Here is a 144,179-nt window from a genome sequence, read left to right on the forward strand (position 1 = left end):
CTTCCTAAGAGGCAGGGGCACAGGGCAGCCCGTGCCCCCCCCCCCCCCCCTTGAGAGACACACAAAAATTGTTTAGGGGGTATATGTCATGCGTAAGTGAGGACCATTTTTGATGTGTGTTGTTGCTTGTCAAAAATTTTTCTGGAACAAAATTTAGTACAGAGAAACATTCTTTTTTTGCCTGTCAACTGTTTTCCTGTGAAAAAGGCTGGTTGGAAAATTATGGATCTGCCCCTGACTCTTTGTTTACCTATAAGGCTGCATGCAAGATTTTATTTTCATAAGGCTGTAAAAATCGATCATTATCATTATCTTCAACATCTTCACCATCACCAATGTTATTATTGTTGTCATCATCATTATTATCACTATTATTGTAATATCTTTTGTTATTATCATAAATAATAACCATTATCAGGGGCGGATCCAGCCTTCGCCATTAGGGGGCCCGAATTTTTTTTCAGCCACATTTCCCCGATCGGCCGCTCGAAATTGATTTTTTTTTTTCTTTAAAAGGGTAGTCCGAATAGTCATTTCTAAGCTTTATTCTTATAAGTCAACATAGAAATAATCTCATAATCCTTATTTAAATAGTATGAGCGCGAAGCGCGAGCTACTTTTTTATTTCATATATTTTGTCCTGAAATTTAAACATTCTGGGCAATGTTTATGATCCTAAACGAGATGTGTATTTAAATAAAAAATTACTGCGAACGCGAAGCGCGAGCAGAAATTTTTAGTATACGTTTTGATCTGATAAAAAAATGATCTGTTAACGGCTGTTTGCATTTAGCCATGAAGACGTTACATACTCAAACAATCAAATAATGTGAGCGCGAAGCGCGAGCTGAAAATTTTCACATATCTACATGGAGAATGGAAATTCTATGCACTTTTTGTAATCGTGAAAAGGATAAGTATACAGCTAAACAATATTGATGCGAGCGCAAAGCGCGAACGAAAAAAATCGAGATTTACACCTTAAAATAGGACACTCTATTCATGTTTTGTAAATCATGAAAAGGATGAGTTATTGGAAATCTTCCTACATTATAATGCGAGCGCAAAGCGCCAGCAGAAATGTTTTGATAATGTGATCTAAAACTGGATGATTTAAATAGAGCACAGCTGTGTATCTACATAAACATGCACGCGCGTGTTTCAGATTTCGACCTAGAATCTGGGCATTCTAAATACCTATTTTTATCATGAAAATCAATAAAGCGAGCGCGCAGCAAGCTTAAAATATTTGATATTCCGATCTGAAAAAAAGGTCAATTTAAGCTCTATATTTCAAGCGTTTTGTAGGAAAATTGTGAGGTAGATATGGATCATGGTTAAAAAAGAGCTGATGTGTTTCATTATTATTACTTTGTGACATAGGACCGGGACATTGTAAGAAAATTATTTCATCATATGAAAATGATGAATATCTTCCTATTTCTCTTCCTAAGCGCGAGATGAAACTTGTCGATATTCCATTCTTACAAAAGGGACAATTTACTTATTAAATTAAAATCATATTTATCATCTAATAGCTTCATGAGAGCGCGAAATCTGTTAATATTATGACCAGAAAACTGGACATTTCCAGCACTTTTGTAATCAAGAATTAGATGCATAAGTTAATATATTTTCAACAATCAATGCGAGCGTAAATCGCGAGCCGAAATTTTTTATTAACTGTCATGAAATTGAGATTTTAATTGAGATATACATAACTCACCAATTAAAATGCGTGCGTGCAGCGATAGCTGATACTTTTTGACAATCTGACCTGAATAGGGATATTTTGAGAACTTTATGTAATACAGGAAATTATAATAGATATCTAAGAAACCAAGTTTTGCGAGAGCGTAGCGAGCAGAAAATGTTACTATTCATACCATAAAGCAAAATTTTTACAGAGCACTTTTTAAAAATCAATTTGTATTTCACACAAAATAATGAAATTTCGTTTCCGAGCTGAAATGTATTTTGTATATTGACTTCAAAATTTGATATTTTAAGCTCAATATTGATCAAGATATGTAAATTACCTAAAAGGCAATGCGAACGCGAAGCGCGAGCGAAAATGTTATGTAGTGACATTAAAAATTTTGTTATTATATTCCAAGTCTTCCCCTCATCTTATTTTATTCACTCCTCTTCCTCCTTTAATGTTTCCCCTTCTTTTTTCTCCTCTCTTTGCCTTCTTTTTCTTTTTTCTCTCTTTCCCCCTTTTTTCTTTTTTTTGCTCCGCCAATAGCGGGGGGGGGGGGGGGGCGGGCCCCTCGGTGCCCCTAGCTGGATCCGCCTATGATTATTATCATTATTTTATCATTACATTATTCTGAACCAAAAACTGTATCAAAATGTGAGGCGTTGTGGCCCAGTGGATTAGTCTCCGGACTTTGCCTTCGGCAAGAAATTTATCCACATTGTGCTGCACCCGACCCAAGTGAGGTGAATGGGTACCCGGTAGGATTTATTCCTTGAACGCTTTAGCTCATATTAATATGGTGGCTTAGCTACAGCCGGGGTAATAATATGATACCAAGTATCAAAGCGCAGTTGAGTATATGCACATAGTAACTGCGCTATATGAATGGATATATTATTATTATTAAAATCCTAACTCTAACCCTATGCCCTCTGAAATACGAAGACCGGAGAAAACATTGCAGGGGCAAATGTGTCACCTCTTTTTACCACTTTCTTTTCGACTATTTTCATCAAAGTTAACATACCCATAATCCGACAAAAGACTTTATATTTAAGGACAACGTCCACACGTGAATGCGTATGTAATTGGAGTGTCTCTATGCAAATGCAGGGAATAAAAACACCCTCTCGTCAAGGCTTGTTAAAAAAAAACAGACTAAAAGAAAAAGTAACATGGAACATTAATTTGTTTATCTCAACTGCTCTAAAAAAGCGATAATGATGAAATAAATATTCTGCCCTCTATCGGTTATCATTGTACATGTTTGCAATAATATAAACACATATTGACAGATAGAGTGCATGCACGAAAAGATGTCGGTGACCATCTAAATCAAATCCATCGTTGAATTGGATGACTAAAAGAGTCTTGGAAGGTGGTAAGTGTATTTTATCATATTTCAATTTAAGCGTGAGTTTGTGTGCGTGGAATTAATATGTATTTGAGAAAGAATGATGAGCCTGGTCGAGTTGATGATGATATGATCGGTGCTGGAGCTGGAGGCAGTACCGGCGCGGTAGTGGGGCCTCGGCTCTGCCTCTGGGTCGCTAGCCCGTGGAGAATGATGGGCGTGAGCCGAGCCGCGCCTTTAATTGCGTTGCTGTTGCGTTGAGTTTCATTGCCACCTGCTCAGGCTCAGTCAGAGTCAGACCTCTCTGCCCAGATAGATAGCTGCATTCATGAAAAGAAGGGAAGAAGAATGTAATTTGATGGCAACCAATTTGAAAATGACCATACGATTGTGATTTTGTACATGGCCTGGTCAGCCCCCCCACCCACTTTGAAAACCGTTCCGCTGCCCCTGTGTTTACATGCTGTATTCTATATATCACAGAACAAAGAATTGATAAATGTCCATATAGACCCCCGAGATAAGATTAATAAACCACTTCAATGAAATAACATCTCTGTTATGCCCCTGCACAGACTCGTCTACATTGATTTCGATATTTAAGCGTCATTATAAAATTATAACAAAATGAACGCCTTGATTAAAGGCCATAAAGCCTAGAGACTCGCGAGCGTCATGTAACAACTCGCCCTGGATTTGCATGTACAGGATCCTATGGCGACAACAGCTGCCGCAAGAGTTGGCCAGAAGAGGCGATGAAAACACAAAATTTGGAAAGAAAAGAACCGGTGAGTACCCATTTTACATTATAATTAGTCAATTAGTATATAATAAATAAGTTAGACCTAAATTTAGAGGAATGGGCTGGAAATTCAAGGCCAAAACGTACCCGTCTGGCGTCGCCTTTTCCAACACGCGTTGGAATAGCCGTGTCGCCTAGAGTGGCTTGGACCTCGAACCTTTGCATCAATGTGTAACTTCCCCACATGGCTTGGAGTTACAGGCGCATGCCACAATGCCCAGTTAAAGAGGAGTCCGAACAAAATTCATGGGGGTAGGGGGGGGGGGAGAAAAAGGATAGAAAAAGAATAAAAAAGGGGTTGCTTCTAGGGATAATGAAGAATAGGAAGGACTTGTCTCGTCCGTTTTTCAAGGGGGGGGGGGGGTCACAATTATTGTGACATCAACTTCTTCAATCATTTGTATTTTTGTTTCATAAACTGTGGCTTGTTTTAATAAGATGTAGATCTAGATACAAGTGCTGTTTAGTGCAAGCCTGCAAGGTACATTTGCTGTGTACAATTTTTTAATAAAGTTCTGCAAAGAAAGATGTTTCAGATTCTGTCTACCATGAGAACAGAATGTTGCTGGTCAAAGACAATCCCAGAGATGCCAACCGTTACGGAATTGTCAGATAAGAAATAACAATGTGAATAACCAAACAGCTGAACCAAATGTTTTTTAACGAGGCAACACATGTTAACAATTTTTTTTGCTCAGTCATTCAAGTAGGAAGCGAACACAGAATTTACACTAGAAGACGCCGTTAATATTCCATAAGGGTTGGCAACTCTGCCATGGACCATTATTATAACAAAAGGAAAAGGTCTCAACTCTCGGAATGAAACGTAGCAATTGACATAAATTTACATTGTATGTTTTTTAAATGCAGAGCATAAAATATTCAATGAAACGAGTGGTCTGATGTGGATAGCATATGAAATTATGTAGATGGGTGTCTAAATGTACCTTTACAGTGAGGATGTAAAATTTGTTGAAGATCTGTTATACAGGTACATGGGTTTTGAATGTCAAAAAGTCTTACAAAGAGGTATGATTGATCCAATCAATCGTAACTCTTTGGAAATCCATCAGTGTCATAATTTTTTTCTACAGGAAATTTGCACAATGTCCTTTGGAAACAGATCGAGAAGCACAGCGACTTTTCAAGAAAACAATGAATGCAATACACATCATAGAAAATATTTTGAACAAACATGCATTGTGTAGATGTTGACGTTGCTGGCCATCCATAGTTGCGATTGATCGGATCAATTGCAACTCTTCGTAAGACGGGGCCGTGGTGTATGTCCAGACACCTTTGTATAGCTTGATAGCTTGACTGAACAAAATATTTTCATTAAATAACGATCAGTTATCATAAATAGACTCTATATGAGCCTTATAATTCTCTAATAAATCAAACTGATCTAGTGAATATAAGCTTGTAGACTTTGTCATATTGTTGTTAAATGTGTTTTGACATGTATGTACATGTAGGTGTGATGATGTGTACATTATGTACATTTGGGGCATTGAAAATCCGATCATTGCTCATTGAGTATACATAATGTCTGAATCCATTGTATGTAAATCCTCCAAAGTGTGCCTATTTGCAGGGGTAGACAATAGAATATCAGCCTTGCAAAGTCTTCAGTTTGGCCCCCTCTCCCTTTGTCTGCCCTTCTGTTGTGAATTTACCGCTATTGATCTGTTACAGGACCGAACAAAGGGAATCTAGCTCATGCTGTCAAATGCTATTCAAGGCTCAGTCAATATTTCCTATTCTGTCTGTGCGCTGCTATTGTGAACACACCACCACAACAGTGAATAGGGAGGACCAACATGTCAATAATTGATAATCCAGGCCTCAATGACTCATTGCATTATTAATCACTGTGGAGCTGATGTACATCTGTGCACCATCTGTGTTGGGCTTATGTATTATTTGGCTGCATGTGCATATGCAGCAAATTTTATTTTTATTATTTTGTGGGCTACATGTTGTACTCTGCACAACCTCCTGGCTATAAAATCTGCAGCATTAGATAAGCTTTTAGCATAACAGTGAGGGGGGCGGGGGATTTCCCTGGGTGTTTGAGTATTTTTGGGGTGAATCACACATCACACATGTACAGTGTATGTAGATGTACATGTATTAATGTCCCCGAAAGTTTATATTTATCACCTTGAAGCAGCACTTACACTGTATGTAATAATCCGGAAGAAGAGAGAAATATCCCCAAAATTCAACATGTACATGTAGGCCTACACTAAAACTCTTATGGGGCGTTGCAAGAAACTTGCGATCAATTGCAAGTCTATTTTCGTTCCCGAAATCAAGCATACATGTATGCCGTGCAATTAATTGCAAATTTGCGATTGATTGCTAATCTGCTTCATGAAACAAGGAGTGTAATCTGATTTGTTAAAGTTAGAAGTGATCAATCAACTGTGATATTGCAACACAATATTTGCGATTGATTGCAAATATTTTTTAGAGCTGAGCCTACGTACTGTACATAGCACACTTTAAACATAGGTTTGGCTTTGCATACATGAACAGTGTAGTAACTATTCAGATGCTGGTACATGTAATAGGCTTTAACATCCAGACTTCTTTTTTATGCCTACTGCGGGGGGGGGGGGGGGGGGACTACATGTCAATAATGTAGGTATTTTTTATAGGCTTGGTGGGACTGGGAAATACTTAGTTTTTGAGAGATCAGTGTAATTTTTAATCATAAGCTCCCTGCCAAAATCTTCTTTTTTTTTTTTGGGGGGGGGAAAGGAGGTTAACCCATTTTGGAATTTGGAGGATTATTTTCACTACTTTCAATGGGTTTTTTCCCAACCATTTTTAAGGATCGATCTCACTACTCTTAAGTGGTATTGTTCACTCCTATTGAGGATTATTTTCACCTCTCTTGAGGGGTTTTTAACCCTATTGAGTATTCTTTGTACCCCTTACAATGAAGAGGTGAGGAGTGTGCAAACATCAAGGGCTTAGCGGCTGGTTAGGATGACTTTGGGCCTGTATGAATGATGTCTGCTGACTGCTTCAAACGTATATATGTGAATTCCCACTAAGAATCTTTTGACTCAAAGCTCCATGTTGAAATTCAGATGTGAAAGCACTTTGGCTGGAAAAGAGTTAGTTCCAGAGTGTAAAAAACATCAATTAGTGTGATTTCTTGGGATGTTTGGTCTCTTGAGGAAAGGGGGGGGGGGGGGCTAGATGACCCTCTCCCCAAGGGCTGCCCCCCCCCCCTTGCCACCATAACTGGTGTGTTGGCTCAGTTAGTAGAGCGTCCATCTCACAACTTGGAGGTCAGGAGTTCAAGCCCCGACCACGTCAGAAGAAAAGACATTAAAAGATGAGAGTTGCTGCTACCATGTTTTGCGTTCAAGGGATAAAGCAACATCGATTTGCTTTGCTCAGTGGCTGCAGGGCCTACAATTAATTGGGCAAAAGAATTTTCAGATGATTTCTATAATAAGCGATTTCTGTTGCGAACAGTAAAATACAGATTTTCTTTTTGTTTTCATGATTGAGATGATATTTATTAAAAACAACAATTCTTGCATCGATTCCTCACTCTATATAAGCTTCTGGTCAGTCCAGATCCCAGTTTGACACAATTTATCCCTTCATGTGCGGTTGTGATGTATGCATCTCAACAAGATTTCACTTTCACAAAATTTTGTGAGAAGCTATAGCTGTCCTGGCCCAAAGACTTCCATGTACATGTGTATTTCTCACTGTCTATGCTATCCCAGTTGAGAAAACAAATATGATATATGTACATGTAATAAAAACATGTACATGCCAATGATGCCATCGTCTACCCCCCCCCCCCCCACCTTCCATCAAGATATCCCAATATCCTCAAGATACAAATGTACCCTTGAACCACCGCAGCCTCTTTTTTTTTGGTGTTATTATTTAACAAATTTGAAATTGAGTTTTACAGAGATCAATGAACATTTGTGGGCACAACAAGGAAGATAGTTATCAGGTTGTGTTATTTTTTATTTAAAGCATATTTCATTATTTTTTTTCTTTACCGCAGCAGATATAATTTTGATGTCCATTCAGTGAGTCAAACTTAATTTTCCACAAGAATGTGCCTCAAGGAATGTGTGCGTGGTACCTTTGCTTTGTTATCAAATATAAATTGACTTCAGCATTGATACCACAGATTGCATGCCTACTGCTTTCGGCAAGAAAACATAAAATAAGTGATTTCAGACCTTGAAAATCGAAAATATCTCTGGTATTTTCCAATCAGGAAATCTACCTCAAAAGTACATTATATATATACCCTGAGTTCCTTTGAAAATACTGGACCAGAAACATGTACTATGTAAGTGTTTCCTAAGACTGTTCATAACTTAAAGCGAAGTAACAACTGATTTACCTTTCATGTGGTAAATGATATACCAAATCTTCAGTGAAGTGCCTAAGAAAGGATCGCCATTTGTTCATAAAGTCAGTTGTAACTTACGAACATGAAACACATGCATGTACCTGGTATGTTTGGAATTGATAGCAAATTGATATTCCTAAAAGAAAATAGCTGTCATTAGTGAGTCACATTTATAAATTATATGTACAAGAACTTTCTTTATTGCAGGTATTTTTATCTTAATCCCCACAAAATAAATGTTAGGAAGGCCTCTTCAGGCCTCAGATTGATTTGTGTGGGGAGGTACATAGGAAAATGCCCCCCCCCCCCAAAAAAAAAGGAGGGGGGAGGATGTGAAAGTGAAAGAACATTTCACGAAATGGGAATCTTCAGCAATGTTTGCATTCATGAACATTTTGGATCTAGTGTAGTGTAGGCCTATATGTACATGTAGATGTCTATAATTTTCTTCATTCATGGGATTGTATAATTGTGAAGGACTACACTTTAGTTCCTGAAAGATCAGACATTCTTGATAGTTTCTACCAGCCATATAATGGCTGTACAAGCTTTTTGGACAATACCTGATCCCCAGGTAGGTTACTTTAAGGATTAGACTTTATATCAAGGAAAAGAATGAGTGATTATTCACTCCTGCATTGTGTCATTCAGAACAGGACAAAGGATTGTAAACTGATAGTAATGTACTAGTCTGCAGGCACAGACCCTGATTGAAACTTTGATCAGAAAGTGTGTCTCCATGCAAAGACTAGCACATACAAAACTTGCTGTTTCAATTCAGGGTGAGAGGGCCTTCAGTACACGAGGCATGAGTAGGCTGCACATTTAGACCCTTAACTCGAGTGAAGGGTTTGCACAGCAGACTAGTACTGTACTTGGTGCCAGGACTTGGTGTGTGTTCAAGCGATTTCCTTTTGCTACTTGTACTGTACATGTAGTTCACCAACTGATTATCAAAATCAACACAGGAATGTACATTTATGCACAGCACTCAAGTAATATCTCCTCCAGCGGTTGTCTCTTCAAACCCAGGCCTTTTGACCAAGGAAATACATCTCAACATTAATTCTCTCTTTTATAGACCTTTGACCTACTGTACAGCTAGGAAGTACCGTAGTCATACGTATAGTACATGTAGGTCAAACTAGAAATGTTGTAGATAATGTTCAGGTCCAATTTTATAGTGTACATAATAATAATAGGCCTAATCATATTTCTCCCAGACTCCAGCGCAGCCACTGCAATTTTGGGAAAAGTTTTCTCCCAGTGGGTCCAGCTTTAACATGTTTACACTTTATGCAATTACAAGGAAATATCAAAGAATACCATTTTTTTCAAAGTGTTATCATGAAGCTTCAGAGACATTGTATTTTTCAATTCATATCAAAACAACTGTACACAAACTTTGAATTAGAGAAATCTCTGCTTTTCCCTTTCCTAATCTTGCCCCCTCTTTCTCTTAATTTTTGTCCTTATTGAATATTCTATCCAGAGCTTTTTATTAGAGGACGATGTAGGAGGCATCACCATGACCGGCCGTAGATGCCGCAAGTCCCATTCTCCGCCAGGCGTCACCCCAAACCAGGGCAACCATAACAACAACAACAACTGCATCTCCCGCATCAAAGGTTTGTCCCTGAAAGGTTCTTCCTGGAACCCTTCGACCCTGGTGAAACCCAAAAGACACTCCCAGCCCATCAACAGTTCAACCTTTGATTCTCTACCTCTCCCTTCCGGACCGGACTGGCTCTTCTACGCAGTCATCGCTGCAGTGAGTTTTGCAGTGTTCTCCAATGCCTTACGCGGCGACTTTGTCCACGATGATGTCTTTGCCATCAAGAACAACAAGGACCTGCTGCCCTCGACCCCTCTGTCGAAGGTCTTCCAGAATGACTTCTGGGGCAAGTCGATGAGTGACAACACAAGCCATAAGTCCTACAGGCCCCTCTGTGTTCTTACATTTAGGTAAGGATTTTTTTAAAATCAACCTTGAGGGAGAAATCAACTATTTTGCTTGCAGAATCTTAAAGCCCATAATCGTGGATAAGGGCAATGTCATTCTTTTGAAGAGCACATTTTATATCTAAAGCCATGGCATTTATTGCCCAACTTATTCGCCTCAATGCCGCTCTCACTGGCTTTGGGTATTCTTGGTGCCCTTGGATACATATTCCCATTTGTACTGTAATGTGCCTTGTAATATAAAAAAGTGGCCTTATTAAAAAAGATATTGAAATTTATGCCCTACTGTAGGTGCCCATCACTTTTCGTACATAACTATGAGGCGCCGATTGTACCAATATTATATAGAACAATTATTTGTTATACAATCATTATTTATAAAATAATAACTATTATTTATATATAATTTACATTTTATTTGTAAATAATTACTATTATATAAAATAACATTTCTAATTATTTATATATAATTCCAAGTAATACTTCATTATTTGTAAATAATAATAGTTCGACATTCCATTATTTATAAATAATGATTATTTGTTTTTCATTATTTATAAATAATGATTATTTGATTTTCATTATTTATAAATAATGATTATTTGTTTTTCATTATTTATAAATAATGATTATTTGTTTTTCATTATTTATAAATAATTTTTATTTGTTTTTCATTATTTATAAATAATGATTATTTGTTTTTCATTATTTATAAATAATGATTATTTGTTTTTCATTATTTATAAATAATGATTATTTGTTTTTCATTATTTATAAATAATGATTATTTGTCTTTTATTATTTATAAATAATGATTTTCGTTTTTCATTATTTGTAAATAATGACACTATATACTTCATTATTTATAAATAATTGCAATTCGTTTTTCCATTATTTATGAATAAGTTTTCTATTATTTATAAATAATAATTATTTATTAACAATGCCAGTGCACATTTCTTTATTTATAAATAATTTGTTGAGTTTCCCATTATTTATAAATAATGATTATTTGTTAAATAATGAAAACGTCTACTTCATTATTTATAAATAATTTTTTCGAGTGCGCCATTATTTTCATTATTTATAAATAATCATTATTTAATGTTCGAGTTTTCCATTATTTATAAATAAAGATTATTTGTTAAATAATGAAATATCTACTTCATTATTTATAAATAATAATTTTGTTTCAATATCCCATTATTTATAAATAATCATTATTTATAAAAAAAATTTACAGTTTGCCATTATATACAAATAATCATTATGTATATACAAATAACCATTATTTATTAAATAATGGAAAACTCGCTATAACATGCAAATGTGGGACCGCCCATGATATGAATATTCATGATGCGATTTCCTTTTTCGTGATTTTTCTTCACAAATTTTTGTCCGTTTCCTCTTCATAATGGCATTTCTTGAAGCAATTTTCTAGGGATATGGTCTGATTGTAATATTCTTCATTTTCTATATAACTTCGTCTTCGTAGAAATATCAAAAAGTGTAATTTTATACGATTTTTCCTACAGTTCACAATCCCCGCAGGCGCGCGTGTATTTCACCTTTTTTCTCTGATCGTAGGAACAACCCAAGGGTTCATTACATGTTGTCGCGCACAGAAAAATTAAGCCATAGAAGTTGCGTGTTGTGGACACCAGAAGTGAGATCCCAGCACGCGAGACCCACTTGTTAGAAATCCACTGAAAAATGCGGTTCATGGTGCGACCTTAGTATACGGTACCTCGCAATACGTGTGAGTGGGAACAACCGGTGAATCGACGAAGTGCTCTTCATCGAAATATTACGTTGGTTGGTCCCCGGAACTGTCGGGCGGAATTTAGCCCGAAATCCGGATCCTTAATGGAAGTGGATCAAGTGCATATGAGCTGAGTGTAAGTGCATCAGGCCCTTCTACTTTCTATAATTTTTTGTTTTTTTGTTTTTGTTAAGTTAATTTTTCCCCAAAATGCTCACAACGACACTACGGGGGCATGATGACCCCTAAATTTTTGAAAAACTTATTTTTCTATTGAAAATTATCACAAAATTCACCAAAAGTGTGCACGAAAGCCTTCATATTTCACTTTTAAAACTCCAAAAAGTGCCCAAATGACAAGCTTGGTCGCTTCGCTGTGTCGCTTTCAACTTGAGAACGAGTTTACACGCATGCTCCCCCCCCCGAAAGAAATTATGTGTACGGCCATGCTCAAAAGAGCCTGGTACATCGATTTATATATACTTTTCATTTTCATTATTTTTAAAAAAATTTTCTCATTATCACCATTGCCTCACGCAGAATTTTTTCAGGGGGGGGGGGGCATGACGCGCGTAAACTTTCTAAAAAAAAACCTTGAAAGCGAGACAACCACGCGACCAAGCCAAAATGACAAGCTTGGTCGCTTCGCTGTCTCGCTTTCAACTTGAGAACGTTTACGCGCGTCTGCCCCCATCTCCTGAAAGAAATTCTTTTCAATTTCATTATTTTTATCTCATTATCACTATGGCCTTACGCAGAAATTTCCGGGGGGGGGGGGGGAGCATGACGCGCGTAAACTTTCTAAAAAAAAATCTTCCCCTCCCCCCCCCCCCCCCCCCCCCCCCCCCCCCCCCCGCGGAAAAAAATTCTGCATAAGGCCATGATGATAATGTGATAAAAATAATGAAAATGAAAAGTATATATAAATCAATGGTGCCATATGCTCTTTTTTAGCATGGCCGTTCACAGAATTTCTTTCGGGAGATGGGGGCAGACGCGCGTAAACGCTCTCAAGTTGAAAGCGAGACAGCGAAGCGACCAAGCTTGTCATTTGGGCACTTTTTGGAGTTTTAAAAGTGAAATATGAAGGCTTTCGTGCACACTTTTGGTGAATTTTGTGATAATTTTCAATAGAAAAATAAGTTTTTCAAAAATTTAGGGGTCATCATGCCCCCGTATTGTCGTTGTGAGCATTTTGGGGAAAAATTAACTTAACAAAAACAAAAAAACAAAAAATTATAGAAAGTAGAAGGGCCTGATGCACTTACACTCAGCTCATATGCACTTGATCCACTTCCATTAAGGATCCGGATTTCGGGCTAAATTCCGCCCGACAGTTCCGGGGACCAACCAACGTAATATTTCGATGAAGAGCATTTCGTCGATTCACCGGTTGTTCCCACTCACACGTATTGCGAGGTACCGTATACTAAGGTCGCACCATGAACCACATTTTTCAGTGGATTTCTAACAAGTGGGTCTCGCGTGCTGGGATCTCACTTCTGGTGTCCACAACACGCAACTTCTATGGCTTAATTTTTCTGTGCGCGACAACATGTAATGAACCCTTGGGTTGTTCCTACATGTACGATCAGAGAGAAAAGGTGAAATACACGCGCGCCTGCGGGGATTGTGAACTGTAGGAAAAATCGTATAAAATTACACTTTTTGATATTTCTACGAAGACGAAGTTATATAGAAAATGAAGAATATTACAATAAGACCATATCCCTAGAAAATTGCTTCAAGAAATGCCATTATGAAGAGGAAACGGACAAAATTTTGTGAAGAAAAATCACGAAAAAGGAAATCGCATCATGAATATTCATATCATGGGCGGTCCCACATTTGCATGTTATAGCGAGTTTTCCATTATTTAATAAATAATGGTTATTTGTATATAAATAATGATTATTTGTATATAATGGCAAACTGTAAAAATTGTTTATAAATAATGATTATTTATAAATAATGGGATATTGAAACAAAATTATTATTTATAAATAATGAAATAGATATTTCATTATTTAACAAATAATCTTTATTTCTAAATAATGGAAAACTCGAACATTAAATAAAGATTATTTATAAATAATGAAAATAATGGCGCACTTGAAAATTTTTTTTATAAATAATGGGAAACTCAACAAATAATTTATAAATAAAGAAATGTGCACTGGCATTGTTAATAAATAATTATTATTTATAAATAATAGAGAACTTATTTTAATATAAATAATGGAAAAACAAATTGCAATTATTTATAAATAATGAAGTATGTAGTGTCATTATTTATAAATAATGAAAAACGAAAATCATTATTTATAAATAATAAAAGACAAATAATCATTATTTATAAATAATGAAAAACAAATAATCATTATTTATAAATAATGAAAAACAAATAATCATTATTTATAAATAATGAAAAACAAATAATCATTATTTATAAATAATGAAAAACAAATAAAAATTATTTATAAATAATGAAAAACAAATAATCATTATTTATAAATAATGAAAAACAAATAATCATTATTTATAAATAATGGAATGTCGAACTATTATTATTTACAAATAATGAAGTATTACTTGGAATTATATATGAATAATTAGAAATGTTATTTTATATAATAGTAATTATTTACAAATAAAATGTAAATTATATATAAATAATAGTTATTATTTAATAAATAATGATTATATAACAAATAATTGTTCTATATAATATTGGTACAATCGGCGTCTCATACTTAACAGGAGGAATACCTGACTTACATGTATAGTTACAGTAGCCATTTGAAAAAAGCTATTTTGAACATTGATCACTTCCACATGTATTGAGTTGTGTTTGACAATATGCACTGTTTTCTGAAAGAATTTTGAACCATTGTATTCGATCAAGATCATTGCTTGGTGTTCATGCTTCATTATTACCGTAACAATTCATTGTTAGGGTCGATTTCATCGGAATTTATTTCATGGTAAATATTGACATTTTGAAATGTAAACTAGTACACTGGTTGAGTCATGTGTTTGTTTGCCATATTAAAACTATTATAAAGGATGTTGGATTTTTCCTATAGATTTCCTATATATTTTATTTTCACACTGTCAAAATCTACACAGTAAAAAAATCAAAATTTGCATTGGTTCTGTGCCTTGGTTGAATATATTATACTGTATATGTTTGGAGAAACATTAAAAGGAGTTTACAATCGACATTCTAAATCACAATATACAGTAATATATAAAGATAGGAGAGGTTGCCACCAAGTTTGGCTCATATTTTGAGCAAAATATATGTTGTAGAAAATAAGCTTTAGTCATATTTGAGCCTCAAGCATTTTTGAGAGATCACTGTACACTGTAGCCAGAATGTGTAGTATAATAACAAGTGTGCATGATAGACCAACTGGTTATTTACATCTGAAACCTTGTTGGGTTTATTTTGTATTAAACTTACATAGGTTACATTCACAGATTGACCTGATGTGAAGTTCAACCCCTGTCATATCACCTCCTGAAAGTGTATTTTCAATACGGCTGTTTGCATAATCTTCACGTTTGTAACCCCATCAAAACGTATATTAACAAAGTGAAACATTATTTTGTTCACACACAGGTTGAACTATCTGATGAGCGGTTACCAACCCTACTCATATCACCTTTGGAATGTGTGTCTCCACTCAGCTGTTTGCATAATCTTTACGTTTGTAACTCATCGAGTCGTATTTAATGATATCCGACCTGCGTTTATCAGCGGTCTTTTGTTTGCAGTCCACCCAGTGCACACTGAAGCAGTAAGTACTTGATGAGGAAATTTAAGTGGTATTTTAAAGGGGAAGTTCAGCCTGACAAAAAGTTTATTGTAAAAATAGCAGAAAAAATAATTAAAAATATTGCCGAAGGTGTTAGAAAAATCAATCAAAGAATTGAAAAGTTATTAGACTTTTAAATTTGATTTGTGATGTCACGTGCGAGCAGCTCTCTTACATATCGTATGGTAAAAAAAATCAATGAAATGTCCTTTTCTCAGAAAATTGAAAAAATTGTTTTTACTGTACATGTACATTTTGTATCAATAGACAAATCATTTTACACCCGATCATGAAAAGACAAGAAAAATAAGTCTTCAGGAACCATTCCAATATGAAATTCATCCGTTTTATATTACATAACATATGGGGCAGATGCTCGTTTATGACGTCACTAATTCAAAATTTAAAATTCTAATAACTTTGTTAATCTTTAACAGATTTTCCTCAAACCTTCACCAATATTTTTTATTATTTTTTCTGCTATTTTTACAACATACTTTTCTTCAGGATGAACTTCCCCTTTAAGGCATATAAAAATTTATATTAGTATTTTAATATTTTATGTATTTCATTTTTAAGTTTAAGTGGTAGTCTAAGGTATTTCTAAACCTTTGCGATGAGAAGATTAAAGCAGTATATTAAGGTGTTTTCACCTCTTTGATGATTAACTCTTTGTGCGCTGGACCATGAACCCATCTGTACTGAATTATTTTCAGGGAGGGAAACAATGCATTGTTTGTTGAGTGTGAAATGCGAAGTTCGCACGGCACCAAGTGTGCATTGGTGCGAAGTACGCGTGGAAAGGGTTAAATTAATGCGGTGTCATCAAGGTGTTAAATCTCGCTGATGATGAAATTAATGCGGTATTACTCTACAATGAGGAAATTAAAGTGGTATTTTAAGGTGTTTTACACCTGTACAATGAAGAAATTTAAGTGGTATTTTAAGGTGTTTTACACCTGTACAATGAAGAAATTTAAGTGGTATTTTAGGTGTTTTTCAGCTCTATGATGAAGAAATTTGTGGTATTTTAAGGTGTTTCACACCTCTACGTTGACAAAATTTAAGTGCTCGCACCAGCGGGCACCAAGCACCAGCCCGGACCCTGATTGGCCGGCGGCTTCGGCCAATCACAGCGCAGCTCACACCCGAGTGGAGCCAGACAATAGCGTGCAGCCGGGCACGCCGGCCCCTCGCCGACGCTATATAACCCGTGCGCAGCAGCGTGTTTGCTGATTGCCTGACGAAGTCTAGCAGCTTGCAGACGAAACGTCGCTTTCCTACTAAGTTTGATACATCGTGAGACAACTGGTTATTTCGTCTACTCAAAATTTAAGTTATTTCAAGTATTTTTTACACCTGTATAAAGAGGAAAAGTTCATGTAAGTGATTTTTTAGAAGAGTTTTACACCTGATCGATGGGCAAAAGTGTTTTTTTACTACTGTGAAAATGACACATCTTATCCCAGAAATGATTGTAATGCCTGCTATTAAATGAGAGCACTGTCATCGTACATGTAATATCCCAAAAAGAAAAAAAAACATGCAAAATATCTAGGGTGCTTCAATAAAATTACAAGAAGTCTTGATGGGATAAATAAACCTGTATCTTGTGAACTTTGGGGCTCAAATTATTCAAAGGGGTATGGCCATTTTTAAGAGGGCATCTAAAAGGAAAGGGATGGCGGTGCTCACTTGCAGGGGCAGCAAGAAGAAAATGTTTGGGTATCTTATAGGTAGAAGTTTTGAAGTTTTTAAAAGTTTGAAGAATATCTACCTATACACTATCCATAAATATATAGTGACTTCAGTGAAAATAAAATCAATATCAAAACAACTTTAATATAAATCCTAATCATACATTTGATTTTTTGAACTTCGTCAACTGCCCCATTTTTTCAGGACTTTTGAAGATTCTCTTCTCACTCAATATACAGTTACATGTATATAGTGTTTTAATTGAAAGAATAATTGAAAAAAATTGATATTTTGGGAACTTGATTATACGTTGTTGAGAGTAATTATTGATTTTTGAACTTTGTCAACTGCCCTATATTTTCAACAAAAACCTACAAATACAGAAAAGCATACTGAATTCCCCCCAAAACAGTAAATGTTCAGTATGAATACAGGTCATATCTAGAAAATATTTTGAACAAACGTCTATTTTAGATGTTGACGTTGCGGCTTTCCATAGTTGTGGTTGATTGGATCAATCGTAACTGTTTGTAAGACGGGGACCCATATCGGTGTACCCCACCTGACAGTTAATATCCGATTATGGAGGCGTTGGCTTTCGCACCAGTGTTTCACCTTTCTTTTTCTGACATTATACAGTTCCTCTTTTCTTACCACCCCCTCAAATCAATCTGTGTTTTGAAATCGATAGTCACTCCCAGAGGATTAGCGTTCACTAGACCCCATGTTTAGCCCCTGGCCGCGATCATTTTACGTGTTTTTCCAGTCCCTGTGATCAATTGACCTTTATTAAAATACAGTCCCAGTAATGTTCTGTGTGACATTTGTATTCTCTTTGTTCTGTTCGGATGAATTCTGTACTTACTGTCTGTTTTACCATTTTATCTCAGGTATTTTCTTTCAGTACATGTATGTAATAAACAGGAAGTAATTTACCTTTCTATGTTGTAGTTTTTTTTTTTTTTTGCAAATACCAACTATTATTTAAACCTACATGTGGTTTATCTGCTTTAAATATCTGTCCTCCTTTTTTCATCTTCTTTCTTCTCATCCTTGTTCTAAATTCTTTTTGAATTGTTTAATTTCTTTAGACCCAAATGTGGGACCACTTGGCCATGGCAGTAGGGAAACCATTATATGGGGGCTTGGGGCGATTTTCCCCCGAAAATGTTAAAAAGAGCCCTGGAAAACTAAGAAAAAAGAACCCATGAAATTCCCAATTCACTGCAATTTTAATTTTTTCCCCAATATTCCAATATTGGGTGCGTCGTGGTCTAGTGGTCCTGACTCTCGCCTTTGAATCAGAGGGTCGTGGGTTTTATCCTAGCCATGGCGTGTTTTCCTTCAGCAAGAAATTTATCCACACTGTGCTGCACTCGACCCAGGTGAGGTGAATGGGTACCCGGCAGGAGTAATTCCTTGCATGCACTGAGCGCTGGTGATGGTAGCTCGAGCTAAAGCCGGGGTAATAATAGCAGCGCTTTGTATCCTCAGGCAAAAAGCACTTTATAAATCCAGCTTTTGTTATTATTATTGTTATTGCCTGCACGGCAATCGATATGAGTTAAATTTCATCTCAACAACTACATTACTTAACTAGTTTATTACTTCAATCTTCACTCCAATTTTGCATAATGTCTTAATATGTTTTTTTATAATGTTTTTTATATAATGTGTGTTTTCTTCTTTCTTTTCAACTTTATTTTGCAGGTTGCTGGAGTTGTTGGTCGTGCTGATGTGTTGTCTTGTCTGTGTTTCCTCCTTGCATTCCTAGCTTATTCAAGGTTTGTCCATTGCTCTCTACGTAAGATGAATCTTTCCATCAGGGAAGGGGGTGATGGGGGTTGATGTGCTTGGATTCTGTACCAATCGTAGCTTGCTGTTGAAGCAAACCAATCTATTCTTTTACTATAGGTTATTGTACATTAACTCTTTGCCCGCCACGGACAGAATCACTCCTTCGCTACATTAATTTCAAGGTGCAACATTGTGAGGGGCTTTGCATGGACTATGCTAATTCAGTTCACAATAGCTTTTGATTGGTTTATTGTAAAGAAAAGCTCTGTGTGTACACAGTACAATGCAATGCTCACATCACTATTGTGTACATGTGTATGAACAATAGACTTAATGCACTCTGTTTGTATTGTGAACAGAATGTGACTTGAGTTGAACTTGGCAGTCCACTGGATGTGAATCTAGTCGAACAAAGAGTTAATAATTTATTAAATCATATAAAACAGAAGAGATGAATAAATTTTAGAAATAATGAATGATAAGAAAGTTATACATTGTAACGTTGAAATCACTATTATACTATTGGGATCCACTCATTGGCAATGTATTTTTATAAAGAACTTTCCTATAAATTATTTTTCTATATATAGATTGATCTTCATTTTTGTGCATAACTATAAACAAGGTAATTGGTCAGAGGATCATGGCATGACAGAAATGGTCGTCACAAAAAGAGGAGTACAAAGCAAAATGAGTTTTACTGAAGATATACAGGATATAAATAAGATTTCAAAATATGTAGACAAAGTAAGGGAGGAAATGGGGATAATGAACAAGTAAGTTTTAAAGATAATTAAAGTTGGATGGAAGCTTTTGCCTACATGTATATTGTCTTGTGAAAGGGAGATGGGAAGACTATTTTCCTGATCCAAGCCTTTGTAATAGACGGAATGTTGAGTTGTAGAAATTGAAATGCTCATAACTCTGTTATTGTCTGTCTAATTTTTCTCAAAGTTTATCTGGTTGACTCTTTAAATTTCATTACTGTTTTGACATGAGCTAGCTAGATAGATAGATAGATAGATAAATAGTATTTGTTGTGATTAAAAATCAATTAGCAGCCAAAGGCTGAATTACATGAATTGTACAGAGTAAAATTTCAGTAAACAAACAGTAAAAAAAAAACTAATCCCTATACAAAGGTTTGATTTTGTTATCATTTCATATTACACTTTAATACAATGTACAGATGTATAGTATCAGAGAGACCAAAGCAGGAGGAACGTTGCTACCAGCCCACCTCCACCCCATACCTCATCCTCTCAACATCCATTCCTCATCTCGTTCTCTGCATCTTCCTCTCGCTCTGTGGTTTATTGGTCAAGGAACACTCTGCGACCGTCCTAGGGGTCTGTCTGTGCTACGATGCCATTGTGAAGTCATGGCCTTTTCTGACAAGGTACGTGTAAGTAGTTGTTGTTTTGTTTGTTTTATATACTACCTGACTACTGAAATGAAGCACTAATCTGGATTTGCCACTCTCCACCCAGGTGAGGTTCGCGGGTATCCTACTGTACCAGGGGGCCGTTTCATAAAGCTGTACGTAAGTTAAGAGCGACTTTAAGAACGACTGGTGATCCTTTCTTACGCGCTTAACCATCGCCAATGAATATACCATTTTAACACGAGAAAGGATCACCAGTCGCTCTTAACCTACGAACAGCTTTATGAAACACCCGCCAGGGGTATGCGCTACATGCATGCAATGCCTTTTCCACAGCTAACTTTTTCCTGTTGATAAAATATTCATCCTTTTAGATAGAGGTAACTTTTTCTATTGATATTTACTCTTGATGTTACATGTATGTCGCAAGTAGAATGTTTTGAAATCACACAAATGATTGTTTCACCTTTTTGATACCACATTTTCCAGTTTCAAAATAGTTTATCCTTTTTTAAAATTCCATTTTTATGGGGGGGGGGTGGGAGGAGGTTCATACTTTTCGCACTTGATGTTTAGCCTGAATAGAACAACAAAGTTTTGAAAGCCCACATTATTTTTTCACCTTTTTGGAGAGCTGCCCTTTTCTCTTTAAGTAATGTAGCAGGCAGTGATTTCATGAGAAAGTCTTTTAAATAATGTTTTATTAAAAAGTCACCATAGATGTCAATCTGGTTTATAAACCCAACCCTCTCAATCTTTGCCGAAAATAACCATGTACTGAAGGTCACCAACACAGATTAGCAGATGCAGGAGAGTGTGTTCTTATCACTGCTTGGGAAAAGAGCCTACACCGGGCTGAAGTCTGATACTTATTTTGTCCATTTCTCAGCATTTACACCTCTTCTACCAAATCCATTGGGCCTATATTATTTTATTTAAATACATTTGGGTGGTAATTTTATTGGATTTTGTTCCATCTAGTGTTTAGAAGTCATTTTAGACAGTTCCGGCAACTGGATTCACATTGTCTTTTAAAGGTGTTTTATTAATTTGCTTTGTTTTTTCCTTCATTGCATTATCCAGTGTAAAATCAAAGTCCTCTACCTTGCCGGCAGATCTGATCCCATTCATCTTCAGAAGTGCAATATTGATTGGTGCTGTAAGTATATCTTGCTATCATCATATCATCTTTATAAAAAAAAATCAATGCTAGTTAAATAGATAATATTCATTGAATAATCTAAGAATAGGAAACTTCAGGCATGACGTCATCAACCCACCTATTTTATTCTTATGACAGCATAAACATAATTTTTTTTTCTCGTAGTATTGCTAAGCTTTATAATTCAATAACTTGTGTGTAATTAGATTTTGATGAAATTTTCAGTGTTTCTCATTTAATTTTTATGGTATTTACAAGTATTTAGATTTATTGTCGACTTTGAGTACCTCTTTAAATATGGAAAGCCAGTTGTAACACTGATTTTAAACAGTACTGGAGGAGCTAAATTTGTTAGCATGTTTGGTTCTTAATTACAGTCTCGAAATAATGACTAAAACAGATTTATTCACCATAAAGCATGGTGTCAGAACAGGGTAAATATTAGCAAAATAAAATGTGAACATAATTTCAATCTCTTCTGCTTTCCATAAATTTAGCTAAGAGTTTATAGACTATGCATGACCTAGTTTACCAGGTGGGTGTTACATATAAAAGCTGTTCGTAAGTTAAGAGTGACTTTAAGAAGGACTGGTGATCTTTCTTTTGGTAAATGGTATATTCATTGGCAATGGTTAAGCGCATAAGAAAGTTTCACCAGTTGTTTTTAAAGTCGCTCTTAACTTACCAACAGCTTTTTAAAACACCCACCAGGACTTCTGAATACAGGCATATATGTGTTCACAAAGGATAAATTCCCTGTGTCACTTTAGCATCTCACTTTAATTTAAAAAAATAAATAAAATCATTTCATTTCATTTTCATCAGCTTCTCCATCATCATCAGCAGCATTTCCATTTTTTTATGATTATCATGATTATCACAACTGGTTATTTTTCTTCTATTGTTTAAAATTATTATTTCAATCATTCTTTTTCATCCATTCTGCTATTTATTCAATATGATATATTTAATATATGTTTTGGTTCGTGATATTCTCAAGCATATGTGCTCACAATGACAATTCGTCTTCTCGTCTTCTGCAAGTGATTTTATGTTTAATGATGCATATTTTTTATTTGTTGGCAAAACTTCTTTGTTACATTCATCCTTTAACAATGCTGCATGTTATCTGACACCACCTCTATCACCTCAAATGTTTATCTGTCAGTAAAACCACTGTATTTGATCCTTTCCATCATAGTCCTGATTGCCTTTCTGTCCCAGAAATATTAAAAACCAAGACGGGCTTCCTTCAAAAGCCTCAATTTTACCTTTCACTATCCTGAATAGGAATTATCTTTCCTCTTTTCCAAGTAGTCTCGTATACATGTACATTCAGCTTCTAACTTGATGAGAAATGTGTGTCCCGATACTTGATTAAGTTGGATTTGGTCATCGCTGTCAAACTCTTATTCATTTTATAACAAATATATACTTTATTCATTGTTTAATAGTTGTATTTGTATTCTTATTATCCCTTTTTTATATTACTATCATTATCATTTTCATTTGGATTAAATTATCATTGTGTTTAAAGCCTGTCTAAAGCTTTAGAAAAGACCAGTAATGTATTAATTATATCATACTCTAATATCATCGAACAAGATTTTCAAGTATACGACATCTGTGCTTTTTTTTTGTATACTTCAGTATGATACCTGTTTATGTGATTTATCACGTTCTGTTCAAAACAAGTTTTGAGTTTCATTGGACTTCCTTTATGATATCGCGTTTCCTGTTTACCTGTTCGTAAAACAGTGTATTTATGTTGAAAACCTGTCTTTTTTCAATAGAGATATCTCTTATTTCACTCATTTCCCCTTGTCAATTAAGGTCTTAGCTTTTCTCCAAAGTTCAATGATCTGTAAACACCATCCAGATCAGATGTATTTCACAAATTCATATATACACTTGTTTGCATTTATTTGGAATATTTTGTTTAATGTGTCAATTTTGCTTCCTTTTTTGAGAGAGATATCTGTTGTTTATTCCTGTTTTCTCAACAATTTTCATGTACTTTCGTGAGAATTTGATTCCTTAAAATGGCAATGCTTCATGTTCATCTAAGTCTCACACAATCCAATCAAGTGTTGGATATTGAAGACCTCACAAACATACGGTGTGCTACATTTATCCTTTATAGACCTTAGTAACAAGTAAATTCCACACTTGTCACAGTTATTGTTGGTGGCAAACTTGCACTGCAACAATCATCATAATTAACAACAACAACAAAACAACATCATCTTCTTCTTCATCATCATCAACAACAATAATATAATCATCTTCTCTTCATCATCATCATCATCTTTATCATCATCATCATTATCATCATCATCATCATTATCATCATCATCATCATTATCATTGTAGTTTGTCCTTTTGGATCATTACACCACAGCCCCCCCCCCCCCCCCCCCCTCTCCCCTCCTGTCCCCTGCAAGTTCATTTAGCTTGATACTTTGAAATCACATACTTATATCTGGTTCTTTCTCATTACTTTATAGGCATTTGTATTCCTTAGTTTCCGTCTGTGGATGTTGAATGGTCATCTCCCTCATTTTTCAGAGGAGGATAATCCAGCTTCATTTGCTCCTCATCTCACAACAAGGTAAGATATGCTAAGACAAAAAATTGGTAAATTTGAGAAAAGGAATGATGAGAAAGAGAGAGTTAAAGGGATGGTCCGGGCTGAAAGTATTTATAGCTTAATAAATAGAATAGAATTCACTGAGCAAAATGCCGAAAATTTCATCAAAATCTGATAAAAAATAACAAAGTTATTGAATTTTAAAGTTAAGCAATATTTTGTGAAAACAGTCGTCATGAATATTCATAAGGTGGGCTGATGATGCCACATCCCCACTTGTTCTTTTGTATTTTATTACATGAAATTAGGTTTATTCAAATTTTTTCCTCCAAGAACTAGAAAAAATTGGATTGACAACTGATTTAGTGCATTAGATATTTATTGCTGCAACTTATTTCTTTATAAGGGAGACATATTATTCACACAAGTATGAAATAATGAAAAAATGTGATTTTTATGTAATAATAAGAAAACAGAAAGTGGAGATGTGACATCATCAGCCCACCTAATGAATATTCATGACGACTGTTTTCACAAACTATTGCTAAAGTTTAAACTTCAATAATTATTATTTGTTATCTGATTTTGTTGAAATTTTCGGCATTTTGCTCAGTGAATTCTACTCTATGTATTAAGATATAAATATTTTCAGCACGGACCATCCCTTTAAATAGAGAGGGGGAGAGAGAGGAGTTAAAAGGGATGGTCCAGGCTGGAGATATTTATATCTCAATAAATAGAGTAAAATTCACAGAGCAAATGCTGAAAGTTTGATCAAAATCGGATAACAAATAATGCAGTTATTGAATTTAAATATTTGCATTATTCCGGTGAAACAGTTCTAGGCATGTCTTCATGAATATTCATTAGTGGGATGATGATGTCATATCCCCACTTGTTCTTTTGTATTTTATTATATGAAATTAGGTTTATAAAAAAAAAAATCTAAAACAATTGGATTAACAACTGATTAAGTGCATTGGTTATGTATTGCCGCAACTTATTACATCATAATGGAGACACATGTATGAAAATATGAAACAATCATGATTTCATGTAATAACATAAGAAAAAGGAAAGTGGGGATATGACATTATCAGTCCACTTTATTAATGAATATTGATGATGATGTACATATAACTGTTTTCACAAAATATTGATAAACTTTAAAATTCAATAACTTTGTTATTTGTTATCCAATTTTGATGAAATATTCAGCATTTTGCTCTGTGAATTGTACTCTATTTATATAGATATAAATATTTTCAGCCCAGACCATCCCTTGAATCAAAGAAAGCAGTTAAGAACAAAAGAAAGATTAAAAGAAAGAAGAAAAAAAAGGAAGACAGGCATAGAAGAAAAATAAGGAAGTGGGGAGAGGTAAGCAAAAGAAAAATGCAATCAGGTTCGCAAATGACCACCAGAATTATAATCTCGAAAGATCATATTTCAACTTTAACCCTTGAATTCAACTTGCGAACAATATGAAACAGTCCCTAGGTTACCGGTCAGAATCATAATGGCCTGAATTTCAAAGGTGGTTTCAAGTGTACCATCGTACAAAACCTTGGAATATGCAGATTTTGTGTTTATAAATTATGCTTATTTCAATGCGTACACTAAAATATTATGTATGCCTTTTGCAAAGAGTGGATAAGTTATGCTTGAATATGAAAAATCTAGTTCATGGTTTTGTATCATGGTGCAATTGAAACCACCCTAAAATAAATTCTGGCCACAATGTCCACATCTCATAGGTGCAATTGATTTTACACAATGATATTCATCCCAATTAATGAAGCCCCCACATAATTTGTTTCAATAATTTGTTTCTTTTCTCTCCCTTAATCCCTTTCCCTCAACCTTTCCTCCAACAACCCCCGATCCTCATCTAATCTTTTTCAATTCAATTCAATTTAACTTTGGTTTATTAAAGGTCAAGTCCACCTCAGAAAAACACTGATTTAAAATCAATAGAGAAAAATCAGACAAGAATAATGTTGAAAATTTCATCAAAATCTGATGTAAAATATGAAAGTTATGACATTTTAAAGTTTCACTTATTTTTCACAAAATAGTTATATTTACAATTTAGTCACATGCAAATGAGACAGTTGATGATGTCCCTCACTCACTATTTCTTTTGTTTGTTATTGTTTGAATTATACAATATTTCAATTTTTACAGATTTCACAATAAGGACCAACTTGACTAAACCACAAAATGTTAAACAATGGTAATTCCTCATGTTCAGGGAGAAATAAAACTTTGTTTCACAGGACAATGATGATAAAATTAGAATAACTCATATTTCATATAATAAAATACAAAAGAAATAGTGAGTGAGTGATGTCATCAGTTCCCTCATTTGAATACCGACCGGGATGTGCATATAACTGTTTTGTGAAATTAAGCAAAATTTAAAACTGTCATAACTTTCTTAATATACATCCGATTTTGATGAAATTTTCAGTGCCTTGCTTGTTGGATTTTTCTCTTTTTATTCAAATGAACTCTTTTTTGGAGTGGACTTGTCCTTTAAATACATACTGTACATGTACATTGCAGTAGTCCTAAGACTCATGATGCAAAGTTCACGTAAGAGTATGATTTGCATCTAGAGATTTTACATACATTTAAAAATATTTTAAAATTGGTTGATTCAACATTGAAATAAGTAAGATTGGCATAATTAATACGAGTTTGAAATTGCAATTATAGGATCTGTGAAATTTTTGTCTTGAAGTCCAGCAGGAGAAACAAAAATGGCAAAAATCAACAAAACTTGAGAGCTCTCACTCAGGGGAAATAGAGGCACCACATGTTATTTGGTTATTGTTTTGTTTATTTCTTTTTCTCATTCTCTCCCTCCCCAGGTTCCTGACCTACAGCTACCTTGTAGCATTCAACATTTTGCTGCTCCTCTGTCCCACCACACTGTCCCATGACTGGCAGGAAGGGAGCATCCCCCTCGTCGAGTCGTTATGGGATCCGAGAAACGCTGCCACCCTCTTAGCCTTTGCGTCGCTCTGTCTCATAACGTTTCATTGCATCTTCAGGTCAAAGGTACGAATTACTGCGAAAAGCATCGGGCTGAGAGCAATTTTAAGCCTTCAAAATGTGCAAATATAAATAAATGAGTAATACCGCTAAATTCAACACAGTTATTTGTTTCTCTTTATGCATTTAACATTTTTACTTTATTAATTGCATTTTGAATTTTGCAAGGGCTTAGGAATAGTGAAGCTGAGTAATATAAATAAACATAGTTATTTCTTTATTTTTCTACATTCAATTTCTTTTTCCCAGTTTATTATTTCCATTTTGGCCTTTGCAGATGCAGAAATTGAGTATTATAGATAAACAGATTTTTTTTTTCCCTATTTTTTAATATTTATCTTATGACAGGACACAGAGAGAAGAGTACTTGCATGTGGATTGCTTTTTCTGGCCGTTCCATTCTTGCCTGCCTCTAATTTACTAATCAAAGTTGGTTTTGTTGTGGCCGAGAGAATCCTCTATATACCAAGGTAATCCCCCTGCAGGCAAAAAAGGCTTGAACTAGCTTTTAAACGAATGAAAGTTAAATAAACTGCATTGGTGAAATATACCACAAATTTTAATAAACTTTTGATCCTAATGCACATGATATTCAGCAGAATTTATTTACCTTCAAATTTACCCCCAAATCCACCTCCAGATACCACAAATTTAACTTTTGACCTAATGCAAATGAAATTCGGCAAAAATTATTCCCCTCCAAATTTTCGACTGCACCCTTCAGTCTTCTTCAGGGATATGACTTGTCTGATCTTCACCGGAAGTGACGTAACGGCAAAGATTTGGGTCATAAGTGTGCAGATGAAAAATTATTATGAAATGACATTCAAAGTTTAAATCTCATTTGAGCCATCCGAGTATGCTTACTTTGATATCATTTTGCTTTCTTATTATCTTGTGCATCTTTTTGAGCACCTTATCTTTATTCAAAGTCATGGTATGATTTACATATAACTTTCAGATACCATAGGAAAAAAAATTACATCATCTGTGATACTGTTGCTCACCGAATAAATACTTGCATGGCTAAACTGGAACAGTTCAAAAGCAGTTATGCTTTACTTTAGAACTGGCCTGCTTTAGAAGATATTTTAAGCGTTTTGTAATGCTATTTCGAATTAACCGCAAATAAAGCATGAATGCCTTTTTTAAAGGGATGTGAGGATGGACTTCTTTAAGTCTTTTCCAAAGGACTTGGCAATACGAATGAACATATTTTAAAATTGGTTTTTGTAAATCTCCAAAATACTTAATGGATATATTAATGCCTTGGCTGTACTACATCAGGGCCCCGTCTTACAAAGAGTTGCGATAGATCCGATCAACCACAACTATGGAAAGCCAGCAATGTCAACATCTAAAATGCATGTTTGTTAAAAATATTTTCTAACTACGATGTACATTCATACATTAACTGTTTTCTTGAAAATTCAGTGTGCTTCTCTTTGTTTACAAAGGACATTTTGCAAATTTCCTGCAGAAAAAATTATGACACTGATGCATTCCCACAGAGTTACAATTGATTGGATCAATCATGACTCTTTGTTAGACGGGGCCCGGATCTATAAAGAATTTATGTGTTGATGTCAAGATGTATGTACAGTAAAAAAAAATCCTCCAATATGATGTATTATCATTATAAGGCTGTTAAGTGGTCCATTGAAAACAATGCAATATCAGGGCCTGTCTTACAAAAAGTTGTGATTGATTCAATCAATCGTAACTATGGAAAGCCAGCAATGACAACATTTAAAATTCATGTTTGTTTAAAATATTTTCTAGAAATGACGTATATTCATACATTTCTGTTTTCTTGACAGTTCAGTATGCTTCTCTTTGTTTTCAAAGGACATTGAGCAAATTTCCTAAAGAAAAATTATGATATTTTGTGGATTTCCATATACTTTAGATTGATAGGATCAATTGTAACTCTTTGTATGATGGGACACATCATGTCCCAGAATACGTCAAAATCTGTTGACTTCCCAACAGTCTAATGATCATCATTACAAATAATAATAATGATATGTGATGGCTTTTATTTATGGATACAAACGGGAGTAGAGAAAGTATATTCATTGTGTGCAGACATGCCAGGATCCCATGACCGGATTGATGATAATTACAATGTAAAGGGCTAAAAAAAATAAAGTATTAAGGGCAATATAAATGTAACTATTGTTATTATTAATATTGCACTCATCCATGAATCATGCAATATTGGCCCTAACTCGTGGAATATTTTTGTTATCCCAATCTGAGCAATCCAATCCAAAATAATATGATTAATCCAGAACCATGCACCTTTCTCTTTGACAGTCTTGGCTTCTGTATCCTTGTATGCTATGGCATATTCAAGATGGCTGCCTGCCTGACGTCTCGCTCCAGTCGAGCCTTCCTCTCGATAGCTACCCTTATCATGGTGCTGTGTTTCTGCCGAAGAACATGGGTGCGGAACCGCGTTTGGGAGTCGAGAGAAACGTTATTCAAGTAAGATGATGGTGGTTATTGTGACGCTGTTGATGGTGATTCTTGTACATTATTATTTGGTGGTAAACTAGATATCTGGGGAGTGTTTCATCAACATTTTTGTTCGACAAGTTGTCAGATCTGACATCTTTCCCTGATTTTGATTGGCCGAGAGGCTTTGTTCCTATGGTAACTGTCGGATAAAATGGGACTTGTCGAATAAAACATCCAACAAGTCCTTTCATGAAACGCCCCCCCCCCCCAAGCATTTATTATTCCCTTTTGGGCCATTTGCTTCTCTCTGTTGATTGACCGAAATTACATTAATGAATAAGTTCATAGAATAATTATCCAAGGAAGAAAATTCAAACTTTCCTAGAAATGGAATCTACATTTTTCAGTACATTTTCCTTTTTTTAAATTATATTCCATGCGTAATTTGCTAGCAGGTTAAAGAAACTACAAATTAAAGTGCAGGAGACTCTCTGGTCTATATTTTGAAATACGTTTTAACTTCAATAGGTCATGGTTTGTCTCACCAAAACACTATAGTTAGAGGAAGCCATATATGCCAAAATTGTGTTTACATCTTATGTTTACTGCACTCTTCATTAATAAATTGTGAATACAATTATCTTATTCATCCTTCCTAGATAGTAGAGAATGATTTGAGAGTCAAATGAGCTCTCATATGGAACCTCTACTGTTAGGCATTAAGACACAACTGCCTATCCATAGTTAAATCACAACTTTAAACCAGAGTTTAGATTAAACCTGACTTCAGAATATAGGCCTCTGCCTCTTTCAAGCTTAACTCTTAATTTTTTTTTTATCTTTCCATTGATCTGCAGGTCAGGATTGGAGACATTGCCTCACAATGCGAAGATGCATTATAACTACGGCAACTATCTCATGGATACAGGGCTTAGAACCGAAGCCATCAAGCATTTTCAAGAAACTTTGAGGTGACTATGAACATGCTGGGCAAACTCGCGGGAAATTTAGGTAATTTCTGCCCATGTCGGACATACAGGAAAAAACTTGTAATTGCCGGAAAGTATAGGGAGGTACATGTACAAAGAAATGCTAGGAAGTACAGGAAGGTTCAGTGAAATGCTAGAATATGCTTGAAAAACACCTGGGACCATTTCATGAAAGTTGTCAGCACCAAGTTGTCTTTCTCCGACAGTTACCATAGTAACAGTCAGAGGCCAGTGCCTTTCAGCCAATCACAACCAAGGATTTCACTGAAATTGTCAGCACTGACAATTTAGTCAGTGCTGACAACTTTCATGAAACACCCACCAGGGAAATACCCAAAATGTTTAAGAAGCATATTTTGTAGTACTATTACCCTGCATTTCCGACTATTTCCCATTTTCCTTTTAAAAAAAGTTATCGAGGCGATATTAACCGCCAGTATTTTCATCTCAGGCCACGCTGCTCAAAATAGCTTGAAGTCCCACAGTGTATTTCATGGCGTGTTCATGATGTGGATCATCTCCACACTGTTGGATTTGCAGAGTCATTGTGTACTCACTGTTAATGCACACTACTGTAGAGGTGTCCACAGTTTTATGTGTGGATACACTGAAAAAGAGATGTCCACTGTGAATTTATCTTGATTTTTATCTTCACACTTAATTTTAGCATTTTAATAAGGTGAAGCATACCTTTACATAGTTCAAAGTGTGAACACACAACAAATACGCTGTAAACAGACTGTGAATACTTTATGAACCCACTGTGAACTCACTGGATACTCTATGAACACACTGCAAACTCATTGTTAACACACTGTAAACACATGGTGAATACATTGTGGATACTCTATGAACACACTACAAACACTATCAACACACTGAATACACTGAACACACTGTAAATACTATATGAACACACTTTGAACACACTGTGGATACAATTATACTGTTAAGAGAATGAATACTTTATGAACACACTGCAAACTCACTGTGAATACACTGGATACACAGTGAACACATTGTGAACATACTGGATACTCTGTGAATACTCTATGAACATACTGTGGATACACTGTGAACATACTGTACACACTGTGAATACATTGTGGATACTGTATGAACACACTGCAAACACTATGAAAACACTGAATACTCTGTGAACACACTGAATATACTACTAGCACACTGTGAACACACTGTAAACACTCTGAACACACTGAATGCACTGTGAACTCACTATGAATATACTACTAGCACACTGAACGCACTGTAAACACTATGAACACACTGAATACACTATGAATATACTACTAGCACACTGTGAATACACTGTTAACACTATGAACACACTGAATACACTGTGAACACACTATGAATATACTACTTGCACACTGAACACACTTCAAACACTATGAACACACTGAATATACTACTTGCACACTGTGAATACACTGTAAACGCAATGAACACGCTGAATACACTGTGAACTCACTATGAATATACTACTGGCACACTGAACGCACTGTAAACACTATGAACACACTGAATACTCTATGAACATACTACTGGCACACTGAACACACTTCAAACACTTATGAACACACACAATATACTACTTGCACACTGTGAACACACAGTAAACACTATGAACACACTGAATACACTGTGAACTCACTATGAATATATTACTAGCAGACTGTGATGCACTGTAAACACTGAGCACACTGAATACTCAATGAACACACTGAATTCACTGTGAACATACTGAATACACTGGCTACTCTGAACACAATGCGAACACACTGTGGATACACTGCACACACCGTGAACACGATATGAACATGCTTGTCACTATTCTTTACATGAGGGTAAATCTTTCTTTATTACTATTAGTTTATTAATGACTTCGAATAGATCAATTCAGTTTCAGTTTAGTTTATTTCACTTCCATTTTCTGATGATAAACATAACAAACATATATACATATGTATGAATGTACATAACAGAATAAGTGTCATAAGAATACTTCAATAATTAATAAACAAATTCGTAGGAAATAGTCAGAGTATATATAATTCTTTTTGTTCCAAACACATTTTGATAATTAGACAAATTATAGATTACAGTTAGCATGTGAAAATGAAAATGAGGGACTTATTAAAAAGCAAAGCTTGTAATGGTAAGTCCCTTGAGATAAATTTATAGTAATCTTAATCGTATGTAATTAAAATTAAAGTAGGACAATCTTGACCATATATGAAGAATGGCAAAATAGGTTTGAAAAACAAGTAAAGGGGGGGGGGCAGTGACTACATAAATTAGGGGGGGGAGAAGGGAATGTTAAAAGCTGAAGAAAAACAAAAAAACAAAAAACGGTTATGTGTCCAGCAGAGAAAAGGGAAAGGGGAGGGGAAAGAGAAATATGGTCGAGAGTCAAGTATCGTGGAAAAGAGAAAGCAGTTCATATGTGTTATACGTTGTACTCATTAAGGAATGAAAGTTTTAGGTGTTTTTTTGAAGGTGTTTATATTTCTATTTTGTTTAAGGCTTTGGTGAATACCATTCCAGTATTTGGGACCTGTGTAAGTGATGTTTTTTTTGTGCGAGTGTGGTTCTAGTCAGAGGGGGATGATATTGATTTTGAATAGCTTGTCTTGTAGGGTATGTATGGATGTCAGTGTTTTTGGTAAAGAGTGAAGTAATTGCGGGGGTAATTCGTTTTTTGATAGCTGGAACATAAAAGTTCCAAGGTTCAGGAGATAGAGATTGTGGATTTTTAGTATTCTATTTTTTTAAATAACTTGATTAATTCAATTAATTTGATATGTTTGATTTTTTTTTTTCTTAAGTCAAGAAAATTGATAAAATCTCTTCCGTGATATGTATGCAGTTTTGGGGCTGTTTATGTATCTGTTGACTAAAGTGAAGTTCTTTACAGTGTTTCGATGATTTACACAGTTTACAAGCCAAAATTCCAGCTGTGGCAACGATATCAAAATGAGTTCATGTCCATTCCTCATCAAAATGCAAGGTTTTTTTTATTTGTAATATATTTATTTCAGTTTATACCCTCGGCATGCTTCAGCCAATAACAATCTTGGTACGCTACTGAGCGAAAGTGAACCACAGAGGGCAGCAGACTTTTTCCATGAGGCAATAAGGATTAATCCTCTGCATGCTAGAGCATACTTCAACCTGGCAAATATATATCAGTAAGTCTAATAGAAAAAGTATTAGACTTTTATGGACTAAATGTATATTAATGTGACTTAGACTTTTATGGACTATAATGTGACTGACTTTTATGGACTAAATGAATATTAATGTGGCTTAGACTTTTATGGACTAAAAGATTATTGAAGTCCATGTTGTATGTAGCCTCTTGTCGAGGCCCTGTCGGCTGCTTTCCGAGCGAACATGGCAAAGCACGGGAGAGAGCGAAGCAGAGCGCCGCGAGACAGGGCCTCTGGACATCTGTGCCGAATTTCACCGACTTTCTTTTGTTTTTTATTGTTTTTACCAATTCACCGACCAAAAACTGGTCGGTGAAAATCATCCAATGAGAGCGCGAGCTGCTATGACGTCATATTAAATATTTATGAGCTCCTCTTGAATGACGACCCTTGGATTCTTGGCGAAGAGTGACGACGAAATATCAAAGAGCACTGAATATGCCTCTAAAACGCTGAATATTGACCGATTTAAGGATTTGCAAGTCGATGAAATTAACTCTGCACTGAAAGGACGAGATGTCTTTGTAAATCTACCCACAGGATATGGAAAAAATGTAATATTTTATGCGATTCCACCGGTCGATCCGGGGCGTCGATTATCGATCTCCGCTGTGCAGTGCAGTGAGGGAAGCTGGGGTGGAGTTGCTGGGAGTTGACTCGAGTCTGACCAGCGGCTGAGCAGTATCTCCCGGGAAGTTTCGGGGCGGTGATGGGTCTGTTACGGCCAGTAGTAATAGTAGTAGTAGTAGTAGTAGTAGTAGTAGTACCACTACTTGTAGCATTTTGCTGGTTATATCCCCTTTAGTGTCCCGCAATTAAATGAATCCCCTGCAGAATAGTGGACTACTATATAGTATTCCGAACCCAAGACGAAACAGCTCTGACATTTCATTGGTTTACTCGGTGACCGGTAATATCATGACTCATGTATATTCATTAGGAAGACGTTCCTCATGAATATATAATTCAGTTCAGATGTCAAGAGGCCCTGGCTCGCGCCAGGCCTAATTCGCTTCGCGAATTAGGAAAGCCCTCGCTTCGCTCGGGAAGCAGCCGCCAGGGCCTCGACAAGAGGCTATGTTGTATGGTGCTTTAGGCATGTGTTCAGGTATGAAAAGTTTCAGTTCATGTGTTGTCCTATGGTATTTCTTTGAAAATACTGATTTTCAGCTTTAAAATGCTGAAATTATCTTGTTCAGGCTGGTAGCTCGGAATAACATTTGATACATGTATGTATAAATCTGCACTGTCAACTTTACAATCTCTTTTTATCCATCATACTACTATACTTTTATTGTTTGTTGATATGTGCAGATGTAGATTTTTCATCAATCATTGTATGTTCACTTTCTTGTAAATGGAATTGTCTTGGGGACCTAAATATATTTCCTTATTACAAGAAATGAATTGCACTGCAGGGCTATTGAGTAATCAAGAATAATTATGTATGTAGTTACTCAGCTGAAAGCCAAGAATTGTTTGGCAATTCTGCCCAATGACATAATGTTCTCATGGCTTTTCATGTATTTGTAGCCTTGGAAAACTTGCCAGTTCTGAGATGCGAGATCTTATAGCCCTGGTGACGATATTGTATGTTATCATGATTTTCCTTGGAGATCTTGCCATTCCTAAGATGCAAGATCTTGTGGCCATTTGTGACATTACTGTATGTTATCATGATTGTCCATGTTTCAGTAACCGCGGAGAGCTTGCCACTGCTGAAGCGTTGTTTCTGAAAGCCTTGGAGATCGATCCTCAGTACCTGGATGTCTTCATCAGCTTGGCCTCCTTGAAGCAGGTCCAGGGGGATATCACTGCAGCCGAAGGCTTGTACAGGCAGGGCCTGGAGAATGGGGAGCCTTCCGCCGACCTTCACAACAACTATGCAGCATTTCTCATGGGCAATGGTAAGTTTCCTTCATTTGCAAATCAATTGTTAGTCCTTAAATGAGATTCAATTGGCAGTTCCAAGAAATTGAGTTGCAATTGATTTGTGCTAATGCTTAACAAAGAGCTTGTGTTTGATTTGATGACAAAAAAGATGCAGTTTCTCAAGTCTGGCAGCTTGGTAAGTCAAAAATATTTGGGAGCAATTTAAGTACGTACGGGAATGGTTTTCATGACCAAAAGATTCAGAGGGGTATGACATTTAATTCTACTATGGCTTGTCCCTTCAGGCTTTTATCTCAACTCCGTCATCACTATCAAGCAGACCCATTTCTCACTTTCCTTGTGTATTTGTTTGTAATTTTAATTTCATACTAGATCATCATCAGGAAGCGTTATACCACTATGGAAAATGCTTAAAGATTGACCCCGCCCATGTCGTTGCCATGACGAATAAGGCCCGCCTCCTCAGACATCTAAACAGAACAGATGAAGCAGAGGATATGTACATCAGGTATGTTTTGTTTTTTATCAAATTCCTTCTTGTAGAGAAGTGTGAATGTATTTCTTTTTCTATAATAATTATAGTATCTTTTATAGTGGTTCCCAATGTGGAATATAGATGTTATAATCACCTCTTGATTTCAGGTGACGAGGTTAACACTCACTTCTTCGGAGAGCTGGATGTTCACGCTACATCCAACTTGCCTTTAAAATAATTTACCCATTACCTTCACCTTCAAGAATGTTCCTTTTTTAGCTTGAATACTAACTCTTTCTGTAATGGGCTATTTGGCTCCATGAAAATACTAGGGAGGGGTGGGAGGGACTGAGAGGCATACTACATGACATGTGCATTGGCTTTTACTGCCTACCAGGAAGACCTTCCCATTTAAAACCTGGTTTGATAGTGGAACATTATGCATTATGAACGCAGATAATTCTATTATCAAATGACAGTTCACGAATACCCTCTTCTGTTTTGTATCTATACGAATCCAGGTCTCTCTCATACAGCAACAATGCCAAAACCTTGCAGAGCCTTGCAGCTATTTATTACAACACTGATCGGCCATCCAAAGCCCTGGGGACTTACAAAGAAGCATTGGACTTGGAACCTCATAATCTCGAGATACAGCTTCAATATGTAAGTTTGAATCTGTCCAAACTTTGTGTCTATATTGTGAAAAAAATGTTTTGTCAGTCAAATTTAGAAAATTCCTGAATGCCTGTTTTTGTTTAAATCCTTGTTATAATTTCTCTCAATTTATATGTGGACCATTATGGAAGAGTTGATTAGTCTTTGAAGCAGCGGGTCGTGGGTTCGAATCCAAGTCATGGCATGATTCCTTTCAGCAAGAAATTGATAAAATTATGCTGCACTCAACCCAGGTGAGGTGAATGGTACTTGGCAGGATTAATTCCTTAAATGCACCAAGGGCCTTTACATGTACATGTAGCAGCAGGAGCCAAAGCCGTTGTAATATGTAGTGTGCTATTGTCTAGGCAACTTGATAATCGCCACCTCAAGCCCGGCTCACACTATGCGATTTTGTTGTGACGTGATTCTTTAATAAATCGCATTTTGCATTAGATGTGAAAGTTCCACGAAATAAGATTATTTAATTTGAAGTTCGGCATGATGTGTGGAATAATAAAATCATAATTTTGCTTGGCGGCAAGCCCTGGGGTCGGAGTAAAGTCCAAATCGCCTTCAAGTTGCAGTCGTTGATGACGTCATCACGATTTGGATTTGAAATTGAATTTGTTTTTATTCCTGCTGGGAGGCTCGAGCTAGACTGAATTTCGATTTCCGTAGTCCTACCACAATTCTGGTTGGAATGTTAATATCAAATGTTATTACAATTTCTTTGAAATTTGAATCGCATAGTGTGAGCTGGGTTTCATGATTGCTATATATTTTTATTATCTTCTAACAAGCTTGGCAGTTGTATGATATGGTTATTTTTGCGAAAGTTTATTTTATTTTTTTTAAATCTGTCTAGGCCCAGGTTATGACAAGACTTGGTCTATTCAAGGAAGCAGAGGCCTATCTCACCGAAGCCCTGGACTCCAATCCAACCACCATAGAACTTCATAGACTCCTCTCAAGTGTGTACAGTGTACAGCATCGCTACCAAGAGGTGAGTACGCATTTCCAGGTTTTGCATTATTGTGTTGAAGCGTTGTGGTGTAGTGGAAAAGTCTCGGACCTTGAACCACAAGGTTCGGGCTTCTAATCCCAACACAGCACTTGCATACTTTGGCACTCTGAAACAAAGGGTTGTGGGTTCGAATCCCAGCCATGGCGTAATTTCCTTCAGCAAGAAATTTATTGACATTGTGCTGCACTCAACCCAGGTGAGGTGAATGGGTACCCGGCAGGATTAATTCCTTGAATGCACTGAGCGCTGAAAGGCAGCTCGAGCTAAAGCCGGGGTAATAATAATGATAAACAATGCGCCTCGGAATAGAATATTTCTAGATAGATGGCGCTATATAAATGCCTATTATTATTATTATCAAGGCATTTATCTTTATTTGCCACTCTCCACTCAAGTGTAGTATGGGTACCTGGTACGAACTAATTTCATTAAATGCTTGAGCACCCGATCAAGGAAGTGGCGTTGATGATGATTATGACGACAGTGAAGATTATGGTGATGGTGATTAAGATGATAAGAATATAATAAGAGAATGATAAACTAGATTAATATGAACCACCATTGCTATTCATGGGGGGTTTATTTCCAATTGGTCTAATGCCAATTTTCCCAATTGCCAACTTGTCTACTATCATTTGGTCTACCATCAGTTCGCCCACTATCCACATGGTCTAATTGCCAATTCATCCACTCAACATTTTGTCTAATAAGCAGTTGGTCCGATAGCCATTATTCATTTTCGCTATATGCTCACTTAAAAATCACCAATTGTCTTTGCTTAAAGGCTTTGAGGCAAGTTGAGGTAGCGCTGGGACTGACTAAGATCACAGATGTGGAAACCAAAGCAGAGCTCCTGTTTGAGAAGGCCAACCACTTGAAGGGACTCAACAAAATAGAGGAGTCACAAAAGGTAATGATGTATGCATGTCCATCAGTCACTGTTGTCTTAGCATCTAAATGGGGCATCCAACCTTGGTCATCTAATGTTTTGTTTGAGAGGAGAAATATAATTAAAGCAGAATTGTACAAGTTTGATAAAATTTGGCTGTTTAAAAATTGAGGTCCCTAAGATTATGTAAAATTAATCCCAAAGGCCATGTGGAAGCATCGTGGTGTAGCGGTTCTGACTCTCACCTTGTAATCAGAGGGTCGTGTGTTCGAATCCCACCATGGCCTAGCGTCCTTTGGCAAGGCGTGAATCCACACTTTGCCACTCTCCACCCAGGTGTTAAATGGGTACCCGGTAGGATGTGAAAGCCTATATGTAGTATGCCTAGCAATTGAGTCTTGGAACTCTTGTTGGAATGCTCCCCAGAGAGTGGAGAAGGTGCATACATTGTATGCGGGCATGCAAGGATCCGATGACCGGGGTAATAATATGTCTGTAAAGCGCTTAGAGACGTCGTTCCGATGTATTAAGCGCTATATAAATGCGGAATATTATTATTATTATTATTATGTACTTAATTATCATCTGTGGTATATGTATATGTACGTTAATGCACAATAACATTGAATTGATGCAGACTGGTCTCTATTCTCATGAATACAGACATATGTAGAGGTATTGTCTCTGAACCCAGAGATGGGATCATGCCTGCTGAACTTAGGAGCCATTCACCACCTCAAGGTAATTCATTCATTTTATTTATTCATTTGTGAAATTGTTTATTTATTTGTGAAGCTTTGATTCTATTAATTCAATAGTTTAAAATCATAGAAGTATATTTTTATATCGGTTTCACAAATTATTTACCCATTCATTTATTCATTCATTCATCACTCCACTCCAAATTGTTTATGTATTTATTTACCCATTCAGTAATTCGTCCATCCATTCGGTAATTCCTCCATGCCGTCCTTTAAGTTCATTCACTCATTCATGCATGTTTGTTCATTAATTAATCAATTCATTTATTTATACATTAAATTCATTCTTTCGTTCTTTCTTTCTTTCTTTCATTCTTTCATCTATTCAGTCATGAATTCATATTTTTCACCCACCCATTCATTCATTCATCCATCAATTCATTTGTCCATTTATTCACCTGTCAACTAATCCATCCATGAATTTATTCATTCATTCATTCAACTTAATTACCATTTCCAGTCCATCGATGTGCATATATGTATCCACAGATCGGAAACGCTTTTGCAAATATTTTTGTAATCGACAGATAACATTCCTTACATAATCATGAGTTTAATCTTTTATAATTTATCGCTACATTTTGTGTTTTTCTTTTCAATGTTTATTTTGTAATTCCAGGGAGACTACAAGCAAGCTAGGATGTATTACATGAGGGCGCTGACCCTTGACCCCAAGAATGAAATCCTCATTGAAAACATCGCCAAGCTGAAGAGAGCAGAATCTAAAGCAAGGAGAACAACGTAAGGTCAAAGGTCAGTGCTGCCTCTTACGTGCAGGATTCCAGCAAGCGTCTTTTCATCACTAAATTTCACATTCAACATTGACCTCGAGAATGACATCCTCCTTGGAAATATTGCCAAGCTGATGATAGCAGAATCTAAAGCAAGGAGAACGACATTGGATGTCGAAGGTCAGCACCGATTCTTACATGCAGGAATCCAGTGTCTTTTCATCACTTATCTTCTCAGTCACCTTTGACCCCAAGAATGAAAACATTGCCAAGCTGAAGAGAGCAGAATCTAGAGCAAGGAGAACAACATCGAAGGTTGAAGATCAGCATCGATTCATACATGCAGGAATCCAGCATCTTTTCATCACTAAACTTCTCAGTCACCTTTGACCCCAAGAATGAAATCCTCATGGAAAACATTGCCAAGCTGAAGAGAGCGAAATCTAGAGCAAAAAGAGCGACATCGGATGTCGAAGGTCAGCATCAATTCTTACATGCAGGAATCCCGCAAGCATCTTTTTATCAGTAACCTTTGTATTCATCATTGACTTCAAGAATTACATAGGAAACATCTCCAAGCTAAAGAAAGTGGAATCGAAAGCAAGAACTACATAGGACACAGAGGTCAGAGCCGCTTAGAACACGCAGAAATCCAGCAAGCGTCTTTTCATCACTAAATTTCACATTCAACATTGACCTCAAGATTGACATCGTCATTGAAAATATTGCCAAGCTGAGGAGAGCAGAATTCCAAAGCAAGGAGAACAACTTAGGATATCAAAGGTCGGCGCGGTTTTCTTACTCGCAGGAATACCGCAGGTCTACGTCTTTTAATCTAATCCTTTCAGTCATCATTGACCTAAAGCCCATCTGTAGCTTTGGTAAACGTGGGTCCTACAGACCTGCCAACCAGTACGTTTTAGCCGTATTGAGTACGTTTTTGCAACCAAAATACGCAGTACGTTTTTTATTTAAAAAATACGTTTTTTGTATTAAAAAAAAACTACAAAATGATAATTTATTGATAAAAATCATCTCTATTTCATAAAACGTACACAATTATGGTTGTTATATCAATGTAATTTCTGGTAACTTGTTTTTTTTTTCAATTATTTTGTAAAAACCAGGGTGAGATATACACAAGTTTCAATTTTTTTTTTCATCTGCAAGAGCAGTGCGCATTTAAGCTTGCATGCAGCTTGAGCGCCGTGATGGGCGAGTGCGCCAAGTATTTTATTATGAAATACACTTTTTGGGGGAAAATGCAAAATATTTATCTCACACGCTAAAAATACTGATATTTTTGTCAAAATACTGATTTTGGGGGATAAGAATACTGAAAATGCAAAATACAACTTGGCAGCTCTGGTCCTAGGTTTGTATGATGATTACTATGTAAGCTTAATATTCCAACGATTACTATGTATAGCCAAAGACTTTATCTCATCTTGCCATCTTTTCATACTTTCATGTTTCATTTTGGAGTACTAGATTGTAGTCTGTGTGCTAGGTTTTACGAATGTGCTATAGTCTGGTGTGCGTACATTCATATGTAAGATGTAATCTTTCAACTTTGTGTGCTTATTGACGATAGTGTTTCCCCCATCTATATACATATCGGGGAAGTGTGATTGCTGATGAATAGATATTTATTAAAACAATTTGATAAAAATATCCAGTATGCTTATTTTAATAAATAAAAAAGTTTTTATTTAATTGATATCTTAGAAACACTTATTCTTTGGTGCATTTACAGATTTTATGAATGTTGCCTTATATGTACATGTACAAGCATTGCATACTCTTTATGGAGGTAATATTTTTCTTTGTCAACATTTGTATAGACCATTGCAAAGAGATAAATTGGCAAATGGGGCTGAATTGCCCCTCTTTTGCTATAGGAATTACCTGTTTAGGATTAATGAAATTAAGTAATATATTTTATTCAATAAATGCCAATGAAATAAATTTATATTTAGAAATAGTCAGTGCAATAGCAAGAACGAAATTTTTATTTCACATAGCAGATTATATAATCATATAATTTTTTGTATACTTTTACGTTTGTGTGTTGCATAATTCCACCACCGAATTCTCAAGTGTTTTGCTTTTTGGATAAAGAGTCCATCTGCGTTGCCTTATTGCGTTTCTGCTTTTGGTGTGTTGTTTGTTTGTTTCATCTGATGATTTGGAGCTTCAGGAATTGTAATAAATAAATTCAATTGAAATTGAATGGATTCAGATCCATATTACAGGGCATCCAATACAGTCTATTCTGTCTTGTTTATTGTTTACCTTTCTAGCCGTAATAAATGTAATTGTGTTTATTACAGTTGCTGCATCACAGGAAGAAAGGGGGGGAGAGAAACGGAAACATGGTGGGGAGAAATATATAGGGAAAAGAGAAAGGAGAGAAAGAAAGGAGAACAGGGCCTGTTGCAGAAAGAGTTGCAATCGGTCGCAACTCTAAAAATCATGCGCAACTTGATTTTCAACCAATCAGCAGCGCGCATTTGGGAATTGCGATTGATTTTTTGACTTGCGTTTAAACCCAACTCTTTCTGCAACGGACCCCAGATCAAGGAAAAGGGGTCGAAAGGGTTACACAACATAATTTGCTCCTGCGACAATTGCTCCGGGCTCTATTTCGTCCAAGATGTAGGGCTAGGATTGCAGTAGGGTTTTGTGTCGGGTTTATGGTGGGGTATAGTGTTAAACTCACTGTTGAAGTTATTTAGTTTTTCTATTGTTTCCATGACATTTGCTCCAGCGACAATTGCTCTGCTGTAAATTCCACACACTTTGATGAAATTACCATCTTCAACCCTGGATTTAACACTAATAATAATAATAATAATAATAATAGCTCGATTTATGAAGCGCCTTTTGCCAGAGGATACAAAGCACTGCTATCATTACCCCGGCTTTAGCTTGAGCTACCATCACCTGCGCTCAGTGCATGCAAGGAATTACTCCTGCTGGGTACCCATTCACCTCACCTGGGTCGAGTGCAGCACAGTGTGGATAAATGTCTTGCTGAAAGAAAACACGCCATGGCTACGATTCGAACCCACGACCCTCTGTTTCAAAGGCGAGAGTCAGAACTACTAGACCACGGCGCACCCACTAAACCTAACATAAAACTCTATTGCAACCCTAACCCTATATCTTAGATGAATTGGAGCCCGGAGCTGTAAATTCCACACACTTTAATGAAATGACCAACTTCAACCCTGGATTGAACACTACCCTAAACCTAACATAAAACCCTAGCTATTGCAACCCTAACCCTATATCTTAGACAAAATGGAGCCTGGAGCAATTGTCCCGGGAGCAAATGTCGTGGCACCATTCGATAAGTGTGTGAAGCTTATCGCAGAGCAATTGTCGCTGGAGAAAATGACATGGAACCAAAGAAAGAGGTGCAAAACAGAGAAAGAAAGAGGGGAACAAAAAGGAAGGGGAGAACAGAGAAGATAGAGTGGGAACAGGGAGAAAGAGGGGGTTCTTGGAGAGAAACGGGATGAGAAACAAAAAAGAGAGAGGGAGCAAAAAGGAAGGGGTGAACAGAAAAGAAGAGGGGAAACGGGGTGAAAGGGGAAATTTGAGAGAAGTGGGATGAGAAACAGAGAAAGGGGAACAAAAAGGAAGGGGTGAACAGAGAAGAAGAGGGGAAACGGGGAGAAAGAAGGGGTAATTTGAGAGACACAGGATGAGAAACAAACAAAGAAAGAAGGGAACAAGTAGGAAGGGGGTAAACAGAGAAGATAGAGTGGGAACAGGTAGAAAGGAGGGGTAATTGGAGAGACACAGGATGAGAAACAAACAAAGAAAGAAGGGAACAAGTAGGAAGGGGGTAAACAGAGAAGATAGAGTGGGAACAGGGAGAAAGGAGGGGTAATTGGAGAGACACAGGATGAGAAACAAACAAAGAAAGATAGAGAGGACAAAAAGGAAGGGGTGAACCGAGAAGAAGAGGGAAAACAGGGTGAAAGGGGAAATTGGAGAGAAGCGGGATGAGAAACAAAAAAAGAGAGAGGGAAAAAAAAGAAAGGGGTGAACACAGAAAAAGAGGGGGAACAGGAAGAAAGAGGAATATGGGAGAGAAATAGGATAAGAAAGAGCGAGAGAGAGAGGGGGAAGGGTATGATAAAGGAAGTGAAAACTTGTGAACGAGTGGAAAACCAGACAAAGAGGAAGAGAGTGGGTGAGGAGACTTAAAAAAAAGAGTGAGGGAAAGTAGAAATGGTGGAGGGGGAGGGCGGAATAGAAACGAAGAAAAGGGGAGATGGCGAGTGTAGCGGAGAAGACGAGAAATAGAGCGAGGGGGTGGGGAGAGAAGCGAGAAGAAAGGGCGAGATGAACAGACATTTAAGATGAACAGACATTTAAAACGAGTATATCAATCACCCTGACATAAACATACCACGACAATGATCTTACAAAATACTCCTTTTGTATTTTCTGTCCACTGATTACGAAATCGACTTTTGTGATTTCGATCCATATCGCCAATATCTGAGAGAAAGCATACAGCGCAAATAAAAACAAAAGTACGGAATATGACTCGGAGGTACTAGCCCAGTAACAAAACTTAGCAATTGATCGCTGGACTAATTTCTCTGATTGAACATGCATGGTACAATATAACCAATCGTATAAATCAGCCCACGATCAATCCCAAAGTTGTATAAATTATTACGATGCCCAATACAGAACAGCTCGTTATCATTTCACTGGAAAAATGAATCTATATTGTTATAGAAACAAATATGAACTTCGGAAAAATAATAATCAATTATTACAGGAAACGAATGTAAATTAGGCCTTTGCAGATAGCTGAATAATGGAAATTAGTATTTATAACATTCGTTTACCCAGCCTGTATCTGGCACGGATTTATCATTTATTCGAAACACACGTTGGAACAATTAACAATCTTTGCTGACCAGGGGGCTTGTTGCACAAAAAGTTGTATTTATACACTACCCAAAAAACAAGCAAAAACACACTTCATTGGTCGAATGCCAAGTTGCGTTTGACGCAACTCATTCTGCAACGAGCCCCACATTGTACTGTAAAGAAACAACATGATTTTGATTATAAACACAGCAGCTGGTCCCAGATGAGTATGATGCGTGTTATATATATATATACTAGAATTATACATGTATATCGAGCCTGTATATTTCTATTGTTCATTAACCCTTTAGCACCTGAACCGCCCGAGACCGCCCTTCCTATTACACACTGAACGGCCCTTAACCGTCCGTACGTTTTCTTTGCGCTATAGTATCTCTTGTCTATGATTTACCGTGGTAATATTGCGTGTGCATACCGTATAGGTTGGCTGCTACATAAATCTGCATAGAAAAGTGTATGCTCCTATTGAGTATAATAGAGAAAAACCGATTGACATGCATCGGTGTGTCGCAAGTTCCAGACTGTTGCGCAGTCGATCTCAGCAAAGATGGCTGCGTCCATGTCTCGGAAAACCACTTACTTCGCCGAAAAAGCTCGGGCCTTGCTATATGTTCATCAAAACGTTGGATATCACACAGAGTGACATCTAGATGTGAGTTGGAATTAATTTTTGACATATTTGATCCAAGATTTGGCGAAAACTTTAGTATTCTGTCAGTGATACTTTACATTTTTTTGAAGGCGTGGGACTGGGGCGGCTGAAACCCGAACTTTTGTTTTTTTTTCTTCTCGCTCTGCAAACGATTGTCAAAGGTCAATATTCGTACATCTGATTGAACTGTGCCATGTACCATTCTATTCAACAGGTCCTATGCTACAAAATAAATATAACTTATAATGAACAAAAGTAAATTTATAAAAAAATATTTCAATTTGTTTGGAACAATGCCTACTTATTACCAGTTTTATTGTTTCCTCCAGTGAGTAATTGCCATTATGCATAGGAATCTGTAGGTGCTAGAGGGTTAAGGACGTTCCACAGTTATGTTTGTGCGCATCATGATCTGCGCATATTTTACACTCTGCGCGCTGACGTCACAATGGATGAACTGGTGCTTAATCAGCTGTAGGTAACGTGAGCTGATTTTTCTCATAAGCTTATCTGCACAAACTGCAGATCCGATGTGTTATTTTATGAAGCTAATAAAGTGGAATTATTCCATGGACCATTTTTTTTATTCCACTTCAATTTCAAAATAGTTTCTCTGTAGTGCTGCAAAGTATGATGAAAATGACATGGATTTCGAATGTTTGGGAGCGAAATATGGGACCATTTGCATTTTAAAATGTATTAAGATACTTTTTGCCTGTTTTCGGCGCTTTCTACGGGATTTTCAAGCCAACTTGTAACACTTGGGACACCAATAGTTTAACAAGTGGAACGCCTCTGGCAGTCTCGCCTGCATTACGCAATTTAATATAGCAGCAGTGCTAACTTTGAAAACTACTATAAAATAATCATTCACAAAAACACCATTCATATAATGACATAATACCACGTTCATTGACCATAAATGACATTTGAACGGTGACTTACATATAAGACTTGTCAACTACACCCATGTCCACATTTCATTCACTCTATCTATGAACTTTCAAAGTTATGATGGCAATTCAACAATTACCCCAACATGGCCCAAGTTTATTGACCTTAACTGACCTTTGACCTTGGTTTTGTGACCTGAAACTCACAGGGGATGTTCAGTGATACTTGATTACTCTTATATCCCAAGTTTTATGAACTAGATCCATAAACTTTCAGAGTTAGGATGGTAATTCAACAAATACCTCCAACACGGCCAAATGTCATTGACCTTTAATGACCTTTGACCATGGTCATGTGACCTGAAACTCGTACAGGATGTTCAGTGATACTTGATTACTCTTATGTCCAAGTTTTATGAACTAGATCCGTAAACTTTCAGAGTTAGGATGGTAATTTAACAAATACCCCCAACACGGCCAAAGTTCATTGACCTTAAATGACCATTGACCATAGTCATGTGACCTGAAACTCGCACAGGATATTCAGTGGTACTTGACTAACTTAATGTCCAAGTTTCATGAACTAGATCCATAAATTTTCAAAGTTATGATGGTAATTCAACAAATACCCCCAACTTGGCCAAAGTTCATTGACCCTAAATGACCTTTGACCTTGGTCATGTGACCTGAAACTCAGGCAGGATGTTCACTAATACTTGATTAACCTTATGTCCAGGTTTCATGAACTAGATCCATAAATTTTCTAAGCTATGATGTCATTTCAAAAACTTAACCTTCGGTTAAGATTTTGAAAATAATTCTCCCAACATGGTCAAAGTTCATTGACCCTAAATGACCTTTGATCGTGGTCATGTGACCTGAAACTCAGGCAGGATGTTCAGTAATACTTGATTAACCTTATGTCCAAGTTTCATGAACTAGGTCTATATACTTTCTAAGTTATGATGTCATTTCAAAAACTTAACCTTAGGTTAAGATTTGATGTTGACGCCGCCGCCGCCGCCGCCGCCGTCGGAAAAGCGGCGCCTATAGTCTCGCTCTGCTATGCAGGCGAGACAAAAACGAGCACATGGACCCCATATTTTAAATATTTTTTCTTCATAGTATATTCTTCTACAAATCTAGATAGTATGATGAAAATGACATGGATTTTGAATGTTTGGGGGCAAAACTACGGAACCATTCGCATTTTAGACGGTATTATTAGACTTTTGCACGTTTTGGACGCATTTTCGGCGATTTTCATGCCAACTCGCATCACTTTGGACACTCATGATTAAAAAACGAGCACATGGACCCCATATTTTCAACGTCCCTACACCTTCGACATGCATTCCTCTACAATTTAACCGAATTTGATGAAAATTACATGGATTTTGAAAAAAGTGCAGCTTACAAAATGATTTTTTTAATTTTTGAGTAGATTCACGAATCTTAAGATTAGTTTTTTTCGAGTTTTTGCACCATTATTGCCAAATAAGGGCGCTGCTGACTCCAAATTGATATAGTTTTACCAATTAAAAGACTTGCTCTTACTTTGTTATACACTTTGCTATATATCTTGAAAATTTGATAAGTTTGATGCGGTATCCACTGAGTAAAGATGATTTAAACTCATTTGGTGAATTCGTGAGGTCTAAGAGAGGCATGATTCTCTTGATTGCGCAAGATTGCATGTCATTCAAATACGGCGACTTTGAAGACCCGTAGAAAAAAATAAGCACATGAACCTATATTATTTTTTGCATTTTCATAATGCATAGATACCAAAGTAACTCTCTGCAAAATTTGGTGAAAATGACATGGACTTCACTTTAACTGTGGAACGTCCTTAAAGTCCTCTCATCACGAAAACAGTTTCTTGTCATATTTCAAATTAACAAACTGTTATCTCAAAGGGTTACGCTACCTATATTAGATATGTTTCTATATTAGATGAAGTTAACAAGCCTGAAGTTTTGTTCACATCCATTCTTGTGGTTCCCATGGCTTGTGAAGGCACGTAGGATCTAGCCGTATACAGAAATGGAGCGGGCAAGCAACCCCCCCCCCCCCCGCCCTTTATAAAAAAAAAAAAACATCAAAAAAATCAAAACCCTTTCATTATTGGAAGTGTTTTCTGACCTGTTCAGTTCCAGCAATAATGTTCACAAACTTGTGAAAGAAAACATACGCTCTTGTTATTTTTTATCAGCTTGGTCGCTTCATTTTCTCGGTTTTTTCACTTAATTTATTCCGTCGCTCGCATAATTCTGCTCATGAGCATAGGTTATTCTGATCCGGTAGGAAAAATCCAATGTAAGTCCTCTTTTACAGATTAACCATAGAAATCTTTATTCGGTGTCCGTTTCATCGCTCAACGCAATAGCGTTGCCATGGTAACAGATGCGATCATCAGTCCTCTCTTCATCATCATCCATGTTCGTGTATCTTGATTGACCGTCGAGGCTTTGGAGCGGACGAGAGCTGGAGAGATTGTTAAGCAACGATAGCCGAAGCAATTATACGCTGGCCCGTAGCCATGGCGACCAGACCGGGGTAGCGATCCGTTTCCGGTGTTCGGGGCGAACGGGGAGAGGACGATTTCTGTTTCAAATGAAAGGAAATGAAGTAGCACAATGTGAGTAAATACCCCGGTAAATACATTAACTTCCTATAAATGACAAAATAATGAGTAAATTTAATGCTATTCTTCTACATCCATCTAACGGTTTTTCATCACGACAGTACGCAGGCCTTTCATGTCTCTATATGGTGTACTCCTGGCTACAGATGGGGGGTGGGAATTTGCGCCCCCTTCAAAAAAATCAATACCAATTAATAAAAAAGGGAAAGGTTAAAAAAGAGTGAAATACCATCTTGTTTTCTGATGTTATGTCAAAATCTATTTAAAAAATTTGATTTATGTAATCAAACGGGTGAATATTTGTTCGGTCGCAACTTGTTAGAAATTTTGCTCCGTAGGCCATGTATGGCCCCCTCAAAGTGTTGGGCTAATTATGCCAAAGGGCGTCAGGCTGATCGATGCCTCGTGATGGACCTCCCCTACCCCCTTTCCTTGAAAAAAAAATAATTTCGTTCTTCAGATATAACTTACTCGAGCATCGGTCCACGTCCTTGTACCTGTCGCACACTTGGCGCATGCAGTCGCAGGCGTGCGCCACTCGTCGCACCGTCAACCCGTTAGCGTAACACAGCAACCCATCATTCGCCATGTCCAGATAGTCCTCCACAATGTCGCCATCGTACCCTTGAATCGCCACGTTCTCGGCGTGGTCGTGCACCTCGTCGATGACTTCGGAATTACAAAGTCCGTTTTCACTGACAACCTCGCTGTGAAATTGACTGCAGACAGCCGATAGGTGCCATGTCATTTTTGAGACTGGATAAAGGCCTATATAGAAACCGGAAATACTTTATCAATTAAAATATAATATGATTTTGTTTACACCTTATAGGTTTTGGTTTCGGGTGGTGCTGCATGGGACAGGAGGTGAACGCCCCTTAATTTTTCAAGTAGTGTAAGGGGGAGAAAAAAAGGAGGAAGACTAGAAACGAAGAAAGAAGAGCATAAAAAAAAGAATAAATAGTGTGATTCTACATGTACACCTGTATTTCAATTTAGAATAAGCTTATAACCCCCCCCCCCCTCCCCTTCGATACTAGTGTCACCACTGGTTTATTTGCATGTCGCAGTTCAGCTTACATCGGACAGTAGGCCCAAGTTCATTGCCTTGGATCAGGTTATCAAATTCCATACAGAAATGTTTCATTACACCAATACAAAAACCAAATTTATTAAATTGTAATTGGAACATCGGATCATGAAGGAAAAAATGATGATGATAATTATAATAATAATAATAACAGTAATATTAATAATAATGGTGATGTCTTATTGAGCGCACACACCGTTCAAAGACGCCCATGGCACTGAGGTCAACTAAAAAGATGACGCAGGAAACCATTCTTAGCATATATATATATATATACATACATATGAACGACTACAAATATAAATGTATTCATAAAAAAGAGTTCTTAAGTTACTACCAGCGCAGTTTTGCATCACCCACCAAAATTTATAGCTATATCCTGGTAGGGCCTGGTGCCCCACTGCTTGCTGCTCCGTTCACCCACAATTTAAGGTGCAAGCCAGGTCAGCTCAGTACTCACAGGAGCTGTAGCAAATAGGGGCACCAGCCCCCATACGAAGCTAGTCAGACCAATGAGTGATGACAAAACAAGATTTAGAGGGTACTACTTTACATGTATACAAAACAATTTTTATTTCTAAGAAATATGGATTCGGTTTATCCCTGCTCGAAAGAGCACAATATCACAAAGTGTGTTTATACAGTGTTCATTGCATGTTTACAGCGTGTTGACAACATGTTTTGCGTTCGCGGTGTGTTCGCATAGTAACTTGTGAAACGGTGATTCACATACTTAAAAATGCTGAAAATAAAAAACTATAAATTTGATTTTACACCCGGTGAGACACACAATGGACTATCTTCTTTCAAGCAAAGATGAGATTTTGTAATAATAGTAATAGTAATTATCAGTTTTAATATCGCGCATATTACATAACAAATATGTCCCCATGCGCTTCAGAAAATAAAGAGATGAAATGAGGAGTCACTTTCTGGAGGTTAGGTACAATTCAAATGAGTAGGTTTTATGCAATTAAAAACTTACTTATAACATATAGGCTTACAATAATTCATTATAGATTTCAATTTCAGATGTGAAAGTATTGTACATGTATGACCAGAGGCTTACATTCTTTTTTGGACAAAGTTATTAAAATACAGATCCATCCCAACAAAAAGTTGAATTTGAATAAAAAGAAAAAAATCCAACAAGCACAACACTGAAAATTTCATCAAATCGGATGTAAAAGAAAAAAGTTATGACATTTTTAAATTTCGCTTAATTTCACAAAATAGTTAAATGCACATCCCGATCGGAATACAAATGAGGGAACTGATGACATCAATCACTCACTAATATGAATTATTCTTATTTTCTCCTCATTGTCCTGTGAAACAAAGTTTTATTTTGCTCTGAACATGTGAAATTGCTATTATTTAACATTTTGTGGTTCAGTCAAGTTGGTCCTTATTGTCAAATCTTTTAAAATTGAAATATTGTATAATTCAAACAATAAAAAAAAGAAATATTGAGTGAGGGACATCCTCGATTCTCTCATTTGCATGTGACTGAATTGTGCATATAACTATTTTGTGAAAAATAAGCGAAACTTTAAAATGTCATAACTTTCTTATTTTTCATCCGATTTTGATGAAATTTTCAGCGTTATGCTTCTCTGACTTTTTTCTATTGATTTAAATCATCATTTTTCTGAGATGGACTTGACCTTTAAAATATGTAGTATAGACATTATCTACTTACTCTGTGCTTTCGTATTACGTAATCCAACAAGTACGCAAAGACATAAGGCCACTCCGAAATGTTCCTAAAAAGCGGAAAAATAACAAATATATATATGTATATATCATGTATATATCTGAGCGGAATACAAGTTATGACAGGGGGGAAGGGTTATCATGATGATGCTGACACCAATGAGCATATCAAATCGGGGAAAAAATAAGTGTGGAGTAATTCATACAATAAAAAAAAGATAGAAAGTGTGCCGTCATCAACTCTCTCACTTTCACATCACTGTAGTATGTATACTACTGTTTTGTAGAAAACAAGCGGAATTGTCGTCACATTTATTACATCATATTTCGAAGAAAATACTCAGCATTATCCTTGTACTTTTCTCCTTTTATTCAATTCCTTTTGAAGATGACTATCCCCTTGATTATTAATACATCGTCACGGTGTTTGAAAAAAAAAATATTGAGTAACACTTCTGATCGGAAAATCGCAACGGACAGTGTGTTCAGTTTCGTGCAAAGTATCCACACAGATGTGATTCACCCTGTTAAAATGCTCGAATTTTACAGTCATGGTGATGATGAAATTTTCACACTGTGGACACTTTCACAGTGTGGAAGCTCACGGTGTGTTCATATATAGTGGAATGTGTGAAAATGTGATTCACACTCACTTATGAAATGCCAAATTCTGATAGAGTGAACATAATTATTTGAACACTGTGTTCTTTGCTGTGAACAAAGAACGAATACACTGTTAACAGATGGTGGACACACTGTGATTGTGGCCACACGGCAAACACTCATTGAACACACTATAAATACACTGTGTTCTACAACGTGAATACACGTTCAACACTCGATGAAATCAGTCTGAATACAGCTGTGAGCACACTGTGAACACACTGATGGACACACTGTGATCACAATGTGGGACACATGTGTTATTTTCAGCAGGGAAATTAATACATCAAATTCAAAGCAGGGGCGGATCAAGGATTTTCCGAAATGGGGCACATTTTCAGATAAAAATTTGAAAGCCCCCCCCAAAAAAAAAAAAAAAAAAAAAAAGGGTTTTCACCTAAAATTGAAGGTCATTTCGTCCACGGAAAATTTGACAAGCAAGAAGAAAAAAAGGTTTTAACCTTAAATTGAAGGTCATTAACTCCGCTGAAAAAAGGAAAAGCAAAAAAAAAACATTTTCAAGGGGGGGGGGCACACTTGGGCTTGGGTAGAAACGCCATATTAACATAACAAATTTTGAATATAGGGGGTACAGGCCGGACCCCCCCCCCCCCCCGGATCCGCCACTACTTCAAAACACTGCAAGATCTCAATATTCCATTCATTAATCTGACATACACTCACCATATTTAGGAGGGCAATGGAACACGATAACGACCTTCTGGCACCGGCCCAAGACCTACAGGCTCGATCACACGGCCTCTCTTGAAATCTTACGCTAATTCCGAGTCAGCAAGATCATCTCAGTTTGTTAGCAAAATGAGATGATCTTTTTTTTCCAAAGAAAATGTTTAATGAATTATTTGGTCATAGACTTGTTTTCTATCACACTGCGAAGTCTTCCGGATAAAATTTCATTAGACACTCTGTGAAGTAATAAGCTCTCCCATAGCATCCACTGTACACAAATTGGTAACGATACAAATATGAACTTGTTTTCGGATTTGACCAAAATGAATTATCTCAATCCTCACGATTTGTTTTATACTCGGTTGAAATTAGCAATCATACAATCCATACATTTGTTCATTGTGTATGATATGTAAATTGTATTCTTACAAGATTATTGTGTTGATAATTATTCTTGATTTTCGATTCATGAATTTATCATACAATGACCTTTCGAGAGAAGTCAGGGAAACTTCCTCCAAAGCGGAAATCTCCTTTATCATGCTTGTATGAAACTTGGAATCGGGACAGATCAGGATGATCTTAAATCGATTGTATTCGCACATGGAAACAGTTAAATTGTTTAGATTATTAAAATAATGATGACTGTGTGTATCAAATTCATCCAGATTCGTATGTATTCAGTATATATGCATGTTATTATTTGAGAAACTTGAAATAATAACCATTGCAAGTTTCTGACCTATTTAGAGTTCTATATGCTGAGCAAAGAGTTTAATTGTTTAGATGAATGAAATGATTATTTTATGAATACTTGGACTCTATTATATGTTTTTAATTGGACTATATAAAGGCTTTTATACATGTTATTATTATTATTTTCCTCCCTTTTCATCCAGCAGCCCGGCCCTAGAGTGATCAAATTTATTATATTATTTCCAGTGACATATTATTGGTCAGTTTTGAGTCAGTTTCGTCGGTGTGACTGGCAATCATAGCCAATATCAATGACAATACCACATCCATCGATATACACTGTTAGAAAATTTATCCTTAAAATAAAAGAAGTTCTTGCAGCAGAGTCTCGAGATCACCTGTAATCTTACCAGATTGCGTAATCTTACAGGAAATTGGTATTTGGTGTATGGAACCTTACAAATTTCCTTAAAGAAAACAGCCTTTTCCCCTTTTTAAACAGACCTGGGGCCTGTTGCACAAAGAGTTGCAATCAATCGCAACTCTAAAAATCATGCGCAACTTGATTTTCAACCAATCAACAGCGCGCATTTCGGACTTGCGACTGATATTTTGACTTGCGTTTAAACGCAACTCTTTCTGCAACGGACCCCAGTTCTGTTTAATTGCACAAAATTCATGTTTTATGAATTTACAGAATGATTCTGTCATTGCTTTCTGCAAAATCTTCTTTTTTCTGTAAAATAAGGGTTTTTTAACAGTTTACACATGCGCACGTATTCTGAAGTCCGGCTTAACTTTAAATAGACCATGGCCTAACTGTGATAAAATTATGGAAAGCCAAACATGTCAAAATTTTCGTTACATTGTATGTTCCTCATGTTTACCATGCTCTTTCATAACTTGTGAATAGCGAAAAAAAACTATCTAATTTGTCCTTCCGAAACAGTTAGGAATGATTTGAGTGAAAAATGAGTTGATACATTGAAATTCTCAGTACTATTAAAGATTTATGCCACGATTGGCTATTCATAGTTAAACCATAACTTCAGAATACGGAACATAAAGTCAATCACTTAATCGCTAAGATGTACCATGTCAGAACGATTATTATAAGTGAATGAAAATTTACTTATTTATTTATTCTCGAATATTTAAAGGTAGCCTGATCAGCATAATAAAACAATTAACACACAAGAGCAAACTACAAATGCAAAACAAATATAAGTTAACATAGCAGGACAAGTGGGCATAATAAAAAGCATAACATAAGAATGGAAATATTATGGGGATACAAATGGCGAGATATACAGTATACGAAATACGGTGACACAAAACAACCTGGTCTTCACCAGCGCTTTGTCTAGATCAAAATGTATGAAAATGAAAATATCATTGTTGTGAAAAGGCTTCTGATGATAATGATGCACTGATCAGAGGTAAATTACATTGAGCCAGAAAATGGAAATTATATTTAGAAACAATGATTAGATTTTTTTTATAATTATAATCATATCCTTTTCGCTACTCCGATATGCCCATCCCACCCGTTTTACCCACCTAATTTATTTGAATTGAATTATAAACACATGACTTGTATAAAATATAAATTCATACTTTATTACGATAAATGTGTCAGTTGTATTAATTGGTACAAGAAATAATACTGAAAATTACAGAAGATTGAAAGACGATAATATGTTCGATCCTATTGGATAAAAAAAAATGTCTTATATCTAACAATTAAAACAATGCGCAAATGTTGGTTTCATTCATGATTTTCGTTAACATAAATTAATCAAGTAGGTTATCGGAATTTTGTTTCAAATCTATTCAAATATATTATAAGGTTAATACAAATCAGATATAGAATAACGGATTGGCATTTGGCACTTCGACTAGATATCCAATTCGCTGTTAAGGCTGGTAGCATAGTCACAGGTTTAAACATCAGTATTCGTACGATGATTTAGAACTTTAAACAATATAAGATGTTTCCTCAATATTCTCCTCAAATCTTCACTAGGTTTTATTCCAAATCGGGTCGCAGACATGCAAAAATCGCAATTTGTATGGTGGATTACAATACATTTGTTACACGTTTCCTTACAGCTACAGTCTGCTAACGCTTAGAAGAAGATCATTAGAATAGCAATATAAATCGTAAAACGTAGATTGGAAATCTTAATCTGTCAGTACTGAATATCAACTTTAGTTTTTCGACACTGAGTTATCAAAGCTCTAAACTCCCTCTGGCGCCACCAGTAGACCAAACTGTTCAAAACTCTGCTCACGTAGAGGGCTATATTCCCCAAAAGCATGACAAACGCAGACGGATGGCGAATGATAATGAAAAACGAAAGAGCATTGATGATTCTAGGAATCAGTGTGGTGAGATACACGAGCAAAATGGTGTGAAATACCGTCTTGTTTTCGCGCTTTCTCTCCGCCGAAAAAGAAAGTCCCGGTGGGTTTGAAGATATAGACCGGTAGATGAGGACGTATAAGAGGCCTGTGAGCACCAAGACCCCAAGCTGAATCCAGACTATTACTGAATTTAAAGACAGCGCTTGATTTGTGCCCCAGCCTAGCCTGTCCACACAACAGGCGCGATGGAGATGGCCGGTATGAGCCAGGTCATTACGCATGCGCATATGATTCGCGGTGGCGTGATGATGTGATGCGCGCCAAAGGGGTCAACACGGAGTGTGACGAATTGACTGAGGGCGGCGAGAAGGATGAGCAATAGAGATGTGAAATCGAAGGGGACGTTCAAAGCCAGCATTAGTCTGTTGAAGGTGATGTCCACATGCTGTTGTTCAAAAAGAAATAGGATTATTACAGAAAGATGGTAATGATTAATGATGGAGAGAAAATGATAAACATAGGCCTAACTTTAATTTAATGATGTTCAATGTCTGCTAGGAAGCCAATGAAACAAAAAATACATAAAATTGAAGGTTTGCATGGTGGTATAGACAGATAGATAAATGTAGTTACGTAATGAGCAACAACAACAAACAAAGAAAAATAATAAATAAATAATAGAGGGACAGACATGGCTTAGAGGGTAAATTTTCGAAAAAAAAAGTTACGATCGAGCAACTCTCACCCTCCCCCCGATAATTTTGCCAATAACCAAGTTGTTTAGTGCAGCTTAAATAGGCCTTTCGATTAGACCCAATTTACGGTAGATCAAAACTGGTAAAGCTTATATAGTACATAAGATTATCTTAGAAGTAGACCTAACTGCGTGTAGATCAAGTCCATTAAAACTGTTATATTTGGTGACACGACGTTTGCTCCTGCGACAATTGCTCCCGATGGTTTTATTTGGTCTAAGATGTTTGGTTAAAGTGATTGGTTAACATTGGTTTGACTTTTAAAAAATCTGAGCTAGTGAAGGTCACACTTGTCACCTGTGTCTGTGATATGTTACAAAAATGAAGCCCAGAAAAAATTGCGTTCGAAAATAATTATTTAGTGCTTCAAAAATTGAAATATAAAGTGACCGAAAACACCATCTTAATTTCATCCCATACACTTATGTGTACTATTTAGGCGTCTATAAGACGCCTATTTACAAAATCGGGGTTCGCCTTGTAGTTTTAGCTTTTCATTCTCAATAATGGTTGTCTTCAGGGTTTATTACTACTAATACATGCACTTGTACACATGTTTAATCTTGGTTTGAGAATTTTTTAAATCGGCTGCTCACAAAGTTAAACAATACCTTTAATGTTAGGGTTGCAAACTTGCAATAGGGTTTTATGATAGAAATAAGTTTAGAGTAGGGTGTAGTGTAAAATCATGGACGTACTAAGCTGAGCAATTGTCGCCGACGGAGGCAATCGTCCCAGAACCGTATACTTACCAGGCTGGCTGTTGCAAAGAGGTACAAACTTATGATGGCGACACTCAGATCGCAGAGGATGATGTTGAATGGTATGATATTGTGTTGCTTCCTCAGATTCTTGTGTAGTAGGATGATGGTCAGTGTAAAGAAACACGGAACGATAGGGATAGCACCGAAGATTACGGATATTACAAAAACCCTCTCACTCCAAACCTTTTCGAAGCCAAAACCAGATAGATTGGGCAAGGCACTCGAATAACCATTCGTCGAATTCATCCTTTCTTTATCGTGAAATATCCAGTTGTTGAGATCTTTAAATGATGAGCCTAGTCACTGTTTCTGAGTTCTTGGAAATCTGAACTCGTAGATTGTTAAAAAAAAATAATGTTAACCGACAGAACCGATTTATGTATTAAATGACTGTATCTTAATCTGAATATAAAGGGTGTAAAGTTGTTGGTAACTAAACTCCATATATCACGGTAGCATCAATTCGACCAGATTCATGCACTGTCTTTGGCTGGAAACTATGTATAGCTATGCTAACTGATGTATATATGCCCAGATCATTCTAAAAAAAACAATTGATTTTTGGTGGTGGATGTCTCTAACTGTCTTGTCGATAATTCAGTCCAGGCACAAATTCATGACAAATTTTGCTCTGTTAGTTCAGAAACGCGAGTTGTCTCAATGAACTTTCTGGTTAATTGTACGACCGTCCATTTAGTTCTAGTCAATATTTTACAGTTAAGCTTGGTGGTCGTGAGATTAAGCCTATTTAAAGGATGAAGGTCCGAAGACAGAAACATGCTTATCCACAGATCAGATTTTGGAATCATGGGCAACTAGGCAGAGAGGGTAGGTGCTGGAGAAACCGTCTACATTGGCTACAGAACTGGAATACCTAACTGCCTAAATCTTGTAACTCGCAGATAATGGTTCTCTTGACAAGAAGAACTCACTGTGCTATTCATTCCAGGTACCAAGAACCTTTCAAGTATACATTAATGCCGGTGACGTCTATCAATTAAATCGTTTTTGTGTAAAGACCATTAGATTCGAATTGCAACAGCCTCAGGAACTTCTTGGCTGATATTGATAGAGCATATAGAACAATGATGAAAAAAACCAAGTCATATCTCAATAGGTTAAATGCAAAGTACTAATATCTTTAGATTGTCTGAACGTGTACATGTATGTCAATTTAATTACGGTGCTCGTTTGTGACCGGTATACAAACGTTAGATAATTGACACAATTTATAAAGGGCACTTAGCATAATGGCTTCACAATTAGCTTAAGGCTTTTGATTTAGATTTGCTTTTAATGAGAACAATCATCAGTCTCTCTAATTGGAATTTGTTATGATTATAACGGGTGGTCGGTGAACAATACGAATCCACTTGACTTCAACTTCTGTGTTTATAGGACCGGTGCGTAAAGGGGCTTTCACAATTGCTCGTGCGACCGTTTGCGATCACTTGGTCACAATAAATGTTGCACACAATCGCAACGGTTGTAAAGCCCCTTTCACAATTGACGTACGACCTGTTTACGACCGCCTGCAACAGTTTTTTCTTGTTGTTGCACGATCGATCTCTTGGTGTCTTGCGAGCACTCGCAGTGGTTGTAGACGAACGCACGAATTTGAGGTGGTCGGAGGTGGTCGTGACTGGTCGCATCTGAATTTGAACATGTTCAAAATCCAAACGCGATCAAATACGATTGATTTACTCGCATCAGGTCGTACCATCGGTCGGGCGATCATCGTGTGAGTGTTGTTCAACGTTGTACGACTTGGTGCGAGAGGTGACACAACTACGTATAGTCGCATTTAGTCGACTGGAGGTCGTACAACACTTGCACATGCGCTAGATACCTACAGAGACCAGTCTTGCGACTGGTTGCGATAATATAAGACTGTTGCAAGACCGATCGAAATTACGGCTTACAACATTCCACTACCGTTGCATTCGCATGTATGCGACCGTACAGCCCCTTTCACAATTGACATCCGACCAGTTTACGACCGCCTGCAACAGTTTTTTCCTGCTGTTGCACGATCGATCTCTTGGTGACTTGCGAGCACTCGCAGTCGTTGTAGACGGTCGCACGAACTCGAGGTGGTCGTGACTGGTCACATCTGAACTTTGAACATGTTCAAAATCCGAACGCGATCAAATACGACGGATTCACTCGCATCAGCTCGTATCCGGGGTCGTACCATCGGTCGGGCGATCATCGTGGGAGTGTTGTTCAACGTTGCACGACTTGGTGCGAGAGGTGGCACAACTAAGTAGTCGCATTTACTCGACTGGAGGTCGTACAACACTTGCACATGTGCTAGCGACCTACATGCACAGAGACCTGTCTTGCGACTGGGTGCGATAATATGATAGGCCATAAGACTGTTGCAAGACCGGTCGCAACGGCTTACAACATTGCACTACCGTTGTGTGCGACCGTTCCCCTCGCAATCCCTCGTGCAACACTCGCATGTGATCGCACGAGCACAATAGGATCATAAGCGACTTACTCGTGCAACGGGTTTTACTGGATGTTTTTGTTGTACGACAGCTGTTGCAACTGTGAAAGCCTCTGTGCGATATTATGAGATGACTGGCGATTGATGCCTGTTGCAGCCTGTCGCACGACCAAAAGGTCGCAAGTGGTCGTACGTCAATTGTGAAAGGGGCTTAAGCAGTCGCACCACCAATTGTGAAAGGGGCTTTAGGTCTGCTTGTTTTTCATGACATTATTCAGAAAGTGTCGCACTTGTAATAATGCGACCAGCAACCCCAAAACCAACAATATTTTGGAAGATTCTCTGTAAGTAGCCAAAATAGTAATTTGGTCTTCACAAAGCAAAAATTCGAAAATTAGCTTTAATATCCAAAAGAGTAACTCTAATTCTTTGTTATACTGACAAAATTTCACGTTTGATAATTAAATAGATAACAAGATAGAACATTGATAAAAGTTTTTTGATGTCTACTTTGAAGTTTTACTTTATGCACGCTCATGATTGCTTGAGTGAACCCCATATTTTAAACGTTGTTTTGTCCTTATTTTTTAAGCTCTCCCTAAGTTTCTTTTGCATTCAATCAAGATCTGGTGTGGGTTATTGTTGATCAAGTTATACAACATTTTAAAGCACATGATGTACATATTCAAACTCAATACAAATCTCAAAATTCATTTTCGGCGACTTACTGTTGGTTTTGTGGTGGCGGGTAAAAAAATTGTCAAATTGCCAATTCGTCTGCTGCCAACTCGTCCACTCACCACATGGTCTACTTTCATTTAGTCTAATGCCATTCTGTCCATAAACATTTCGTTTAACACCCATTTGGGCCAACAACAATTTGGTCCAATTATCACTTCGTTTAGTCACCATTTCGTCTATGACCATTTCGTCTCATAACCAGTGAGTCTAATATCCATTTCATTTTCATTCATTACGCACAATTAACACTTAGTCCAATTAGACCAAATGGTACATGGACTAAATGGCTATTGGACCAACTGGCTATTAGACGAAATGGTGAGTGGCCGAATTGGCCGTTAGACCATGTGGAAAGTGGTCAAACTGATGGTAGACCAAAAAATATATAGCGCAAAAACTATTTCTATATGTTCTATTGCGCTGCAAGAGCTCCCCGGATGCTGTACATGCTACTGGAATAATCCGATTTTTAATTTTAGTTTGATTTTATGTAAAGTTGTTGAATTTCTAATGTCAAGGGAAATTTTGTCCCATAGTTGTGGGGCTCATAAATAAGAAATGAGAAATAAATAAAAAAATATCCTAGTGTTGCTTTAGTCTTGTGTGGGGGTCCATGCAGTGTGAGTGCATCTTGAGGGCTACAAAGGTGGTGGACATGAGATCGGGATTTTAATTTCAAAGAGCTCTGAGGTATAACTTGGCGCCTGGTCGTTAAGACCTTGAAAGACAATAAAAATTAGGATTATTTCCCGGACGGCTTCCCGGACAGGTAACCAGTGTAATTCTCTCAATAATGGTGTGACTTGAGAGATTTGGGAAGACAACAGATTAAACGTGCGCATGTGTTTTGCACTGTCTGCAATTGGCTTATCTGAGAATTGGGTAATCCGTAAAGGACACTATGACAATAATCCAAAAGAACGTTATTAATAAAAAAAAAACAACGTTTTAGAAATAATCAAATCAATGAACAACTAGAAGTTGCCTATGATTAAGGATTCAGGATTGCCTTTTCAGTTGTATAAACTGTAGCTCATGAAGACAAACACTAAGACATAATATCAAAATATACAATATCATTTAAGTTGTGTATTACCGATTATCTCTTTATTTGTACGTATAATTAATTTTTCGTAATTTTGTTTTCACTTTCAGTTCCTTTGTTGTTCTTTTTCTGAGATATCTTGTATTTTCCCCCTTCTTTCTTAGCGCTTTGAAACTTTTGTATAAAGCGCAATATAAATTTTGTATATTATTATTGTTATTATTATTATTTCCAAACAATACCCCAATAAAATGACACAACGCTTGTCTATACAACACAAAATTTATGACTAAGATATAATGAACATTTAGTCAGGTGCATGATTATACACAATTATAAGAATAAAGTTCTAAAGAGTCAAATAGATATGTAAATGCAGTCCCTCAATAAAGGCAAAATAGACCGGAGAAGTAGGAATATATGTCAACGCATCAAGAAAACAATGGAAGCTGATTTAAAAAACTGAAAATTAAATGTTCCCCGGGAAGCTAAAATAAGCATAATAAAATACAGTACAAGGGTGAGGGAGACAGGAAGCCGGCACGTCCGTAAACATCTTCAGCTGTAAAAGAGAAAAATTATTCCGAATAAGTAGATAATGAAGAAAAGGGATAAGAAGAAGAGGAGGAGAAGGAGAAGGAGGAAGAGGAGAAGAAGAAGAAGACGAAGAAGAAGAATAAGAAAAAGAGGAAGAAGAGGAGAAAAAGAAGAGGAGGAGGATAATAATAATAACTATAAGCAGTTCTTAGAGACCCATATTCTCTATGCGTGGAGAAGAATTATGGTTTTCTATATAAAAAAAAATGCATGTACTTCTTTAAAAGGTATGATAATATGATGAAGAAGAAGAAGAAATAAACAAACGAATAAGAACAGGTAGTGGCAGGCGTGGTTCCAGAACAGAAAATCTCATAGGTCTTGAAACGTGTTCTCTAATATTCAAATTGTTTTATCTTAAATAGGCCTTACTTTACTGCCATACCTCGGTCAACGACTCTTTGAATTGCACCATCGTATTAAGATAGGGAAGAGGATTGAAACTGCGGATATTAATTCTACCAAGGCAGCCACTTTGAATGCCAGAATAAATGTCTTCGTACGGTCGTACAGTAGTCCCATGATGGCCCCACCAACGGGATGTCCTACACCTAGACTGAAAAATTGGTAGCACATTCCGTTGGACACAAACTCAAGGGGCAGGGATTTCTTCGCGAGTATATTACCTATAACAATCTTGGCCCCACTAGCAAACCCATTCATGAAGGCCAAAACAACCAGGGACCAGAAACTTGAGGCAAAAGTATTGCAGAAGAACGCGGTGGCTGCCGTGAGGCTTAAGAGGCAAGACAGCATTTCCTCAGGAACGAAGTCACGCGATGATATGAATCCAATCACCAAACGTCCAACAATGTTCGCAGCACCACCGGCGGCAGCTAGGAAAGCGCCCTCAGCAGTGGTGTACCCTTTCGCCACTGCGTTCGGGATCACATAGATGATCCAACAGGTGTAGGTGATACCAAATAGGAATTCGAAAAATAATGGGAATATGAAAGAAGGGTTCTCGGCGAAAAGTCTAACATCGAAAAAAATCTTAATGGAGCTACATAGTCGAGTAGCCCTTAGGCTGACTTCTTGGGGGAACGACTTGGTTGTCCCTTCCTCCTTTGGGCTCTGATCAATTGAAGATTTCGGGGGATATACCAACTCATTGGCAATGATATCATGTTCGACAGGGTCCACATCTGATACAATCTTGATTTCATGGTCTTCTTCAAGTAAATGTCTTCCGCTCAGTGTATTGTACTCAGATGATTCTACTTTTGGTATTTGCAATTTTACACTTTGTTTTACCGCGTTAGACTCGTCTCTTGTGACTTGTGTTACTTCTAAGTAACCTTCTTGTGCTGTCTTGCTTTCCGTGGCACGTGTGGTCCTTGCCCTTCCTGGTTCTGCAGTTTGACTGGCTTCATAAGAGCACCAACCACAATATAGTTCAGATTGACCGCACCAAGTATGACCATGGCCCCACGCCAGCCATATTCCTCATGTAGTTGTTCAACAAGGAGTGGAAGCAACATCATTCCTAGGCCGCCACCCGTTAGTATCACACTAACCACTTTCTCAAAATTGTCTGGGAAGTAGTCCAGGGTTGCAGTTGTGAGGGCAGGAAATATCACGATGCTGAGGCCAATACCTGTAAGTACAATCAAAGATGAATAGATGCAGTTGCATTAAATACTTATTTCATTAGAGAGTCTGTAAAAGAAAGATTTATTGTCACTGTATCATTGCAGGTCTAGATCAGGGGCCTATTTCATAAAGAGTTGTAACTGTTGTAACTTTGCCATTATGGCAACTACCATAGTAACCTTGATTTTGGTTGGCTGCTAAAGCCCTTTTGCCATGGTAGTTGACATAATGCCAAAGTCACAACAGTTGTAACTCTTTATGAAACGGGCCCCTGGTATATGGTTTATGAAATCGTGAAATCACAGCCGGAAAAGGTAACACTGAAGACTGTCAAAACAGTTAAGGACTAATCAATGGAAGTGCCCCCCCCCCCCCCGGGCTTCCACCACCTGGTCACCAATATTGTCATCCCTATCGAGTAGGTACCAATGAATAAAGCCGTGATAGCAGAAGGAATGGCAGTTTATAATCACTCGCGTCGCGTGCGGGTTCGTAATCACTCGCGTTTTTAATTTTTGGCGATTTTTTTTATTTCGGTGCGATTTTTTTTTTACGGTGTCTTCAATGGGAAAGACATGCAGGGAAAATAAAATGAAATTGAAATTCGAGTTTCGTTTTAAGCCGGCAATTAAGTGCCTTAAAATAAAATGTACTCGACTACTGTTTTAACATAACAAACAAGCAAATCAGCCATGTGGCTCAACTAACTTAGAATAGATCCGGACTTCTACTGTGTCTTATACGAGGACTCCGAGTCGGAACTTGCCATATCTGCCACATCGATATCACATCGTATCATTCCCACATGCGGACATGCCTGCATGCAATGGCCCCAAGGCGGCCGGACACGGCCGCGGTCGGACACGACGTTCATCGGTAGTATGGAGCAAGCTAACGTGAGTCGAGCTGAGTTAGATCCCACGTTATATATGAGGCGCCGATTGTACCAATATTATATACAACAATTATTTGTTATATAATCATTATTCATTAAATAATAACTATTATTTATATATAATTTACACTCTATTTGTAAATAATTACTATTACCTGTATATAAAATAACATTTCTAATTATTTATATATAATTCCAAGTAATACTTCATTACTTGTAAACAATAATAGTTCGACATTCCATTATTTATAAATAATGATTATTTGTTTTTCATTATCTATAAATAATAATTTTTTTGTTTCATTATTTATAAATAATGACACTGCATACTTCATTATTTATGAATAATTGCAATTCGTTTTTTTATTATTTATAAATAAGTTTGTCGAGTTTTCTATTATTTGTAAATGATAATTATCTATTAACAATGCCAGTGCACATTTCTTTATTTATAAATAATTTGTTGAGTTTCCCATTATTTATAAATAATGAAAATTCATCGTGTTTCATTATTTATAAATAATATTTTTGTTTGAATATCCCATTATTTATAATTAATCATTATTTATAAACGATTTTTACAGTTTGCCATTATATACAAATAATCGTTATTTATATACAAATAACCATTATTTATAAATAATGAAAAACAAATAATCATTATTTATAAATAATGAAAAACAAATAATCATTATTTATAAATAATGAAAAACAAATAATCAGTATTTATAAATAATGAAAAACAAATAATCATTATTTATAAATAATAGAATGTCGAACTATTATTGTTTACAAATAATGAAGTATTACTTGGAATTATATATAAATAATTAGAAATGTTATTTTATATAATAGTAATTATTTACAAATAGAATGTAAATTATATATAAATAATAGTTATTATTTAATGAATAATGATTATGTAACAAAAAATTGTTCTATATAATATTGGTACAATCGGCGCCTCATATGTAACGTGGGATCTAACTCAGCTCGACTCACGTTAGCTTGCTCCATGCTACCGATGCACGTCGTGTCCGACCGGGGCCGGGTCCGGCCGCCTTGGGGCCATTGCATGCAGGCATGTCCGCATTTTCAATTTCATTTTATTTTCCCAGCGTGTTTGTCCCATTGAAGGCACCGTTAGAAAAAAAATCGCACCGAAATGAAAAAAAATCGCCAAAAATCAAAAACGCGTGTGATTACCAACGCGACGCGAGTGATTACGAACGCGAGTGAATATAATAAGCCGAAGGAATTGCCTTCAAACACGCAAGATCCAAAATACAAGCCTTTTGACTGGTCGAAAATCGCCCGAGTTTGTCTCTTAGAGTTACGTTTGTTTACAACTCTTCCTGCTACGGCACATGAGGTTTACGATCGACTGACCTGCAATGCCCATAGTCCAGACAAAATGTTCTCCAGACTTGCTCAAAGCAGAGAACATCAAACCAAGGGAAGTGATAATAGCTCCCACGATGATTAGCTGCCTGGCTGAGAATGTCTTCATCAGTGGTATATTTGCAATGGCTGTAATAAAATCAGAGAAGAACTAAAGATGGGTAGGCAGTAGGACTATGAAAAAAAATTATGGGGAAAGTATTATGGATATCTGTATGTTGTCCGCTGGTTTTAGGGAAATTGGTTTTCGGTTACTATCCTGAAATTACTTATTATCCTAGTGCGTGATTTACCCATTTCTAGTATGATCCTGTGACCATGATATCCTGCACGAATTGTCTGGCTGTAATCATGAGGATTCGTGCAACTTTCCTGACTGATTACAAGTACGCAATCCCCCCCCCCCCCCCGAACAGAAAAAAAACCGCTTGGACAATCTGCAGACATTTCTATGACTATGTTGGGAATTCAAGACTTTTTCAGGGTGGCAAAGGTTTCGCTTCAACAACCCTCGCTCTTGTGGCGCTCGTCCTGAGCCCGGAGGGGGCACTCAGTATATAATGCATAGTGGGTATGTGCCGCGGAGGGGACCCCCATTTTTACACTCAAATTTCCGTTCCAAGGCATAACATTTTTGTCTTATTGAGAAAAAGAACAAAGAAAGCCGCTCCAAAGCAAACCATTTTCTTCTTATCGAGAAAAAAGAAGAAATCCGCTCCAAAGCTTCGCATATTTTCCGTTACGCCGTTCCGGCCGCATTGATCTGCTACAATGAGCTGCAATTTTGGTGAAAAGCGACCGCAGAGCGCTGTCCGACCATCGCCTCTGCGCTAGCGCACCCGGCGCCCGTGCCGCCGGGCTAGGTGCATGCACGTTCCATAGGGATGCATACGCACTCACACGCAGGCGACCCGTTCCAAGGACCCCCGTTTTCACAAACATTTGTAGTTCCGAAGCCCGTTCCGAGGACCCACCTTTCTACAATAAGCCCGCTCCGAGGCCCCCGTTTTTTGTCTCGCCCGCGGCACATACCTACTACTTTTTTGGTCGAGTACCCCACCCCCCCCCCCCCGGGTCCTGAGGCAGTGTACAGGGGAGAAAGCTTCTACAACTTACCTCCTCCTAGCAAAATGTGTTTTGATACATATGCCTGTATCATGCTCGGCGAAATTTGAAGATACCATTACCTGTTTTCGTATAGCGTATACGTGCGGCTCAGAGATCCGATCCTGAGTACTGCACATATGTCGTTGAGCAATGCATTCAATATAAAGTTGCTTTTTACCATCGTGTGTGTGTATATGTATACATGTATATATACACACACGATGGTAAAAAGTGTGTATATATATACATGTATATGAATCAATGAATAAAAATATGTAAGATTACTAATTGGAATGATAGGGTTATAGTGTGTGAATGTATTCTATGAACAGCTCAATCATTTTCTTTTAAAATTGTCCGTTTATTCGTCACTGTTAGGATGAATTTTGTTTGAAAATGCTTTGGCGCCAAAACAGAGTTGCAATGATGCAGTCACAACAATGAAGCCGACTTAAAACCTACCGATGGTACGTCATTAAAAATAAAGTACTGGTTCCGATCGGTTTGGGTTTTTTTTTTGCCAATGTGACTGTGGCATAAAGTTGTAAAGATATCATCTGTATGATACCGATAATACCTCACTGTCGTTACCTAGTATAGAGCTGAGTCCATTCGATAGACCGACAGCCAAGCCAAGTATCGCCGTGGTCGTCTGCAAGTCGCGTGTCATGTCGTTGATGAAAAGACCGAAAGACTTCACTGTACCCACCTCCAGGAACACGCCCCCGAAGGCAACGGCTAGGACGAGCCACCTCCTGGGAATCCTACATCCTGTCAAGGACATGATAGTAGATCACGTAGGTCCACCTCAGGAGTGAATGCAGCGGTGTACCTCTTTCAATCCGTAAATGAAAGTTGGTTTAGGTCATCAACGAATGCAGTGGGTGTTCTAGGTTCAAACTTCGTTAGGGTAAATACAGATCTCTCGGAGACTGTTAAAATGAGAATCATAAACATCGTCAATTACATTACAGATGACATGGATGAGGTATAAGTAGGTCTTCTTCAGGTATGGATGTTGTGGTTTAACTTTTTTAGCGCCAGCTTGAGCACGGCTATCCTGACCAACGCTCGAGCATTCAAGATATTCCTTCATACCGGATACTCATTTACTACACTTGGGTGGAGAGTGAAAAATGTAGAGGAATGCCTTGCCAAAGGATGCGAGTGCTGCGGTGGGATTTGAACCCCAGACCTTGTGGTTCAAAGTCCGGAGACTTATCCACTGAGCCACAACACCTCTACGTGATACCTCTACCTAACACGACACCTGGTAACTTTCAACTAGGATATTAGTTTTTACCGTTGATAAAGATGGCTTAGTTTATCTGCTAATGCAGTAAGTATACGAGGTTCGTACTCCGTTATAGGCGTGTTACAGTAACTGCAGATCTCTACGAGATTCTGTTGAAATCAGAATACTACAACACTGCCAATGACATTACAGATGAGATAGGCCTTCATCAAGTATGAATGCAGTTGAGTATATCACTAAACACATATCCTGACAAGAAATTCCCGTCTTTCACGTTTCTTCTCCCCCTCTTTCCCATTTTCACCCTTTTCGACCCTCTTATCACATGTTTATTCCTTGATGTGTGTATGTAATCTTTTTTTTTTTGTCTCGCCTGCATAGCAGAGCGAGACTATCGGCGGCGCTTTTCCGATGGCGGCGAGGGCGGCGTCGTCAACATGAAATCTTATCCAAGGTTAACTTTTTGAAATGTCATCATAAATCAAAAAGTATATAAACTTAGTTCATGAAACTTGGACATAAGGGTAATCAAGTATTACTAAAGATCCTTTCTGAGTTTCAGGTCACATGACCAAGGTCAAAGGTCATTTGGGGCCAAATGTTTATAGATCTAGTTGAAGAAACTTGGACATAGGGGTACTGGAGTATCAATGAACATCCTGCCTGAGTTTTGGATCGCATGGCCAAGGTCAAAAGTCATTCAGGGTCAACGAACTGTCGTCTTGTTGGGGGTAATTGGTGATTCACCATAACAACTTTGTAAGTTTATAGATCTAGCTCATGAACTTTTTTTTCTTCCCCCCTTTTTTTTATAGCTCCGCCAATAGGGGGACCCAGGCCCCTCGCCCCCATGGATCCACCTATGTAGGACTACCCCTTCAAAGAAACAAAATAAATCAACTTTGAGCGGCCGATCAGGGAAAATATGGGTGAAAAAAAATCGGAACCCCACTATTGGCGAAAGCTGGATCCGCCCCTGAATATAGTGTTTTATTAACATTATGAATGTTGTGTTTCTGTATAATCATTCAGTATTCATTTTCAAAGTCAGCACTGCTGGTATATTGAATCGCGTAATGCAGGCGAGACTGCCAGAGGCGTTCCACTTGTTTCCCCAACTTGTTTTATACAAGGTATATTAAAAGAACTCCGATAGAGTTAACACAAATCTCGGGAGACTCCGTCAAAAGGATACTCACTGTCAGGGACATATTACACAATATGAAGTAGTTCCTCAGGTATGAATGCAGTGGTGTATCTCTTTAAAAGCAGAACCTGGTATCCTCACATCCTATTAAGGACACGACAATATATAAAGTTGGCTTAGCTAATCTACGAATGCAGTTACTGTAGGCCTACTTATTTCCAACTCCGTTAGGGTAAATTCTGGTGTGTGTTTCATAAAGCTGTTTCGTAAGATACGAATGACTTTACGCACGACTGCGAAGTGGTATATCCCTATATAATTATGTAATTTATTTAGGACCTCGGATCAAAGGTCTTCCTCAAGTATGAATGCAGTGGTGTACTTCCATCTCCGTCAAATGCAGAGTGTGGTAAACAATAAAACCAAGCTAGCAGAACCTGCTAAAACGAATCCCCTTGTAAAAATCATCGACTGTATCTACCAACAGTTGCCAGTCGCACTCTGACCTGCGCAGACCACGTGACAGGGCCCTGGGAACAATTTTTTTTTTCAGTGGGGGTGCTGACATGGACTGACGTCTCTCCTCAAAGGTGGGGGGAGGACACAATTGAGTTTTCCATTGTTCTTTTATATACACACATTTGCAATATTTTTTTTTTAGACGTTCTGCCCTAAGCGATATTTGATTTTTTTTTTAACGAAAAGGGACCTGTTATAAGGACTGTCAGCAATTACCCATGAAGACGATGCATATTTCAACAATTAAATAATGCGAGCGCGAAGCGCGAGCTGAAAAATGTTGACATTCCGACCTAAACACTGGACATTCTAAGCACTTTTTGTAATCATGAACAGGATAGGTATATAACTATACAATTTATGCGAACGCGAAGCGCGAGCGGAAACAAAGTTGAGACTGCAGACCTAAAAACGGGACATTCTAAGCACTTTTATATTCATGAACAGGATATGTAGGCCTATATAAAAATACGTACAATTGATGCGAGCGCGAGATTCAGACCTAAAAATGGGACACCCTATTCATGTTTTGTTAAATCAGGAAAAGGATGGGTAATTGGATATCTTCCTGCATCAATAATATGAGCGCGAAGCGCGAGCAGATTTTTTTTTTTCATTCAGATCTGAAACGTTTTGAATAATAAAAAAAGCTGCGTATCTGAATAAACATGCGTACGCTTATTTAGATTTATGCCTAGAATCTGGGCATTCTGAATACAGTTTTATTATGAAAATCAATAATACGAACGCGAAGCACGAGCTGAAAATATTTGATATTCCGATCCGGAAAAAATTGTGATTTTAAGCACTATTTCAAGCACTGTAGGAAAATTCTGAAGGGGGAGGGGTTCCTACAAACGTTCACTTTGATTACATTTGATCATCATACCTACCAGATTTCCAGGGGGTGCTGCCTATGGAAAATAACACACAGCACCCCAAGGAAAATTTTGGGGGTGCTTCAGCGCCCCCAGCACCCCTGCTTCCCAGGGCCATGCCACGTGACTGCATATTTCGCATTTTGCCGGATCGTATGTTGGACCCATGACAGACAACGGACATGAGTGGCCGTAAGTTGACTCCGAGGCAAACAAGTTGGGAACCCAAGGGTGTAGGATCAGGGTGAACCCCCCCCCCCCCTCCCCGCTGAGGCAGAGGAGCTTCGACACTGGCAAGCAAAACGAAATGTGCACCCCTTCTTCTGCTTTCAACAGCTGTTTTTCCAAAATTTAGTTCCACCTCCCCCGGATGTGCACCTCCCCATGCTCAAATTAGCCTACGCCTTTGGGAACCCAATAATAACCACTTTGAATCACAGATGGATAATAAATGTATTTTTTTCTCTTAGGCTGCTAAAAGGAATGCATGTGTCTATGTAAGCTCAAGTTATTTATGTAAACGATATTATAAGCGATAGAATTGTGGTCCGTTTTAGATAGACTTTCAATCATGGTGACTTTACAAAAAGGTAACTATACCCAGGCCTGACTATACTGTATAAACTTTGATTTATATTGGCTGCCGAGTTAGTGTCAATTATGGAAAAACTTACCATAATGACCCATTGGACATTAGGCTTTAGGCTCGGCACTTAAAGGAAGTTAAGGACAAGTAAAGGTAAATATTGTCAAAGGCAATTGCCGAAATGCAGAACCGGATCCAGGACTTTCCAATGGTCGCCATTTCGGTTCAGAAAAAGTTTTTAAAAAGCTTAGAGAAAAATAATGATAATAAAAAAAAACGTCTTCACTTCCGACTTCAAATTTTCTGTGTTTGCCCCCAAAATATTCAAATACATTACCTCATATACTTAAACCATGTCCTACTGATGTGTTTAAGAAGATGAAAAATCTCATTTGATTTGATATAATTATTGCTAGTAATGTTTTGTTTTGTGTAGTTTTATTTCAAGTTTTTACCGATTGTATTTGCTTTTGTCATGTGTATAGCGCTTTGTAACTTTTGAAAAATCTCTAAATAAGAAGCGATTATTACATTATTATATTTAATTTATTTTTACTTTTTATGGCTCTCAAGTGGGGAGGGGTGACGCACCGGATGTGTCCTTACCTTCTACTGCCACTGTTGAAATGCTTTTGAAAAAAATGAAATGGACCTTAATTTTTTTCATTATTATTATTTAACCGGGTCAGGGTTGGTCAGTGGATGAGTCAAAATATTGGGGGGGGGGGGTGGGCAAACACGAGAATATCTAGAAGATCGCATGCTGGCGAGAAGATACTTTGACCTTTTTTTGAAAATAATATAAAGCTAATTTTGTGATAGATTTTGACAATTTCATGTAGAAAATAACATATTTTACCCTCCCCCTTCCTTTCCTTTCTTTTTCACTTTTTCCAAGGCCTTGGAACTTAGCGTTTCATGGAGAAATAAACTTTCTAAAAAAATACTTGGTGCTTTAATTAGTAAGTAAGTACGTCTTTTAATTAATTTCTGTTTTAAAGTTTAAAGTTAAGATCGAACAGATACAGATCAACGGATGGCCGTTATCAAAATGACATAAGGCCTCAGTGGCGGATCCAAGAGGGGGGACGGCCCGTGCCCCCCCCCCCCTTTGAGAGGTACAATTAAAATTTGTAATGTAAAAATGCCTTCAAAACAGAAGTGTGCCCTTCCCCTTTTGGAAGTGAAGACCTTTTTTTCTTTTTTTGCTTGTCAAATTTTATCGTGGACGAAATCCCCTTAATTTTTGGTTAAAATATTTTTTTCTTTTTTTTTTTGCTTTTAAAATTTTTCCTCGGGAAAATCTTGGATGAAAATGAGAGGAGAGAGGTGTGATAGAATAGAAGCAATGGAAATAGGAGAGGGGTCCACTGAAATCCCTGAAGCATCTGCTCGTATTAATGTTGTTAAAAAGAAACCTTTTTTCAAGCAATTTGTAAATGTTTCAGGCTCTGGCCATACCAATTGGCTAATATATGTATACAAATAGAAGTTCAAATTTGAACCCTCGGGGGTAAGTACAATACGTGCAAAAGCAGCAGCCCAAGGGGTGCTAATGAGTGCAATAATGATCATTTGTGTACCTTAGGGTGCAATATGCACCCTGTAGGGTGGTTCAACTCTGCACCTCGTAGGGTGCAGAGTTGAACCATGTAATAAAGGTTCAAATTTGAACCTTTTTAATGTTAAGTAATATCGACCTTAAAATGTGAAAAGTTCCACCTTTTAGTATGCAAACGTTAATTTCACGGTACAAATAATGATAAAATAAAAAAGGTGCATTTTGCACCTTTTTCCAATTAGGGTGCAAGATTACACCCCAAAAGGTTGGTACAAGTGTTTCATTAAGGGTTCCAAAATTTCTTAGTGTGTATGAACATTATTGCAAAAAGTTGAAGGGCGCCCCTTGAATTTTCGGGGAGCGAGGGTTAACATGGAATTTATCGAGTTGATGGGCGAATTCTCCTGTCACCTTGTTGTGAGATACTACTTTATGGGTTATCAGGATCCCATTTCATAAATACTTGTCACAATAACAACAGCACACTTTCTTTAGCAAACTTACTATCGGCCAATCAGATTGAAGGATTACAGTAGCTTTTAACTGTTTATAAATATGCTATCATAACAAGTCTTTATGAAACAGGACCAACACCATTTACGGATCCTATGTCTCTTTGTGACGTCATGATAATTGGGAAGAGATTAACGGTGTTAGATGTGGCAATTTCGGTATTTGAGATTGTACTGGTGCTTGAATCATAATTCAAATTGCCTTCCATGATAGCCTAGCATCTTATGTGAGGTTGCAACAATAATATAAGATGGTGATGTGCGGCTAACACCAACGGTCAATGCCGAATTTGAAACCATCGATTTGAGTGTCCGATCTGCACTGTGTATTATTAGCGAGCTATCGCAATAGCAAGGGGGCGGATTCTTGAACACAGTATAATGCATTGAATATGCCCGTCAAATCACAATGAACAGCTTAGAGGTCATTGTCGAAAGTTGATGAACCGGGACAGCAGATCGTCCTAACATTCGGAGCTGTCGAAACATTGCAATTATGTCGTTTCTCTAGAGTCACAGACGAAACTGCTGTATTGATTCACCGATTTTCGACAAACACTGCTTTGTTATGAAGGGCTTTCGACAATAGATTTTCTACGTTCCAGGAAGCGTCTGTGTAGTAGTTTCGACACAACTCCCTATCATGGTGTCGCTAGCATGTATCGGACAATGACATGCCTAACCCCAGTCGGCTGAGGGCCGCTGATATTGCAAGATCGAAGGGAGAAACCCATGTAAAGTGTCCAATGGACTTTCAAAATAGATCCTAACCAAGTAATTAATCTCTACTCTCTAAGCGGTATAAGAGTACCCTAAACAATAAATGAACTGACAAGAAAGTACATGTACTACTATTTTCCCTACCCTGAATAATAATAATAATAATAATAATAATATTAATAATGATAATGATAATAATAATGATAATAATTAAAAAAAAACAATAATAATGATGATAATACAAATATTACTAAGCGCTGCATACTATCATCAAGCATTCAAAGAATTAATTCCTACCCATTTACTACACCTGGGTGGAGAGTGGCAAATGTTGATAAACGCCTTATATTCCGTTTTCATGATTTTGAGCAATAATACCCTTTTTACAGGGGCCGGGGGGGGGGGCTTAAGCCTCCAACTTTTTTTTTCAAAACCGTGAAAAAAAATGTAAAAGTTACCATCTGATTGTGATTTTTTGAATATTCAGCCCCCCTCTCCCCTTCCCCTACTTTCAAAACCGTTCTGAGGCCCCATTTCTACACACCAAGCATCACTGGGCCTTTTAAAGGATACCTCTTTTTCTTGATTTTGGAGACTTTTATACCCTTTTCACTATACGCGCGTTTTTAAGTACTTTTCTGTGCAAGAATGGTGTCCACCAAAAGGGGGGGGGGGGTGGCTGTACAACAAACATTTGAGATCAATACCAGATTTTCCAGATTAGAGATTATGATTCTGATGACTAATTGCCAGTCATGATCACGCAACCCATAAATTATTACAAACGTTTTATTTTGACTATATTTTTATTCCTTTAGTTTGTTTGATTTATTTATATTAGATAAAAAAATAAGTATCATTGTCCGGCATAAGTAAGTTTAAAATATGAAAATGAAGTGGTCATCTTTGAAAACTGTTGTAAATCAGCTTTAATATCATCGAATTCGGATTTTTGAAATAATTTTTTATTCTTAATAACTATAACTGTACCTCTGTTGGTGTTATGCTGGAACGAAATGTCTCGTTTATATTTAGCCCGATACATTATAACTAGACACTTGTTAAACAGATGACGGTGTACTATAGTATATTATCATCATTATCGGTAATTACATAGAGCAAGCGGATTAATTGAACAAAAAAATGTTACGTAACACAGTAAATAAAAACGGGTGCAGATGTCAATTTCACGTGTTTAAAATCGTGGCTTATTCTGTTGCTGGTAAAATATTTCACTTGATTTAAGTGTCCTTGTCTCCTTCGACGGTCACAGGGATAACAATAAATCTTCCGATAAAAGAAAAAATAAGCTATTGTTTGTAAATGAATAACAGCTAGATGTGTAATGCAAACTGGTCAGAGAAAATTGCTAATTGCTAAATAATCGATTAACATTCACAGGATAATAATATGTATATATATATATATATATATATATATATATATATATATATATATATATATATATATAATAATGCTGAAGATAATGCTTTGATTGCAAATAAATTTTTTATTGTTTATTGAGTAAACAATAAAAAATGTATTGGCAGTCAAAGCATTATTATCTTCAGCATTATTTTGTTACCTTAAGGCGGTTTTCCACTAGGGCGCGGACAAGACCAGGAAGGGTTGCGGAAGCAACTTTTGTCATTTCGGCATTCTGTCCGCAACCAAATTCCGTAAAAGATTATGCAAATGATCTTGTCCTAGGACACGACCAGGACTGTCTGCGTATTGTCGTAGGACATTCATGGGACTGTCCTGGGACAAGATTATCTATATAAAACAGCATGCAGATCGTATTAGGACAGAACCGGAGACATTTAGGACAACGTCACGAGTGGTAAATTCAAGGACTAGGACAATTAAGATATTTTTCGGACAACCTGCGAATACCCAAAGAAAAGTTATCGTTCATATATATATTTTTTTAATTTAGGGGTATTATTTGGGGTTGGGGTGTTTTTTTTTTTTAAGAAACCTTAATTTTGCTATTAAGTCCTAGTCCGGAGCAGGTGAGAATAAAGAAATTCGCCATGAAAGTATGCTATTTTCAAACATATTTCGACTACAAATACTATATAGGATTTTCTTTTATTTCAAATCAAATCGCATCCATTGGTGGAAATCCCAGGGGGACAGGGGGGTGGGGGGCGCGTCCCCTCACTTTTTGGAAAGGGGGTGCACAATATTAAATGCCCCCCAGTTTTTAGAACGGACAAAAAAGAAAAACTGAAAGAAAGGAAAAAGAAAAAGAAGGGAAAAGAGAAGAGAAATTGAAGAGGAAAAAGAAGAGTAGAACGACGAGTGAATAAAATAGGATGAGGGGAAAAAACATTTCATGTCACTAGATAAAATTTTTGCTCACGCTTTGTGCTCGCATTGCCTAATCTATGAAATACGTAACTTGCTCAATAGACTTTTGATTATATAATATTGAGCTTAAAATATCAAGTTCTGAAGTAAATATACAAAACATTTCTCGGACATTGAGCTTTCAATTGTTTGATATACAAATGGATTTCTTTTTAGTTTTCTGTAAAATGACAATTTTATGGTCTAAATATCAACATTCTCAGCTCGCGCTGCGCGTTAGCATTATTTGATTTGTCAAGTAACTATTCTCTTCGTGTATTCCATAAATTTTTGAAAAATATCCCTTTTCAGGCTGGTCTGATTGTGAATAGTATCAGCTAGCGCTGCGCGCTTGCATTTTGATTGGGGAGTTATGTATACCTATATCAATTATTTTGAATTCCTCTTTCATGACAGTTTATCAAAATTTTCGGCTCGCAATTTGCGCTCGCATTATTTTTGTTAAAAATATATCAACCCATGCATCCTATACATAATTACAAAATATCCAGTTTTCTGACCTTAATATCAATTTCACGCCCTCATTTGGCTTATTAGATTAATAAGTAAGATGATAATGATATCATAATAATCATTGTCCGTTTTTTTCAGAATGGAATATCGACAAGTTTCATCTCGCGCTTAGAAAGATAGTCATAATAGTTATATAAAGACAAAAATGTCCTTAAAATGTCCCGGTCGCAAGTCAAAATATATGTAATGATAAAAATATCAGCTTGCGCTTCGCACTCCCATCATTTATTAAGCGCGATCCATATCCAATTCGTAATTGCGCTTAAATTCACCTTTTTTTTAGATCGGAAAATCAAATAACTTTTGCTTGCGCTCTCATTATTGATATTATAGTAACAAATTGTAATTAGAATGTCCAGATTCTAGGTCTAAATCGAAACACACGCACGCATGTTTATTGAGATACGAATCTTGTTCCAGTTTCAGATCAGATTATCAAATTATTAATGTAGGAAGATTATTCATTTATCCAATTATCCATCCTTTTCCTGATTTTCAAAACGTGAGATGTCCGGGAGATGTCCCGTTTTTAGGTGTCAATCTCAATTTCGTTTCGGCTCACGCTTCGCGCTCACATCAGGTGTATAGTCATACCCATATCCTGTTCATGATTTTAAAAAGTGCTTACAATGTCCAGTATTTAGGTCGGAATGTAAAAAAAAATTCAGCTCGCGCTTCGCGCTCGCATTATTTGATTGTTGAAATATGTAGGATAAAGGAAAGTGTGTTTGTCAATGAATTAGGTTGTGTTCACTTTTTGAAAGCAAATTTTGTGTATTTTTATACATGACAATAAATTATCTCGAATCTTGATTTTTTTCAACTAAGGTAACTTTAAAAAGACTGCATATGTTCATAGCAAAGTCGAGGCTCCCTTTATAACATTATTTTCTAATAGTTTTTTCCACAAGTTAATACATATATTACAAAAGAGGAAGAAAATAGGAAGCCAGGATGCAACAGGACCATGCATTCGACAGGCACATTCGGATCGAGGGGCGAGGTGGTCTTGCTTCCCCCTTAAAAAAGTATAAACAGAAGTAAAATAAGTGAGAGGGAAAGGGAAACTTAAAAAAATATATGGTGGAAAAGAAAAATAAAGAGGGGTGGATGCCGTGCTGATACGGCCCTCCTCCCCATGCTGCTGGTTTACCCCTCCCAGTATTAAAAATATATACAAACAGCACAAAAGGAAATAGGAATAAACAAAGGAGATGAATGAAATGAGGTGAAAGAGAATCAATCGCGATAATGAACAGAAAATAATTGGCCGAGATTATGAATGTGTAAGATTAAAAATATCAGTTTTAATTATTTGACGAAATTGTGAAACCAGTGTCTAATCGCCTTTGCCTCGTCTTGTACCAATTAAAATAGACTAGAAAAAAATGTAAATGGGCAATTCCAGGAGGCCGATGCGATCGCTACGCCATATTGGCTGCGCATAAAAAGAAAAAAAAAAGAATAACGAAAGAAGAGGGGAAAAGTGGAAGAAGAGTGAATAAATTGACAGCTAGGAGGGAAGAATTTCAGCGTTTCAGCGAGGTCATTCTGTAAAAATTAATGGTTCATTTCACTCTTCATACTTTCAATAGTTTAATTAAGAAGATTGTGCACGCTGTTCTATTTTACGAAAAATACTTAGGTCTTTTCTTTTTCGTCCTTGATGTGTAAAAGAAATAAGTTCGCGCTTCGCGCTCATATTTTTAGTTTATGAGAAACATGTTCTGTGCAAGACATTTTTTCAGGAAGGCCTATCTTTTTTAAAGAGTCGTGGTGTAGTGGTTCTGACTCCCGCCTTGTAAACAGAGAGTAGTGTGTTCGAGTCCCACCGCGGTCTATATACCGTCATTTGGCAAGGCGTAATCCACACCTTGTCACTCTCGACCCAGGTGCTAAATGGGTACCCCGTTGGGTGCGAAAGTTATTGTATGTTTGAATTTTACAGCGCAATTTTGAGGCTGCGATGAATGCAAGGAATGCTTCTCAGGGTGTGGAAATTGTGCACTTTTCGTGCGGGATTGAAATGAATCCATTGACTGGGGTAATAATGTGCTGTAAATCGTTTTGAGCCGTTCTTAGAAAAGCGATATTTAAAAACTAGCTATCATTTATTACTGTTATTTCTTATTAATGACTCATTCACGATGAAACAAAGTGCTTAAAATGCAATTGGAATATAAACTTGAATTTCAGTTTGAAATCTATGCCTACATTATTAATTTTGTTAAGATATTAATTTGTCCTATTCGTAAAGTCAAGCGCTGCCTAAACGGTCCTTTTTTTCAGTCGAGTACATTAAAATAATCTAGGTCATAATCAAACGTTGCATAAAAAGGTCTTTTTTTGTTCAGTACAGAATAAAATAATCTGCTCGCATCATTGCCAGCTTAACTAATGCACGAAATATTTGAAAAGTCCACTTTTCGGATCAGTAGAAAATGCTTGAAATATTCCTCCTTCAAGTCTGTACCCCCCAAAAAAAATATATATAATATATATAGCTTGAAATATTAAGTTTTCAGGTTTGTTTAGTGATGTACTAATTAGGCCCCTTGACCCCGTACTTCTTCACTTTTTGTAAATTTATTGTCTTGTCGTTGCCCCATCTAGCACACTGACCACAAATGGCTTTAGCTACTTGTGTACTCTTTCCATACATATTAGCATTGGATCAACACATTCCTGAATCACTCCGCTTGCCTTCCTATTCCAGTCCGCACGTTCCTGAAACAGTCCGCTTGCCTTCTTATTCCAATCTGCACGTTCCTGAAACATTCCGCATGGCTTCTTCTTTGCTACTTGAAGCTGACCGGATCGCGGATGGTTTCCGGAAGACGCGGAAGGGTTTAGGAAGGGCGGGACATCGTTAGGACAAGGTCCCGAAGGTGTCAGGAATTCAATATCCGCGTCCAAATTTTGGTCTCGACCAAAATTTTGATGCGGACAAATTTTGACTTCCCGAACACCAGGAAGGGTTTAGGACAGCGTGCGGATACTCCCAGGAATGTCCGGACAGGTTGCGGAAGGGTCGCGGATTACAATTATTACATTCCGCGCCTTGTCCTGACGCTGTCCTGGCCCTAGTGGAAAAGGGGTATTACAGAAGCCAATACGTGAAACTTTAAGATGTTTATATATATATATATATATATATATATATATATCCTTAGATGTGTAGATGCCGATGATTGTGCAAAGTGCTCAATGCTATATAAAGCAGAGCATATATTCGTACCTGTTAAACGTCTGCTACCGGCGGTTTCACGCCCGGACTTGAGGCGATCTTCAGGCAGACTGACGTTATTGGCTATTTGTGTGGTGCGGCGGGTCAATTTGACGCTTCGGTGGTTTCCGGTTTGGTCTCGTTCGGTGTCTGCACTTTGAAATCAGTTCCGACCTTTTGTTTAGTGAGTTTCTGTTTGTTATTATGGACACTTTTTCCTCCAGGCAAAGATTGCACAAGCCACTTTTTCTTTGGTTTAAGTTTGACTTTTTTTCGATTTCCCATGTTAGCGTAGATTCGATGTTCTTTTCCTTCAGATTCCATGTGTATTTTGAGAGTTGAGTTTCGTTCCGGTATCTTTCATGCTTAAATGATTTGATGTGGTTTCTGTATCTATCTTTGAATGTCCCCCCTGCAAGCCCGAAGTAGTGTTTCTCTTCGTTGCCATGTCGGATCGTCGCCTTGTATACCAGAGCCGTCTGCATACAGTTTCCTTGTAATGGACATTGGTTTTTTTGCCGACAGTTACATTTTGGCTTATTTTCCGCTCGTGGATTTGATTGCTTAACAACTTTTTGGTTGTGGGTTTTTATTATGGTATCCATGTTTTTCATGCAACTGTAGCTAACCTTTATTGTGTTCTTGTTGAATATTTGGTTCAATTTATGTCCCTTGGGGAAGTGTTTCATTATTAGCTTTATGAATCTCCCTCCTACGTTGGTTTTCACTTCAGAATTGTAAGGTGGGTTAAACCAGGTGACTTTTCTACTTCTATTTCTTCTTTTTCTTCCTTCTTCTACTGGTCTGATGTATTTGATGGTTTTGTCATACCCGCTTCTTTTCAGGGCGTCGTCGTATGCTGGCGCTGCTTTCTTGAATAGGTCTTCGTTAGAAGACAGTGTCGAGAGGCGCTTCTCAACGGCCGCAGGTATTTGGTTGAGGATAGGGGGTGGATGGTTAGATGCCCTATGTACGTAGGTCACCGTGTCATTAGGTTTTCTATATGGTTGAAAATCGCCTGTGTCTAGGTTGAGGGTGACGTCCAAGTAATCTACGATTTTTTGGTTAGTTTGGATGGTGATGCGTAGGCCGAGATCATTGAAGACCTTTATGAGGTCTTTTCGCGCCCTGTCCGCCCTGCTCCCTGATGCTCGTCGGAGTACCGCTAGTCCGTCGTCGCGGTATAGGCCTACACTATAGGTGTTGATTCTTTTGTTTAATTGTGACAGAGCATATAATCCTACGAGCTCGCAAATCTCGGCTCCGTCGTAGGCACCCATGGAAACATGGGCGTGAAACCGCCGGTAGCAGACGTTTAACAGGTACGAATATATGCTCTGCTTTATATAGCATTGAGCACTTTGCACAATCATCGGCATCTACACATCTAAGGATATAACCTGCTCCTTCAACTGGTTGAGCACTCTTCTTGTCGACGATTTGTCTACATTTGTGTGGTGAGATGGATCAGTTTCACGCAGATTACTCCGGTAAGAATATTCCAATTCCGCCAAGAAAAGATTACATCAAATGTCTAATAGAAAGTATTGAAAGCGTAATAAAAAGGATGAGATGGAGAGCGCATTTTTTCCTCAGTGCAAACGACAGCACAAGCCAAAGTGAAACCGAAGCAAACGAAAAAAGAGAGAAATTTGGGTTCAAATCAAAACGCACGCCCCCTCATATAGATGAAATGACAAACTTTGAAAATGATTTATTAGGAATTGTAGATGAGTTGGAATTTAGGCGGGTAAATGACCAATTCCAAAAGAAACTCCAGGAAGATGTTAAGCTTATTAATACTTCAGAAAAAGTATTCGTTCATGCCGACAAAACCCGGAACATATACATGATGGCCCCCAGGAAATACGAAAAGCTATTGAATGAGAACATTACAAGCAAATACAAGTCTGCCAACGAAGAAATAATTGAAGAAATCGACCGTGAATCAGAAATGATTGCAAGAAAATTAGACATCGGTGATAGAATAAACAACACACCGGAAAAAGCAGCGTTCATCACTTTAAAAGACCATAAGGAAAATTTCAAAAACAACCTCCAGGCCAGGTTAATCAACCCTACGAAACCCGAATTAGGCCGGGTTAGCAAGATAATGCTTGATCGCATTAACAAGCAAATAAAAGCAGAAACCAACCCAAACCAGTGGACCAACACAGCCGATGTAATACAATGGTTCAAAAAGCTACCAGACAAGGAATCATTATCATTTATTGTATTTGACATAATCGACTTCTACCCCTCCATCACAATCGAGCTATTGTCAACCTGCCTAAGCTGGGCCCAGAAATTCACTGCCATCGAAGATGAAGAAATGGAAACGATCATGCATGCAAGGAGAACATTGCTCTTCGACAACAACAACAAAGCGTGGGAAAAAAGAGAAGGCCGAAAGCAATTTGATGTTTCCATGGGTGCCTACGACGGAGCCGAGATTTGCGAGCTCGTAGGATTATATGCTCTGTCACAATTAAACAAAAGAATCAACACCTATAGTGTAGGCCTATACCGCGACGACGGACTAGCGGTACTCCGACGAGCATCAGGGAGCAGGGCGGACAGGGCGCGAAAAGACCTCATAAAGGTCTTCAATGATCTCGGCCTACGCATCACCATCCAAACTAACCAAAAAATCGTAGATTACTTGGACGTCACCCTCAACCTAGACACAGGCGATTTTCAACCATATAGAAAACCTAATGACACGGTGACCTACGTACATAGGGCATCTAACCATCCACCCCCTATCCTCAACCAAATACCTGCGGCCGTTGAGAAGCGCCTATCGACACTGTCTTCTAACGAAGACCTATTCAAGAAAGCAGCGCCAGCATACGACGACGCCCTGAAAAGAAGCGGGTATGACAAAACCATCAAATACATCAGACCAGTAGAAGAAGGAAGAAAAAGAAGAAATAGAAGTAGAAAAGTCACCTGGTTTAACCCACCTTACAATTCTGAAGTGAAAACCAACGTAGGAGGGAGATTCATAAAGCTAATAATGAAACACTTCCCCAAGGGACATAAATTGAACCAAATATTCAACAAGAACACAATAAAGGTTAGCTACAGTTGCATGAAAAACATGGATACCATAATAAAAACCCACAACCAAAAAGTTGTTAAGCAATCAAATCCACGAGCGGAAAATAAGCCAAAATGTAACTGTCGGCAAAAAAACCAATGTCCATTACAAGGAAACTGTATGCAGACGGCTCTGGTATACAAGGCGACGATCCGACATGGCAACGAAGAGAAACACTACTTCGGGCTTGCAGGGGGGACATTCAAAGATAGATACAGAAACCACATCAAATCATTTAAGCATGAAAGATACCGGAACGAAACTCAACTCTCAAAATACACATGGAATCTGAAGGAAAAGAACATCGAATCTACGCTAACATGGGAAATCGAAAAAAAGTCAAACTTAAACCAAAGAAAAAGTGGCTTGTGCAATCTTTGCCTGGAGGAAAAAGTGTCCATAATAACAAACAGAAACTCACTAAACAAAAGGTCGGAACTGATTTCAAAGTGCAGACACCGAACGAGACCAAACCGGAAACCACCGAAGCGTCAAATTGACCCGCCGCACCACACAAATAGCCAATAACGTCAGTCTGCCTGAAGATCGCCTCAAGTCCGGGCGTGAAACCGCCGGTAGCAGACGTTTAACAGGTACGTATATATATATATATATATATATACATATTATTATCCTGTTATTATTATCCATGACACCTCTAATGCCGGGTTTTTCAAATGCCCATCGCCCAGATGTGTTCTCCACAAACATATCATAGAGGCAAAACAATTCAGGAGCACAGTCACAGGACAAGAATATACCATAACATCCAACATAAACTGCAAATCCCGCTGGGCAATATACCTCATCACATGTTCACAGTGTGGTAAACAATATGTAGGGAAAACAGAAACAACAATATACACACGCTTCAATAACACTCGATCAGAAATAAGAAACTTCCACACCCCACAACACAAAACATTGCCGTACACAACACACTTCAATCTCCCAAACCACTCAGTAGAAAATGCAATGATAACCGGTATCGAACTCATCAACAACGAGTCACACCACACTATCCTCCATAGAGAATCATTCTGGATATACAAACTTAAAACGCTTTACCCGCACGGTATAAATGTTGAGGAATAGAGAAGCCCTGTCCCAATTTACGACTTATACTATTTACGATACTAACTTTTATACTTTGATTCGCATCAAACCTATTTGGTAATGACAAGACATTGTTATCATCGATATATATTTTTGTGAACATATATATATTTTTTTTGTGAACATATATATTTCAATTAATGTACTGCATTACAATTTATAGGCGTATCTGGTCATTTGCTTGTATAAATTATAATTAGTTTTTCTAATGTAACCTCTCGAATTTACCGGCGTGATAACAATGTACTGTTTAATGACCTATATTCCACCTCGACCATATACCTTTTCCGTTTCACTTGAATGAACTTAAGTCACGCGAATTCTATATCACACCAGAAACCGAACACACGACACTGCACACCTCCGAGTCAGCCCGAAAGACCCCAAAGACCCAGGTAAAATTACCCCACATTAGATACATATATATTTATTTGTATATATTTGTCATGTTTGTACATCATATGTGTATGTTTGTGTATATGTACATATGTATGTATATATATGTATAAGTGTATATATGCGTATGTGCATGTATGTATTTGTATATGTATGTGCATATATTGTATACGTACGACGTCATTGTTACATATGTTATTATCAGTTATTATATATGTACATGTATATGCCCATATTTCCACCTGTTCCTCCCTCTATACTATTGATATGTTTCGTTCGTTTTTGTTAAAATAGAACCCATGAAGAAGGCCTAAGGCCGAAAGCTCGGATTAAATTGTGGTCTACAGCAACGTCAAATCGTCTTGTCATTTTTTCGCCTATATATATATATATATATATATATATATTCCTGTGAAAGTTAATCGATTATTTAGCAATTAGCAATTATATGTATATATATTGCTGTGCAATAAACAAACCCAGTCAAGGTTATTATTTTATCTCGAAGCGCTTCGCACGTCACATCTACGCACACGTCTTCCCGCTTAAGATCCGATTAAAGATGAGACAAAAGCGTGCCTCTTAAACTAATCACTTAATCAGATTAAGACAATAATTAATTGGTATAAAAATGGTGGATTCAGAAGGGTTCCTCAGTTATCTGGTCTACACCTCTCGTAGAAGGACCTGGAATCTCTCATCATGTTGAAGGCTATCGTACTTCTTTCCTGTGTTGCCGCTGCGCTGGCTGGTAAGTTGTTTTTTTTTTAAGCAGGAAAAATAATTCACAACATACTTTTTAAAAATTCTAGTTTCAATATTACGATAACCTAGACATACATTATATGTCATATTAAGAAATTTTCAAGTGTAAAATACATTTGTGAGTTATATTCTATATTACGCTTACTTTCTGAATAATGATTAAGGTATTTTATAGTATGGTAGGTTAAATTGTCGAAATTTGTTTCTTAAATACCGCCATCTATTCCAATGCAGTCCTGACCGTTTCTCCGTATTTTCTCCATAATTTTCTTTTTTTTACTCTATTAAAATGAAACAAGTCATATCTTTATATTTCTTCTTCTTTTCGCTTTGTTCTTCTTCTTTTCTTCTTCTTCTTTTCTTCTTCTTCTTTTCTTCTTCTTCTTCCTCTTCTTCTTCTCCTTCTTCTCCTTCTCCTTCGGCTTCCTCTCTTCTGTTTAATATTTCTGCTTCCATTGTTTCTGTTTATCTTCTTCTCCTTCCACAACTGCTTTAACATTGACACCCACCACTACCGTCATCATCATCAATACCTTTTGTGTTGCCCTTCTTTTTTTCATAATTTCGTTAATATTATCCTTCTTTATTAACACAATCACCATTATCATGTCTTGATGTTGTTCTTAACTTTCCCCTCCCCCTCCATCTTTTTTTCTACTTCAATTCGTCTTTTCATTTCTTTTACTTTAACCTCCCATTCTCCTTCTCTTCTCCGTCCAGACTGCGGTATTCCCGCCATCCAGCCAGTCAACTCCTTCATCGTCGGAGGCGATGCCGCCACTCCCGGCGCCTGGCCGTGGCAGGTCGGTATCCAGAAGAATTACCTCATTGGCGGAGGCGGATATCACATGTGTGGAGGCACCCTGATCAACGACCAGTGGATCGTATCTGCTGCCCACTGCTTCTAGTAAGTACAATAAAAATATGATCAGGCAGTGGCCTACAGGTGAGGGTAAGGGAACATGGTGGCGCTTGCCCCCCCCAAAAAAAAAAAATTAAAAAAAAAAAAAATATATATATATATATATATATATTATATATACATATATATCACAACCATTAAAAAAAGCAAGAGGAAGGAAAGAAAAGGAAAAGAGAAGGTGCTGCAGTCACACTACGGAAACCGACTCCAGACCGATCAAAGCTATTACGTATCATCTGTCGGTTTGGAGTCGGTTTCGTGGGTGTGACGGAGCATTGTCACGATTGTACAGCAGTCATACTACAGGAACCAACTCCAGACGATCAAAGCTATTTACGTTATTTCGAATGGAATATCATCGGTCTGTTTGGGGTCGGACATGTTGGTGTGACTTAAAAATTCACGCTTCCCTTTTTTTCCTTTAATCTTAAAAAGGGCCTTTTCACTCGTGAATCTTGAATCTTGAATCATTACTGTATGGATGATTGCCATTCGTCTTTAGAATCATCGGACCGTTCACACGCTCATTCGAAAACTGTGGTTAAAATAAAACTTAAATGGAATTCACTTCCGGAATAGAATTTAAATTCGTGATTAGCGTTCGTGATTCTATATTCACACGTGCTAGAAATTCGTTATTAGCCTTATTTTTTACTGGAATCATCGTTCAAATTACGATTTTTTTTTTCCGTGTGAAAGGGCGGTAAGAGTGATGACATTTTTCTTTCACTTTGATCCAAAAGATAACAAGATCTTAATATTATTTGTTCATTCTCTAAATAATGAATGTGCTTTAGATTCTGGTGTAGCGCAACTAAATTTCCAATCAGGCAATTTTTCTTTATTTTGAGTGAAATTTATTACACTAGAATACAAAATTAGACCAAGGATAAAACTCTTACATGAAGGAAATATGAATCTATTTCCTTGTAATCCAAATAAATGATTTCGATAGGATAATGATTTTGCAATATTCGTTGTCACTGTGTTTATACTTTCGATTTGATTCAAGAGACAAAAGATAACAAGATCTTAATATTATTTGTTCATTCTCTAAATAATGAATGTGCTTTAGATTCTGGTGTAGCGCAACTAAATTTCCAATCAGGCAATTTTTCTTTATTTTGAGTGAAATTTATTACACTAGAATACAAAATTAGACCAAGGATAAAACTCTTACATGAAGGAAATATGAATCTATTTCCTTGTAATCCAAATAAATGATTTCGATAGGATAATGATTTTGCAATATTCGTTGTCACTGTGTTTATACTTTCGATTTGATTCAAGAGACAAAATCAGATATTCAAGAACTTCCAAAAATAAACTGCTTTTTCCTCTCTGTCACTACACTCATACAATATATTCTGTCACGCAATCATGTAATAAATAATAAACGCAATGTAAGGAATAAACGGATATAATGAGAAAAATCAATTAAATTTGATCATTTATTACTAATGTATATGTGTTTGTGAAGGTTTGGTACCCAAATGTATATTAATTATGTAGGCCTATATTATCTGTTGTATAATAGTATTTTTTAAGTGTTTAAAATCTTAAACTTTAAAGTTTACTTTTTAATTTTTAATCTTTAGAAAGATCAGCATTGTTATTAAACATTAAATGGTTGGATCGCCATCACGCCCATGTGGTATCCACCCTGGAAAAAAAAAACAGTGTGTTCAAAATGTGGAACACACTGAAATTACTTTCACATTGATAAATTTGAGAATTTCAACAGTGTGAATCACATATTCGCATAGACGACTGTGTGAACACGCTTTGAACAGTTACACTGTCGAGACGTCCACAGTGTGAAAATATCTTCACACTGTTCAATTCCAGCATTTTTACAGTGTGAATACTATTGTCGCATTGTCTACTATGTGAACACACTGTGTTCACACTGTGTTCTTTCCAGCAAGGATTTGACTATCCGAGAAGCAGACCAACTGCTTGTAGCCAGGGGCGGATCTAGGATTTTTCGAGGGGGGGCACAGTTTCCCCAGGAAAATTTGACAAGCAAAAAAAAAGGTTTAAACCAAATATTAAGGGGATTTCGTCTCGTCCACGAAAAAAAATTGACAAATAAAAAAACAACAGTTTTTTTACATTACAAATTTTAATTGTGCCTCCCACCCTGGATCCGCCAGAGCTTGTAGCCGCTTGACTATAAACTGTATACATACTGAAGATAGATTATATATTTTGATAATTTTATTTTGTTTTAATCTTGAATAGCCGCTGGAAGAGACTTTCAGACTACACCATGACTCTTGGCTCCCACGACCGCGACGCCATTGACGAAACCCAAGTCAACGCCAAGCTCGGCGGCATCTTCGTCCACGAGAACTACGACACCAGGAACCTCGACAACGACATCGCTCTCTTGAAGCTGGAGAGCCCCGTCACCTTCACCGACTACATCAGCGAGGCCTGCGTTGCCCAGACCGACTACGAAGCCGAAACCATGTGCGTCGTCACTGGATGGGGAGACCAAGAAAGTTAGTTCCGGCCCTCTTACAAAAGAGTTACGATTCTTCTAAGCAACCTCAGCTATATGGAAATCCATTAATGTCATGATAATTACAACATGAAAATTGCACAATGACCATTGTAAACAAAGAGAAGTACACTTAAGTTTCAAGAAATGCAATTAATGTATAAATATACATCATATCTCGACAAATATTTTGGAAAAAAAGCATGCAGCTTAGATGCTGATGTTACTGGCTGTCCATTGTTTTGGTTGATCGGATCGATCTTAACTCTTTATAAGACAGGGCCCAATCTTTACGTTGTACGCCAGGATTAAAAAATCTAATTCTTCCATTTTTTTTGGGGGGGGGGAATGCCTTCACAGTAAAAGCGTTTTTTCTTTTTATTTTATTACTACGCAGTTTACTATATGACGCGTACAGTACCTGTTTAACACCTAAACTCAATTAATTGAGAATTTGATATTTCAAATCAATCTCTCTTTTAAAGATTTCAAACACTTCTTTAAACCGCTTAAATAGACACTGCAAAGTTCATATACATGTTGTTATTAGATTTGTATTACAAAAATAAACTAAACTGCGTAATTGAAATTTAAAAAACGGTATGAGATTTGAATCTATATCTCATACTATATTGATTTAACGCAAGCCAGAGAGTAAAGAATACATATGCATATTAATATACCTATGCATCCATATACATATGCATGATATTTTGCGGGGGGTATTACATATTCGATCGCCTGTCAATGAATCTATGATAAAGGAATTAATGTAGAAATGGATTAAATTCAATAAATTAGGGATATATGTTAACATTGATTTTCCCTTTTTTAAGAAATATGATCTACAAGGTCTTAGTTGCCAATTCTGTCTTTGATAATTATGTTATAAACCAAAGCAAGAAAAATCATAATTTAGAGCATCAAAAAGTACAATTTAAGTTAACCGGAAACGCCAACTTAATTACATCCCATACACTGACATGGGTTACATTGATCGCCTGAGGAGATCCAGTAAATGTGTGTGTGGGGGGAAGGGGGGTAGGGGGTTTCAGTTACAGATATCTTGCAGGAATGTGATTTTGTTTCTTCCTGGTTGTGGGTAATTTTCATTTTTTTCATTCCATATGAATAATATTAAAGTGAATGAAAGCTCTCTTGTCTTAGATAAGACCTTTGTGATCTTACCCTATGCCTTTAATTATATTTCTCTTTTTTACTAGCTGCCATTGACCAGACCGAGCTCCAAGAAGTCTACGTCCCCATTATCGATAACGCAGTGTGCAACCGCGCCTCATGGTACAACGGTGAAGTCACTGACAATATGATCTGCGCTGGATACTCCACCGGAGGCAAAGACTCTTGCCAGGTTCGTACACTTTCTTTAAAGAAAATCACTCTTAAAGGAGGTAAAATGTTCAATTGCATTTGTTATACTGTGCATGGTTTTAAGGGTAAATTTAGAGTCAGAGTCGAGAAACTACTGCGGTAGGCAAGTACTCGTACTCTCTTCATACTTTCTTATTTTTTAAACTCACAATGAAATGGATCACCCTTTATAGAGTAGATTTGGATAGTAGATTAAGAGTGCAGGTTGACTCTTAAAAGACGAAAGCCTCTTTAAAAAAACACATTTTAAGAGTGAATTTGAAATTTTATTTTACAGAGCCAATGTTGTCAATGTGCATTTTCACTCATATTTCCGTGAAATTTGGGTAAAAACGAAAAAGAAAATTGAAATAAATATGATTAAAGCTTTTAAAATAATCAGTACGTGTTCTATGTCGATTTTGTCGACACTTTCACCTGGTTTTATTTCTGTGTGTGTGTGTGTGTGTGTTGAATTCTCCGTTAAAGTCAGTTATTTTTTTCAATTGCACCCTTTATAGGGAGATAGCGGTGGACCATTCATGTGCAGGAACAGCGCCGGTGCCTGGGAATTGACTGGTGTCGTCAGCTGGGGATACGGTTGCGCTGATCCCCTCAACCCAGGAGTATACGCCAGGGTTACACGATACAACGACTGGATCAACGGAATCATCTCAAACAACTAAATTCAGCAGCTGATGTCAAGGAACTATCTAACCGCACGAGCATGATATAACTAGTCAGTTGTGTTTATTTCAAGGGAATATATCCTATGATTCCATTTAGTGCAATACAACAAATATATTATTAGTTTTATCATTATTATAATTGCAATATTTGAATGGTTTTTGCGGCCCAACACATTCACTTTCTTGCACTTAGTTAAACACTACAGGGTAGAAATTCACCTGAATTTCAAGTATTATCCAGGCGAACTATCATACAGGGTTAACAGCAATCACTGTCATTCTAGTTTAGATTATAGATTAATGATAGATTATTTATTTTTGTGTGTGAAAATTAAGCAATAAATTTTTGAAAAATGATAACATTTAAATCCCTATTGTATTTCATTAATTATGTGCGGCAGAAGAAGAGTGTATACTGTGGGGTGTGGATTGTAGGATGAGTGTGGGTGTGGGTGATGAAGAGTGTAGATTGTGGGGTGCGGAATGTAGGATTGTGGTGTAGTATTTGGGCGAGTGTGGGTGAAGAAATGTGTGGTTTGTGGGGTGTGGATTATAGGAACAGGATGAGTGTGGGTGAAGAAGAGCCTGGTTGGTTGGGTGTGGATTGTAGGATTAGGGCGAGTGTGGGTGAAGAAGAGTGTAGATTGTGGGGTGTGGATTGTAGGATTAGGGTGAGTGTGGGTGAAGAAGAGTGGTTTGTGGGGTGTGGAATGTAGGATTATGGTGAGAGTGGGTGAAGAAGAGTTTAGATTGTCGGGTGCGGATTGTAGGATCAGGGCGAGTGTTGGTGAAGAAGAGTGGTTTGTGGGGTGTGGAATGTAGGATTATGGTGAGAGTGGGTGAAGAAGAGTGTGGTTTGTGGAGTGCGGATTGTAGTATTTGGGTGAGTGTTGGTGAAGAAAAGTGTGGTTTGTGGGGTGCGGATTGTAGGATTTAGGGTGAGTGTGGGTGAAGAAAAGTGTGGTTTGTGGGGTGTGGATTGTAGGATTTGGGTGAGTGTGGGTGAAGAAGATTGTAGATTGTGGGGTGTGGATTGTAGGATTATGGTGCGTGTGGGGGAAGAAGAGTGTGGTTTGTGGGGTGCGGATTGTATGATTAGGGTGATTGTGGGTGAAAAAGAGTGTAAATTGTGGGGTGCAGATTGTAGGAATATGGTGAGTGTGGGTGAAGAAGAGCCTGGTTTGTTGGGTGTGGATTGTAGTATTTGGGTGAGTGTTGGTGAAGAAGAATGGGTTGTGGGGTGTAGATTGTAGGATTAGGGTGAGTGTGGGTGAAGACGAGTGTGGTTTGTGGCGTGTAGATTGTAGGATTAGGGTGAGTGTGGGTGAAGAAGAGTGTGGTTTGTGGGGTGCGAATTGTAGTATTTGGGTGAGTGTTGGTGAAGAAGAATGGGTTGTGGGGTGTAGATTGTAGGATTAGGGTGAGTGTGGGTGAAGACGAGTGTGGTTTGTGGGGTGCGGATTGTAGGATTAGGGTGCGTGTGGGTGAAGAAGAGTGTGGTTTGTGGGGTGCGGATTGTATGATTAGGGTGATTGTGGGTGAAAAAGAGTGTAAATTGTGGGGTGCAGATTGTAGGAATATGGTGAGTGTGGGTGAAGAAAAGTGTTGATTGATGAGTGTGGATGTGGAACATACATCGGTGTGAGAATGAGTTTTGGTGTGGAACATGCATTAGATCAGGTTGGAAATGAGTGTGGGTGTGGGACATAGATCGGGATGGGAATGAGTGTAGTTATTTTTTTTTTTTTTGAAGTCTGAAAAATGATTCCTCACTTTTCAGTTAGCTTTTTTCTGTAATGTTTTAAACGACAGTTATGAATAAGTCAGGAGAATATAGTTAATTTGGGCAATGGATTCAATTGAAACAGAGTAAGAAGACAGAAAATCCTTCCCTCTCCTCTCGCTGGTATTTAAAATGTATAAGCTGTATATTGAGTATAGGATTATGGAAATGTGGACTTGGATGCAGAGTATCTAAAAGAAAGTGATGCAAAATATAATAAGACATTTAAAAGCAAGTATTTAAGAAGGAAGTAATAGAAAAGAAAAGATGAAGAGAGTGTGACATGTAATGAAACATCGGGGAATGTAGATTCTGCAAACGGATAATCCCTCTTTTCTTTTATTTTTTTATTTTCGATATCTGTAAAAGGTATACAAAATGGCTGATTTGGGGTTCTTTTAAAGTTGAAGCAAATAGGAAGGTATTATAAAGAATTCGTGAAAAGAAAAATTGTATAAAGGATGGGAAGGAAATGAAACAATGAAAACTTTCTTTCAGATTGGACGTCCTTCTTCATGTTCTTCACTTTGAAAAGAAGGGTTAACGACATGAAGCAGAGTTGGAAGAGTTTTTTTTTTTTCCTGTTTGGTTTTTGTTTTGTCAATGATGAGCATATGTATGTTAAATCATTTTGAGTACAATGCTGGTTTTGGGACAAGTAATTTTAAATGTGAACTCTGGCGTGTCTTTAAAATGTATGTTTGTTAAGGATTGCTTGGTATCCCTCATTTTGTTGAGGTTTGAGGATGGACGAAAGGTTTTGCACATAACGTTATTACAGATAATGCTGTCGTATTTAATCAGATGTAACAGGTGCAAAGTCCGGGAAATTATTTTATTTGTGAGTTTCTCATGCATCTGATTGAGAATATCAATGGGAAATTAAAATGTAGTTTCCCCGTTGGTGTCTCTTTTTTATATTCATTTTCTATGCATTTCTACAAGGTGCAATTACAATGAAGACAGAATGTTGGAAAAGCTTAGAGATGGAAGATTTCATTCTCCTCTCCTTTATTATTTGTTTTCCTTTATTTTCTTTTTATATTGGATCATCTTTGTTAGCGTTTGATGATTTGCAAGCATTACTACTTTTCTTTATTTTTGTTCGTAAAGGGTTATTATGTTTTACTTGGAAAATATTTCCTAACGAATTTGTTGAATGTGAATTGGAAGGGAGCTCTCTCTATGTTTAAGGCTATTTTTAAGTATGTGTGTTCTTTACATGGGTCTGTACTTTTTGATGAATAGTGTAATTGTGTTTCGATTGGCATGTACTTGGTGTTGGGTGTATGCGTGTGTCTGTAAATGGGAGTGTCTTTGGTGTGGTCCAGTGAATGTGAGTGATTGTTGTGTGAAGCGTGGTTATGCCTGTTCACATTTAAATCTGTTACTTGGTCAGTTTCATTTGCATATTTTTCGGGATAGGGTGTTTAGGCTTCAATAGTAGGTCGTATTTTACTTTATTAACTTTAAATGTCAGAGGGCTAAGAGATAGAATTAAAAGGAAGAACATTTTTGAATTTTGCAGAGATAAAGGCAGTAACATAGTATTTTTACAGGAAACATATAGTACGGTAGAGGTGGAAGAAAAATGGAAATCAGAGTGGAATGGTCAATTACTGTTCAGTCACGGAACAAATCATAGTAAAGGTGTTTTAGTTTTGATTTCTCCAAATATAAATATGAAAATTAAAAATGTGAGTATTGGCGAAAATGGAAGATATATTATAATGAAATTAGAATATCAGCAATCTACTTTTTTACTAGTAAATTGTTACTTTCCCACCAGGGATAAAGAAAAGATGCAAATAGAATTTTTAGATGAATTGGAAAATTGTATTTCAAAGCTTTATAGTTCCGGAGATACAATAATTTTAGGAGGAGATTTTAATATGATAATGAATGGGGATTTGGATTATATGGGGCCTCGAAAGTCTATGAAAAAACAAATTTAACGAAAAGTTCGAAGACCTCCTGGACAGATTATTTTTAGTAGATATATGGAGAAAAAAGAATCCAGAAAAAAAACAATTCACATTTAGACAAAAGTGGCCGGTCGTTCAGAGTCGGTTGGATTATTGGTTCGTTTCCTCTACATTACAGGATTCCGTTAACTGTTGTGATATTTTGACATCAATTACACCAGATCACTCAGGTGTACTGCTTCAATTACGTAACTTTGTAAATGCTCCAGACTTTGGAAATTCAATAACAGTTTGTGCGTAGATGAAGAATTTGTTAGGATGTTTAAAGATAAAGTAGTTGCATTAAAAGCAGAATGGATTCCAAAAATAAAGGACAAATTACTGTTATGGGATTTTTTGAAAATGAAAATGAGACAGTTTATTAATACATATACAAAAGAAAAGGCAAAGGTCAGAAAAAATGAAATTAAAAAAATAGAGAAAGAAATAGAAGAATTAGAAAATAAACTTTTGTCTCAGCCATTGAGAAATATAATTGATGACATTGATGAGAAAAAATCTAATTTGAACAAGTTATATGATTATAGTCGACAAGGTTTAAAAATTCGGTCAAGGGCAGTTTGGTTTGAGGAAGGAGAACAAAAAAACACAATATTTTGAACAGTTATTGAAGTCTAATAAACGGAAAAGTGTGATAAAAGAATTGTATGATGACGATGATCACATCATTAAGGATAGAAAGGAAATATTGAAGAAGATTGGAACGTATTATGAAAACTTATACTCATTGAGTGAAGCTATTGTTAATGAAAATTCTTTGTTCCTTAAGGATATTCCTCAATTAAGTAAAGAAAGTTGTAATATATGTGAAGGTAGAATAAGTATTCATGAATGTTTAAATGTTTTAAAAGAAATGAAATATAATAAATCCCCTGGTAACGATGGTTTTACGGTAGAGTTTTATTATAATTTTTGGAATTTATTAGGGGGACTTTTGATAGATGTTTTAAATGAAACATATGAAAGGGGAAAACTGACAACCTCACAAAAGCAAGGTGTGATAACGTTATTGGAAAAAAAAGATAAAGATCCATTATATGTCCAAAATTTTAGACCAATTACACTTTTAAATGTGGATTACAAAATATTGTCAAAGGTTTTAGCAAAAAGATTAAAAGGTATACTAAATGAGATAATTCACAATGATCAAGTTGGCTATGTAAAAGATAGAAACATTGGCGATGGTGTAAGATTAATAGATGATATGTTATATCAATCTAATTTCAAACATATTGGATATTTAATCACTGTTGATTTTGAAAAGGCCTTTGATTCTGTTTCACATGATTTTCTTTTTAAGATCCTTAAACTATTTGGATTTGGGCACTCATTCTGTTCGTGGGTCCGTGTTTTATACTCGGATATTACTAGTAGTGTTATGAATGGGGGGTTTTCTTCCGGTTATTTTAATATAAAGCGAGGGGTAAGACAGGGGGATCCCCTCTCCCCATATTTGTTTCTGCTCTGTATTGAAATACTTGCTCTGGCAATAAGGAAAGACAGACAGGTTGAAGGAATTCAATTTCAGAACCGTGAAATAAAGCAAATTTTGTATGCTGATGATATATCATTGTTTGTTAAAAATACACACTCTTTAGATCGTCTTCAATACCTTTTTGAAGAATTCGAGAAAATTAGTGGTCTAAAAATAAACAAAGGAAAAACTAATATTTTGTGGATGGGTCGGGATAATGACAGACCTCAGACACAGTTGTTTGGGAATTTTGTTCAGCATATTAAAATTTTAGGTGTTTACTTTTCTCTTAATGTTATAATAAAAGAAGACATGAATTACAAAGAAATACTTAGTAAAATAAAAAGACTGTTGGGATGGTGGAAACAAAGGGATCTCACACTTATGGGGAAAATTCACTTGTTAAAAACATATGCATTGTCAAGGCTAAACTTTGTTTCGTCACTAATAGTGGTTCCTCAGTGGTTGTATGCTGAGGTTGAAAAGATCACATTTGAATTTTTATGGTCCGGAAAAGATCGGATAAAGAGAATTATAATGTACCAGGATTACTCACAAGGGGGTTTAAAAATGATGAATTTTAAGTTGTTTGTAAAGTCTCAACGTTTAATGTGGCTTAAGCGATTACTTTACGGAGAACGAGATGCAGGATGGAAGTTGTATTTTGATTTTTGTTTTCGATCAGTTGGGGGGAGATTTCTGTTTCTATGTGACTTTGACACTTCAAAATTAAATATAAAAATGCCCCCATTTTATTCAGAAATGATGAAGGCTTGGCAAGACTTAAGGAGATTTCGTTATTCTGAAGAGAAGGTTAACCCTATTATATTCAATAATCAACATATTTGTATAAAAGGTAAAACAATTTTTGACAATGATCTTTTTAATAAAGGAATATTTAGCGTTGATCAAATTTTTGATAATGGCCACTTGAAGCCTGTGACTTTTTTTCAAAATCTCGGTATTACCGCAAATCAACTTCTCCAAATAATAGATATTGTGCACGTTATACCAGCAAGCTGGAAAAATTTTAATAGTTTAATAAAGTTTAAAAAATTGATTTGGTAGACTTTGGGATAAGTGTGAATATTGGAAAACAGGAAACAGCTTTTGAAGTAATTAAATCAAAAACAATTTATAACTTGTTTATTACTAAGCTACAAGAGCTATACAAGTTAACACTTAAGGATGGTCACAGTGATTTTGATTTTACTGATGTAGAAATTTGTAAATTATTTGAATATATCAGGAGTACAACTCTTATAAGAAAACAAAGGGAATTTCAGTTTATGCTTTTACATGGAGCAATATATACAAAAGAGCATTTGATGAGATTTGGTTTCGTGGGAGATAATTATTGTTCGTTTGGTTGTACAAAAACTGAATCGTACTTTCATATACTCATGGATTGCATAAAAGTTAAACCTCTTTGGCAATTTTGTATTGATCATTTTTGTTTAGCTGAATTAAGAACTTTGAATTGGAGGGAAATATTCTTAGGGTTACCTGGAAATTCTTGTAGAATTAAATGTGTCAATTCTGTTATTCTTTTTATTAAATATGCAATTTTTAATTCCAGAGCTGAAGGCCGGGTACCGTCATTTATTGAAATACACAAATATATAACGGGTTGTATAGAAGAAGAAAGACGCCTGTCAACGAAGTCAGGCAAGTTAAGTTTACATTTGCAGAAATGGGATGAACTGAAGGTGAAAAGGGATTTGAATGTGAACAGGTGGGATGTGTCTAGTGTGGTGCGAGTGTGAATCCTGGTGTGTATGTTGATGTTTTTTTTTTCTTTTTAATAGTTATTTTCAATTTCCCCTTCTCTTGTATCAATATGATTTGCAGGGTTTTTTTCTTTCTGTATCCTATTGCGCCAAAATGTTAAACGTTCATTATGCAGATTTGTATATATTATGTTTGTTTACGTATGCGTGGTATGTGCATGTGTGTATGGGTGTTAAGGTGGGTGTGTGTATGTGTGTATAATTATGTAAAGTTATGTTGAAGCTTGATTTAAAATGGGATGCAATGATAATACATTTAGGTTGATTTCTGTTTTCCTGCAAATCATTTATATAGCCATTTAACATTAATTATTATTGAAATACATAGAGGGTTGGGGACTCAGTTGAGTTATTTTTTTTTTCAGATATAAAAATATAATTTTAAGGAGTTTCATTCCGTCCTTATTTGCTTCAGTTCTTGGTAAATATATATGTACTTTTTTGCATATCCTTGTTGATATGAAATGAAGATTTGTATTTTGTTTTGTATTTATCTGCAGTTTATGTAATTCATTTGAATGAAATCCTTAATAAAAACATATTGAAAAAAAAAAAAATGAGTGTAGGTGTTGAACATAGATCGGGGTGGGAATGAGTGTGGGGTGTGGAACATAGATCGGGGTGAGAATGAGTGTGGGTGTGGAACATAGATCAGGTTGGGAATGAGTGTGGGTGTGGAACATAGATCGGGGTGGGAATGAGTGTAGGTGTTGAACATAGATCGGGGTGGGAATGAGTGTGGGTGTGGGACATAGAACGGGGTGGGAATGAGTGTGGGTGTGGAACATAGATCGGGGTGGGAAATGAGTGTGGGTGTGGAACATAGATCGGGGTGGGAATGAGTGTGGGTGTGGAACATAGATCGGGGTGGGAATGAGTGTTGGTGTGGAACATAGATCGGGGTGGGAATGAGTGTGGGTGTGGAACATAGATCGGGTGGGAGTGAGTGTAGGTGTGGAACATAGATCGGGGTGGGAATGAGTGTGGGTGTGGAACATAGATCAGGGTGAGAATGAGTGTGGGGTGTGGAACATACATCGGTGTTGTCCCCTCATGGGTGTATATAGAAATCGAGAATTTATCATTTGATTTTATATGAGGAGGGAAAGATCGTATTAAAAGAAAAATTATGTGTCAGAATTATAATTGTGGTGGGGTTAAAATGATAAATTTTGAAATATTTGTTAGAACGCAGCGTATAACGTGGGTAAAAAGACTTTTGTATGGAGTTAGAAATCTGGGGTGGAAGTTAATTTTTCAGTTGGAGGAAGGTTAATTTTTCTATGTGATTATGAAATGAAAAAGATAAAAAGTAAGTTGAAGATTCCATCGTATTATTTGGAAATGCTAGATGCTTGGCAAGAGATCGATAATTTAAGACATTTTAATGGTTCTAAAAATCCAATCATTTTCAATAATAAGAATATTTGTATAGAAAATTAAGATGATATTTGATAATGATTTATTAGAACGAGGGTTAATTAAGGTTGAACGTATCATTGACAATGGACATGTTAAACCAGTCGCATACTTTTTTAACCTTGGTATGGGAAGTGATCATTTGTTTACAATAGGTGAAATATATCATGCAATTCCAAGTTATTGGAGAAATGATTTAGGTTCGATACAATTTTGTGAGATAGACTTAATTAACTATAATATAAACTTGTTTCTGTTGGGGAGGGAAATTAGCTTTAAGGAGGTACCATCAAGAAAAATATATGATTATTTTATTAAAGAATTGCAAAAGTCATATGATTTACAGATAAGAGATGGACAAAATAATTATAATTATTTAGAGAAAGAAATTGGTGAAGTTTTTTTAGACCAAGAATAACATTATTGATCGGGAGACAGAGAGAATTTCAATTTAAGCTACTGCATGGGGCAATTTACACTAAAGTTTATTTGTTTAGATTTGGATTTGTTGAAGATAATCTCTGTTCGTACTGTAAACGGGAAACGGAAACATATTCACATATATTTTTGTCTTGCTTAAAGGTTAAACTGATATGGGAAACTTTGATGCAGCGATTTGAATTAGATGAAATAAAGGACTTGAATTGGCGGGATATATTTGTTGGTCTGTCAGGCAATACAAATAGAATAAAAGTTGTAATACCATTATCTTTATGGTAAAATATATATTATTTATATTTAGAAAGGAGGGGGTATTACCAACCATTGACGATATACATAAACGTATTTTAGAATATAAGGGTCAAGAAAAGAAAATAGCTATCAAAATGGGGAAATTAGGGCGGCACTTTCAAAAATGGGAAACAGTAAAATTATGACAAGGTTAAGTTTGTAAGTCTTTATTTACTTTCAATATATGTTATGCTTCTCCCGTGAGCCTGTTATATTCAAAATTGTTCATCGAATTGTTTTGTACTTATAAACATTATTTATTTATGATGAGTGAGAGCAGATCTTCTGGACAGTGGTGTGTGTGTGTGTGTGTGTGTGTTGGGGCGGGGGGAGGGGGAGGGGGAAGATTGGTGTTTAAGCATTTTCATAATAACTGATTTCATTGTTTTCTTTTAAGATATATATATGATTCATGATTATATTAAGTTAGTGAAAAAAGTATAAATATGAAATGTAAAGTATTATATGTGATTTGAAATGTTAAATTGAAATGTTATGTAACTATTTGTTCATTAAATCAGAATAAAAACAGTATTAAAAAAAAGTGAATGAATGTGGGTGTGGAACATAGATCGGGGTGGGATTGAGTGTGGGTGTGGAACATAGATCAGGGTGGGAATAAGTGTGTGTGGAACATAGATCGGTGTGAGAATGGGTGTAGGTGTGGAACATAGATCAGGGTGGGAATGATTGTGCGACATAGATCGGGGTGAGAATGAATGTGGGTGTGGAACATAGATCGGGGTGGGAATGAATGTGGGTGTGGAACATAGATCGGGGAGGGAATGAGTGTGGGTGTGGAACATAGATCGGGGAGGGAATGAGTGTGGGTGTGGGATATAGATCAGGGTGAGAATGAGTGTAGGTGTTGAACATAGATCGGGGTGGGAATGAGTGTGGGTGTGGGACATAGATCGGGGTGGGAATGAATGTGGGTGTGGAACATAGATCGGGGTGGGAATGAGTGTGGGTGTGGGACATAGATCGGGGTGAGAATGAGTGTGGGGTGTGGAACATAGATCGGGGTGGGAATGAGTGTGGGTGTGGGATTTAGATCAGGGTAAGAATGAGTGTAGGTGTTGAACATAGATCGGGGTGGGAATGAGTTTGGGTGTGGGATATAGATCAGGGTGAGAATGAGTGTAGGTGTTGAACATAGATCGGGGTGGGAATGAGTGTGGGGTGTGGAACATAGATCGGTGTGAGAATGAGTGTGGGTGTGGAACATAGATCGGGGTGGGAATGAGTGTGGGTGTGGAACATAGATCGGGGTGGGAATGAATGTGGGTGTGGAACATAGATCGGGGTGGGAATGAGTGTGGGTGTGGAACATAGATCGGTGTGAGAATGAGTGTGGGTGTGGGATATAGATCGGTGTGAGAATGAGTATGGGTGTGGGATATAGATCAGGGTGGGAATGAGTGTGGGTTTGGGACATAGATCGGTGTGGGAATGAATGTGGGTGTGGGACATAGATCGGGGTGAGAATGAGTGTGGGGTGTGGAACATAGATCGGGTGGGAATGAGTGTGGGTGTGGGATATAGATCAGGGTGAGAATGAGTGTAGGTGTTGAACATAGATCGGGGTGGAAATGAGTGTGGGTGCAAAACATAGATCGGGGTGAGAACGAATTTGGGTGTGGGACATAGATCGGTGTGAGAATTAGTGTGGGTGTGGAACATACATGTAGATCAGGGTGACAATTTAGTGTGGGACATACATGTAGATAGGGTGAGAATGAGTCTTGGGTGTTGAACATACATTATATTGAGTGTGGGATGTGTGATAAATGTTGAGGTGAGAATTAGTGTGGAATGTGGGGTGGGGATCGGGGTGAGAATGAGTGTGGGGTGTAGATGGGATGAAGAGCGGAGTGGAGATGAGTTTGGGACTGAAGGAGAAGATGAGATTATCGTGGGGATGTGGATTAGGGTGACTGTAGTGTTGATATTGGGGAATAGTCTTTTTAAATTGAAGGGTCTAGGATGACTTGTCAATATAGAACAATATATTGAGGATGCTTGTGAGTTATACTCGCAAAAACCTCCAGGCAGGGTAGATGTCTCAATATGCAGCCTATGGTTCGTCTATTGTCTTCTGTACAGGAGATCTCCCCTATTCAAGAAGTTGTTCTTGTGCTAGTCCTGCGTGAAGGCCAAATTGTTGATGAAAGTTTGGATCAGGGCAATGGCATATCTAGGAGGTGCAAGTGAGCACGTGCCCCGGGCGCAACTTTCAACTTCGCAACTTTTCAGGAAAGGGGGGCAAATAATGAAAATGACAAGGAAAATGAAGAGAAAAGGTAAAGGAAGAAAGGAGCAGAAAGGGAATACCCCTAAATGTGATTAATACCCCCCGTCCTTTGCTATTACCATGATAATGCAGTTTCCAACACATTTACAAAATGAATTACTTACTTAATCTCTTCAAGAATTAAAAAAAAAAGTCCTCAAGATGTTTTTTTTTTCAAACGCAAATATCACAACTTTTCACCTCCAGCTGCGGATAAACTTCATCACGCGCTTATTTGATAAAGGAAATACAAATCCTCTTCATTGTTTTATTTTATTTATTTTTTTTACAAACATTTATTCAAATGTCCCTTTTTAGGTGAGGATAATTTATAAAACAAAAAATAACTCGCGCTTCGCGCTCACATCACGCCGATAAAATGCGTATCCCCTTCATGAACTCCTACAAATTGTCCTTAAACTTTTCCACTTTTATAAGTATATTATGCAGATTATGTGATTACAAAAACCAAACTTATTTTATCCCTTGCCCTGGGTGCCGTTTGTCCTTGATACGACACTGGAATCAGGGTCTGCCCTTGCAGACTACGATGAGTATGGGTGGAGACGTGAATCAAATTCCTATATATATATTTTTTTTTGGGGGGGGGGGCTTTTGATTTTGTAGTTGAAAACTGCACTGTCTATTTCAATTTCGTACTTAAAAAACAAACCGTTAATCTAATATTAACGTTCAAACTAAAAGAAAAGAACATGCACTTTATGTCAATTTCGCACTTCATAATAAAACAATAATTAATTTAACAATAATGTTGAAATGAAACGAAAGCACTTGTGGAAGCTACTCTTAAGTATTCTTGAGACTGTTGAATGTTTTGATTTATTTATCATTGTAGTTTTTCATACATTGACTTCATGATAATACTTTTAAGAACATAAATAACATGCGGATTTTCAGCTAAAAACGAAAGAAGATCGATTGCTGTAATACATATATATTTGCATTTGTAAAATATAGGGATATGTTGCTCAAATCGTTGGTTTATTGGTTTTAATAATTTATTTATATATTCTAACAATATATAATACACTGCCTTTTCAGCTATATCGTGCTGATATTAAAAGGAGTCATGTGCATAAGAACAAAAGGAGCATTCAAACATAGTAGAATGATACCAAAACAAAAACACAATAAACATTTTTGTGTATGACTCCCATATTTACATGATTCCTTTTGTATTTCCAAGTTATGTTTTATGTTTGAAATGCAAAAATCCTCCAAATATGGGAGTTACAATTTTTTTAGGCTGGCGGTAGATCTTGTATTTACGTTATGTTTTTCGGATACGAAAGCACGTTAACCCTCTTCACAAAAAATCAGGTTAACGATTAAATGCAGTGCTTTATGATTTCCTGAAATCAGTCGTAAAACGAGCCGCGAATCGGACGTTTAACATAAAGGCCGTTGTACCCCCCCCCCCCCCATAGTTTCAACAAATCTCAAAGTAATCGCTGCGTATGGTGTAACCTGTTCGCCATTAGTGTGTATGGCATAGTTATTATAGCTTAAAGTCATGTATTCGTCAAGAGCTAAGAATGTATGAAAGTTGTAGTCTGTAGGTGTTTATACTTTGTGCTTTCTTACCATCCCACGTACTCCCCCCCCCCCCCTCTTCTCCCTATACTATGGCCGTTAGTCTGAAGTCGGGTTTAACTTAAACTCAGGTTCAAAATTGTGGTTTAAGTATGGGAAGCCAAAAGTATCAACATTTTCATTAAGTTGTATGTTTCTTATTTTTACTGTGCTCTTTCCTGATTCATCGATGGTGAAGACAATCATCTGTTTATACTTCGTACACAATTATGAATTACTTGAGAGCCGAATGAGCAGAAGTATGATATCTCTACTGTTAGTGATTATGTAACAATTGGCTGTCCATACTTAACCACAACTTTAAACCTGAGTTTAAGTTAAACCCGACTTCAGAATACGGGCCTATATGTCTACACATCTGAGACCTTTTCTCACTCCCTCCCGATTTAATCTCTCCTCCCTCCTCAATCCCCCCCCCCCTCCTTTTCTGTATCTCACCCTCTCTCCCTCTGTACCTATCTATTTATTTATCTGTCTATCTCTCCATTTCTCTCTCTTTATCTCTCTCTCTCTCATCATATATACCATGCCTATGAGATGAGAACCTAGCCACATGTTTCAAGAAAGAAGGATTAAAAATATAAATTACATAAGGGATTGAATCTGTTTAACTTATTAAGCAGGCAAGTATTTCAATCGATACCACGTGGAATGTATGATGATATCATCTCTTTAAATGATGATGAAGTTAGAATTAAGTGCGAGAAGAATGGTGTGGTGATGAGGGGCAAGGGATAGAGAGAGGGAGAGAGAGGGGGGGGTATTGCTAAAGTAATGATTAATTATAAACAGATAAGACGAATGAAAGTGATAATTGTACATATTGTATACATCTATTCAATTCAATTCAATTCGCATTTATTTCGTTCTGGGTTAAAAAATATACATAATACAAAATATAAGAAATTATTAACAAGCAAAAGAAAAAATGAAAATGAAATAGGGAACGGCACAAAACATCAAGAGGCCTTGTAAAAGCGAAGTTCCCCAAACAGTGGTTAAGTAGAATACGTAGTAAAGAAAGGACAAGATAAAATACAAAGTATATCAACGGAGACAAAAGAACAAAAAATTGCAAAACGGCGATCATGCGAAGTTAAAACATGGGCGACATTATCTGGAGGAAAATCAAAATATTGACAAATTTCTAATTTAAACAAGAAAGGAAATTAAGATGTGTGACATCATCGACTGTCTTTATGCCCATTATGTTTATGATACCATTTCATGAAAAGTTAGCATCGCAAAATTAAAATTCCACTTTTTTATAAATGTTATCTGAATTTCATACAGTTATCTGCGTTATGCCTGCTAGAGTTTGTCGTATTCATTAATTCATTCAGAGTAATCCCCTATTACGGAAGACTCGTCCTTAATAGAAAAATAAGCATGCACAATACTCATGATAAAGTCATCGTTGTAGCTTTTTAAATTCATGTATCTGTATTCTTGTATTTCATTCATAGAACATTCTTGATATGCACGTTATATCATCTGTTTGTTCTAATACATGTGTTACATAGATCATCAGAAGAATAGAATTATCATAAAAATGACAATTAAAATACTTTAACGAATAAAATTAAAAAGGCATTGAGAACTTAAAGTCAAGACTACCGTTGATATACTCTCACAATAATATTCGGAAATAAATCGGGAATTGCAACTTATTTTCACATTTTCTTAATCGATATATATATTTTCAACATATTTACATCACTCCCACTGAATGTAAAAAAAACCTGACAAAATATAGTATATTTTCAATAACTTCCGATGTTCGCTAGATTTTTTAAAAACATAATTATACGTTTCATTTTATTTATATATACAGAGGTTTGATTGAAATTAAGCTTAAAGAATAAAGCAGAATATACTAGAATTAAATGATAATCATGATTATTGCAGTGAATTCAGTAATGCTATATACAAAACCATTCATTATTAAAACAAACTAACTTGATTTATTCTATTACTAGTCGTTTTAAACTGAACATTAATTAAGTCGTGATTAACACAATCGAGATGGAAGAAAACACGTACAAAAATGGCACCTCTATGGTGGTGGATTTTGGGTAGAACACTGTGCCACAAGAGTGCAATCACTTGATTAACTAACAAGACAGTGGAAAATGAGTATTGTCAAATAATATCTATAGTTACGTTAACCGTTGTGATAAGATCAGATCAGTTGAAAATGGTGCTGATGCCTTTACATTCCGAGGGTTGAATAATAATTTCATGATTTTAGCAGGTCCGGGTTGGTGTTTCAGCGATTCCCGGGGAAAGGGGTTTTGAGGTGCCCTCCCCCCCCCCCCCGCCCTCGAACTTCGAATTTGTACAACAGTCTATGAGGGAGGGTCGTTTTGCCCCCCCCCCCCCCCCCTCCGCCCTCGACGGACCACAGATCTCTCAAAATCGTCAACCAGTGGATGTTTTCATTATAGGGAAATGAAACCTTTGAAACAAGATAGCTTGTACGAAACCAGAAAAAATCAAAGAAAAAGATAAACGAAAGTTTGAGAAAAAATGAATAAATATTAAGAAGGTATTGAACATGTGAAGTTTCGATCATTATTGTAATGCTCATCATCCTATTGGCAATGCGACAAAGATATGTGATGTCACATGTGAACAACTTTCCCATTACTTTTGCATAACATATTTCACTTAAACTGCATCTTTTGTTACATATACTTGTAGATCATGTATTCTTTTGATAGGAGAGCATGTAATACATATTCTCAAAGAATACATTATAGATACAGAGCTTGTATCATCATAGGAAAGAGCAAAAAGAGACATTTTGGAGGCAATTTATAGTCCATCAAAGGGAGAGTTGTTCACATGTGACATCACACATCTTGGTCGCATTGCCAATTAGAGGATCTAAATTGCATTAGTGATTGCAATATTCAAATCCTCATTACTTTATCATTGTTTGTCCGATTTTTCTCAAACTTTCTTTGATCTTATTCTTTGATTTTTCCGTTTCCACACAAGCCCACTTGTTCCAAAGGTTTTATTTCCCTATAGGCGGTTCCCTAAGTTACAAAACACGCACATTTGCTGACATTAACACACTATGTTGGGCGTTATTTCATATTTTCAATCATTTTTAGTCCCATTACCAACAGTTGAAATATGATTTTCGTAGCATCTTTCTTTTTTTTTGGTAATCAAAATTTCGATTGTGGACTACCAGTATAAGGAATGCACTCCATCATAACAAAGGCCGGGTCACAATTCGCGCGCAAAGTTAGAGTAGCTTTCGAACAGCTTTATGAAATTTATATTGGTCGTTATGACGAAATCCTTGTCTCAATTTCGACTAGGACAAAAAAAAAGCTGTTGCAGAAAGTTTAAGGTTACTAGATTGTATTTAACAGGCCTGTTATTCTAGTTAAACATACAAAAATCGCTTATCACTAGATTCAGATGGTCTTTGGAGTGTATTGTAGGTTATGTGGTATCACTTTAAACTACCACATCTGCTAAACGATGAGGCAACCTCGAAAGGGGTCAAGGCAGGGTCTACAAAACGCCCAAACCATTACTGTGTATTATTGCCTCCCTGCACTAAACTACTTGCATATGAACCGTTGAACTTGACTCCAATATGACGTTGCCATGAGAGAACAAAGAAAAATAGAAGTCATATAACACACAGTTCGCATGGAGGAAGGAAGCAGAATCGGTGCTTTCGAATACATGAATCACGCATTTCCTCGATAACAATACCAAACCTAACAGAATCCGATAAACGTTGAACTGGTCCGTCATAATGACTATATTCCCATGATTTGTATTTTTGATTTATAACATTAAAACAATCTACAGATCTTTATGCATAATTATGTTTCAAAACTTTCGGGTACATGTGTTTGAAAATAGAAGGACTTAAGTAATATTGGGCGTAAACATATTTGATCAGTAGTAAAAAAGAGATAAACATATTAACGTAAAACAAAACACATAACCTTATTTATCATTACGTTCACATAAAGGAGTCCCAATTAAAGTACATAGAATTATACACTGAGATCTATGATAAACGATGGCTCTTAATTCCATCTACTCACACATGATAACAATGATATCGAGCTAAAAATTCACTTAAAACAAAGGACATTGCTATATATACGACTTCCATGCACGCTAACTAAATTCCAGATAAATCAAACAAATACAGGAAAGGGGTCTTAAAAACATACAGCAGTTCGTAACACAGTTTTTATATAAAAATGTTATTTAAACAAGGGCCTAGTGACCGACACACTTTCATTGAGGTTAACAACTTTTTTCCGGTAGAGTAGACAATTAATTTGATTAAACAAAGAGGAAATGCATTTCCCAACACAATTGGAAAGCCCATATACACCCCTCCGGTAGTGCACATCGCACTCTGAACTTCTTTTTTTGTTTAGACTGTGTCACACCTTTGAAAATTTCCCCATGGACACGCGTGTGAAATAGCTGCAGCTAACAAAAAATTCATATAAGATATGGATAACAAACACATTTATTGCTAGACCGAAAAGCGACCACTTTCAATAGTGTCGAATAGTAAACTTGTCTTTAACAGATGATTTCGTAAAGATGGTAACTTTTCAATTGTCGTGACTGACATGGAAACCTTGATTATAATTTCCTGCTGAGCAATGTTACCTTCGTAGTTACCAGATTGGCAAAGTAAGCATAATCATAAACACTGGCGTACAGATGGGGGGGGGGGGGGCTTTGGGCCGCAGCCCCCACAAAAGTTTTCACGACCAAAAAGGGGAAAGAGGGGTGGGAGAATGGATGATATCATTTTCTGAATAGTATGTCATAATCACAAACTTAAAAAATTTCAACATTTTTGCTCCCTCGCTTCACTCTCTCGCAGATTTTTCGATATTTATTTTTCCGCCCCATACGCCATACCTGGCCCGCTCAAAATAGTAACCTCATGACGCCACTGATTATAAGTTCGGTATGAAACGGACCCCTAATTCCCGTTTCATGAAGACTTGTTGTGATAACAAGTGCAAAGTTTCTATCAGCCCATCAAATCAAACGATTACAATGGCTTTGAACTGTTAATGTAAATTTGTTATTGAAATAATATTAATAATGGCTGTTTTTATAAAGCGCTTTTTACCTGAGGATACAAAGCGCTGCTATTATTACCCCGACTTTAGCTCGAGCTACCATCACATGCGCTCAATGCATGCAAGGAATTACTCCTGCCGGGTATCCATTCACCTCGCCTGGGTCGAGTGCAGCACAATGCGGATACATGTCTTGCTGAAGGAAAACACGCCATGGCTTAATGGCTAGGATTCGAACCCACGACCCTCTGTTTGAAAGGCAAGAGTCAGACCCACTAGACCACGACGCGCCCGCAAATGGACCCATGGAGACATGGTCCGGTTACACAAAGCTTAAAAATTGATTACACTCTGATGTTTACGATTGATTGCACATTATAATCCTTCAGAAGTAAGATTCAGCCCTCTGACTACTGGTGGGACTTGTGCATTGGATCTCCGTTTCAACAGACGACGAGACGAAATGTGTTTTTATCGGATAGTTTTCATCGTTACTGTGCTTTTCAACCAATTAAAATCAAGAAAAGCTGTCAGATCCGATAACATGAATTACTTGTCGGACACAAATAATGATAAAACGCCCTACTTGACTTAAAAACAAGTAACATGGTCATATTTTGTTGGTTCTGACTAGAATAGTGCTTTTTCCCTTCCAGGTAATTCGTTGGCATTATGAAAATTCCGGTATGTTTTTTGCTGGAGGCTTATCAAAAGATGTCAACTATACATAACAACAGTCACATAATCTCCTCATTTAGGCGAATCAGACGAGATCATTTTCAGAGTGAGAAATCTGAGAATTTCGCAGTTTTGTTAATTTCCTTTCCTTCTGTCGTTTTACCACGAAGGTGACGTCGTTCCGTCTAGTGCAGACGGGGTATTATCGTAATCTTTTAATGGCACGAAATTCTCGTATTCTTGTTCGTCCGATTCGACATGCCGGCTTCTTGACAGACTAGAAGAACATAACGGTGCCGACATCGGCGTTGAAACAGTAGACCCCGACTTCGTTAGCGGTGGACGATGCGGTAACTGAAGGGACCCTCCCCTGGTGATGGATCCTCCTTTCGGTATTGACCCTCCGCGGCTCAGGCTTTGCTCGTTAAACGTCGTGGTCAGTGAGGGCGTCGTGTTCTCGTAGATGGACTCGTCGTCGGTGTACCGCGTCGGAGCGGAAAACAACTGGCTGAAGCGATTGAACTTCTCGCGGAAGAAGTTTGGCCGCTGTATCGCCGCCGCGGTTGTACCGGCACCGTGATGGTTGGAGTTACTCCCCGCATTGTTACTTTGGAATCGTCGCTGTAATGGCGCACCGTTTTCTTCTGTCGCTGCGGGCACGTCGTCGTCGCTTTTGAAGCTACCGCTGTAATCGATTTCGTAACCGCGGCGGCGTTTCTTTAAAGTACGACTTATACACCAAATAACACAGACTATAATGAGAAAAAGAACTGGAGCACCGCCAGCTGTTAAACATGCAATTAACACAACTGATTCTTTGGTCCATGGTGTCCTATCTTCAACCTCTTCTGTAATTATTAGCAGTACAGAAGCCTCGCTAGTGATATTATCTACTGTCCATGCTTCACAAGTAATAAGAGTTCCATTATCGGTCATGTTCAATCTGTCAAACGTCAGGTACCGGTGCCTGTGATCGTTTTCGTCGTCGACGATGATATGTGAGTCACCGTCGAATCGGTCGTCATGCTCCGGAAACTTCTGGCGCCCGTTAAGGAACCACTCATAGGTGCGGATCTCGGACGCTGGTTGCCCATCGCATTTAAAGGTGTTGCTCTTTCCGACGTGGTGCTCCCCTGGCGAGCTGGTAATCGTCACCTCAGGGACAACCTTTAATGGCACCAACGAACAGGTGGTGGTGTAGAGAATTTCGGACCCGTTCGTCGCCGCACAGAGGAATTCAATTCCGAAATCATCACCGGCTAAACGCCACTTAACGAGCATCTCATGGCTGGCCGATAGTTCACTTAATTTTTCAGGATTCTCTCTCCGGAACCACGCGAGCTGGGGTCTTTCATCAGCTCTGCTGGAGGTACTCCCCCTCGCGGTGGTCGGAGATACGGTCCTGGTAGCAACTGTAGAACCGACAGATGATGCGTTACTAAGGAAGTTGCTAGGTGGGGTCAAATCTACCCAATTACATTCTAAGTTGACATACTGTCCTACGCGAAATGGTCTCACACCATCCACTGGTGTTGCCGAACATTCTAAACGATCACTTCTTAAGAGTCCATAAGTAAACGAAACACCGGTACACAAAAATAGCACCCTTAATAGCAAGCAACGTGGCACGTTAGCCATTATGATCTTCTTAACCATGTTAATTTCAGGAAAAGCGAACTTCTCACATCGATTATCAAACTGTTATGACTCCCCAGGACAGGATAGAAAGCTTAATTTTGAATGCCAATCCCACTTCTGATGTACAGATTAAATCAATACTAATGTTCTTGAAAACAAGCATCTGTGGCAATAGTTTTTTTAGGGATTGAAGTTGCTGAACCAGGTGAAACAATTTCGTACGCTTCAAAAGTAGGGCTATTAGTCACACGGTTCCTTTGAATAATATCACATTCTGGATGTTCAAATCAAGTAATAACGCTCCAAGAACTCTGTTATTCAACGACCCAGAAAAACGATGTTGCTATTTGCTCTGCCAACTAAAACTAAATCACCAACCATGCCAGTAGGGAAAGTTTTCTATAGTCCGCCTCAGTGATGTATACTCCCTGTTTTATTTCCTGATACGAGTTATGAAGCCTGACTACTTTACTTTCAGTTCGAGCAACAGGTTGTACAAGAATAGGTCGTTTGGGGAGTTTCCGATTTCTCTTAAACACGCTTCCGGACTTTATTGTTATTTGGTTGGTAGATAGTTCACCATAGCTACAGTGGATTGGTGATTATTTATTTATTATCGATTTAAAAGGTTGAAATATTCATTTTTGAAAGCTAAATTACCGTCTGGTCTACACCCTCTTCGTCTACGTTTTCGTTTGGTCTAGTCCCATTTGGTCTAATCTTATTTCGTCTACAACTACTTGTCTACTTCAGGAGCTATGGAACGGTTTTGAAAGTGGGGGGGGGGTGCCCATGCGAAAACATCACACTCAGATGGTCATTTGTACGTTTTGTACACTGGTTTGCTGACCCCTGTACTATAACCATTTGGTTTATTTGCCATTTAGTCTATTTCCGTTTGTCTAATGTCCAATTAGGCTATATCCATTTTGTATAATATCCACTTGGTCTAACACCATTTACTCTGTATGATAAATACAATTTTAATTTGACTAAGTTTGAAACAATTAGACGCAGACCAACTGCTATTAGACCAATTGTGTTATGGTTGATTTGGTTATGCAATTTCCGCCGGTTATGTTCGTCGCGGGATCCATGACTTTGCCGTTTCATGGTAAAATTAAAGGTCTGAATATAGTCAGTTATTCGAAATGGGTTAAATGGCATTAATAAACATTCAAGTGCAGTTCGTTCCATGGCTTTGAAAATCAAACCGATAGAACGTCTGTTTGTTTGATTTTTCTTCTGCATTCATTATTGCTGCAAAAAAAATCGAAATAAGTTATCATCGCAATAACACATGATATAATAGTGAATGAAATATCCTAATTTTCGCATAGAAATGTTAAAATAAAAGGATAGAAACAGTCCAATTATAGTTTATTGGAAAACAAAGATTTGCAGTGTGTCGCCCAACCTTTTTACGTACCTATCGATGGTATTGTCTTTAAAATGACATTTTCATTTCAACAATCGACCTCTAGAGTAACAACCAGATAACGGAAACAATCGTAACTTTATCATCAACAAAAGGTTTTTTAATCGGCGCGATGATCGACCGGCAATGGTAGATTCGGGGAACTTTACACAATAATATTAACATCCTGATTAAGAGGATATATAGGCATTATAAGCGTGACATGCAAAATTACTGTTCATTTTTAGATTATTTTCGACAATCAAAACCAATGACAGTATCAGAGGGCGTTGACCCTTCCACTATACACTTCTCTTCACAAGGGGCGGATACAGGATTTTCCGAGGGGGGGGGGGGCACATTTTCCCGATGTAAATTTGACAAACCAAAATATAAGAATTTCACCTAAAATTTAAGGTAATTTCGTCCGTAAAAAATTGACAAGCAAAGAATGCCCTCGCTTTCAAAGGGGGGCACATTGGGCATATTTAAATTTAAAATTTTGATTGTGACTCTTAAAGTGGGGGGCACGAGCCAGATGCCCCCCCCCCCCCCCGGATCCGCCAGTGCTCTACCCTATACCTCTACAAAAACGATATGAAATAGAGAGCGAGCTGCAGCAATCCCTGTTTTGTCGAGGCTTTAAGGAATCATTAACTTTCTAACTTTTAGAGGGGTGAAACCACGATATATTGAAAGGAAGCAAGAGATAAAATGTGACGTCATAGCCCCTCTTCCATTGAAAAATAGGGGTATTTTATGATATCTGTTCACTCCTTTTTTTAATGAAAATTCACTCGCAAAGAAAGTTGATTTTAATAACGGTAGAAAGTAAAATAAATATAGCAAAGGTCGGCCCAAAATCGACCAATGAATAGCATTTAGTTACAGATTTCCCATTTGCTCATAAAATTGAAGATGTTTCCTTCCATTCTATATCACCCTCAGTGTTTTATAGAAATTGAATCATATACATTCGGTCATAAGTGTAGAAGAAAAACACACAAATTAAATGTCGAATGGACTTTTCGAGACCATTGAAAACATACAAAATATAATTATTTACCAATTTAACCAATCTAATTTTGTCTTCTCCCCCCCCCCCCTCCCCCACAATAATGTACATTTCTTTATATTTTGGTTGAATCCTACTCGGTTCATTTTCTATTGTGTAACGCTATACATTATTGTGGAAATAAATGATCTGATTTGATATAGAATTGTTAAGGTTCACGTAATATTTCAGCCCTTCAATTGTTACCTAGAAATACAGTCACGAGACAAAAGGTAAAATTATTATATTAAATGAGACAGGTCCCTTAATTTGTCACATGTCTAAATTTAAGAATTCAATATTTCGGTTTGCATGTTTCTCTCTTTCTTTTTACCATACATATTTGAAATATTATGTTTTGTGTTATGTTAATAAAACAGTTTATACTGCATCATATTAAAGAAGGGAAAATTAACTTGACCTAGGAACCTGAGTTTGGTGATGGTACAAATAGCATGTGATGTCACAATGATTAAGACATTAAAAAAATCGTAACTATGCTATTCTTTAAGGAATTTCCCCCAAACTTTTATATATGTTTTATTTATATTTGACGTCCGAATGAACTTCATTTTTTAGCATGATGGGACCATAAATTTAAAAAAGGGGAATTTTCTGACATACGATTAATTACATTGACTGTAGCTGAAATGAAAGATTTTTTTATAGAAAACATAGGCCTACCGTTGCCTCCTCTCTTATACTCCTCAGTCATTTCAGTCACTTTAAATGAATTTTTATTTCAAATTTAAATGAAAATGAATATTGAAATAACATTTAGATACCGATAACGAAGTCCATTCAATTTTCATGTCACTGACCAACTGTGATGCCAAAATTTATATAACTTGGATAAGTTTATTCCACAAGGCCTAGTTTTTACAAGAACATGAATGTGAGCAGATGATGTCACATCCCCACCTTCCTTTTTCTTATGTTATTACATGAAATTATGATTATTTCATTTTTCATCCATGTGTGAATAATCTGTCTCCTTTACAATGAAACAAGTTGTAGCATTGAATATCTTATGCACTAAATCAGTTGTTAATCAATATTTATTTAGTTCTTGGAGGAAAAAATTGAATAAACCTAATTTCATATACTAAAATACAAAAGCACAAGTGGGCATACAAAATTATCATTTTGCTCATTCAATATCCAAAAAGAAATGCCTAGAACTGTTTAATCGGAGGAATGCAAATCTTTAAAATGCCATAACTTTGCTGTTCATTGTCTGATTTCGATCAAATTTTCAGTGTTTCGTTCGTCTGATTTTTTCTTTATCTGTTCAAATTGTATCATTTTTCAACCTTGGGCACCTTTAAATCATGTAGAATGAGACAAAACGTAAATTATACAAAGGGACATATCCAGCAATTTACAATAGACATGTAAATATGTGTTATTTCACAAAACCGTTTGGTGGCAAGTTCAGTGATATGCCAATGAAATGAGCGTGTTTCATGTAGTAATACATGTTCTGGGGCCCGTTTCATAAAAGCTGATATATATATCAATAAACCTAGGCGTACAATAACTGTAACAGGCTACTGAACGTGTGTCATTTGATTGGTGGTGGCAAATTTGTCAAAGGAAATGCCCATAAAATAATGATAATCTATGTGGTGATGAACTATGGTAAATTACATAAAATCCACAGCCACAAATTAACTTCATAAAATTTCAATTTCATTTTGATACTGACAATAAAATCACACAAAGTTATGTAAATTCAAAATTAACATGATTGGTTCAAGTAATACACAATTCTTCTGTAACAGAATTTTTAGTCTCAATTTAACATACAATAAACATAACGTAGAAATATAATTTCTATAAATATGGGAATTGTGATTTCATTACACCGTACATAAAATAGCAAATCAACGTTTTGACAAAAAGAATAGCACATAAAGAACGAAACATCATACAAAGAACATGCATGTTATGACAGTAATAATTACTACCTTAATCATAGCTACACATCCCATACATATAGGGACATGGCAATGTCAAAGAATGGATTGCTTGATTAATAAGTGTCACAGACAGACAACATGCTAAAAAAATAAAGTTACCCTAGACAAGCAGCATATTAAACAAAATAAAAAATAATACAGATGTATGGAACAATATTAGACATGTTACTGGCAATACCAACAACATGGTTCTCCTTGTTACATATAATATTTTTTCATATATCTCCTCCTTCTACCAGCATTATAGATGGCACATGATTTCTAAAAGCAAACATGATTAATAAGCCATGTGTTAAAAAGACATATTTATTCAATTTCAAATCAATTAGTTCTAAATTCACTTTTAAAAAAGCAAATAAAAAATCATTCTTAAGATTTCTGTATATCTATCACCAACATTTTTTGACAAGCAAAAAAAAAAAAAAAATGGTTATCAACAAAAAATTCAGGGAGGGACCCCCCCCAAAAAACACCTCACATTTAGGGGGGACACGAACCCCCCCCCCCCCCTCCCCCCGCTGCCTATGGTTCTCGGGTACATATATGATATAGTTAACATTGACGAATAGGCTAACCAGAAGTTTCCAATTAAGTAGACTTGTCACATCTTGATAGAAGTAATGTAATATGAGAAAATCAGTCTTGTCAACCCTTGGTCTACTAGTGGACTTTCTGCCTCATGGAACCCCCCCCCCCCCACATGCAGGCTATGTTACGGTGGTTAATTTCAGGGGGATAATAATGACAAATGTTATTTTCTTTAATTCAAGATTTCCATATTGCACCACTGTTATTTATTATTATTATGAAGATGTTATCCAAGAACTATTGCCTTTTATTAGCTTATCTAATTTGAAGGTAGGGAAGAAAACTAATTATTACGATTGAATTTAATTGTACGAATGAGCAAGATTACAACATCAGCGCGCAAGGGGTTAAAGTGGAGGCCCCGGTAGAGAAGAGTAACCACCTTTCAACATTAAGAACCCAGTGCACTAGAGTAGGGGGGAAACCCCGGTGTAGTCTTCCATCTTCATCCCCCTAATCAGTTCAATTGGGAGAAGACCTAGGGGTCATAGTGATTCAGTTCGTCTTTCACCCCTCTCGCACAGGTGATGCCAAACAAATTATTTATTTAAAAAAATGAAAATAATAATAGTAATAATAATGGTAATAGTAGTAGTAATAGTAGTAGTAGTAGTAGTAGTAGTAGTAGTAGTAGTAGTAGTAGTAGTAGTAAAAACGACAACAATAATAATAATAATAATAACCTGTTCACACCAGAACCAAGTGTCCCTATATGCCCAATAATGACCCATTCCGTAATTTAGTGTTACAAGGGATTTGAACCCAGATTTTTGTTTTGGAAACTTAGCCACCCGACCATAGCACATCCACATTACCTCATCAATAATACAGCCCAATTTGTGGGGGCTATCAAATTTACCATATAATATGACAGAATTGAATAAAAAAGGATTGTACATACATGTCCATAAAAATCATTTCTATTAGATGATCTTTACAATCATATACAGATTTCACTGTAGAGAATTCTTTGCCAAAGTTCAGGGGTTTTTTTTAAATCACAGAAATCTGTTCCACTTAGGAGAAATTTGACTTTAAACTAAGAGGGATATAACACATGTTTTGCATAATCAGACTTGATGCATATTTGACACATAAATAATAATAATATGCAACATTAATATAGCGCTTGAAATGTTTCTAAGCGCTGCATACCATTACCCCCGCTTTAGCATAGCTACCCTGATCGGGCGCATGAGCATTCAAGGAATTCCTTCCTAACAGGTACCCATTTACTACACCTGGGTGAAGAGTGGCAAATGTAGATAAACGCCTTGCCAAAGAACGCAAGTGCTGCGGTGGGATTAGAACCCCGGACCTCGTGGTTCAAAGTCCGGAGACTTATCCACTGAGCCATAACACCTCTACATATATACCTCTATAAAAGGTCAACTCATGCAAGTTAACCTGCAATTTAATGAGCGTAGCACTGCTTACATATACCAATTGCATAAATATAACAATTCATTATACCACGATATGTTTTCTGACATGAATGAACTATAAATCATTATACTATAAATATATTTGATCAAATCATTACACTACGAATATACAAGTGCAGACAATTCTACCATGATTACATTACATGATTGTCAAATAACAGTGTAAAATTAAAACTACAACTTCTTTTGAAAGTTATCCACCATCTCGTCAATAATCGCCTAGTGTGTCTATCAATTCTAAAACAAAATGCCAAGACTAGTACACACAGTTACAAACGTTAAAATATAATACAGGAGTTGGAAAAGATAAAGCTTGGAGCATTTTACAATAAATAACATATAAACAGAACCTTGCTTTCAAAGTGCATAGTTTTCAAGACAAACTAATCCCTATTTAGCCCGGGCTATTTTGAAATTGCATAGCCCGGGGGGGGGGGGGGCAAAAAAGCCCCCCCCCCCACAGGTGTCAATCATTCATCGCAAGATCGCGACGAAAATTGGTACGCACATCACTCATGATGTTATCTCCACAATTCAACTGTTGATTGTACAAAAATTATTCAAATTTATTTTTGATTAATTATTCCAATTAATGCATAAAATCATAATTTGCCTGTAAATATTTGAATATACATGTAGCCTCAATCTCCACAATTCAACTGTTGATTGTACAAAAATTATTCAAATTTATTTTTGATTAATTAATTATTCCAATTAATGCATAAAATCATTATTTGCCTGTAAATATTTAAATATAGCCTCAATAACTGCTAGATTTTGGTCTGGACACTCTTCTTAGGATTATTATCAAAGGAATATTAAACAATGGCAATATCAATTTTTTTCTTATGTATTTTATTGCTTTTTAAAGTTCTTATTTCTGTTTTTCGACTTTTTTTCATTGTTTTTTCAATGAAAATTGTCAGCAACACTTTTCACTCATTAATAACATGAAATCTATTGCTTTTAATTAGTAAAAATTACGTGTTTGAGCAAGTTTGGGTGTGACATGCACTTACAAAAAGTTACATAACTTTAGAATCACGTTCCCCGCGTTGCGAATTTGGTCTTATAAGTTGTTGACTTGAAGGAAAAAAGCCATGAAACATGGCAGCGCGATCTTCTCGCGAAGAGTTAACAGAAATACAGAACTATAGTACATGAATAAAGATTACATAGGGGTTCACAGGTGTGTAACAAGCATCAAAGCCTTACAAAGCATTTCATGGGCCCAATTGTCTGGGGACAATAGTGACTCTATTATGCTTGTGCATGGGCCCATACATTTCTTTGTCATAGTTGATGCTGGATACGCTAGTGGTTCAGTTCTAGATGCATGATCCTCTGTTCCTCTGTGTCCAGCTCCTTGTAGAATTCAGCATCTAAAAAGTTGGAGTGGTCCTGGGGAGGGACCGTTAACACAAATCTGTGCCGCCAGAAGGAGTTTGTACCAACCCTTACGCTATGTTAGATTTACTGACCCAACAGCTGTTCACTAAGCCTAATCTTGTTTACCTCAACAGCCAATCACAGCCAGTCATTCAGTATCCACTGTTTTATTTTTTTGTTCTATTATATATTGTTTCTTTCTAGCATTCAGTTCATTCGTGTGATTTAAGTCTGATGTCTTTATGAGTGCATGTAAAAAATCTTCAATAGGTCTGTGTTCAATGCTATTTTCCAATCAAATCTACCATCACATGTGTTTTATAATGTTAATATACATGTATATATATATTATAGGACTTTAAGGTGGTAGGCAGGGTTATATCATGTATTCTTAAACATATACTATGGAATAGGTTCACATTATAGAAAAAAAAAATCAAAATAAAGTGAGCTAAAGCACTTTTATAAAATCTTTGGTAATCTATAAAAAAGTAAGTGATTTGGATTGTCATTCATTAACCCATACTTCAGTAGAATTCTTTAAAATGGCTAAATATAATGTCCAATTACAGGTAGTGTAACAAGCACACAAAACAATTTGTTTTGAGTCAAAAATTAGCAAACTATGATAAACAAGAATTAAAATGCACTGCATATTTCAGTTTTAATGTCGAAGATGGATCTGCTAATAGTCTTAAACTTTTAAATTCTGGATTCTGTAAAATCATATTAGTTAAATAATGTTTACAGCATATTATTCTGAAATTTTGTTATTCTTAACCCTAATTCTCTCGGGGGGGGGGGGCCATAATGGCCCCCCCCTTGACAATTTTCGCGATATATCTGCTGCGCAAATTTTTTTGACCTCGCCGCTCACTGACTTTTTACTTTCAAGTCTCGCGCAAATTTTGAGACCAAATTTGTGACGCCCGGGTACACGGTTACGACATTACGCTACATTATGTAAGTGCATGTCAGACCCAAAATTGCTCATAAACGTGATTTCATGTACAAATCCAATGCAAATTGTGTATTTAGCCAAAATTCATAAATGTATCATTATTTCTACTTTTACTGATTAAACTGAATTAATTTTGCCTTGTTTATGATCAGAACTAAGTCTGGAATGATTTCCATTGAAAAAACAATAAAAAACAAAAAGTAAAAAAACTAAGAAATACATAAGAAATTCATAAAACAATAAAATACATAAATAATTGATTTCCGAACCGAAGTTTTTTTAATTGCGATTGTTAAGATTGCTACAAAGAATTTTTTTACCAAAAATTAGCATTCTAGGAGCTTTATTTAGTGAATTATAGCAAAAAGTATGATTTATGCATAAATTAGCATAATTAATTCATATAAAATAAAATCTCATTATTTTGGAAAATTTTACCATACAGCCTTGTAGATTACATCGCACACTACCAGTGTGCAAACTTTTGCGTCGCTCGCGCAATCGGCGGCCGAGATCTTAAGGGGGGGCCATAATGGCCCCCCCCCCCCCCGGGATTGACAAGAATCAAAATACCCCGGGAGATTGAGGGTTAAGGTTCATTAGCCAAAGGTCCTCAATCCAAAGAACTGTTATTGCAAAAATAAATTAAGGTTTGTATTCATGTATTGAACTCTTCAAATCATCCCTCAAAACTCACTTAATACAGCAGATGTGTAGTAAAGAGCTCAATTGGATGAGCCTGCGCCTTTGAATGTTTATAACAGAAATATGGAGCAATACCTACATGTATTCTGGGGATCATCATCATCATCATCGTCGTGCTAAATATCCATCCAAGGGGGCACTGCAAGAAAATATTTGCAATCATTTGCAAATTTCAGATGCAAATTTACAAGTGATAGATCAATTTCAACTGAAGCAAATCAATTTATATTTGTTTGTACAAGAAGCAGACCATCACTCAATTGCAAATTTGCAATGAAATGCATGAATTCAATTGACTTTGGGACCTAAAATTGACTTGCAATTAACTGCCAGTTTCTGGCAACGCCCCATTTTTTTCTTTCGATCATGCATAAACATGATACTATTGGAGTGAAAATAATAATATTCCACTTTTTCATTAGGGGCATAATGATGATGATGATGATGATGATGGGTTCTTGTATAGCGCCGGTATCCGCCTCAGCTGGGCGCTCATGGCGCTTGCTCAAAAATAGGAAATATCTCACAAATTTCAATGTCTTCAAACAGTGCTTAGGATCATCATTCAGTTCAAGTACTGTCCTAGTAATGCTACAATTGAGTTATTCTTGCAATAATGTTGGAGTGGGGAACAGAAAAGTCTTCAGGTAAGACTCAAAAGTTGATAACACTGCACATTACCATGCCTGCAAGCACTGCAGGCTGATATTATGGCATTCATACGAAATGCGATTTGGCCCAAATCATGCATCAATGTTACACTAATATTGATAGTACACTAAATATCATATGGCACTTAAATGACTAAGCTTCGACTGTACAAGATGAAATTCAGCAAGCTGGCTTGGACGTCTAGCATTAGCAACAGATACATATTTACATATTGCACAGTGATCACTGTCACCTATTCAGTGTGCTAGTAATTAAACCTTGCAACACCTGTCCTAATGTGAAAATCTTAAATCGAGTATACTCATACGGCCCGTTCATCCCGCCCTCGAAGAGGAGAGCAAGATGGGGGAGGGATGTCCCGTTTGCGTCGACCATCTCGAAGTAGGCGATGTCGGAGTACGCAGCGAAGACGTCGTGGATCTTGAAGGGCTTCGACCACGACTGGCAGCCGTCGATGCTGAGGCGGAGGGCGAGGTTCTGTCGCTCGATGCGGTCAGCGGGGTTGGAGAGGAGGACCCACGTGGCTTGACCGATGCGGATGCCCTTGGGTCTCGGGAATGCTATGACGCTTGCCTTGATATGATGAAATGAGAAATAGAGGATGTGAAATGAGTGATTGCAGGAATAAATCTTTGGTGAGGATGGTAATTGTAATATACGTGTCAATGATCAAGGCAAGTCTCATGTTAGAATGAAAAGATTGCAGACTAATGTCAGGCCAGTCTCCCCGATTGCCTCCCCCTTGTTCGATATGCATACTATTCATCATCACCACTAAAATCATTATCTTCACCACAATCATCAACACCATTATCCGAATTATCCTCACCACATTCATCATCCCTATCATCATCACCACCAGCACCCCCACCACCATCATCATCATCATTCTTATCACCAGTTTCACCAATATCATCATGATCATCACAATCAGCATCATTATCATCTCCATCATCAGCATCATCATCATCATCATCACCATCATCATCATCACCATCATCATTGTCATCATCCTCATCTTCATCATAACTATCATCATCATCATCTTCATCATCATCATCATCATCATCACCATCATCACCTTCATCATCTTCATCATCATCATCATCATCATAATCATCTTCATCATCATCATCATCACCATCATCGTCATCATCACCCTCACCATCATCAGTCATCATCATCACCATACCTGGCATCCGCCAGCAGCCCGAGGAGATGATTTCCCCTGATTGGTAATCTTCCAACCTGGTTCGATAAGCTCCTCTTTCAGCTGGGTCTCCGACAGGGTGGCACCCCCGTCAAAACTGTAGATGACCGCCCTCGTCTGCTGGAAATTGAGTGTCCTGCTATTCAGGCTTACCACACCGTTATCCAGTTCTACGGCCTGTTGGAAAGATGAATAAAATCACAATGGAAAAAAATATTCAAACTATTCAAAATCATTCAAATTATTTTCAAGGCATTTAAAGGATATAAGGATATAATAAAAATATCAAACGCGAAAGAACATTGCTGTGAGCCCATATTCATAATCTGACAGAAATCAAGGAAATTCTCAGGCCAAAATTTGTATGTAGTCCCATGGATGCATTTTGGTGTGCAGTAAATAATAATATTAATATTCTGCTTTTATACAACACTTAAGTGGAACATCTCTTCATGCTGTGCTTTACAGATATGACACTCTAAATAATCTAGAACTAATCTCTGATTATTTTCGTGATTTTAAATTATTCTCATTCATAAGTGTATCGTAATCAACATTCCCACTGGCTTTAACATAGTTTATTCCATAAATCAATCTTATTTCCAAAACTTTCTTACTGTTATCTTTAAATAAAAAATAATTTTCTGCATTCATAAAGTGCTATCACAACAGAAAGACATCTCAAAGCACAGATCTACTATTACCCCCCCCCCAACATTGGATCCTGGCTTGCCTTCATGCAGTGTAAGCACAATCTCCACTCCCTCAGTACTTTTTCATGAAAAGCGGGCAATCGGGTTCCAACTTACAAAGCTCTGAGTTGCTTCAAAATAGAGCAGCATTTCTGGTCAGTAAATAGGGATTAACTTTTCATAATCAGCTATATTTGGGGCATATCGTGCTACCACAAAACTTTGGGCATATCATTATATATCAACATATTCATAAAACCATCATCGAATATTCAATATTTTTTCAATATGGCATAATTTTGATAATATCAAAATATCTCCCAGCACTAGTGTGAATTACCTTTGTGCTACACTCACCATTACTTCATTAGGATGAATAGGAATGCGGAAGGAATCCCGTTTAAATTTTGATCGTCCACCAATCGTCCAGGTGTTACCCCCGTCGTCACTGTAGATGACTCGGTTATAATTACTGCAATTCTGGCAAAGACCGTGTAGTGATTCTGTTGTGATATCATGAAACAACGATAAAAATGAATATAAGAGGTTTAATGATATTGGTCACTTTAAAGAAAAAAATCCACAAATCATGCTAATCACGACTGACCCATATTTCGACCAACAGTTCACCACCAGGGGAGCGTTTCATGAAAGGACTTGTCAGACGTTTTATCCGACAGTTACCATAGTAACAGTGCCTCACAGCCAATCAAAATCAAGGAAAGATGTCAGATATGACAACTTGTCGGACAAAAATCTTGATGAAATGCTCCCCTGGTTCCATGCCTTAACATCACATGCAAGCTTCAGGGAACAAAATTATATGGGGGCTGGGGGCAATTTAGCCACCGAAGTGCTCAAAAGAGCCCTGGAAATCCCCATTCATCGCAATTTTAAAGCTAATCCAATGTTACAGATTTAGGCAGTAAGTTGCGAAAAGTATCCCCCCCCCCCCCCCGAAAATATAAAATATAATTTCTTGCCTGGCAAGCTCCCTCCCCCTCCAAGATTTCTTGTTATACTATACATGTTGAATTGACATTTTTCAATAATAAACGGTTTAGGATGATTGCATCTAGTCTCTCAATAGAAGCAGATGTGAAATAATGTGCATGATTAAACAGTTTCTCAGAAATTCCCACTAGGCATGGAATTCCATACCATATACATGTACAATGGGGCTTCTCACAACACTCACAAAACACTGATATTACATAAATGTAACTTTTTTAATCCTTCAATGAATTTTTACATAATCTTAATCAATATTTTTATCTCTGTTTTCTGCTTTATCGAGACAAAAGTGATTGTAGGGTTTTAAGACAATACTCACTCCCCCTCTTGTCTTGTGTAAAGTAATTACAAGGAACCACGAGACGGCCACACTTCAGCTGGATACTGTGCCCCGGACCTGAAATGAGATATGATTCTATAATTCTTACACTCTCTTATCACTTATTCACAATCCTTTCATATTTGCGTTCTGTACGAGAGATCAGCGTTATACAAGCCTCATTTCTTAGTTGGTCTTTTTTTTGGTGACACAACATTTTCTCCGGCGACAACTGCTCCAAGATCTATTTTTTCTATGATATGGGTTAGAATAGGGTTTTATGTTAGGTTTAGGATAGGGTATAGTGTTAAATCCAGGGTTGTAGTTGATCATTCCATTAATATGTGGAATATGCAGCGGAGCAATTGTCGCCAAACCAAATGTCATGGAACCTTTTTTTCACTTCTCTTCTTTTTTTAAGCATATATACAACTATTCATACTCTTACTTAATCTTAGGAAATGATATTAGTTTATTTTATAGTTTATTATATAGTTTATTGTACTTTGCTCGCAATGTTATTACAATTTGCAAGAGTAAGCTCATATTTTTGATGTTTTTTTTATAATTGATTTGTATATATATATATTTCTGATTTGTATGTTGAAATATTGATATAGAAATGAAATAAACCAATAAATTCAAATCAAATTCAATTCAAATAACAATAATGAGTTTTCTATCATAATGGTCCTTGAACACAGTTACATAAAGGCCCCGTCACATCGTTCCGTGCAAGCCTTGTGGGTGAGTTGCCGGCAATCATCCGCATCTCAACCGCAACAAAGTTTTGAGCATGTTCAAAAATTGTCTGCGTGCAAATCAGACTTGCGTGCACTTCTGCGGGGCAACTTCATGTGAAATACGGTCAATGCGGGCAACTCGCGGGTAGCAAAAATTCTCACCCGCAAGTCAAACGCAAAACTTGCACGGCACAATGTGACACGGCCTTTATAGAAGAAATCTATGATGAATTTCCTCTCTACCCGTCAAATGGCTCCATTTCCGGGGTTATTAGGAGGGCCAAGATTTCCTTACCTGGAACCATTAGAACAGGAACAGGGAACATCTTCAGGATGGTCTGGTGAGAGATGTCTTCATGAGTAGTCCAGGTCTCGCCCAGGTCATACGTCTGAAAATAAGGAAGACAGTGAGATATGTTACAATAAGACGATCTGATAATAATGTTATAATAATTAAGTACAACATTAATTTAGCATGGTATAGGGTGGTGTTCATAAATCTCTTGGTAAAGATATGCACAGCTTAGGGACGTATTGTCTCGCAAAAGGAACATCAGTCTTGCGTGATGCCATTTGCAACTCACAGAAAGCTTGGTGAAACAGCCCCAAGGTCGCGTCCGTCTTACAAAGAGTTGCGATTCATCCGATCAACCACAACAACTATAGAAAGCCAGCAACGTCAACATCTAAACTGCATGTTTGTTTAAAATATTTTCTAGATATGACGTACACTCATACATTCATCATTGTCTTGACAATTTGCTGTGCTTCTCTTTGTTCACAAGGGACATTGAGCTAATTTCCTGAATAAAAAACTGGGGTATTGATGGACTTCCATACAGTTGAGATTGATTGGATCAATCGTAACGCTTTTGTGAGACGGGGCCCTGAAATACAATACAGGGTGATCTGATACAGAGTATTCCAGAGCCCAGAAACAATGCTTTAATAGCGATTGATCGTACAATTTGTATGCTTTAATAATAATAATAATACATAACATTTAAAAGAAGCTTACTACAGGTGTTTCTAAGCACACTGTGTTCTGTTTAAGGTTTATACTTGGGATTAAAAGAAAAGAAATGAAAAAAAAATATGGAAGGGGAAAATGACACAGCTAATGCAACTAATACTAATAATCAAAACTGGTGTGCACCTCCTATTCACCGACCCACAACTGTGAATCATCTATTAAACAGGTAGGTTTTGAGTAGGGTTTTGAACTGATTCACAGACTTGGCATTATGAATGTAAGATGGTAGCTTATTCCAAGGGGAAGGGGCAATTGAAGAAAAACACGTGAATGCATGTAATTTTGCTTTTTATTTTCTTTTTTGTTTTTAGTCTATTCTCTCTTCGTTTGTTTCCTTCTCCTTTTTTGTGTAATATGTATTACAGACATTTATTCCATTTCACATCATATCGTGTACTATAATCACTTTTTAATACTAGTATATTTCTCCTAATGAGCGCCTAATTTTCAATACGCTTTGCTTTCTATTCAGGCTTTTTTACATTCCGTATCTGATATATACCTAATTATTCTTAAAATGCTTTTTTTTATTATGCAATTTTTTATGTATACATAAACACACAGTATGTAGCCTGATGTAAAAGTTTAAGGCGGACAGTCAACCTGCCCAAAACGTTGAGTAACCTCTCTTCAATTCATCCTGCTTCTACTCAAACCATCGCTACTCTAGCCATATTCAGCTCATCTCATCTGGTTTACAGTCCTTTCCATGACTTCACTCACTTTCAAGAAAAGAATACTTCTAATTTCCTCTTTTCATCTTTTCTCGTCTTTCCATTTCAATCTTTCTGCCTGTATTTCCTTCCCTTTTTCACATTACACATGGTGAACCGTAAACCTTCTCCACATTAAATTCAACTCAATTCAACTAATGAAGAGCTTTATGAAATGACCACACCTGGGGCCCGTAACACAAAGCTAATAGCAATCATCTTAGAATATCTTTTTACAATTGATTGCATTGACTATGTGAGTGTACAGTTAATCGTGAAAATCAAGCGCAAGATCAATTGCTAATCTGCGTTTGATGGGACCTTGGTTGACCTAAAACATAATGGCAAAATACCCGTATTCTTAAGTCAGGTTTAACTTAGACCATGGTCTACCTCTGTGCTAAAGTATGGGGAGCCAAAATCTTGAAAATTCTGCTTATAATGTGTATTTCTTATATTTACTATTTTGTTTCCCTTTACTTTCATAATGAAGAACATATTTCAGTTATCATTCTGAGACAGTTATAAATGATTCGAGTGTCATTAAAGTTAATAAATTAAGCATGTACTAATAGAGATTTGTGCCCCAATTGGCTCTCCATAGTTTAACTACAACTTTAAACCAGGGTTAACTTTAAACCCGAGTTCCATGACGAAAACCTTTCATTTGAAAACACTATACCCCAGATTCCCTCAATCAATTCTCTTCTCCAAGTACGACAAACCATAACTGCCCCAAGCAAGCAATTTAAGTATCAAAACACCTGTTTCTGGTCCGAAGATAACACAACAGCCCGAGCAAAGCATGCCGTCATTTTAATTCACTTACTTTCCTTATTTCGAGGTCGATTTTCTTCGTTCGAACTTGAAAATGGACTAACATTGGATTTCTGAATACAATATGCATTTGAAAACGTGATTAAATATCGAATACAATAATTTCATTCCGAAGGTCCTACTACAGGCAGAGAAGTCTTACGTAATAGCACAGCTGTTGTTTATCATTTCGTCCTTGGCTCAACGCTCATAATCTGGCCTGTGGAGGTAAAATTGAGACAGCGGGGATTACCTGGCCTAGCGGGATTGATCAGGCGGGTGTTTCATAAAGCTGTTCGTAAATAAAAAGCGACTGGTGATCCTGTCTTGCGGTAAATGGTACACACCATTGGCGAAGATCTAGCGCGCGAGAAAGGATCACCAGTCGTTCTTAAAGTCGCTCTTAACTTACGAGCAGCTTTATGAAACGGCCCCCTGGGCTTGGAAATGATTTTGGGATTTACAAACGCAAAATGGGGTATAGAACCGCAGTTTGCAATCTGAACTGCGGTCTTTCTCCAAACGGGGGTTTGACGTAATGAGAATACGGACCCCTGTATCACATCAATGGGTGATTTCAAGTCCGGTGTTGGCCTTGGTGTTGAAATTTGGATTGCTTAACTTAGCTCCAAAGCTTATTCAGAGTTGTAAAACAGGAGAGCGTTTCATCAACATTTTTGTCTGACAAGTTTTCAGATCTGACATCTTTCCTTGATTTTGATTGGCTAAGACGCACTGTTACTATGGTAACTGTCTGATAAAACAAGACTTGTCGGATGAAACGTCTGACAAGTCCTTTCATGAAACGCTCCCCTGATCCAGATCACATTATGGACATCTCAATAACTAGTAAGTGACTTTTCGGGACCATTTTCGTTTTGTGTTTGGTGTTATAATCGTGTAAAATTGACCTAACACCAACACCAAAAGGTCAACGCTGAACATGAAATCACCCATTGTTACTTCTCAAAATCTCACCTTCATAACAAACAGTTTTGACATGGGGAACCTAGGAAAGGCCATCATATCTTGAAAAGAGAGTTCCGTCGGAAAAGCAGCAAAAACCAGGACGATTGCATCGTTCACCCGGTCAACGATTGGACTTGGATTGTTTATTCTGTTCATATAAAAGAAAATAGCAATCATGAAATACAACATAATTCAAATATAAAAAACTAAAGTATCATTGAACATTGCAATATTACAAATGCGTAATAGTGATTGAATGAATTTTTTTACCCATGAGAATTTAAATATGGAATATTTCTTGCCGTTCAAATCTATGCCCCCTCACGGTGATGTTTATTTTCATTTATTTAAAATTGCTGTTTGAGCACTTACTTTACTCATTTATGTGATGATAAATCAATAAATCTATCTTTAATATAAAATACAATTTTAGTTTATATCCTTCACGGCATAACTGTTTGGGGGAACATAATCTTGTAACGAAGGGAAATAGTGACATGCTCTTTTGGGGGATTTACCAAAACTAAAGACAGGCTTTCACACTAATAATGGATGGATAGATGGATGGATGGATGGATAGATAAATAAAATAAACAAATAAATTTTATAAATCAAAAAAATAAAATGTAAAGAAAAAATTAATCAAAATAAATTAATGAATGAGAGAATGAATGAATGAATTAATCAATCAATCAATCAATCTATCAATCAATCAAAAATACACACATGAATCAATCAATCAAAAATACATACATGAACGTAATAATAAACAAATCTACATGTACCTGAAAGTTGGCAGATTAACTAGGAGCTTAATCTGCCCCCAGCTAATCTCTCGGCCCTGGACAAGCCCCCTCCTAACCACCATCATGATATTCCCGTAGTCCTTGAGGCCATCGAATCTGGCCTCGCTGAAGGCTAAGAAGGTCTGCTTGTGGTAGACCAGAGCTGGGATCCTATATACGAGAATGAAATACGGGCTGGAACTAAGAATTCAAAGGGGCAAGGAAAGGGTACGCAGGGATCACTTAAGAATTGTTGAGGCTGTGTTCAACTCATTGCACTCAGTCTAACGGCCTCATGCAATGGATTGAACAGAGCCTTAACTCAAGTGAGGATAGATCGCATAACTAACTTATGTGCATGCATCATTTGTATATCATAAATACTTACTTTAAAGACTTTAGGTTACCACTGATAATATATTACAAACACGTTTTTGAAAGACTAGGTTTTCATAGAAGTTATGTTACAAATACTTGGTTGAAAGGCTTTTGATTGGAATTAAAATTATGTGACGAACTTGTATGAAAAGCTCCCGATTGCCGTTGATGTTACACACAGTTGTTTGAAAGGCTCTCGATTCTCAATATGTTACTACAAACACTTGTCTGAAAGCTCTGGATGTTACAAACACTAGTCTGAAGGACACTCACCTGCCATTGATAAAATGTTATAGGCACTTGAGGTTCATTCTCATTGAAATTGTTACAAACACTTGTCTGAAATGGTCCTTTAAGCGCTCATAAAATGTTATAGCACTTAGGTTCATTCTCATTGAAATTATGTTACAAACACTTGTCTGAAATGGTCCTTTAAGCGCTCATAACATGTTATAGGCACTTAAGGTTCATTCTCATTGAAATTATGTTACAAACACTTGTCTGCAAAGGTCCTTTAAATGCTCATCACAGGGCCTTACCTTGGTTTAAAGAGTGGTAGACCAGATGACCTGATGGCCTCAACATCAAAGAGAGCTGAAAGTAAAGACGTTTTGAAATGACATATAATGAAATGTGAAATGGAAATGACTGCCTATTTGATGTCCCTTTTATATGAGACACACATCTCTTCCTCTGGTTCCATGACATTTGCTCCGGCAACAATTACTCCAGGGTAGATTCCAAATACTAATGGAATGGCCAAGTTCATCCCAAAAACACTACACTCTTTCCGAAACCTAACATAAAACCCTGTTGCAACCTTAACCCTAATACCTTGGTCACATTTGTTCTACGGCGGCCGTACGGCGAGTCGAAAACAGCCGTTTTAACATTTTTTTGGTACCAGCTACATATAGGTGGTTTGAATAAAAATGAATAAAACGACTGTTTTCGACTCGCCGTACGGCCGCCGTAGAACAAATGTGACCAAGGTATAACTCAACATCTTAGACAAAATAAAGCCCGGAGCAATTTGTCGTTGGAGCAAATGTTGCGTCACCCTCCGTCGCCCCCCCCCCCCCCTTCTCTCTCTCTCTCTCTCTCTCTCTCTCTCTCTCCCTGTAGATTAAAAGTTATGGACATGAAACAGCTCCTGCTTTATTTTCTCCATCATCTCGTCAATATTTTTGCTTCACCTTCTTCTTTGGACATAAAGGGAGGGAGTGTGCTGATGTTGTTGGCAAAGAGACAGAAGGTACTTTTTATTTTTTACTTTGCTTTATATATTTCATTAGGACATTCTGCATGGCAGTTTTGGTGTTATTGGTTTCAATGGTTGACAATCAATATGGTCCCCCCCCCCCCCACACACACACACAATTATGAACAAAATTGTGGTCTGGAATCAAACTTCCATGTTGCTTACATTCAACATCTCTAGGCCAGGGTGGAGCTGAAGGCAAAGAAGACTGGGCTAACAGTTTCTGAAGTAAAGGCTTCTCAGGTCTGATCTGAGGACCAAGAGATGAGTTCAGGTTACCATTCAGAACTGCACATGTCTCTAAGATTGATAAGAATAGGAAAAGATTAAAATCTTAAGCTGGTTAATGATTTATAAACATCATACAATATACACACAACACAAAGTTTTATTGCAAACATATGAATCCTATCTTACAGTTACATCTTCAAGGTAAATTGCCAATTTGTCTATTGCTATTAACTCGTCCACTCATCACATGGTCTATCTGCATTTAGTCTAATGCCATTCTGTCCATCAACATCTCGTCTAACAACCATCTGGTCCAATAACCATTTTGTCCACTAATCACTTTATCTAATCACCAGTTCGTCTAGGAACATTTTGTCACATAACCAGTTTGTCACATAACCAGTTGGTCTTATACCCATTTCCTTTTCATTCATTTCGCCCAATTAACACTTAGACCATTAGGCCAAATGGTATATGGACTACATGGCCATTGGACCAACTGGTTATTAGACGAAATGGTGGGTGGACAAAATGGCAATTAGATCCTGTGGATAGTGGACGAACTGATGCTAGACCAAACTATATTAGACAAGCTGGTAATTGGACAAATTCGCATTTAGACCAATTGAAAATAAACTCATGTCCATGTAGCATTCAGTTGAGTCTATCAACAGTTTGCTGGCATACATGTACGATGTAAAATGTAAATGACTAAAGAGTATGTGGATAACAAAACGGTGATACATTTGAAGAGCTCACTTGCAAAAGGGGTTAGGTCCATTTTTCATCAAATTTGATTTTTTTTTGTCTCAATGTATAGATTTTTAGTAGCTCTATATGATACACTGTACCAAAGAAAAGTTGAGATTCCTACTAAAAAGTGAACTAAAATGGCAAAGAAAAATCCCTTTTTTTTCAAAAAGGGTTAGGTCCATTTCAGTTTAGTTGCAAAAGGGGTTAGGTCCACACAAAATATTTTTTAAAATATGAAGACATGTAGATGGACATATCCATCCAAACAATAATGCTAATTGCTAATTGTTTATATGTATAATGTAAATACATGTACACGTTCTTGCATTAACATTAATTCTCGGATATTTTATTCCCAAAGCAAAATTGTCCCTGGAGCTACATGCAGTTTGTACGTCTATGTTTTTCTACTATTAACCTTTTTTTTCTGGCAATACAGTAGTGTTTCGCATTAAAATCAAATGTGCTCATTTTAGGCCTTTATCTCCGCTACTCTACATTGCATGACCAGGCTTTACACTTTCCATCCAATCTTATATTACTCGAAGCCTGTAATATATCAATGTAATTTATTATTGTAGAGTGTATTACGTTCATCCACATTCTCCACTGGCTATCCATTCCTGCATTATTAAGCATGAACAATCTCTGTACAAAAAAAAAATAAATCCCTATACTATTTTCAATCTGGCACTCAAGAAAACGGTTGGATGTTTCAAAATTAAAGTGCTTTTGCTCTTCTACATTATGTTTGAAAAATAATTTATTTAACCATGTCTATTTTGGTTAGGTTCTTTTATACTGTATATGCATTTCTTAATAAAAAAAATCCTCAACCTGTTTAAGACATAAAAGAAACAATAGGATGTTCACATCCATTGGCATCACAAGTAAGTTATTATTGTGTCCGCACTCAACCACTCAAGCGTTTACTGCGTGTCGTAAATCCAGACTTTGTTGCACGCAGCTATATACGGTCTATCGTTTGTCTGTCTTGTAAAAGTTTGAATCATTCTTCGAACTTAAACGTGACTCTCGTTAATCATGTTAAATGCAGAGTCCTCTTTTTTTGTATATATACATATCACGACATGTATTCGTTCTAGACTATATTGATCGATCTTTGCATACTTCTATCGATCACACAGGTATAAATCCGACATTATATTAAGTTTGCTATCATTACTATTTAGTTATCCTCATTTGATATGACCTTTTAAAAATATATGTAACGCTTCAGGAGAGACGGATACAGAATGAATATCTGTTGTCCTTTTATTTCCTTTATTTTGCTTTCATACGTTCTGTTTATATTTTTGTTTGTTTACTTACCTATATATATACATATACTAGTATATATATATTCTCAATTACTCTTAGCACTTCACCAAGGAAGTTTATTTTGTTTTTGTTTCAGTATTTACATTTTCTCTATAGTTTCAACACCACCCCTTCATACTTTGCACTGCACAAGGTCATTACATTTTATATTAGTTTTCATTCTCCCTGTTTTTTTCTTTCTTATATTACTTCTTCTATTTTACTTTTTCTCTTCTTAATACCCTTTCGTCAACACACACTTATTATTTTTTTCTTTCTTTTTTTCACACATACTCAGGAACAGGTATACAGCATAGTGCATTGTTTCACTGAGGTTTACCACAAACCCACTCTCCTCTGCTAATGATGGATTTTACTAGGTTTCCATTTAGTTCTTTAAACAACGACGACTTGTTGTCTCTCTCGGCGCAACATGGCGCTACTCACACATTAGATAATCATAATTCCAATTACGATACACACATACGAAATTTTATGGACAATAATACAACCAATCTTAATTACAACTTTGATGCAAATGATCAATTTGGACAGCTCTCTACATCACATTATTTCACAGAACAACATTTCAAATCATCTATTACATCAGACAACACAAGCGAAAGTTTTTATCTTCTCCATTTAAATATTCGAAGTGCCGGTAAAAATTTTGATAAACTTAAATTATTCCTAGATAACAACCGGTTTCCGAAATCTTCATTTATTGGTTTAACTGAAACATGGTTCTCTGATAATCCATGTTCCCTCTTCACACTCCCTGATTTTGATTTAATTGTTAATAATAGAACGCAAAGACCTGGAGGTGGTGTCGCTCTGTACATACCACAACAATACGATTATACTCCTATAGCTAATATAACCATATCAAACGACGTTTTAGAAACCCTGTTTGTTGAAGTCACAAACCCCAAAGGCAAAAACTTAATACTGGGTGTATTTTATAGACCTCCTCAATCAAATACCAACGCATTTTTAGAATCTCTCAATGAAATTTTATTAAATCCTGTTTTGAAAAATAAAGATTGTTTCTTCATGGGTGACTTCAATATCAACTTAGTAAATTGCAATTCTAACAGTACCTCTCAGGAGTTTCTTGAAATGTTTCTTTCCTATTCTTTTTTACCACTTATCACTAAACCGACAAGAGTTACAAATAACTCGGCCACTTTAATTGACAACATTTTTAGCAATATATCTCAACAAATCCCCAAAGCCGGCATTATCATTAGTGACATCACTGATCACTTTCCCATTTTTGCTAGGTTATCTACAAATAAAGCTACAATGAAAGAAACATTCAATACTCCATTTAGAAAAATAACTGATGACAATATAAACAATCTAATTAATGACTTAAATACAACAGACTGGTCGAGTGTTTTTGAATCCACAGACGTTGATGACGCATACAACTTCTTCATTTCCAAGTTAACATATTCTCTAGATACTCACGTTCCTTTTACTATCAACAGAAAATCAAATTATAAAAAGGTCCCACTCCACCCTTGAATTACTAAATCACTTTTGAGATCAATCAACCGAAAGAACAATTTATACTATAAATACATATCCAAACTAAGCGACAAATCCCGTTCTAAATATACATCATATAAAAACACACTTACTTCTTTACTTCGTATTGCCAAAAAAGAATATTATACCTCCCAACTTGATTTGCACAAAAATGATATGAGAAATACTTGGAAAATTATAAATGGTGCGTTAAACAAAAAGAAAAAAAGTTCCACTATATCAAAAATAAAAACACACAATACAATCATCGATGACAACAACTTAATAGCAAATGAGTTTAATTCATATTTTTCCAATATTGGCAACAATCTGGCAAGCAAAATCCCATTAACACATAAATCATTTAACAGTTTTCTTGACAACCCAAACCCTAACTCTATATTTTTTAATCCTACCAACACAGGAGAAATTATTAATATTTTTAACAATCTGCACTCTAAGAAGAGCCCAGGTTTCGATAGCATTCCTAACTTCCTACTCAAGAAAATTATTTTAACTATCGTCGATCCTTTGGTGCACATATTAAATATTTCTATGAACACAGGGAAAGTACCTAATCTCATGAAAATAGCCAAAGTCATCCCTCTTTACAAAAAAGGCGACAATCAACTTGTTTCTAACTACCGCCCTATATCATTACTCACCTCATTATCTAAAATTCTCGAAAAACTTATACATACACGTACAAGTACTTTTTTTGATAAGCATAATATCTTTTCTAACTCACAATTTGGGTTTCGCGAAAATCATAGTACTTCACATGCAATTCTGTCTTTTATTGATAAAATCACTACTTCCATAGATAAAGGTTTTCATACTGTTGGTATTTTCCTGGACTTCTCCAAGGCCTTCGATACCATTAACCACGAAATACTTCTTTATAAACTTTCTTTTTATGGTATTAGGGGGAAGGCCTTGGAGTGGTTCAGGAGTTACCTAACAGATAGGTCTCAATTCGTATCAGTTAACAACGCTACTTCTTCTACTCTTCCTATCACTTGCGGAGTACCTCAGGGTAGCTTACTTGGCCCTCTTCTTTTTATTACTTACATCAATGACATCAAAAAAAGTTCAAATTTACTAACATTCATACTGTTTGCAGACGACTCGAATATTTTCTTTTCTCATGATAACGCAAATCAACTTGTAAGAATTGTAAACTCTGAACTCATACATGTAACTGACTGGATTAAGGCGAATAAACTATCACTTAACCTACAAAAGACAAATTATATGCTTTTTAGTAACAAAACACATACATTACCTTACAATCTCATTTTTGATAACACCGTTCTTGAAAATGTATCACAAACCAGATTCTTGGGTGTTACTATTGACAATAAGCTATCATGGAAACCACACATTGATAATATATGCAAAACAATTTCAAGAAACATCGGAATTATTAACAAACTCAAATATTTTCTTCCATCTCACACTTTACTTACATTATATCATACATTAATATTACCATACATTAATTATGGCATTTTGGCATGGGGTTGTGCAATTCAAACACAATTACAAAGGATACTGTTGTTGCAGAAGAAGGCCCTTAGAATAATTTTTCAAACTCATTTCAGATCACACACTGATGTCCTTTTTTTCCAAAATAATATTCTTAAAGTGAATGATTTATATCTTTTCCAACTCGCCCAATTTATGTATAAACTAAGGCGAGGCGTCAAAACCCCAAATGCGTTCCAACGCGTGCATAGCCATTGTTCCATAATGAGAGTGTGCAAAGGAGTTCCAAGAGATTAGTACGAAGTACCGTTATATTCTACATTAAAGCTAATTTGCATAATCCGTACACGCTGGGGAACGGGGCAATTATTATCTCGATCGCTATTGGCTAATCCGCCGGAGCGTCGCACGAGAATACACTGAATAGTGCAGGTTCACATATACACACACACACAGCGCGCCAGCGTACACTTCACATAAAATGAGGTCAGTGTTCGGCGTGCACGTCGGATCAACATTTGCAGCGAAGCTTTGCAGCGAATGCAGCGCGTGAGGTGCGGGCGGATCTACGAGAGGGGGGAATAGGGGATGCCTGGGGCTAGCTTCCTGTACAAAGTACCAATTAAAAAAAAAAAATCCGTGTTTACGAGAGTCGCGCAAGCAAAACGGTGGCGGATTAGGACATGCTTTTAAATTGTTTTGAGGGGCGAACGAGTGAAAATATATTTTGTATACCTTTCGTTATGAACCCCCGTTCTCCATGACGAAATGTAATTGACGAAAGGAAAGTAAAACAAAATAGAAGTCACAAACATCTCAGAATAGTTTGCGATCTATCAGGACATGTTTTAAAATTGATTTTAGGTGTCAACAAGTTAAAATATATTTGATATACCTTTCGTTATGATCCCTTGTTCTCCGTTAAGAAATATTAAATACGTCTTTTCTCGACGATGTTGGAAACGTAAATAAAACAGAATAGAAGTCACAAACATCTCAGATGGGTGTGCGATCTATCACAACATGTTTTAAAGCTGTTTTTAGGGGTCAACAAGTTCAAATAGATTTGATATACCTTCCGTTATGATCCCCTGTTCTCCGTAAAGAAATATTAAAGATGCATTTTCTCGAAAAAGTTGGAAACGTCGATAAAACAAAATAGAAGTTGGTAGCATCTCATATTTATTGGTGATACATATTTTTCGAGGGGTCAACAAGTTAAAATATATTTGATATACCTTTCGTTTTGATCCCTTGTTGTCCGTTAAAAATATTAAATACGTCTTTTCTCGACGATGTTGGAAACGTAAATAAAACAATAGAAGTCACAAACATCTCAGATGGGTGTGCGATCTATCAGGACATGTTTTAAAATTATTTTAGGTGTCAACAAGTTAAATTATATTTGATATACCTTTCGTTGTGATCCCTTGTTCTCCGTTAAGAAATATTAAATACGTCTTTTCTCGACGATGTTGGAAACGTAGATAAAACAAAATAGAAGTCACAAACATCTCAGATGGGTGTGCGATCTATCAGGACATGTTTTAAAATTGTTTTTAGGTGTCAACAAGTTAAAATAGATTTGATATACCTTTCGTTATGATCCCTTGTTCTCCGTTAAGAAATATTAAATACGTCTTTTCTCGACGATGTTGGAAACGTAAATAAACAGAATAGAAGTCACAAACATCTCAAATTGGTGCGCGATCTATCAGGACATGTTTTAAAATTGTTTTTATGTGTCAACAAGTTAAATTATATTTGATATACCTTTCGTTGTGATCCCTTGTTCTCCGTTAAGAGATATTAAATGCGTCTTTTCTCGACGATGTTGGAAACGTAAATAAAACAGAATAGAAGTCAAAAACATCTCAAATGGGTGTGCGATCTATCAGGACATGTTTTAAAATTGTTTTTAGGTGTCAACAAGTTAAAATAGATTTGATATACCTTTCGTTATGATCCCCTGTTCTCCGTTAAGAAATATTAAATACGTCTTTTCTTGACGATGTTGGAAACGTAAATAAGACAAAATAGAAGTCAGTTGGTAGCCTTTCATAATTATTTGATATCTATCAGGACATCTTTTAAGATTGTTTGAAGGTGACAACAGGTTAAAATATATTCTATATGCATTTCGTTATGATACCTTGTTTTCCGTAAAGCATAGGCGGTTCGGGGCGCGAGGGACTCCCCCCCCCCCCCCCCCCCCCTCTTGGACGAGCAAAAAAAGATAGAAAAAGGGAAAAGAGGGAAAAGAGAGGAGAAAAAAGAAGAGGAAGACGAGTGAATAAAATAAGATGAGGGAAAGACTTGGGGGAAAAAAATCTTTCATGTCACTCTATACAATTTTCGCTCGCGCTTCGCCCTCGCATTGCCTGTTAGGTGATTTTCATATCTTGTTCAATGAGTTTAGATATCAAGTTTGAAAGTTAATTTACAAAACACATTTCACCTCGGAAATTTAACTTCATTATTTTGTGTGATTTACAAATTGATTTTTAAAAAGTGCTCTGTAAACATGTCAGTTTTATGGTCTGAATATTAATATTTTCTGTTCGTGCTGCGCACTCGCGAATTTTGATTGGTACCTATTATTCTCGTGCATTCCATAAATTTTCAAAATATCCCTTTTTGGGTCTGATTGTCAAATCGTATCAAGGTTATACCGAGGTTGTTTTACCTGACTGCTAAGAAAGCACGAATGCCTGTGAGCAAGCAACCAGGGGACGAACGGCTTAAGGTCCTCTCCGAGGGACCTGGTAATGAGGATAAATGCCTTACCAAAGGGCACTAGCGCACCACTTGGGAATCGAACCCGGTTCACCGGAATCCGAAACCCCCGCTCTACCGACTGAGCTATCGCGCCTAAGCTAGCGCTGCACGCTTGCATTTTGATTGGCGAGTTATGTATGTCTCAATATTGATTATACAACAAACTACTTGAAATCCCCTTTTCATGACAGTTTATCAAAAAAATTGGCTCACGGTTTGCGTTCGCATTAATGATTAAATATATTAACTTGATGCATCATATTTATAGTTACAAAGGTGCTTGAAATGTCCAGATTTCAGGCCATAATATCATCAGATTTCGCGCCCTCATTATGCATTCATGAATATTTAAGATATTTCGGGTGATTTCATGCAACGGTCTAGAGTGGGCCATAATGTGCCTGCACTGTACATCTATAGGTCCTTGGTTGAAGTCAACGATCCTATATAACGACCCCTTGAACCTGAATTGGGTCAATTACGCCGTCTAGCACGTTTTGAGAACAATGGATGAAGGTGTGAAAATCACAAAGCAGCTAACAATAGGAAAAATCCGTTTCAATTGAAGTTATGCTATAGATTGCGTATAGCGGTTTGAATGTGAAACCCTGAACATGCTGAATGCCTCATTGTCTGTATGTTACTACTGTGTACTAGTAGGTCCATGGTTATAGACTCTATTATAGTTGCGTGCATGTCTTCTCCAAGCCGATTCATAGCTTGTCGGTGTCTTTAATGCACGTAAAATACAAATATACATGTAACTCTAGGTCCCATTATAGGGCATTTTTAACGGAATCGCCGATGAGATAATTTTGACAAAACAAAAATGAATCACACTAATTATGCAGCAGCTTTGTTTCTAAACATTACACGATCAAAGAAAAGACACGGGATGATATTTATTAAATTTGTTAAAGGCGGCTGGTCTTTATGATAAAAACATAGGTCTATTTTATCTTTAAGACATGAGAAAACAAATAAATCAATTATATAATTAATGTGTGTGTTTTACTTTTTACAAACGTGTATCAATCGAACATGCTGACTACATGAAGAGTGTTGAGGTCCATTACATGATTTATTGGTATTTACACCGAGTTCTCAAATAATGGTACAAGATTTTAGAAAAGAAGTTTTGAGTGTCATCTCGTGTACATCAAATCTTAGCAAATGTTAAAAAGTTTCTGAAATGTCAATACTGTGAAAGTATATGCACTTCATTAAACGTGGACATCAGCAGGGTGGTCTCCATTAAAAGGATTTTTTTTTTTGCCCTGTCGATGTGTACCTCTCGATGTACGGAGGCGATCGGAGCTGCACCCCTTCCCTATTGTCAGTGAGAAAGGAAGAAAGTGATTACTCGAGATGGAGGGAGAAAAAGAGGAAGAGGATCTGTAATGGGAGGAAGAAACATAATAGAACGGTAGGGCCGGAAGGAGAGGTTGGCCATATAAAATTATGAAAACATTCAGGTCACTGTATCAAAATCAAGTTCAAGTTTATTTATTCAAAGTTTAAAAACAAACATCACATTATAATAAAAATAAATATAGGCATGCAATGCGATGTAAATGACTACAGTAAAAGTATGATATTGTTTTAATGAAATGTACTCTGGCTTCTCTTTTTTTTTCTCTGTTCATTTTCCTGATCACTTCAATCTTATGTAAATATTGGCCTAGTATATATTATCAATTACCATTGATGTGTAATTTATGGCGAACATTTGATGTAAAGGATTTGTATGTGATAATTTATTTATAAAACATAAATAAGCATAGACAAATCGGTTCAAGGCCCACTGCTGCTGGTTCGTGATGTCATTCTATTGAAGGGGGGGGGGTCACATCCCTTGAACAATAGATTCACAACGTAATTAAATCGACTCCCATCGACCCCTTTAAAAGCGAGAGCGGGGGCCTGGATTACATAACACTATTAATAACATAAAATACAGGATATAGATGCTAATCTACAAAATCCCCAAAAGAGAGAAGAGAATTGATATAAGGTTAAGAATTCAGACTATAGAACGGAATACCATTTACAAACACAAAATAAGCTATGCACAAAAACGTCCACCCGTATGCAATACTTTAATGAGGGTCTTCATCCATGACATGCAAAAAGTACAAAATTTCACTTCGTGTACTTCCCTTTATTTTGTGGGTACCATTTTAATCCTTTGCCCCAGTGATTAATGATTACAGTGATTAATTTTATTATGTCACAATAAACCTAATTATGACAGTTTATGCACTCCCAAGAAATAGTGTTTACGGGCCGGTCTATCGTCTACACACAGACCACACAGACTTCGCACAGTTCGGTCAAGGCGGTACGCGTATCATTAAAGGAGAACTATATTGATTATGAATGTGGTCTTATTATATGTCAATGGAAAGGTAACGATGTGGGGATTATCAGTGGGTCATTCAAAAATAACGAAAATAATACATAAGGTGAAAATCGCCGATTAAAAAACGCTCAAAATGCCTCTCCGAAATATGCCTCGCATCGGTCTCTGCATAACATGCAGGTCCCCCAAGTCCATCTACCATCCAAGTTTGGTTGAAAAGCGACTTACGGTTGCGGAGTTAGGTGTCATAAGAGAGTCTTGCATGTAAACTTTAACGTTGACCTGAAAATGACCTTTGACCTTACCATGTGACCTCCGACTGCAGCATAACATGCAGGTCCCCCAAGTCCATCTACCATCCAAGTTTGGTTGAAAATCGACTTACGGTTGTGGAGTTATGTGTCATTAGATTTGTGACGGACGGACGACGGACGACATTTGGATCCCCAAGTCTCGCCTTCACCTCCGGTGGGCGAGACAAAAATTGGGGGCATGAACCCATGTATCTAAAAGCAAGTATCTAAAAATTTGGGCCATGCATGTTTAGGGATTTTCCAGCATAAAACCATACCCCATGTTTAGAGATTTCCCGGAGATT

At 36.9% G+C, this 144,179-nt stretch overlaps 4 protein-coding genes and 1 pseudogene across 5 annotated transcripts; 2 read left to right on the forward strand and 3 right to left on the reverse strand.

Moving 5' to 3' along the window:
* The first annotated feature begins 2,955 nt into the window (after positions 1-2,955).
* Positions 2,956-42,882, forward strand: LOC129283086 (protein O-mannosyl-transferase TMTC1-like). Of its 2 annotated transcripts, none has more exons than XM_064113640.1 (19): positions 2,956-3,083; positions 9,759-10,231; positions 15,619-15,796; positions 19,223-19,296; positions 20,499-20,708; positions 21,777-21,852; positions 24,363-24,466; positions 27,322-27,511; positions 27,854-27,975; positions 29,825-29,995; positions 30,826-30,939; positions 34,020-34,169; positions 35,886-36,097; positions 36,456-36,591; positions 37,080-37,224; positions 38,084-38,221; positions 39,027-39,152; positions 39,795-39,872; positions 40,512-42,882. In XM_064113640.1, the coding sequence occupies exons 2-19, from the start codon at positions 9,795-9,797 to the stop codon at positions 40,635-40,637; spliced, it is 2,787 nt and encodes a 928-aa protein (XP_063969710.1). In that variant the 5' UTR covers positions 2,956-3,083; positions 9,759-9,794; the 3' UTR covers positions 40,638-42,882. The 2 variants fall into 2 exon arrangements, with proteins under 2 accessions (XP_063969710.1, XP_063969709.1); XM_064113639.1 differs by having other exon boundaries at positions 2,959-3,083; positions 20,499-20,714.
* Positions 42,883-63,616: 20,734 nt separating this feature from the next.
* On the reverse strand, positions 63,617-69,171 carry LOC129282780 (monocarboxylate transporter 7-like; annotated as a pseudogene).
* Positions 69,172-86,818: 17,647 nt separating this feature from the next.
* Positions 86,819-92,839, forward strand: LOC129282477 (trypsin-2-like). Its single transcript, XM_054918372.2, has 5 exons — positions 86,819-86,972; positions 87,707-87,893; positions 90,153-90,415; positions 91,638-91,783; positions 92,304-92,839. The coding sequence occupies exons 1-5, from the start codon at positions 86,924-86,926 to the stop codon at positions 92,466-92,468; spliced, it is 810 nt and encodes a 269-aa protein (XP_054774347.2). The 5' UTR covers positions 86,819-86,923; the 3' UTR covers positions 92,469-92,839.
* Positions 92,840-106,397: 13,558 nt separating this feature from the next.
* Positions 106,398-113,434, reverse strand: LOC129282450 (uncharacterized). Its single transcript, XM_054918348.2, has one exon. It carries the CDS (start codon positions 112,986-112,988, stop codon positions 111,492-111,494), a length of 1,497 nt encoding a protein of 498 aa, XP_054774323.2. The 5' UTR covers positions 112,989-113,434; the 3' UTR covers positions 106,398-111,491.
* An 8,426-nt stretch (positions 113,435-121,860) lies between these two features.
* On the reverse strand, positions 121,861-134,128 carry LOC129282502 (sialidase-3-like). The gene is made up of 10 exons (XM_064114075.1): positions 134,107-134,128; positions 133,282-133,416; positions 132,395-132,449; positions 131,478-131,648; positions 130,702-130,840; positions 127,457-127,550; positions 126,419-126,496; positions 125,443-125,588; positions 124,376-124,570; positions 121,861-123,756 (listed from the first exon to the last, which is right to left on the reverse strand). The coding sequence occupies exons 1-10, from the start codon at positions 134,126-134,128 to the stop codon at positions 123,412-123,414; spliced, it is 1,380 nt and encodes a 459-aa protein (XP_063970145.1). The 3' UTR covers positions 121,861-123,411.
* Between the last annotated feature and the right edge of the window lie 10,051 nt (positions 134,129-144,179).

This window comes from Lytechinus pictus, chromosome 19 (assembly GCF_037042905.1).
Source record: "Lytechinus pictus isolate F3 Inbred chromosome 19, Lp3.0, whole genome shotgun sequence".
Taxonomy (NCBI): domain Eukaryota; kingdom Metazoa; phylum Echinodermata; class Echinoidea; order Temnopleuroida; family Toxopneustidae; genus Lytechinus; species Lytechinus pictus.

Bases quoted from the DNA above. Each gene is read 5' to 3' on its own strand.
- LOC129283086 (XM_064113639.1), top strand. From the start codon at position 9,795: ATGACCGGCCGTAGATGCCGCAAGTCCCATTCTCCGCCAGGCGTCACC. The intron at 27,512-27,853 runs GTACGAATTACT...ATCTTATGACAG, and splicing joins ATTGCATCTTCAGGTCAAAG to GACACAGAGAGAAGAGTACT. The intron at 29,996-30,825 runs GTAAGATGATGG...ATTGATCTGCAG, and splicing joins TCGAGAGAAACGTTATTCAA to GTCAGGATTGGAGACATTGC.
- LOC129282477 (XM_054918372.2), top strand. From the start codon at position 86,924: ATGTTGAAGGCTATCGTACTTCTTTCCTGTGTTGCCGCTGCGCTGGCT. The intron at 86,973-87,706 runs GTAAGTTGTTTT...TTCTCCGTCCAG, and splicing joins TGTTGCCGCTGCGCTGGCTG to ACTGCGGTATTCCCGCCATC. The intron at 91,784-92,303 runs GTTCGTACACTT...CACCCTTTATAG, and splicing joins GAGGCAAAGACTCTTGCCAG to GGAGATAGCGGTGGACCATT.
- LOC129282450 (XM_054918348.2), bottom strand. From the start codon at position 112,988: ATGGTTAAGAAGATCATAATGGCTAACGTGCCACGTTGCTTGCTATTA.
- LOC129282502 (XM_064114075.1), bottom strand. From the start codon at position 134,128: ATGGACCTAACCCCTTTTGCAA. The intron at 130,841-131,477 runs GTACATGTAGAT...TTATATGAACAG, and splicing joins GTTAATCTGCCAACTTTCAG to AATAAACAATCCAAGTCCAA. The intron at 123,757-124,375 runs GTATGGTGATGA...CATCATATCAAG, and splicing joins GGGCTGCTGGCGGATGCCAG to GCAAGCGTCATAGCATTCCC.